Source organism: Salvia hispanica, chromosome 3 (genome assembly GCF_029641045.1).
Source record: "Salvia hispanica isolate PSC_SH4W2 chromosome 3, Shi_PSC_v1, whole genome shotgun sequence".
NCBI lineage: Eukaryota > Viridiplantae > Streptophyta > Magnoliopsida > Lamiales > Lamiaceae > Salvia > Salvia hispanica.
The window spans coordinates 30182460-30296515 of record NC_142694.1 but is presented as its reverse complement, the minus strand read 5'-3'; the positions used below and the strand labels follow the sequence as shown (position 1 = coordinate 30296515).

At 35.2% G+C, this 114056-nt stretch overlaps 15 protein-coding genes across 24 annotated transcripts; 8 read left to right on the top strand and 7 right to left on the bottom strand.

Moving 5' to 3' along the window:
* Positions 1–5688: 5688 nt before the first annotated feature.
* PEX6 (peroxin 6) lies at positions 5689–11265 on the top strand. 2 transcript variants are annotated; one of them, XM_089068802.1, is made up of 16 exons: positions 5694–6153; positions 6441–7076; positions 7159–7402; positions 7632–7773; positions 7934–8117; positions 8243–8434; positions 8721–8990; positions 9311–9382; positions 9539–9625; positions 9703–9825; positions 9924–10034; positions 10207–10245; positions 10359–10480; positions 10640–10784; positions 10883–10960; positions 11093–11265. In XM_089068802.1, the coding sequence occupies exons 1-16, from the start codon at positions 5908–5910 to the stop codon at positions 11180–11182; spliced, it is 2781 nt and encodes a 926-aa protein (XP_088924928.1). In that variant the 5' UTR covers positions 5694–5907; the 3' UTR covers positions 11183–11265. The 2 variants fall into 2 exon arrangements, with proteins under 2 accessions (XP_088924929.1, XP_088924928.1); XM_089068803.1 differs by lacking the exons at positions 10640–10784; positions 10883–10960; positions 11093–11265 and having other exon boundaries at positions 5689–6153; positions 9982–10034; positions 10359–10485.
* Positions 11266–11409: 144 nt separating this feature from the next.
* Positions 11410–15589, bottom strand: LOC125214873 (binding partner of ACD11 1-like). Of its 3 annotated transcripts, none has more exons than XM_048116076.2 (8): positions 15393–15589; positions 15212–15318; positions 15026–15101; positions 13298–13369; positions 13155–13217; positions 12598–12938; positions 12139–12262; positions 11410–11704 (listed from the first exon to the last, which is right to left on the bottom strand). In XM_048116076.2, the coding sequence occupies exons 1-8, from the start codon at positions 15396–15398 to the stop codon at positions 11684–11686; spliced, it is 810 nt and encodes a 269-aa protein (XP_047972033.1). In that variant the 5' UTR covers positions 15399–15589; the 3' UTR covers positions 11410–11683. The 3 variants fall into 3 exon arrangements, with proteins under 3 accessions (XP_047972033.1, XP_047972034.1, XP_047972035.1); XM_048116077.2 differs by having other exon boundaries at positions 12598–12935; positions 15393–15588; XM_048116078.2 differs by having other exon boundaries at positions 15212–15315; positions 15393–15588.
* A 1864-nt stretch (positions 15590–17453) lies between these two features.
* Positions 17454–18754, top strand: LOC125214877 (inactive protein RESTRICTED TEV MOVEMENT 2-like). Its single transcript, XM_048116083.2, has 2 exons — positions 17454–17625; positions 18288–18754. Exons 1-2 carry the CDS (start codon positions 17520–17522, stop codon positions 18659–18661), a joined length of 480 nt encoding a protein of 159 aa, XP_047972040.1. The 5' UTR covers positions 17454–17519; the 3' UTR covers positions 18662–18754.
* Positions 18755–19781: 1027 nt separating this feature from the next.
* LOC125214870 (uncharacterized) lies at positions 19782–25360 on the top strand. 3 transcript variants are annotated; one of them, XM_089069131.1, is made up of 11 exons: positions 19782–21034; positions 21493–21582; positions 21659–21895; positions 22417–22528; positions 23165–23323; positions 23736–23797; positions 23925–24004; positions 24125–24195; positions 24282–24319; positions 24899–24947; positions 25173–25360. In XM_089069131.1, exons 1-11 carry the CDS (start codon positions 20048–20050, stop codon positions 25175–25177), a joined length of 1890 nt encoding a protein of 629 aa, XP_088925257.1. In that variant the 5' UTR covers positions 19782–20047; the 3' UTR covers positions 25178–25360. The 3 variants fall into 3 exon arrangements, 1 of the variants encoding a protein (XP_088925257.1); XR_016137306.1 differs by having other exon boundaries at positions 23925–24021; positions 24282–24947; XR_016137307.1 differs by having other exon boundaries at positions 23891–24004; positions 24282–24947.
* Positions 25361–28071: 2711 nt separating this feature from the next.
* Positions 28072–29441, top strand: LOC148930537 (protein ATAF2-like). The gene is made up of 4 exons (XM_089066518.1): positions 28072–28204; positions 28708–28964; positions 29189–29329; positions 29427–29441. The coding sequence occupies exons 1-4, from the start codon at positions 28072–28074 to the stop codon at positions 29439–29441; spliced, it is 546 nt and encodes a 181-aa protein (XP_088922644.1).
* Positions 29442–30284: 843 nt separating this feature from the next.
* On the top strand, positions 30285–31893 carry LOC125214876 (NAC domain-containing protein JA2L-like). The gene is made up of 4 exons (XM_048116082.2): positions 30285–30489; positions 30933–31189; positions 31384–31581; positions 31701–31893. Exons 1-3 carry the CDS (start codon positions 30339–30341, stop codon positions 31516–31518), a joined length of 543 nt encoding a protein of 180 aa, XP_047972039.1. The 5' UTR covers positions 30285–30338; the 3' UTR covers positions 31519–31581; positions 31701–31893.
* A 1559-nt stretch (positions 31894–33452) lies between these two features.
* LOC125209724 (NAC domain-containing protein JA2L-like) lies at positions 33453–35364 on the top strand. Its single transcript, XM_089066429.1, has 4 exons — positions 33453–33667; positions 34288–34544; positions 34781–34962; positions 35163–35364. The coding sequence occupies exons 1-4, from the start codon at positions 33523–33525 to the stop codon at positions 35170–35172; spliced, it is 594 nt and encodes a 197-aa protein (XP_088922555.1). The 5' UTR covers positions 33453–33522; the 3' UTR covers positions 35173–35364.
* Positions 35365–36669: 1305 nt separating this feature from the next.
* Positions 36670–38743, top strand: LOC125214874 (NAC domain-containing protein 55-like). The gene is made up of 4 exons (XM_048116080.2): positions 36670–36964; positions 37583–37839; positions 38076–38275; positions 38476–38743. Exons 1-4 carry the CDS (start codon positions 36814–36816, stop codon positions 38477–38479), a joined length of 612 nt encoding a protein of 203 aa, XP_047972037.1. The 5' UTR covers positions 36670–36813; the 3' UTR covers positions 38480–38743.
* A 341-nt stretch (positions 38744–39084) lies between these two features.
* LOC148930536 (uncharacterized) lies at positions 39085–40061 on the bottom strand. Its single transcript, XM_089067709.1, has one exon. The coding sequence runs from the start codon at positions 39988–39990 to the stop codon at positions 39298–39300; it is 693 nt and encodes a 230-aa protein (XP_088923835.1). The 5' UTR covers positions 39991–40061; the 3' UTR covers positions 39085–39297.
* A 1873-nt stretch (positions 40062–41934) lies between these two features.
* LOC125214868 (5-methyltetrahydropteroyltriglutamate--homocysteine methyltransferase-like) lies at positions 41935–46462 on the bottom strand. 2 transcript variants are annotated; one of them, XM_089068615.1, is made up of 12 exons: positions 46329–46462; positions 45116–45471; positions 44939–45026; positions 44695–44822; positions 44208–44599; positions 43962–44125; positions 43753–43833; positions 43493–43659; positions 43306–43411; positions 42926–43176; positions 42640–42841; positions 41935–42553 (listed from the first exon to the last, which is right to left on the bottom strand). In XM_089068615.1, exons 2-12 carry the CDS (start codon positions 45463–45465, stop codon positions 42188–42190), a joined length of 2295 nt encoding a protein of 764 aa, XP_088924741.1. In that variant the 5' UTR covers positions 45466–45471; positions 46329–46462; the 3' UTR covers positions 41935–42187. The 2 variants fall into 2 exon arrangements, with proteins under 2 accessions (XP_088924741.1, XP_047972029.1); XM_048116072.2 differs by lacking the exon at positions 46329–46462 and adding an exon at positions 46124–46263.
* Positions 46463–49334: 2872 nt separating this feature from the next.
* On the bottom strand, positions 49335–54025 carry LOC125212790 (5-methyltetrahydropteroyltriglutamate--homocysteine methyltransferase-like). The gene is made up of 12 exons (XM_048113051.2): positions 53925–54025; positions 52961–53314; positions 52763–52850; positions 52134–52261; positions 51645–52036; positions 51396–51559; positions 51128–51208; positions 50866–51032; positions 50678–50783; positions 50335–50585; positions 50040–50241; positions 49335–49960 (listed from the first exon to the last, which is right to left on the bottom strand). Exons 2-12 carry the CDS (start codon positions 53308–53310, stop codon positions 49592–49594), a joined length of 2298 nt encoding a protein of 765 aa, XP_047969008.1. The 5' UTR covers positions 53311–53314; positions 53925–54025; the 3' UTR covers positions 49335–49591.
* A 7478-nt stretch (positions 54026–61503) lies between these two features.
* On the top strand, positions 61504–65072 carry LOC125210567 (membrin-11-like). The gene is made up of 4 exons (XM_048110107.2): positions 61504–61864; positions 63438–63558; positions 63657–63803; positions 64628–65072. Exons 1-4 carry the CDS (start codon positions 61590–61592, stop codon positions 64787–64789), a joined length of 705 nt encoding a protein of 234 aa, XP_047966064.1. The 5' UTR covers positions 61504–61589; the 3' UTR covers positions 64790–65072.
* A 1071-nt stretch (positions 65073–66143) lies between these two features.
* LOC125214099 (calcium-transporting ATPase 10, plasma membrane-type-like) lies at positions 66144–78454 on the bottom strand. 3 transcript variants are annotated; one of them, XM_089067517.1, is made up of 35 exons: positions 78308–78454; positions 77963–78228; positions 76537–76653; positions 76421–76460; positions 75936–76057; positions 75704–75835; positions 75508–75597; positions 74904–74973; positions 74128–74198; positions 73957–74040; positions 73717–73794; positions 73560–73634; positions 72655–72738; positions 72489–72571; positions 72291–72399; positions 72154–72209; positions 71860–71902; positions 71694–71777; positions 71414–71551; positions 70849–70914; positions 70667–70765; positions 70431–70541; positions 70076–70246; positions 69624–69683; positions 68906–69070; positions 68687–68803; positions 68278–68376; positions 67713–67850; positions 67526–67626; positions 67315–67360; positions 67095–67229; positions 66876–66983; positions 66698–66789; positions 66509–66609; positions 66144–66425 (listed from the first exon to the last, which is right to left on the bottom strand). In XM_089067517.1, the coding sequence occupies exons 2-35, from the start codon at positions 78113–78115 to the stop codon at positions 66421–66423; spliced, it is 3243 nt and encodes a 1080-aa protein (XP_088923643.1). In that variant the 5' UTR covers positions 78116–78228; positions 78308–78454; the 3' UTR covers positions 66144–66420. The 3 variants fall into 3 exon arrangements, with proteins under 3 accessions (XP_088923643.1, XP_088923644.1, XP_088923645.1); XM_089067518.1 differs by having other exon boundaries at positions 77963–78222; positions 78308–78440; XM_089067519.1 differs by lacking the exons at positions 66144–66425; positions 66509–66609; positions 66698–66789 and having other exon boundaries at positions 66928–67056; positions 67089–67229.
* Positions 78455–89350: 10896 nt separating this feature from the next.
* On the bottom strand, positions 89351–93388 carry LOC125215030 (uncharacterized). Of its 2 annotated transcripts, none has more exons than XM_048116314.2 (7): positions 93067–93388; positions 92877–92941; positions 92670–92710; positions 91950–92569; positions 91139–91228; positions 90043–90104; positions 89351–89591 (listed from the first exon to the last, which is right to left on the bottom strand). In XM_048116314.2, the coding sequence occupies exons 1-7, from the start codon at positions 93292–93294 to the stop codon at positions 89486–89488; spliced, it is 1212 nt and encodes a 403-aa protein (XP_047972271.2). In that variant the 5' UTR covers positions 93295–93388; the 3' UTR covers positions 89351–89485. The 2 variants fall into 2 exon arrangements, with proteins under 2 accessions (XP_047972271.2, XP_047972272.2); XM_048116315.2 differs by having other exon boundaries at positions 91950–92566.
* A 7356-nt stretch (positions 93389–100744) lies between these two features.
* Positions 100745–105205, bottom strand: LOC125213666 (putative boron transporter 2). Its single transcript, XM_048114329.2, has 12 exons — positions 104261–105205; positions 104057–104139; positions 103778–103970; positions 103557–103695; positions 103125–103290; positions 102858–103024; positions 102576–102749; positions 102408–102503; positions 102186–102323; positions 101776–102095; positions 101437–101707; positions 100745–101211 (listed from the first exon to the last, which is right to left on the bottom strand). Exons 1-12 carry the CDS (start codon positions 104362–104364, stop codon positions 100924–100926), a joined length of 2139 nt encoding a protein of 712 aa, XP_047970286.1. The 5' UTR covers positions 104365–105205; the 3' UTR covers positions 100745–100923.
* Between the last annotated feature and the right edge of the window lie 8851 nt (positions 105206–114056).

Below are 114056 nucleotides of genomic sequence, written 5' to 3'. Positions count from 1 at the left end.
GCAATAATCATCCATTTTTTCTATTTATACACAAAAATGCTTAAAGTCGAAATTGATAATATATCCGAAACTAATACTATAAAATAAAAGTGATGAATAAACACAAATTTGGTTTGATCGAGCAATAAATATTGAGGGCAATTATTATCCACTTTTCTTTTTATACACAAAAATGCTCAAAGTCGAAAATGATAGTATATCCGAAATTGATATAGAATTAAATAACGAATGGAAAAAATACTATTATTTGTTAACCCCATTCACTATATATAGGAAAGTAGATATAAATTTGTGAGTTGACCCAGTAATAAATTGGTAATATCTAAAGCTATATGGCTTGATCTTTAAACTAGTGTATATTTGTAGGCGAATGGGTCCAATTAACCGTGAGACGTGCGATAAAAATGATAGTAGTAAATATACGGTTATATCTTTTGTCTAGATTTAATTGAGATTAATATTTGAATAAATTGAAATTCATTTATAAAAATGATAGTAGTAAATATACGGTTATATCTTTTGTTTAGATTTAATTGAGATTGATATTTGAATAAATTGAAAATCAATTAAAATGAATAAAAGTCGTGTGTCAAATATTCACAAAAAAATCCATAAAGTTGATTTAGTAACTCCATATATGAGGAGCCTGTGAAATTCGCACCGCTCCGGTCTCCGACCGCATTTTACCCAAAATATTGGATTTGAATATATTTATTTAATTAAATACAAGAAATTTAGTTATAATAATTTTTTACAATTAAACTCTAATTGTGCATTGACTAATTTTTAAAATCACACACACGAATAAAACGTTTCTACCCGATACAACAAAATTTGAATTTAGAAGCTGATTTCTACGTTGACCACATATATTTGAATTTAAAACTGTTGTATTTTCGAGAATATGTAACCATGAATGGAGTACATAATTATCTCCGTAAATAATTTAAAATTTAATCTTCGTTTGGACAATTACAGTGGTTATACCCAACAAAGTATAATACTATATTTAATGCTATAGAAATTAACCAAAGAAAAATTAAGGAAAAAAAACAAAAGGGATATATACTTGAATTTAATGGTGAAAAATGTTAGATTCCTAGCTACGTATGTTTACATTAGAGAGGGTATATTATTTAGGATATAGCCAGATAGATAAAAATAGCATAATATTTGCGCACTAAACTTTAGGCCTAGCAAATCATGGGGTCTTGGTTATCATGTCCATACGATAACAACATAATTCGATAAGCTTCAATCCAAACACGATCAGTTAAGGAAATTTCCGACACAAACACGACCCACTTCATTCAAACACTAACACGGCCTTCACACGATTTGCGACACGATAATTAAGGACACAAATACTGACCTGATGATAATAACACAATAAATAAAAATTAAATTTCATAGGACACGATATTCATACGAAGTCGAAATTCTCTAGTTTTAAACACTAATATTCAAATGAACTAATAAACTAAGAATAAAATTATGATTAATCAATTAAAAAAATATTAATGATAATGGTTGCACGAACCCAACATGAATCTGATAAAACTTGAATACTAACCTATTTATTTTGTACTATGTGTTTGTCTCTGTCCAAAATTTACAATTGCGTTTAAATTGGTTAGAAATTATGTATCCTATATAAATTCATGGGTAGTTTTACAATCTGAGACAACTTGTTGTCTTGTTTCATTCACATTGTAAAACCTTTTATGATCAAGATAAAATTTAATCATATAATAATTTCTCAATACTAAATGGAGTAGTAATAAAGTTCAGTTTACTATTGTAATTATATTCTACTAACATGCTCTTAACACTCAAAAACCATGCACATCTTAACTTGGAAAGAAAAATCATAGTTGAAGGTTGCTAGACTCCAGAAACGTCTTATAGAAGGAAGCAAGAAACTGAAAATCAAATTATAAACTTTTATTACCACCAATGTAATAACTTAACCCTAATTACATCTAAAAATAAAAAATAAAAACCACTGTTTATATAGTGTTAGCAAATAAACACATGTAATCTACACAATTTCGTAACAAAAGAATCGTATATATATGAATTATATTGAACAAAATTAAATTGGAAAAATATTCCCCAATTGAGAAAACCACTATATGTATAAAACATCATAGATATATATGAGATGGATTCAACAAAATATCATCAACTTTAACACAAGAACAACAAGAATCAATCATATATGATATACCTAATTATCATATTAGAAGGAAATTGAAAACAATGAGATCGATCTTGGCACAGCCAGATTACATATGATTTATGGTAACTACTATTCAAGTGTAGGAGCTAGCTAGCTAGATTATTACCAGATCTAGAGAAGCTGCAGATGCAAATATGATTAATGCATATATGTATATAGTAGCGAGTCAGAAATAAAGGCGTGAGGAATGAAGCCTGGTCCGAGATCGATCATACATGCATGGAATCGAACAAGAGGATCGATCGATCTTGGCACAGCCTCCATTTCTAACGCCAACTTTCTCTCTTCTTCTTCTCTCTATAATGGAGCAATCAAAGGCTACTTAAAGGGAGAGATTGATTTAGGAAAAGTAAAGTGATTAGTAGGAAACAGCAAAAGGACATTGAAAACAAGCTAAAGGCCACATGATAGACAGGTCATATTTGGGACTAAACTAATCTAAAGCAAGTTTTCTAGTCTTCGTCTTGTCTTACTCTTACTCTCTCTCTCTTTTACTTATAATGTTGTGGAAAGTTTGGTGTGTGCACTGAAAATAACGAAACCAAGAAAGGAATCTCCATCTTTCTTGTGATGAAATTTTTGATTAATTAATTTTCTACTACATCAAAAGGACATGCACTCCCATCCTTGTTTGTCGGAATTAAAGTTTTATTTATGTATTAATCATTTTTAAAATTATGTGAAGTGATTACTTAATTATGAGGCATGATGTTTGCAAGATGGGCTACAAAGAATATTGCTTTGTGCTAAAAGACAAGTAGATATGTTGACGCACACGTTGATGCCTACATATATGCAAATTTAATTAATTTGTATGGTTGTTAAGTAGAATCCATTAAACTAAAACATACTAGAATTCGTCAATTTAATACATTTTTATTATTTTATTACTATTACATTCAATTTGTATGCGTTTAGTTAATACTAATCGGTAAGCATCATGCATTAGGGTGTATAATTTTATTAAGCTTAATTCAATTTGTAAAATAGGAACTTCCGAGAAGATATGAGGCAAAGAACTAACAATAAGGGATAAACCAAGAACCCAAGTCAATAACTAATAAAAAGGGCTTAATCGACAAGACGACAAGTAATCAAGGAACTCCCAAGAAGAGATGAGGCAAATATATGCATTCCATGTAATATATCCCATGGATATATGAAGAGTTCAGATAGTAGACCAACCTCTCATTCAAGTACCAAAACGTCAAAACAATCTCTTCATCTCAAACTCAAAGTGTACACCAAATCCCTTAACTTACTATTATCATATATTTGATGAAATGATCACTATATATATACTAACAAATCAAACCACATGGTATACAATACATTAATGTGGTCATTCATTGATCAAATAACATAAACATCAATCGACACATCAAACAACTTTGAAATCCCTACCTCCCACTTTAAACTTAATTTAGTTTTCATCTTCCTCATCACATGGTCCTACAACATCTCTAGTCTCACTTTTTTTTTTTCTTGTTTTGCTTGTTGTGGAAAACACACACACACAAACACGATTTGATTAATTGGAAAGCGGAAAAGAAAAGGTAATGGGATCTTTACTAAATGTTTTGACCAATCATGTCCCTTGTTTTTGGCATAGGACTCCAACATCTCATGTCATCATATATCATATACCCAATAATTTGCGTACACAACTTCCATTTTTCAATCAAGTTTTTATAGTTTATTTTTTAGTTATAGTTTGTAAACAATAAAGAAATTATGGAGTACTTAATAACGATGAACTGCGCACTTGCAATAGAGCCTAATTTTTCCTTAAGGTCAACCTAAAACGCTATGGCCACTTCCATATGAAGATTTTTTCATAAAAGAATAAGACGTTAAACGATGTCGTTCTAGTGTTTTTAAAAATATTAGTATGAATTATAACTTTATTCATCGTTAAAGTAAAAAAATAATAATATCCATTTGCCTTTGTTCGTTTACATTTCACCTACGAGCCATTTTCTAACTAATGACTAGTTCAAGTAACTAATTATGTTATGGATAAGCTATGTGGCAAAAAGAATTAGTTGGAAATCAAATTGATGCGAGCTTACCTTCTTTTAATTATTAAAATAATATAAAGTGAATCTGTATTCCCAAATAAGACGGGTTCTATCATTTTTAATGGTTTTAAAATATTTCAAAAATAATACTACCAATAAATTGCAAAGTTAATGCAGTACTTATTGGGCCTCCATTACCGACCATCCTCTTTCATTATGAACTTTTTAAAGTATTTTATATACGACACCTGTCCAAATTGTAGATTTTTTAATTACTATTAAATAAACAGAGATTTAAAAGATGTGTATTTGAACCCAAGAATTTTGATTTTGATTGTTAACTATTTTTTTATTAAGCCAACACGTACATTAGAAGTTTTTACTATTTTTTTTCCATCTTCATGTCACCTAAATTGTGACTTGGATTAGTAGATAATTGTATAAGCATACTTGAGGTTATCCGTGATGGTATTTTAAGCATTTTACAGTTATAATTTAATTTATTATTATTTTTAGTTCTATAATTCTTTCATTTACATCTAATTCACGATTAAATTTTATAAATAAATTAATATATAATTAATTAAAAAGATAAGTTTTATTAAAATAAAGATTACATGGCTAAAATGGAAAATTGGATACCTAGAATCCTAAGTTTACTTAAAAAAAACAATAAGTGCAAAATTCAAATATTAAATATACATAGTTAAAATGGCCACACAAATAAAATTAAACTAAATTGTACTAGTATAATAAAAATAATAAAAAAGTATAATTGAAAAACTCCTCAAGAGCTCGCCGACTAGGACTCTTGGATGAGTGAACTATGTTGAGAACTCTAACAAAGAAAAAATTTAGAGATGATCAATAATTCATAATAGGGATGCTCATTATAATTCATTATTTTAGAGATGATCAACAATTCATAATAGGGATGCTCATTATAATTCATTATTCCATGAATCTTAAAGAATCCAATATAATTAAACTATATACCCAATTCATTTCTCAAATCCTACAGTCATTGGCCACTATAGTTCCAATTTTTATGATGTATGTTACTCCCGTCAGTATTTATAGCTTTATGTAAATAGCCAAATAAAACATTTCTACCCACTTCATCTAAGTCACATTGGTCTAACTATTTTCTCTTGATACTTTTATAATAAATTATCCGAAAATCGAATCCCAAATAATCCCACGAGTACGTCGCGTTTCTATTCGCCGGTGGAAAGCAAGCGCATGATCGAAGATCACCCCTTCCTCGTGTAACTCACCTTGCATTTTTCCACCTACAATACGTTCCGTTCCACCGAAACGTGATGCTAGGCTTAGGGTAACTGTTGCGGATGCCCTGAGCATATCCTATCATATACGTATTTTTTTAAAAATTCCAATCAATTTTTCCCAAAATAGAGCATTGTGAATGTGGAAGTTATAAACGGTTAGCCCCCAAAATCAACAACTTGAAGACTATCTCGAGTTGCTCAATCTACACTTCCCTTTCACCACATCCAATCTATACATACACACAGCTGTATCTATCACCTCCAACACTAATCTATCCCTCCCAATTTATATCGAATAATTAATGCTTAGCTGGTCGATTGAAGAGGGTTTAGGGTTTTTGTGAATTGTGCGGCAATGGTGGAGAGAAGGAAGAGGAAGCCCCTTGTGCTCGCTTCAACTAAAGCCCTCGTCGATTCCCTGCTCAATTCTCACAGAACCGCAGAAGATGGCGACGGAATTGACCCCGCCCGCTCGCTGCAGCTCACGGCTGGGATTCTCAGAGTTTCCGACGATTCACCTCTTAATTCAGTTGATGCCTCTGTTTCGATTGGGTTGTCCACTGCTGTTCTCAAACAATTGTCAATTACATCAGGATCGCTGGTATTTTTGCTTCCAATCAATGTTTATTGATTATGGTTTTGCACTTTCTGCGATTTAAGTTCGAAATTGCATTGAAATGTTCTTTCTTCAAGTGTGCGTGGATAGTGCACAGCCTAGAACACAGTTAAATATGTAATTATTTTTCTCTCTGCACTACTGGTTCAATCGGGCTGCACTCGTTTGTAGAATGCAGAGAATGTTAAGCTAGGATTACGGCCAAAAATCGGGACTTCTCTGCTGTAGGAGTTTTTGATTGATAAGTGCCAATTGCCTTGTTTTCCTTGTAGGTACTCATCAACAACGTCGATGCTAATGTAAGTAGAATCGGACAAGCAGTGGTCCTGGACCCACCAAATCAAGATGATGGTTCCTTAGAAAACAGATCAGTTATCACGCATGCTCCTAGGACGATGCTGATATTTCCTTCGTACGCTTATCCTCAAACTCAGCCTGGGAGTTTGGATCATCAAGTGGCTTATTTGTCACCCATTCTTGCATTTAACCTCAATTTGCATCAGTCTTGCTTGAAAAATATTGTGCAGCAAGGAGGAGAGAAGCTGTCATCCTTGTTTTTAGTGAAAACAAATGATGAAATAAACGAGAAAGAAAACGAGACCCTTTCTGTCCGAATAGGGCTAGAATCTTGGGCTAAGATGCCAATATATGCCTCACATTTGAGGGCCTCCTTTGTGAAGATACCAGAATGCGGAACCCTTGAACGTCTTAAAACTTGGTCATCTGAAGAAGCTAAAGATCGCCAATGCTTGATAGATTTGGCATTGAATGATTACTTTTCTGTTGATAGATATCTTGCCCGGGGTGATCTTTTCAGTGTATGCATTGACTGGAACTGCAAATCTGAGTTGTGTATCCCTTGCAACCAAGAGATGCAAAATCCCGGTGAACATACAATATACTTCAAGGTCAAAACTTTAATTCTGTGTATGCTCTATTTGTCACTTGAATGCTTGAGGAATTGTAGCACAGCCACCTGCTTGTTTTCAGGTTGCAGCTATGGAACCATCAGAGGAACCTCTTTTAAGGGTCAATCGCCATCAAACTGCGCTTGTTCTTGGAGGAGGGGTTCCGTCTGCCATCCCTCCAGATCCATTGATTCCACAGCCGAAACGTGTCTATCACTTGCAAGATGATGCAGTGCTGGCTCTAGCCTCCATAGTTGCACCAACCTTATTCCCATCAGCTTTGTCATCAAAATTCAGGGTCTCCATCCTTTTACATGGTGCTGCAGGTCTGTTATAAACTCCTAGATTGGGTTCCTTGAAAAATGTCAAGTTACTTATTAACTGTCCAAGAACTTATGATAGCTGTGCAGCTTTCTAATTATGTAGTGTATTTGTGATGTTAAATTTTATCCTTTTACAATACATCTTTTAATTCGTGGAAATTAATAATAGGCAATTGTATTCTTTATTTGGGAGAAATTTTCTGAATTTACTGATTCCAAATTAAATTTTTAGGTTCTGGAAGGAGGACTGTGGTAAGATATGTTGCTCATCGATTTGGTTTACATGTAGTGGAATATAGTTGTCATGATTTCATGGCATCTTCAGAAAAGAAAGTATCTATTGCTCTGGCTGAAGCTTTCAGTGCCGCTCGAAGGTACCTGATACAACTATGATAACGTTGAGCAGTGAGAATCAATGAATCAGCTCTAAAAGATTGCAAAACATAAAATTCCACTTAGTTGTTTTTTTCATTGTCATTTTATTGTTGATTCGTAAACAGGTCTCTTATATTTAAAATGCTTGCACTGCTCTAGATATAGTCCAGCAATCCTTCTGCTCCGTCATTTTGAGATTTTCCGCAATTTAGCTGCTCAAGAGGGGTCGTCCCATGAGCAAGTTGGAGTTAACTCAGAAGTTGCATCTACCATTAAGCAATTCACTGAGCCAATTACTGAAGATAAAAATGGTTATTTTGACAACCTCACAGATGGTGATTCTGTAAGTTTACGAGATGTTGATATAGATACTTGATTATTATCTCTGCCGCAACAATATTCTCAGTCAATATTCCAGGATAGTTTCTATAAGTTTCTTTCATTTCCTTTCTTCCTTTCACTTTGTAGCCGTTAAAAGTTACTCCAACGATAAACCAGCACCCTGTACTACTAGTTGCAACTGTCGACAGCTCTGAAGGTCTTCCTCCAATTATCCGACGCTGTTTTAGTCATGAAATAAAAATGGGAACCCTCAGTGAAGAACAAAGGTCGCAATTGCTGTCCCAGTCATTTCAGCACATCTCTGACCTGCTTCCCGATGTATGTTATCACTTTCATCCCTTCTTTATTTTGCATGTACATCCTGTAAAAGTTGGGCGTTGTGCAAATTAATGTTTGGTGATGCTGCACTAAATCATTTCAAAATAAGGATATCTCTGAAAAGCAGGTTCAGAAGTAAAAATAGTGTATTCTCTAGCATTTATCTAGATAAGATTTTGGCATTCACAGAAAGTAAAACATTAACAAAAAAGCAGCATTGATGATTTATTTGATTAATTGTGACAATCTTTTCCATGAGTATTGAACTGATAATCTCTCATTTCAGACTTCTGTACAAGATCTTGTAAAGGATCTAGTTGGACAAACATCAGGTTTCATGCCCCGAGATTTGCGTGCTTTAATTGCTGATGCTGGAGCAAATATAATATCCAAGAAGCTGGAGCCTGAAAACTCAGTGCCTGGTTCATCGGAGTCGCCATCGGTTGAAGATAGTAAAAATATAAACAATGCACCCCAGGATCTTAGCAAAGAAAATATATTCAAAGCATTGGAACGATCAAAGAAAAGAAATGCATCAGCTCTTGGTACTCCTAAGGTAAAATATGTGACTTTGTGCTGTTTCCTATGCGAAATTAAAGATTAGACATCTCAATGAATTTGTTCTTGTTCCATGCTGTAGTGCTGTACATTTTGTACATTAGAGCTAAACAGATCTGTTACTGTGTTAGAAACTTAACGTAATTAAAAGATAAACATTAATGATCCAATGGAATCATTGTTTTCTTCTGCTATATTTGGAAATCCTACATATGCATAATGCCGATCGTACTCTAGGTACCTAGATAAGTATTAGTACTCTTACTCTATTAGAGACATTGGTTCCTTTATATGCGGCAATCATACTTTCTACTGTAGGTACCTAACGTCAAATGGGAAGATGTCGGTGGCCTTGAGGATGTCAAAAAGTCAATCCTGGACACTGTCCAGGTAAACCTTCTTATAAGTTGATGAAAAGGTCTACATAATAATACACAATTCCCAATCCTGCTGGCTTCTTATAATTTTCATTGATAACTTCACTATACTTGATCTTCTACTCTGTAATTTATAAATTGATATTATTCTTCTGTATGTGATCTGCAGCTTCCTCTATTGCATAAGGATTTATTTTCATCTGGGTTGCGTAAACGATCAGGAGTTCTTCTTTATGGTCCACCAGGGACTGGAAAAGTAAGTTCGTCGTGCTGAATATAATTCCGAACTTTTATCCAGTGCAACTGACTTCAGCCAACCATTTAAAACCTCAGACGTTATTGGCAAAAGCTGTCGCTACAGAATGCTCCTTGAACTTTCTGAGTGTAAAAGGGCCTGAACTTATCAACATGTACATCGGAGAGTCAGAGAAAAACGTGAGGGACATTTTTCAGAAGGTAAAAGGCTTTATTGCTTTCTTTGGTGACAATTTAATAGAAACAACTATACAAAATATTGGGAAACATTTTATCTATTCTGACTGGCATCATTTTAGGCCAGAGCGGCACGCCCATGTGTTATATTTTTTGATGAGCTTGATTCGCTTGCCCCAGCTCGAGGTGCTTCCGGAGATTCTGGTGGTGTTATGGACAGAGTGGTTTCTCAGGTAAACTGTTGGTGTCTGTTTCTACTATATTCGGAGTTTTTTGCAACTCAGTTGAGTTTCTTCACCCTCATAACTGCCCGCCCCATACGACTGAAGTTTTCATATATGCATCCAAGGATGTGCATGATAATGGTAAATGCCTGTGTCTAATGTGATTTTTTTTATTTTCTAGATGCTTGCAGAAATTGATGGACTGAATGATTCTACTCAGGTAGAATTCTTGGCGATATAATTCTAAGCTTTCTTAACTGTTTCGCCCTCGTCTTTTGTATCTTACTCTACTTGCTATTTCTTTTCTCACTTAACTCACATGCTGTATAATAGGACTTGTTTATAATTGGGGCCAGTAATAGACCTGATCTTATCGACGCAGCGCTTCTGAGGCCAGGCAGATTCGACAAGCTCCTCTACGTTGGTGTTAATTCTGAAGCATCTTATAGGGAGAGGTTTTGTTTTCTAACTCTTCATTTCACATTCCAAAAATATATGTAAACTATACTCCTTCGCCCACAAGAGTCTGCTCAATTTGCTATTCTCGTCCATCCCACAAGAATGTGTCCATTCCTTTTCCTGGAAACTATCCCTTATTTCTTCTCTATTCACAGGGTACTAAAAGCACTTACCCGAAAGGTTAAATTGCACGAAGACGTCTCCCTATATGAGATAGCGCTGAAATGCCCTCCGAATTTCACTGGGGCTGATATGTATGCCCTCTGCGCAGATGCTTGGTTTCATGCTGCAAAACGGAAAGTAAGTCGGACTGTTTGTACTGTGCGCTCTCGGTTGCTTTTATTTCATTGGATGAGTGCTTTAATGTGCTGTTTTATCTTTTCATTATTGTGTTAAAGGTATCAGTCGATGATTCAGCTTCATCCCCACCTGATCAACCCGAGGCTGTTGTCGTTGAATACGAAGATTTTATTGAGGTATATGATTCTTATACATGTGAATAGGAATAAGCATAGCTTCAAAGTAATACCAAATGATTCAAATTAATAACTAAATATCAATTTGATTTGTTGTAAATCTTGATGTGTTGTCACCCCTTTTCTGTGAAGGTGTTGAGAGAGTTATCGCCTTCACTATCAATGGCTGAGCTGAAGAAATACGAGATGCTGCGTGATCAGTTTCAAGGCCCATCCAAATAAATCATAGTGAAACCGTTGTCACATTGTATAATAAACACAATTTTCTAATCAATTTATACAAGTTTTAGATTTAATTTGCATCATCCCTGTCTAAGTTGTGTATTTAATTTGAAGAATATGATCTTAAATCAATTCGCAAATCTTCCATTCCAACAGTCATATAACACATTTTCAATGTGAAACAGCTCAAGTGTGAATATCTCAACCTCAAATTTGCAAGTAACGCAATCATGAAATACGAGTTTCAATTAATCCAATATAGATTCACATACTGCGAAGTTACAGACGCAAACCACACAAAATTGAGCAAATATGAACAATGGAATCAACTCCACAGCTAAATGTAAAAGTTCAAATAGTTTCTTGAATATGCAGACAAAGAATGAAGCTACATTTCAACTACCACACGCACGAAACTCCAAATCGGACATATCAATAATCATTCCAAACCAAGCCATCAGAAGAATGGCAAGCATTCAGCGACACTCCATCTACGTTAACTTAGGCTGCAATAGGGGAATCCTGCATTTTAAATGCAACAGCGTCGTCAAAGAGTGTCAGAGCAAGAAAAACATGGTGCTTTTTATAACAATCTGGTGAAGTTCAATTTGGTAAAAGAAACTAGTGCTGAGCATACGACGCAACTCCCAAAGAGACATGTTTCTAAACCATAAACCTCAGGAAGCAAGAATAGGCAGAAATTGTAAGGAATGAAGTCAATATTGAGGCTCTTACAGAACGAAGAAATAAATGGACATTGTAAGCAAAGTGTCAAAATTGAGTAATATAAAAGGACAAAATAAGCAGATATTGTAAGAAACAAAGACAAAATTAAGCACTCCCCCCCCCCCCCCCTCTCTTAAAAATACTAGTCAAAGAAATCCCAAAACTAGAAGTTTCATTCAGCTTCTTTCAAGGATGGCATATATGAAATGAAACAGAGGCTAGATGCACACCTTGGCCCTTAAATTTGTCAATGCCATATTCCATTTTTCTCTAGTTTTTGAACCAGCTACCTGGCCAACTTTTGCCACTTTCGTGAAAGCACCATTCAACCAACTTGTTCCAGCTGTCACGTACCTGTACAGATGATTAGATGTATATTTAGCCTTGAACATTCGAAGGGGAAAAAATGAAAAAAGTTTTAAATGATCACCACAAAACTAACCAAGAGTTGGTAAAGAAATAAACATATAAATCATGCAGTCTATAAACAGCTACTCATTACATGCTTCAACATTTCCGCTACATCAAACTAGACTGTAAATACAGGACATTTTGCTTTTTTCCCATGGGAAAATGTAAGGGGTCTCTAGGTTAATATACAAGAATTTTCAATCTTTTTTTATCACTTATTTGAGTAAAAAGAAACGTAAACAGGGGAACTCCATATAGTGTTTGTTAGAATTACAAACCTGCTAGATTTAACAGCTGATCCAGTATCATTTAATTTCCTTTCTGCAGCCATGAGAGCTGACATGGTTTTATCTGACACCTGAAACTTTTGATCCACAGATTTCACTTTCTCATTTACAACGGTAATGCCAACAGTAAATTTTTCTGTTATCCCAACTCTCTGGTCAAATGAAATGACTCTGGCTGATGCATTGGCAGTCAACTTATGCTTTTCATCAAAGGCTTTAGCCTTGTTTACAGCATCCTGACCAATAGCTGAACCTTTTGCAATCATACTTGACACAACATCTTGGGCCTTATTAACATACACTCTCCCACTGTTTGGGCTCACATTTCCCTGCTAAGAAATGAGAGGAAACCATTATTAAAATTACAGATTCCAGATCAAATAGACTGAACTAAATTGGCTTTAGCAAATTTAAAAAACACTTCAAGAAAAATATTCATATGTATTGTCCTGTTATTTCAAGACGCCGGTGAGAGACTCTGTTGGCCATTCTAATTGATAAATAAGTTCTGGCGTAGCCTAAAATAGGACATCAGTACATTTTATTACCTCAGCAACTGGAGAATTATTCCCCTGAGATATGCTTGCAGTGTTTTCACTGACTTGCAGTTCCTGAATACACAAGACACCAATTAACTTCATGACATTGTGGAAAAGAACAAGAAATCATCAAAATTGTATATGAATGTTACCCGAGTCTCTGGTTGAGGTACATAATTTTCTGTAGGTGTGATGCTAACAACCTGGTCCACTATTGTTGCACCCTGCAAGACACATGTGAGAGAATTTGAAATCAGGAATAACTATGAATTGTAGTAAGTTTTAAGAAAGCAACTGTAAAAAATACTCAAAACAAGGCCAAAAATCAAGCCAATAAAGGAAAATCAACTGACTGGACAAAAAACAAGAGCATATCAAATAAGTGCAGCATGAGATAACAAGTTTCAAACATCATGAATTACAACTTCATATACAATAATACTACAATATTACAATTCTGACATTTATTTACATTCTTCATTAAATATATTGTACACTATAATTGGAAACAAATGATGGCCGCATTAGCATGAATTACAACTTAATATACAATTCTGATATTTATTCAGATTCTCCATTCACGTATTCAGACCATACTAGGTATAGCTGTTAACATATCAAATCATTCAGGTATAGCTGTTAACATATAAAAGAAATGAAGTCAAGTACACCTACAGCATGTTAGATATGGTACTTAAATTAAGCGGTTGAAATGATTGAATAGCATGGATCATAGAGCTTTAAGGACACCTTTAATAACAGTTTGTACTTTAAAATAATTGAATTTAAGAATTTTGCTACAATAAGATCTTAAAATCATTTAGGATGTCTGTAACTTTTTATAAAAGAAGCTTATACTAACTCTTAAATCTTATTTTGAGGGCATGTAAGATCTTTTAGAAAGGAAAGAATTACTAAATTTTCACAAAAACACGATATGTGTCAATGTCAAACCAAGAGAATAATGTGTAACACTCATTTTGTCATGCAATCCCAAGCCAAGTGGGAAGAAAGAAGTGAGTAAACCAAGCTTATTCAATAAGGATATTATTCATCCGCTCTATAAACACACACAAAGGAGTCTAAGATTCTAACATGACCTCTTAGAAACAACCAAGATAATTCAACATTTTCACCTAGATGGCGTAGAACAGATATGCTGTATTCCGGAAAATATTTTTCAGTTTTTATGAAAAACTAACAGCTTTTGTGACTATTAGATTAAAGTAAGATATGTTAATTAACTTAATTAGGATAATAAAATTTCAATTGAATTCATAGTCTAAAGGAACAAAGGTTTCCATTTCGTGAATTATGTTTAAGCAGTAAAGTACATATCAGACCTTACCCGGGCAACGAAAATGTCCCGGGCAAAGGTTGGAGCACCAGGACTTGCAGTGGTAAGTCATACCGCAGAGAAGAGCTTGAACAAATTTGAGAGAGAGGGTATATGACTTCTAAAAGTCTAACCTACCACACCTATAGTCTACCCACCATAATTTTCGAGCTTGAGAGATTAATCTAGGCTAGTTGGAGTTGTAGTTGTTCCGAGACGAGACACATCTATTTACGCACAACTTTTGGAATTAGACACATCATTTAGGGACTCTTACTTATGTACTGCTATACTTAGTACCATTAGGTTCTAATAACTTTGACTCCAGTCAACCAAGTTCCAACAAAATTTGGCACAAATTATTGGTAGTTACAGTTATTGGTAACAAAGGTTATTCTTATTTTTTGTAGATAGCTAGCTAACTGACAGCTGAACCAAGTTTCCATTCTAACTTATGTCGAATTTCAAGATTTATGTACAATCGCAAAAAATAAACAGGAGGAAGAAACTTATCAAATTCAAAGGCGTAGATAGAGGAGATTACCGATAACAAACACGCTATTTCAAGCGCCTTTGGATCTTTAAAAGTCACAAACGCAGTTTTGGACTGCCCAGGCTCTCTGCAACCACCTCAAATTAAACAGGAAGAATAAACTTATCAAATTTGAAGGCGCAAAGAAAAGAAGCCGCCAGAAAACATTAAAAGAAGAGATAAGAAAAGAAATCGTACCTGCAGATCTCAATGTGCTCAATTTCACCGGAAAAGGAAAAGAACTCGTGAATTTCTCTCTCCGTAGCTAGATCCGATACCTGCTTTACTTGAACTGTCCTTGTCTGCTAAAAAAGTTTCTGTTAAAAATCAAAATCAAAAATCACCATTGGAATCAAATATTCTGTGTTCATAATCTTACTGGCATTGTCGATTAAATTTCGTCAGATCTCCTTCAAATCTTTTCGAGAATCGCTCAGCAATAAGGCGTGAGCTCACAATCCGTACTTGCACGCCCACTGTGTGTATTAGTGCGTGTAAATTTGCACGTATATAGGGAGACGAACTCTTGGAGAGAGAGAAAATTTGCAAAAGAATGTTGAGCTTCAAATTCATTTCGGTTTAATTTCACCTGAATTAATAATTGCTAATTTCGGTTAATTGCATCAGCCTCCTTACATTTCTCCATATATACAAAACAGCCCTAACCAAACTAATGGCGTTAATTAATTTCCACGTATCACCATTTTGTTTTTCATTTTTCTTTATATTTTTTAACTCAATCTTCATTTATTCATTATTGTGAACAAATTTCTTTAATATTATCTTATTATTTCAGCGACGAGAATATCAACCAGGAGTCCGATTTATGAAATTTATGTAATTTCATACGTCTATTAGATAATGTCTCATTTTATCATTTCAAAACATCTATAGAATTTTGAATTTTTATTTATTTGTTTTTATCATTTTAGGTAACCCGACTCAAATTTTATTACTATCATTTTCCATTGTTTTGATATATTTTCTAAAATCCATCTAAGTGAAATTGGAATTTTAAATTGTAGATAGGGAGAATAGTATAGATGGAGTGAACACCAATATTGACTATTTGTTTATCATTTTTTAAGATCATCTTTTGCACATTGCACTATTCTCAACAAGTTTTTCGAGAATATCAATAGTGTTGTTGATTAGACTTTGATGATAACAACATTTATACACGAGGAATAACTCTCTAAAGTGACATTTATGAATATTTGCGGCAAGTACATTTAGTATAAGAAACTACTTATAATATTGTATAATTGGATAGAATGCAATAATGCAAATACTTTTCTTGTGATCATATAATAATAAAAAGAGCTAGTTGATAGATAAGATTCAACGATAATAATAAAAATAATAATCAATGGCATGAATTTTCAACGGTCAATTGCATAAGCCTAATTAGGCCATATATATACCAATGATACAATGACACAGCTTTATTTAGTGGTCTGACTAATCGCAATATTATATTTTGGTTCGATTATAATGTTGATTGATTTTGGGGGATATTTGCAATATTTTAAAAATTGTGAGGTTTTCAAGATATTACGTTTAAGAAAATATTTCAATTTCAAATGTAATTTGGGATTACGTTTGGGGAATATTTTCCAATTTTTTTTGGCTGAGAATTCCAACACCTATTAAATGCTAGAACTTGGATTGATTTTAATTGGGTGGGTATGTAGCGGTCTAGGTTTCGCTCACGAGTCATGTCATCATTCTCTCAAATTGGCTGATGTTTATCCCACGTCATTGATGATGTAATGCGTTCATGATATCGGCTGGCGTGTCAATGTATTGCATAAAATTGAGCCTTTCACGATTGCGAATTGTGCTTGAAAAACGAATGCTTATTCGGCATTCAGTTTCTTGGCGAAGTCTCTTGTAGACATACAAAACTAACTCTCTTCAGTGCATCATAACAAGCTGGAAGTCGATGATATCATATTTTATTTCATATTAATTTATCGCTGGCTATAAATTGTATTTGTGCATGTAATTTTGAATCATCCCTTGTGCATATTCCATAGTTGCGGCCATCTCATTAGGCAAAAGGTGTGTGTCTTTTGCACGAGCACGTGGCCACGTTTGATATAAACTCTCGTCACGGTACAAGTGTTCACAAAAAAATTCTTCTCACCCTTTAAGGGATCATACACATGCATGGCAAGTAGTACTTCAAATGCATTTTATTAACATTGATTTGTAATTACATAAAGTGTTTGCAAATGCTTAGAAAGAGGGAACCTTAATTTTCCAAGGAATATTCAAGCACAAAGCAACAAGAGTGCTAACCCTATCAAACCAAAGAAGAATGCGATTCTCTTTCTTTTGAAGACCAAATCCAAAAGAAAACTATTAACTTGTGCCTCTAACCACGTTTCACATAGTACATACATAATTATGAGAGTATATATATGTGTAGAAATTGATTGAAGGGAGACAACTAAATCATTCTTCACCAAATCAAAAATACAAGGAGCTCTTTTCAATATATATGGCGGCACAATCAATTGATCAAAATATTGCTTACGAGGAATTTGAGCCTTTTTGCAAATGGCAGCGTAAGGAGGATCGTGACGTTCTTGAAATCCACCTCCCAGGTAAAATATACGGTTAATAATTAAACTACACTAAAATCTAAAATTAATCCAGTACATTTGCTCAAAAATAAAATGTGTTAACTTTTAGTCCTAAACAATATGTTTTGGTTTATATTTAAGAGCTCCGTAAAAAATTAATGGTAAACAGTGTTTTAAAATCCAAATTTGGTTTTGTAGATTTGCACATAAACCTATTTAGTCCTAGACAATATGCTCTAATTCATATTTATCTTATCAATCATGTTAAAACGTGGTTGGCTATTAACCATCTTTAATAAAATTGATATTTTATATAAAGGTCATAATGAAATTGAAAATATAGTAAAAAGCTTGAATCAGACTATAACTAACGGTTCATATAGCGAATAAATTAATAAATTAACTAAAGGTCATAATGAAATTGAAAATATAGTGCTAATTCAGTTATAGTGCTAATTTGAATAAATTCGCTAGATTAAGAAATAAAATACTTTATGGCTAAATATATTGCAAAATGTAAAAAAATATTACATAATTTAAAAAATTCCAATTTTTGAAATAAAAATGTAAAAATGTCACGGTCGTCCTTTGGTAGTGCTTAAGCACAGTTAGAAGTGCACACAACCTTGCAGCGCCGTGCACTAAAATTTGTTTGTTTTTTCTCTTCATAAAAACATTTGAAGATTTCAAAAAGGAGCAGCTGATAGTGCTAATCAGCAAGCACGGGGTGCTGAAGATTTTGGGAGAAAGACCAACCGATGCATCGAAATCGAAAGGCATCAGATTCGACAAAGAGGTGGCTGCACCCAACACCAAATACGACACTCACTCCATCCATGCTAAATTCGTCGATAACAATCTCATCATCACATTGCCGAAGGCCAAACCCGAGCCCACGCTGAAACCGGCTGCAGCTGGAGCCCAGGAGAAGGCCAAGGCCGCAACTCCGTCTATCGGGGGAAACGCAGCAGCGAGCCTCGCCGTGACTGTTGTGGTTGCGACGGTGCTAGCTGCTTATGTGCATTTTATGTACAAGTCCACGGTTGAACGTATATGAATGTATAGTGAGTTGTTAAATGAGAAATCCACTTACTAAAAATAATTGTTGAGATATGTAATGATAAATAATTAAAATATTAATTTTCTACCATGAGTATGTATTTTAGTCTATATAAATTAATTCATGATGCAACACTAACTATTTTAAATTTAGTATTCTAGTATAGCTTATATATCTTTCAATATAAACTTAGATACAACCAAATTGCAATTATATATTGTTGATCAGATTGACAATACGCATAAATTCTTAGATTGCGTTGTGTAGCAAACTTAGATTACTTGAATTTAGTCGGAAGGGATCACCTACAACAAATCCTAAAACCTACTCACAACAAAATAAAATGGATCCTACCATCACTTATTAAAATTGCTTATGTTTATATGATTATTTTATTTTGTTTTGAGTGTGTTTTAGAATTTGTTTTAGGTTTGTTTTACGTGAATGTTACTGTATTGTCATATAATTGTAATTATAATTTTGGTGGTTTGAGTTTCTTTATTTTGGCCTATTTGTATTTGATATTGATTTAGATTGATTGAGGTTTATTTATTTTGGTTTTGTCCGATTTATATGTTTTTTGGCCAATTAATGCTTGAGAATTAGGTAATGTTTACTCGGATTTTGGTTTTGTTTTAGCCGATTTATTTTGTTAGCGAGTGGATGCATGGGTTGAGAAGGCGAATGTGCGATAAATGATCAGAGATAACGTGACGTCAAAAGAGAATTAGGGAAATCGAAGTCATGATGAGAATTTGGTTTTGTTTGGATCAATTTATTTTGACAGCGATGCATAGGTTGAGAAGACGGATGTGCAATAAACGATTACAGGTGACGTGACGTCAAAAGAGAATTAGGAATAGGTTGAAAAGACGGATGTGCGACAAATGATCACTAGGTAGCGTGACGTCAAAAGAGAATCATGGAAATCGAAGCTATAAATGATAATTTGGGAACTTGATTCAATTGGATTGGATTCAATTTAGAGATGGCATTGGGAGTGGACAAAGTGCTGATATATTCAATATATCTAAAGTTTTAATAAAAAAAATATATATAATAAAAACCATTAAAACGCCAATATAAATATGGATAGACTAAAAGCGCTCACTTTATATATGCACTTTACCTCTCTATCAAACGAATCCCGATTAATAAAACAACGAAGGATTAGTAGGCGGCGCCACCGCTAAACGCCACCCTCCGCCACCGAGTAACCGCCGCTTCACGCCCCAATTTAATCTGATTATCGCAATCAATCCAACTCCACGGCCATTCGCACTTGCTCACAATCCTCCGCGAACGCGTCTAACACCATCCACACCCCTCAGATTCAATCCCTAATTTAATCTACACTTCCCTCCCCAAAAAAAATTGGTGTTTATGGAGCCTGATACTGGTAGAGCTGACGGAATCAGCTATGAGGAATCCGGAAATCGTGTTGATCTCGACAACTCCAGTATTCAGCATTGTGAGACCGGGAAAATCGGCGCAGAAGATGTTAATGTTGCTGGGGGTGGAGACGGAAGCAGGAAAGGCGTCGATTCATCTTGTGCCGGAGGAGAAAAGCCGCAATCGGGGAACGAGAGCGCGGTAGGTGGAGTGGCGGGAAATAGGAGTGTTAAGAAGAGGATAGTAAAAAAGACTGTGATAGTTAAAAGGGTGATAATGAAGAGGGTGCCGAAGAGGGTTTTGATCAATCGCTCGGAAGAGGGGATCAATTTGAGTGAGGTAAGAAGCAATGATGGCGTGATTGAAAATTCTAACGTTGTTGATGGGTCTAAAAGCTTGAACCCTGTGAATTATGTCGATACAGATGATATTAAAGGGAATGATGCTGTAGGTGAAGTAGAGAGAAACAATTTAACAGTGTCTTCTTGTGATTTAGAAGTTGATAAGGCCATATTAAGCATTGGGACTATTAGTGAGAGAAAGAATACTGTGACAGAGAATGAATTAACATCATGTACTGTGGAGAATCAGAGTACTGGTATTGTCAAAGCAGCGGATATGGAGATTACCACAGGTCAAAGTGAGCGTCCAGTAGGAGAAGAATGTGGAATTTTGGATGCAAAGGAAAATGGAAGACGGAATATTGAAGCTGAAAGTTGCAGTGGTGAAGTGGAGAGTGATGAGGAATTGGAAGCTGAGGAGCGGAGGAAGAAGCGGAAAACAGAGATTTTCCTTGGTGGTCTAAGCAAGGCTACGAAGGAGGAACACATTAGGGAAGTGTTTGAAGGTGTTGGATCAGTTGTGGAAATAAGGATTGTGGTGAACCCTACATCAGGGAAGAATAGAGGCTTTGCCTTTGTGCAGTTTGCCACAGCTGCTGATGCTAAAAAGGCATTAGCAAAATACTCTGAAGTTGAGGTAACTTGTATTCTGGTTCTGGTTACATATTGCATTGTATGTAGCATAGAATGTTGGCGTATACTATATACATTACAGTTGTCCATTTTATAATGATGACATGCTAGTTGCTGGTTTAAATTTGCTTTACGTGTATAGAAGCTAATGATGCAAGGCTTATGATGTCATCGAAAGAGCCTTGAACTACAAAGCATGGCTCATTCTTTTGGTATGACCGTGGTATTTTTATAATCAAATATCTCTGTCTGTATATTGTACTTATACCCTTATCTGCCTATAAATGGTCGTCTATTCCTTGATTTAATGTAATTATCTGATCATCTGCACATGCTGTTACTTTGTCCTTGCAGCTATTCCTTGTCATGCTTTATTTTCTGCCTCCTACGAAATTATTCCTTTTTGCCCTGATATGAGCTATTGCTGTTCTAATGTCTTTTATTTTTGTTACTTAACTTTAGATATGTGGGAAGCTCTGCAATACAGCTCCAGTCCAGGGAAGTGATACAATATTTATTGGTAATATAGACAGAAATTGGAAGAGTGGAGATGTGAGCTTTTTTTATGCTTTGTTTTGTTCAACATCATTAATATCGATGATGTAACTAAAGGGTACTCTTTCTGCAGTTGGTTGAGTTGCTAGAGAAAGCTGGCGTTGAGAAAATAGATACAGTCACTATTAAGGCTCATCCAACTAACAAAGAGAGAAATCGTGGTTTTGCCTATGTTGAGCTTCAAACAAGTAAATATGCTCGAATTGCTTTTAAGAAACTGCAAGAGAAAGATGCTTTAGGGACAAACCAGAATGTAAATGTTTCATGGGCACAACCCATAAATGATCCACCCCAAGAAAAAAATTCACAGGTCAGTGTTGCCCTTGCAAAAGATCTTCCTTCATTTTTGAAGAAAAGATATTTCTTTCATTAAATATACAACCTCTGATGATGCTCTGACATGCATTGAGGCTGTCATTAGAGAGAAGATTAGGAGATGACTGCTCCAAGGTTCCCTATTCTCTGGATGGTCCTGTCTTAGTCTAGACTCGAAGGGTGCATTTGCTTTCAGGTATAAGGAAAATTAGGGATAAGAAAATTCTCTCCTTTTAAAACTCTCATTTATTTTTCATCCTTATCTATAAGAAAGAATTTCACCCTTTCTTATTCATCATTATCAGAACAATACCTTATGATGATATTATCCCTCCGGGGTGAAAAGGAGGAATAAGAAATGGCTAAATCCTTTTTTATGGATAAAGATGGAAAAGAAAGGAGGGATTTAAACTGAGAAAATTTTCTTATCCCTAATTTTCCTTATTCCTTAAAGCAAAAACACCCTAAAAGTAGACTACTTATTTTGGGAATTGATTCAAATATTTATTATGGTAGGTTAAGATGACTGCATCCCTTGCAAAAACAATTCCAAAGAGGAAGCAAATGACACAAACCTCCAATCTGACTAGTGCACAACACCTTGAAGCAAAAGAGAATGCATCACGAAGTAAGTACTAGAATTCTTTTCATCCTTGATGGATTGTATTAATTGCTGAAAACTAATCTGACTCTAAAAGTTTTAGAATTTAGATGCTGCCTGGTTAAGATTGATGTGTATAAAAAAATTGTAGGGAGGAAATTCGGTTGCTTTCAAGAGTGCCTTTGATGGCAGCATCTTAGAATTTTGGATTTCACTTTCACGCTGTATATTCTTGACTGCAGTACGAGCTTATAATTTGAGCATTTATATTTGTAAAGTCTCCACTTACAAAGAAATTAGAGTTTGGCTACGCTAAGTAATGGTTGAATATTCTACCAAGACAATTTAGACTTTATCAGAAGATGTGTTTGGATCTTTTATGTTATTTGGATTGAAAATTTGATGATGGATTTAATCCATTTTAGGAAATACAGTAGTAGTTGTTTGGATTGGAAAATTCATTTATTGATGGATTTTATCCATATAAGCAAATACATTAGTGATTGTTTGGATTAGAATGCACTTGAAATCATCACTCTCACGTAAAGGTTCAAAGTTGTGACTGTTTGTTGCTTTGTAAGATAAACAGAAAATATTACTTTGTTTAATAGATACTTCTGATGTGTATTTCTTATATCTGCTTTTGTGAATTTCGGTTTCCAGCATCCAAAAAGCCGCATACACTTAGAAACAAGGGCAAAGCTGCCAGCAGTAGTTATGATCATGTAAAGGTTGTTAACAGAACTTCTACTACTGAAGAACTTGTACAATTATTGAGGCAGCAAGCGTCAACTCAGAATAATCCTCCCCATTCAGGTTCAGGTACAAGGAAGTTTTTACTTGTTTTTTCCCCATTGATCATTTGTAGGGAATTAGGATTCTTGTGTTGTGAGATCAATTGTCTTGACAGATCTATTTATTTGTTTCTCTTTGAAGTCAATATTTTACCTCCTTTTTGTTCTTTTCCACCAAAGGCACAAGCTAGTTTAATTGGTCAATAGCATCATCACAGAAGTTACTTTGATTGATACTCTCCGTGAATCTACATTTATTTTTTACCTAATCACTAGGGTCTGACATGAAAAGGATGGTCCTCAAGTAGGTTCAGGACATATATCATCTGAATCATGTTGACTATACTTCGCTAGCAGAATTTACTTGTTAAAATTTTGTAAACTAAGGCCTGGAGAAACAATTCTGCTGCATTCAATTCGTCTATGATGTTTCTGGACAGGTGCAGTTATGTCAGACCATTGTTTCCTCTTACCTGGGAGCAAGCGGCCATTTTCACAAGTGGTAAGTTATTATAAGTCTTCAGTATACACTTTCCTATTTGTCCATGTATTCTTTTCTCTTTTCCATTTGATAGACTTATTTCTGTTCATCCAGACAGCCAAGCTTACTGCTCAGTTATTGTATTCAGGGCCATGATCCTCTCTCTGTGCAGCACCAAGGATTGTCACAAGTGCATGCAGAAAGCTTGTATCGAATTTCTGGCCCAAGGTCTTCTAGATGCTGAGGCAGAAGTCCTCCTTCATGCTACATATCAAATATTGGATGTTTTTCTTTTTGAGATAATTGTTTGTTAGTTCATTGATACCTTCTCTTGTTCTCTAATTCCAGCTCATTATCTCATGGCGTTGGTCTGTTACGGTCCCCTTATCATCATCAACCTGGGCTTGAGTTCCCATCTGGTCAGTGAATCTTTGATATGTATTCTTATGTTTTAACTTGTACATACTCCCCTTAAATTAACAGTATTTATTATTTTGTCTCTCAGAATCAATCAATGGGAGAAGTTATCCTAGACATTTTGAGGTACTCTAGCCATGCTCTTTTCCCACTTTGTTACAGTTTTCCCAGGTCGAGTCTCTCGTGCTTGGTGGTACTGAGGGACGCAAACTGATACCAAGAGAGGCATTCCAAGCCTGATTTCTTTTATTTTTCTTCTGTTTTGTAATATAGTAACGTTATTAAAGAATATACTCCCTCCGTCCCACGTTACTTGAGTCACTTCTTTTTCGCACTCCTTTTGAAAAAATAATAATAAATAGTTAAAGTGGAGAAAAAATAAAGTAAAAAAGAGAATACTATAGTTAAGACTCTTCTCTACATTATTCTCTCTCTTACTTTTCTTTCTCTCCACTTTAACTATTTATTATTATTTTTTTAAAACGAGTGCAAAAAAGAAATGACTCAAGTAATGTGGGACAGAGGGAGTAGAGTAATATCTTTAAAAAAAATAAAGGAGGAATTTTGCGTTGTATGTTTCTCCTCTGCTTCTTATGGATATTTGCAGATTGCTGGCCTGGCTATAGCATTATCTGAACCTCATTATTGGCAGTAAACTGATGCATTGAGATGCTCGATACATCCTGATTTCTTCTCTTTTTGCAGGCCAGAGATCGAGCTTCTTACTACGAAGATACTAATCCTTATCGCAGACGTGAGTCAATTTTTTTTTTGGCTCCACCTCTTACATATTTTCTGTGTTCCTTTTGATCAATGGAAATTAGCTCATGACATTTCTTCCCATTATCATGTAGCCTATTATATTCACTCATATATACTTGAATTTAATACAGTAATCTTGATTTTTTGGTATCTATTTGGTGATTTGAGATTAGCTTCTGCTCATTTTTGCTCATGAAGTGTATTTTTCTTTGTTCAGGTTGAGAATTCATCACTGGGGATGGGCTTGATTGGGGAACTGATGTATATTTTTAAATGTAAAATTTTCTTAGTATGACTGATGATAGCTGCTCCAGTTTTGCTGTTAAGAAGATTTGTTTTTGCTATTTTGAAATTAAATCGAGTATGATATTTATTTTGAAATTCATAATATAAAGTTCCCTCCAATTTTCTTACGCCGTTAAGTTTTATTAGTATGGACATTTAATAGAAAAAAGACAGATTGATACAAAAAATTAGGATTAGATTATTTGAGTCAAAAGATGATTAAACAAGTTAGCACTATCAAAATAAATGGTTATTTTCACAAAATTAAGGTAAATCTAATTAAACTATGTTTTTAGCTAACAAATAGAAAATTTGATTAGTTTCACATAAAACTTTTAAGAAGGGTTGACAATTTTCAATATGATACGAATGTTAAACACGTATAAAATTAATGAGTTTTGATTCAGCTTTATTGGATTATGTCGTTATTGGATTAACTTATTAGAAACTTGATTATTTGAGATTGGGCTTGAGTTGGATAAGAATTAAGTAACCCATCAAAATATTATTATTATTTCAATTATTTTTATTTTTAAAAAAATTATACTTTAGTTTTTATTCTCTAGATTCATATGAATTGAGTTTTTATCATGTAAATTGGGCTTTTTCGTGCTAATTCATCTAAGGATCCGGCAGACCGATTTAGGGCATCCGCAATGGGGCGGACGATGCGACGACGATGCATCGTCCGTCACATCGTCCGCCACTGCAGCATCGCGGACGATGGTTAACCATCGTCCGCGGACGATGCGCGGAGGATATCCATCGTCCGTCGCATCGTCCGCCACTATGGACGACGCGGACGATGGGTCACGGACAATAGGCACGCGTTTCCTTTTTTTTTTTGAATTTTTTCAAATTTTTTTTCTTATTTAAACACTACTATTCACTACCATTTCACACACTCATCTCTTCAATTTCTCTTCAATTATTCTCTCTCTAATCGTCTAAAAAATGAATCCCGACGACTACGATTTGAGTACATCGGATGGCTGCAGACGGGCCTTGACTCGAGCCTTGTTCGATGTCGTTAATGATGCCAAGGCGGAATGCTTGGCACAAATGCAGTGGGAGCAGGCGGCGGAGGCGCCGGTCCCTCGCCCGATACGACGTCGGACGTTTGTTCCCCGCGAGCACGACGTAGCGCATGAACGTCTGTTCGCAGATTATTTTGCCGAGAATCCAAGGTGGGGCCTGAATGTTTTTCACCGACGTTTTAGAATGAGGCGAGATCTTTTTCTCCGCATTGTGCACACGTTGGAGGGACGTGATGAGTACTTCCAGTATCGGGAAGACGGGATCGACAGACCCGGACTTACGCTGTTGCAGAAGTGCACGGTTGCGATTCGCCAATTGGCCTACGGCACAACAGCGGATATGTTCGACGAGTACCTTCACGTCGGGGATACAACTGGCCGTGAATGTCTGAAGATATTTTGTAAGTTAGTTGTGGAGGCTTTTGGTGACACATATTTGCGACGCCCGACTGCTAATGATTGCCAGAGCCTGATGCGGATGCACGAGACGGTGCACGGCTTCCCTGGGATGCTAGGGAGCATCGACCGTATGCACTGGCAGTGGAAGAACTGCCCGACGGCCTGGAGAGGCCAATTTACTAGCGGCTACAAGGGCAGCCACCCGACGATGATCCTAGAAGCCGTCGCTAACCACCGCCTCTGGATCTGGCATGCCTACTTTGGTGTAGCCGGGTCGAACAACTACATCAACGTCCTCAACTCGTCCACCCTATTCGCCGATCAGTGCAGGGGTCGCGGTCCGGCCATTTAGTTCACTGCCAACGGCCGCACACATCATATGGGGTACTACTTAGCCGATGACATATACCCTAGGTGGCCTGTTTTTTTGAAGACGATCAACTGCCCAATTGGTGAGAGGAGAGTCTTGTTTGCGGCAAAGCAGGAGTCCGCGCGAAAGGATGTGGAGCGGGCTTTTGGGGTGCTCCAATCGTGGTGGGCAATCGTGAAAGGTCCGACGCGTTTCTGGTACAAGGAAGTCATCGCCGACGTCATGTATGCGTGCATCATCATGCATAACATGATAGTCGAACAAGAACGTGGCCATGTCACCAATTGGGTGGATGATGAAGCCGGATCTAGCTCCAGCACGGCGACCTCGCCGGTCACTCGAGGATTACCGACTGGCTTCGGTGCGGTTCTAGAGCGACAGTCCTCAATGCGCAACCAACAAGACCATACTCAACTCATGACCGACATGATTGAAGAAGTTTGGAACCGCAACCACCGCCGTTGAGAAATTGTAGTTTTTTTTTCGTATTGTAATGTTTGAATTTTAATGAAATGAAGTTAGTTTTCCAAATTTTGAAGTATTTAAATATTCAAATAATAGAAAAATGCTTAGGGCGTCGCTTAGGGAGCTATAGTCTGCCCCACTGCAGGTGGAATAGAAGGAGGATAAAATACTGACGTGGCGGTGCATAGGGCGTCGCTTAGGGCGTCCCATTGTGGATGCCCTTGTGGATGCCCTTGTCATTCCCACGCAAAATTATGCCAAACAGATTGAATCATATTTTTTGTAAAAGTTGAATGTGAGATAAAGCTATAAATTGATGACAAAATCTAAAACCGCTTAAAATTGACTAATACTCAAATGGATCGAATTTTTAAATAGAGAAGGCGGGAAAGCCTAACTAACTCTCCAACTGCTCAAATAAGAGACGATTTTCATCTCTCTCTCTCTCTCTGAGCAGCTGAATTCACTGTCAATTTCTCTCTCTCACAAACCGCATATGCAGTCACAATTCACATGTCAATTGCGCCGCCGCCGGAGATAAAGCAAGTGGTGTCGGAATTATGGACGAATTTAACCCGACGGATGAGGAGATAATCCGTGAGTATCTGATGAAGAAGATCAACAATGAGGCGTTTCACACCGACATGATCAGTCCGGTTCACTTCTATGCTTTCACTCCAGATTATCTTTCTGGTAAATTTCTATTTTCTTTTTTTTTAATCAGTACTATTTCTCGCTCATTTCGCCTCTTTCTTCAGATTGAGTGATTATTGCTTTTCGTGATTCGATTTTCGACAAATTATAGACGTTTTTGTTCGAATCGAAATCTTGTATTTGAGTAATTTCAATCTTAATCGTAAGTATATATGATTATGCGATATTTTTTAAACAAATTACATGAATACTTCATTAAATCTTGTTTTATTTAACTTTTAATTGTAATCAACGAAGTTTATGTGCTTCTTGTGAATCAGTGTAGTTTTTCTTCCGTTTATCCTCTCTGTTTCTAGGGATCTCTGTTCTGAAACTGCACTAATTTGTTAGTACTAATAGTACTTTTTATTTGCTCTATTTCTGCTATAAATCGATTATTTTTCTAGTGTTGATTATTTTAGTATTAGTATTTAAATCGCGGATTTTCAGCTACAATGAAATATAGCTGAGTTATAGTTCTGTGTTGCTGTGTTATGGTGCAGAAATGTATAGAGCAAGTGGAGAAAGAGTGTGGTATTACTTCACACAGAGAAGGAGAAAGCATAGACACGGTAATGTGGTCGACAGGACAGCAGCGGGTGGATATTGGGAAAGAGTTACTGCTCCCGAAGATATCATGCATAATCGAAGAGTTATTGGTTCGTGCAGGCTGTTCGCCTACTTCACAGGGAAACGTCAAGATTCTGTCAGGACTAATTGGATGATGCAAGAATTCACAGCACCAGAGAATCGTGTGAGGGTAAGTATTTTCTTTTGTGGTTGTAGATTTTTGGTCCTAACTTGTGTCGTTGTTGTTTGTCGTGTTCATATCAAATGGAGATTGTCGTCGTTGTTGTTGGGAAGACACGACGAAGATCCATTGTTTGGGGTGGATTTAGTAGTGAATTTAGAATTGTTAAGATGTTAAAATCTGGTGTACTAACATGTATTGATCCACATTGTTGTGTTGTGTTGTGCAAGCAGATGAAAGATTGGGTTGTGTGTAAGATGTACAAGAACGAAAGCCGGAGATCAAGAAAAAGAAAAAGAAAAAGAAACCCGGAGAACACTAACCCGGCCTATACTGAGGCGATACGACCAGTCGACGATAGCTCAACAGCAATGGCAAGCCCAAATTTCGAATGTTTTAAGCTATGGAAAAATTTCAAAGTTGATTGTGTTTCTTTATCAAAATAACTCAATGTGATGGGAACTTATTCAGCTAAGTTTTAGGTAAAACAGTCATATTGTTTTCATTTCTTATCATTTTCAGCAAGCTGTAAGTTGTTTGATAAGGGATTTCAGGTTGAATAAGTTTATTTTTAATACTCCATATGATTCAATTTTGGTGGATTGTATATTGCAACTTTTATGCAAAATTTTGAGTCTTAAAAGATTAGTTTTGTTGTTTTAGTGAGACTCGGGTGTAGCTCTTTTGGTGGGGATTAGTTACACTCCTTTCGCTTACAACAAATAGGTTTAGCAGTGGACGATACGAGTTTTATTTGATATTGGTAATAAAAAATATGATTGAAATATTGTACTATATGAAAAAAGACATAGTTATTCATTAGAGAGAAACTTTAACATGAATATTGTAAATAAACAAAACTTGAGATCTAGTACAAGTACTATTAGCAAAGCCACAGTCGAGTGAAATTTCAGTGGATAACATTCATAGACATTTATTTCTGATTATTAATAAGAAAAAATATAATTTTATAGTTATTACATTTACCGTTAATGAAAAAGGAGATTGATAAAAAAAAAAGTAGTATGATCGATTATTTGAAGGATAAAATCATTTAAGAGGTAATATAACTTCGATCATTAATATCTATTTATATGTTCTCTTTAAAGCTTCCCAAATTTAAGAATAGTTTGATTTTCCAATTTCTTACGTAGATTATAATTTAATTAATTTTGATTTTTTTTTTCGTGGTGGTTAGATTGAATAAATTTTACTAATAGAAAAGGCGGGAAAATCCCAACTAACTCAAACTGTCGAAAGTGTGTTTATTTGAGCAGAGCTCTCTCTCTCTAAAAAAAATCACCCCCAAAACCCAGCCTCACTGCGCCACCACTTTCACATGTCGGCGGCGGCGGCGGCGATAAAGCAAGTGGTGTTGGAGCCATGGGCGAATTAGCTCAGGTTCGCGAATTTAAACCGGCGGATGAAGAGATAATCCGTGAGTATCTGATGAGGAAAATCAACGATGAGGCGTTTCACACCGACATTATCAATACAGTTCAATTCTATGCTTCCGATCCAGATAATCTTTCTCGTAAATTTCTATTTTATTTCTTTTATTTCTTGCTCATTTCGCCTCTTTCTTCAGATCGAGTGATTATTGCTTTTCGTGATTCAATTCTCTGTTTTTGTTCTAATCGAAATCGAGTAATTTCATGAAATTTAATCTTATTTAACGTGACTTTCATGCCTCTTATGCGACAGTTTTGAACGTATATTTAATTATTTTATGCAGCAATGACTGTTGATTTTATTTATTTAACTTTTACTAGTTGTCTTGATTGTAATCAACCAAGATTATGCGTTTCTTGTGAATCAGTGGAGTCTGCACTAATTATGTTTTGGTTGTTCTTTTTCTACTATTAGGTTTCTTATTGAATTTGGTAAAAGATTTCAACTACAATGAATTTATAGCTGAGTTATAATTGTTTTTCTAGCTTAGATAAGTATAGGTTTGTGTTGCTGTGTTTGGTGCAGAAAGGCATAGCGCAGGTGGAGACAGAGTGTGGTTTTACTTCACAAAGAGAAATAGAAGGTATAGCCATGCTGATGTGGCGGACAGGAGAGCAGGGGATGGATATTCGAAGGTTATTGGTGCTCTCAAACGTATCACGCCTAACGGAGAAAGAATTGGGTCGCGCAGGCTGTTCGTCTACTTCACAGGGAAAAGTCCAGATTCTGTTCAGACTGATTGGCTGATGCAAGAATTCGCAGCGACAGAAAACCACGCAAGGGTAAGAATATATCTTTTGTGGTTATCGTCTTGGTTGATTGGTTGTTTGCCGTGTTCATTCAAATGGAGATTGTCTGAGTTGTTGTGAAGACACGATGATCCACTGTTTGGGTTGGATTTAGTAGTGAATCTAGAATTGTTAAAGATGTTAAAATCTGATGTACTAACATCTATTGTGTTGTGTTGTGCAAGCAGATGGGTGATTGGGTTGTGTGTAAGATGTATAAGACAACCAGGAAAGGCGGCGGCTCTAGTTTGATTCGTGATGCAGTGAACCATGTTGGAGAGGCGAACAACAACCCGGCCTATGCTGAAATTGATGAAACATGAAGGGTTGGTGTTTCTTTATAAGAACAGTCATTGAGATGAAAACTTATTCAGATCACTTTTTAGGTAAAACAACTCCATTTGTTACAGTTTATGTGAATATCATCATAATATCTTATTATTAGTCTCTAGTTGGATTTAGATTTTACTAATCTTGAATGTGTATGCTTTGGTTGTGATTGCAGGTGAAGGACACGCAGTGAATCAGTTGTGTAATGAAAGGCTTATTAATTTTTGTAGTGCTAATTCTTGCTCATAATGACATACTAGTATTTGTTTTTCATTTTTTGTTCGTAAAGATTGATTGAGGTGTTTCACAGAACCATTAAAATTATGATCATAATTCTAATAATCAGAGACTAGTTCAGTGTGGACAAAAACTCCAGTCACAATAGTATACAATGTATTGAATTGTATACTACTACTTTCTACCAATAGTTTTTTTTGTTTTCTAAAATTTTATTACAGTGGTAGTATAATGTACTCCCTTTGTTCCATGTTAATTGAGTCATTTTTTTATTTTGAAAAATTTTAAAATAATTGAGTCATTTTTATTTTTGGAAAAAATTAACCTATCTCTTACTTTATTTCTTTATTCTCTCTTAATATATTCACTATTATTAAATTCTATGCCGAAAAAAAGAACCTCTATTAACAAGGCAAAAAGAAGCACTTCTGTTAATAAGGAACAGAGGGAGTATTGAATTGTACTCCATGCAACTTCTTGCAAATAGTTTTTATATTCATTTTTGTTTATCCACCAAAATTAGTTCGGTTTTATTTTTAATTGTAATTGACATGGGCATAAATCGAAGTTCATGTACCTCAAAAGATATTTTCAAATTTTATAGATTAAAATTGATACCTTAACAAATTTCGCAAAAAAAAAAAATGTTCTCTCTTATTAACATTTGTCTCATACTAATATCAATTTAATCGTGGACAAAAAAGTGGAGTACAATTTTTAGGTAGATTATAATTTAAGTGAAGTTGGTATTTCGTAGTATTAATTCTCCTAAGAGCAATCAAGTACTTAACACTCATGAATTCGCCCTATAAATTCAACCATTTCCCCCCTTGCCACATCAACACTTTATCTTCAAGCATAAGCACGTGCAATAGCATCCCTAAATTCTACCCTATAAATCCGTCTATCTTTATTTCACCACCATTTTCATTTTTTATTTATTTTTGTGTTCTCAAATAAAATAAAGTAGCGAAATAACATAAATTTAAGAACATCCATCCAATCTTATTTCACCACCATTTTCATTTTTTTTTCATGATATTGAAATATAGAAAAAATTACAACGAGAAACAAACTAAAAAAGATACATATAAGTTTGAACGTTTCAACGCATGACAAATTTATGTGAAGCGGGTGCATAAAAATAAGGGAAATTGGTCTCTAAAACCATGAACTTTGCCTAAAATTTGGTATTTCCCATGAACTTTGAAATTGGTATATAATATCACAAACTTTGCATTTTGTTTGGTATTTCCCACGGCATGTTTATTACTATATTTGACTAACTTACGAGGCTTTTATCATACTTGACACAATTAAATCAACGTGGTTTTCAACGTGACTTTTTATGCTACATGTTATGAACTTAAAAAGTGGTTTCAAATATTATAAAACATATCACGGTTGCCTATGTTAAATAAGATTTTGATGAAAATATCTTATTTGAGTGAGTTCGGAAAATACCAAACAAAATGCAAAGTTCGTGATATTATATACCAATTTTAAAGTTCATGGAAAATACCAAATTTTAGGCAAAGTTCATGGTTTTAGAGACCAATTTCCCTAAAAATAAAGAAGAATTTTAATAGAAAAGGCGGGAAAAGCCTAACTAACTTCAAACTGTGGAAACTGTATATATAAATATCTCTCTCTAAGCGGAGCTGAGTTGCAAATCACCCCCAAAATCGAGCCTCACTGCGCCGACACTTTCGCGTGTCAATTGCGCCGGCGACGGCGATCAAGCGAGTGGTGTTGTATCCATGGGTGAGTTACCTCCGCGTAGCGGATTTCCGTCGGATGAGGAGATAATCCAGTATCTGACGAGGAAAAACAACGAGGAGGGGTTTCACACCAACAGGATCCATACGGTTAATTTTTATGATTTCGATCCAGATTATCTTTCTGGTAAATTTCTAGTTTCTTTTTTATCAGTTCTATTTCGTGATTATTGCTTTTCATTATTCAATTTTCTGTTCTATTCGAAATCTTTTACTCCATTTGAGTAGTTTCAGATCTGAATCATCTTCAAAGTAAATATCATGCCTCTGTTACTATGACCGTTTTATTTAATGCGACTGTTTTATACAAATTGCGTGTAATATTTCACTAATTTTATCCAGCAATGACCATTTTATTTAAATTTTAATTTTAATCAACGAAGATTATGTGTTTCTCGTGAATCAGTGTAGTCTTTGTTTCTGAAGCTGCACTGATTAGTTAGCACTTGTATATTTCTATTCATTGAGTAAATCATCTTGAGCCATATATGTGTTGCTTTGCACTAAGCGAAAAAGACGATTTCAATGATGTTTCTCCGTAGATTCACCTATATAAGTCGTTGCTAAAGTTGCAAAGATAAGAGCTTGAATACCACTCGTAAATAATCCAAGGAACATGACATTGCAAAGTGGTATTGAGACCAATCCTTTAATAATTTGTACTCAGAGTTGATAGTTTTTTTTTTTTTTACTTTTATAGCTTAGACAAGTAGTAGTATCAGTATTGTGTTGCTGTGTCTGGTGCAGGAGTACATGGAGCAAGTGGAGACGGAGTGTGGTATTTCTTCACTAAGAGAAAGAGAAGTAATAGACCCACTCAGGTGGTGGACAGAAGAGCAGGGAATGGAGATTGGAAGGTTGTTGATGTTGATAAACATATCGTGCATGATGGACGATCAATTGGGGTGAAAAGTGGGTTCGCCTACTACGCAGGGCCATATCGAAAAACTGCTAGGACTGATTGGACGATGAAAGAATTCAGAGCACCAGAGAACCAAGTGAGGGTAAATAATTTCTTTTGTGGTAATAGAATTTTGTCGTCTTGGTTATTGTATGCTTGAGGCGGTTGTTGTTTGCTGCGTTCATATCAAATGGAGATTGTCGGAGTTGTTGTGGGGACACGATGATGATCCGTTGTTTGGGTTGGATTTAGTAGTGAATCTAGAATTTGAATCCATTGTTAATATGCTTAATAATCTGATGTACTAACATTTGTTGATCACATGTGGTGTGCAAGTAGTTTGATCTTTGGGTTGTGTGTAAGATGTACAAGTACAAGTCAACCAGTAAAAAAGGCAACTCTAAGTCGATCCGTGATGTGGTGAATGAAGCCGGGAGTTCAAGAAAAAGAAACCATGACGGAGAAGAGAAAGATGGAAAGGTGAACAAACGTCGTGCGAAGAGCTCAACTGCAAGCGCAAGGTTTGAATGTTTTAAGCTAATAAACAAGTTCAAAATTGATGGAAGCATGAAATGTTGTGTTTCTTAGTATGATTTGTTACTTCTAATGTTTCTTTATTAGATTCAGTCAATAAAACAGTCATATCATATAGCCTACCTATTTGTATTAATAAAATTTTTCACTAATCTAAATGTGCACTTTTTTATTGTTGTAATTGCAGCTGCAGGTGAAGGACAAGATATGAATCAGTTGTTTGTACAGATTGAGGAGCATAGTTCTAAATGTGCACCACCTTTTTGTTGTTGTAATTACAATCAGCATTAAAATTAGGAGCATTGCATAGTTCTAAAACTCCAGTGAGTCATGATTCTATATTTCTAATACTTTTGGGACTTGTTTGTTGCAAAGTTTGTGCCAGCCGCTTGACCAACTCACACATGGAGTATATTTTTATCGATTGTGCGTAATAACCAAATGTCGTTTCATAAGTTGTTATTTTTCAAAGTCGGAGGGAATACAAGATAATACTATAGTCATATTTCTTAAATTGCACTATACAATAAGATGTATAGAAAATTAGAAATTATATATTCTCTGTCTCAACTAATGTCATACTTTCTGTTTTATTTATCCCAAAAAAATGTCATGTTTCTTTTTTAATTAAATTCTCTCACATTAATATATAAAAAATACGTACTATATTTTGGTAGTATAAAGTTTAAAAAAATGTCATGTTTCTTTTTTAATTAAATTCTCTCACATTAATATATAAAAAATACGTACTATATTTTGGTAGTATAAAGTTTAATCTTGGTAGAATGTATTGAACTATATACAACAAAAATTTAATTTACTCCGATTCAATGATTAACTTCGAAATGCAGTAATGGGAGTATATTTTATCATTATATGGTGTCAATCAGACTACGAACCATTCCATTATAATTTAGAGAATCTTAACAAAATTGCTGGGAAAGAAATACAATAAGAACCTAAACAAGAGACAAAGATCTAAATTTTGGATCGAAATACCATTTATTTTATTTTCATCTCTCCTATCAATTAATTGTGAACAAAAGAGTACAATTTTTAGGTAGATTATAGTATAAGTAAATTTGGTATTTTGTATTGATTCTCCTAAGAGTATTCACAATAACCCCATGAATTCGCCCACTTTTTTCCTTGCCACATCAGCACTTTATCTTCCCGTCCAAGCTCAGCTCCTGCAATAGTGGCCATAAATTTTGTCCTATAAATCCATCTAATCCTTATTTCACCACCATTTTCATTTTTAAAAAAAAATTTCTGTTCTCAAATAAAATAAAGTAGCGAAATAACATAAATTTAAGAACATCCGTCCATCCTTATTTCACCACCATTATCATTTTTTTTCATGATATTGAAATATAAAAGTACAATGAGAAACTAACTAAAAAAAGATAGATATAAGTTTCAACATATGGCAAATTTATAGAGTGAAAATAGAGGGTAAAAAGTGAGAAAATAATTTTTTTTTTAAAAATACAAATCGTGGAGATCGGCGATAAGACTGCAATAGGGTCGATCAATCCGCGGATCACGTAGGGCAACTTGATAGACCCAATTGTGAATGCTCTAAGCATGTGACAAGCTGATTCATCATTCCAATATCGAATTATGTGCATAAAAATAAGGAATTGAGTGAATTTTAATAGAAAAGGCGGGAAAAGCCTAACTAACTTCAAACTGTATCTCTCTCTCTAAGCGGAGCTGAGTTGCAAAGTACTGTATTCAAGTTCGAAAAATCACCCCAAAAATAAAGCCTCACTGCGCCGCCACTTTCGCGTGTCAATTGCGCCGGCGACGGCGATTAAGCGAGTGGTGTTGGATCCATGGGTGAGGTACCTCCGCGTCGCGGATTTAACCCGAGGGACGAGGACATAATCCGTGAGTATCTGACGAGGAAAAGCAACGAGGAGGGGTTTCACACCAACTTGATCCATACGGTTAATTTTTATGATTTCGATCCAGATTATCTTTCTGGTAAATTTCTAGTTTCTTTTTTATCTGTATTATTTCGTGATTATTGCTTTTCATTATTCAATTTTCTGTTCTAATCGAAATCTTGTACTCCATTTGAGTAGTTTCAGATCTGAATCATCTTCAAATTATGTATTTCACTAATCCAGCAATGACTGTTTTATTTAAATTTTAATTTATTCAACGAAGATTATGTGTTTCTTGTGAATCAGTGTAGTCGTTGTTTCTGAAACTGCACTGATTTGTTAGCGCTATGTTTTATTTCTTCTTTTTCTGCTATAAATCGATTATTTTTTCTACTGTTAATACACTTGTTTATATTTCTATTTTTTACACTTGTATATTTCTATTTTTTACACTTGCCATATATGTGTTGCTATGCACTAAGCGAAAAAGACTATTTCAATGATGTTTCTCCATAGATTCACCTATATAAGCTGCGGCTAAAGTTGCAAAAATAAGAGCTTGAATACCACTCGTAAGTAATCCAAGGAACATGACATTGCAAAGTGGTAGTGGAACCAATCCTTAATAATTTGTACTCACAGTTGATATTTTTTTTTTACTTTTATAGCTTAGACAAGTAGTAGTATCAGTTTGGTGTTGCTGTGTCTGGTGCAGGAGTACATGGAGCAAGTGGAGACGGAGTGTGGTATTTCTTCACTAAGAGAAAGAGAAGTAATAGACCCACTCAGGTGGTGGACAGGAGAGCAGGGAATGGAGATTGGAAGGTTGTTGATGCTGTTCAAGATATCATGCATGATGGACGAGCAATTGGGGTGAAAAGTGGGTTTGCCTACTACACAGGGCCATATCGAAAAACTGTTAGGGCTGATTGGACGATGAAAGAATTCAGAGCACCAGAAACCCAAGTGAGGGTAAGTAATTTCTTTTGTGGTTATAGAATTTTGTCATCTTGGTTATAGTATGCTTGAGGCGGTTGTTGTTTGCTGCGTTCATATCAAATGGAGATTGTCAGAGTTGTTGTGGGGACACGATGATGATCCGTTGTTTGGGTTGGATTTAGTAGTGAATCTAGAATTTGAATCTATAGTTAATACGCTTAATAATCTGATGTACTAACATCTGTTGATCACATGTGGTGTGCAAGCAGTTTGATGTTTGGGTTGTGTGTAAGATGTACAAGTACAAGTCAATCAGTAAAAGAGGCAACACTACTTCGATCTGTGATGTGGGGAATGAAGCCGGGAGTTCAAGAAAAAGAAACCATGACAGAGACGAGAAAGATGGAAAGGCGAACAGCACACAGTACAAACGTCATGCAAAGAGCTCAACTGCAGCTGCAAGCGCAAGGTTTGAATGTTTTAAGCTAATAAACAAGTTCAAAACTGATGACAGCATGAATTGATGTGTTTCTTAGTATGCTCTGTTACTTCTAATGTTTCTTTATCAGATTCAGTCAATAAAACAGTCATATCATATTGCCTTCTTATTTGTCCTAATAATTTTTTCACTAATCTAAATGTGCACTTTTTCTGGTTGTAATTTTGCAGGTGAATGGACAAAAGCTATGAATCAGTTGTTTGTACAGATTGAGGAGCATAGTTCTAAATGTGCACTCTTTTTTGTTGTAATTACAACCAGCATTAAAAATAGGAGCATAGTTCTAAAATAGAGATCATTTCGGTATAGAACAAAAACTCCAGTGAGTCATGATTCTATGTCTAATACTTTTGGCCTTTGGGACTTGTTTGTCGCAATGTCCTTGCTACGACCGCCTGACCAACTCACACATGGAGTATATTTTTACCGATTGTGCATAATAACCAAATGTCGTTTCAAACGTTCTTACTATTTTTCACAAGGTAATAATCATATTTCTTAAATGAGAACATCAGCACTATACAAAATAAATGTCATACTTTTCATTTTCTAAAAAAATATCACATTTCCTTTTTATTTTGGAAAAGTTCTCTCACATTCATATATAAAAAATACTAGTAGTACTACATTTTGGTAGTATAAAGTTTAATCTTGGAAGAATGTACTGAAAAATATACAACAAAAATTAATCCAATTAACATGGACAATATTTAATTTTAGTAATTAATGCAATTACAAAAAAGACACACTCCTACAATTAATCTGCTCCCATTTACTGATTTAACTCTGAAATGCAGTAATATGTTATCATTATAATTAAGGAAAAACTAACAAAATTGCTAGAAAAGCAAATTACAGAAATACAATAAGAACCTAAACAAGAGACAAAGATGAAACTTTTGGATGGGAAAATGCCGAAAATTGGGCGTTTTACCACTTTTCATAACTCGTATCATCAAAAATTCAATCAAACAAACAAAAAGAGTAATCAATCAAAACCTTTCAGCAAGGCGAGCGGTGACTGCTCTCAGCTTCGAATAAACCTTGGCAGCAGGGGATCCCAAAATCAAGCTACAAAGCGAATCCCTCGCGACCTTGATGTTCGCAAACGATCCAAGCATATGAATCTTCGAATCCGCAATCACAATCCTTGTCCTCGTCGAATTCTCAATCGCGAATTTCGTTTTTCCCCCTTTTCCGCTCAATCGCCCGATCGCGCGCGACAAGTGCTCGCCTTTCAGCGTCTTCACATCCTTGATCTCGAACGATTCGACATACAATTCGTCCATCCGGAGCAGCGCAACGGCATCGATCACGTCGAAGCCGAGCATGAAGGCGTGCACGAAGTCGGCGCACTTCTGGAGGTTGCTGACGTCGGGGGTGTCGGTGCGGGTTTTGAGCTCGACTCTGCGCGCCTTGAGATTCATCCGGATGTCGATCTTCATCTCGTCGTAGATCGGCGTGTAGATCTCGAGCCAGGATTTTTTGAGAGGAGTGTAGCGGTGCGGCGGGACGGAGATTTTGCGGAACTGGATTTGGCCGTCGGAGATTTCGTGCGCCTTGAGCGGCCGGAAGTTCGGTTTCTGTGCGAATAGAACCTGCGGCTTCCGTGGAGGAGCGGCTGCGGCTTCGACGTCCATGGCGGAGGGAGAAGCGGTGGCGATTTCGGCCGACGGATTTTCCATTTTGTGAGAGAGGGAATGTGAAGAACGGAGACGGCTAGGGTTTTTGTTTCAAGGGGTTTTTGCTTTGGTTATGATTGGCATATAAATATTAAATATAGGAGCAATGGTTTCTGGCATATGTCTTTTTCTATTTTTAATATTCAAATTAAATATGTTTTTTCTATTTTCCTTTTTTCTTTTGTTTCATTTTGTACATACCATGTTATGAATGTGAATTAGCATGTTATGAATGTGAATTAGTTTTATCCTTAATTGAAGTAAGTCAATGATTCCCATCATTCGTTTTAAATAACATCAAGTAAATTTGGTGTAAAATATGTTATTAAGTCATATTAGTCTCCTAAAATTTGTCCACACCCATTTTTTTTTTCATAATTCCAAATATTCTACTTCTTTCGTTCCCTCGTAGTCATTTTTCCATTTCAAAAAATTCCCTCATAGCTAAATCATTTCTATATATAGTGACTTTTTTTATATCTTTCTTACTTTATTCATTTTTTACTTTATTCTCTTTTGTCTTTTTCTCTTTCTTATTTTTTATCTATTTATTTAACATATTCAACATTTTTTTCTTAAACTCCGTGTCAAAAAGTATTGCCTCAAGCCCTCAACTAGACCTGCCCACGGTTCATAAACCGGCGGTTTCGGTTCGGAACCGCCGGTTCCGGTTTTGGGAAATATGGAACCGGAACCGAACTGTGAGGCTGTTTCACGGTTTCGGTTTCGGTTCGAAAACCGGCGGTTTCGGTTTCGGTTCGGAACCGCCGGTTTTTGGACGGTTCGTAGCGGTTTAGGTTCGGTTTCGCGGTTTTACAGTTTTTTCCGTTAATTTTTTTTTGCCATATAGTTTGATATTATAAAATAAATTGGAACAAGGAAATGGATAGTTTAAATTGAGTTGTAAACACTAAAATGAGGTAAGTGTAAGTAAGGATAGAGAAGAGTATTTAATATAGATAAAAATAGAGAGAAATGAGATCCAGTTTGAATTTAAAATCAACATTTAAGAATAAATAAATAAATAAATAAATAAAAATAAAAGAAATGGTGTTTTATGCAATCAATTTTGAATAGTGCAGCCATCGCCCACCGTCAATCAATCAATTTTGAAGACTCAACTAATCAATTTTGAAGACTACAACATTAACCAATGTTAATTTATTATACTTTATTTAAAGTAATCAATTCTTCTAAGTTTATTTTAAAATGTTGGATAAATATTCATTAATAATTATGCATACTCCATAGATTCCATACGTAAAAAAATGTGTTAATTAATAAAATCGGAATTAGTATTATAAAGTTATTACCATAAACCATACAACATAGACTCCATCTTGTAATTTAGTTATTTTTATTTTATTATCTTTTATCTTATATTTTTACCATCCAATTGTACCAAATAGTATTATAAAGTTATTTTTGCTACAAAATTTTGTCCCACATTATTGTTTCTACGGATATTACCAAATCTAAAAATGAAAGTTATTTATATAAGAGTATAAAACTCATAAACCGGATCATTCAGCAATGTTTTATTTAATGGAGTATAGTTTTAATATAAGGATTAACTATGTTTAAATTTATCATTGCGTTGGCGGTTCGGAACCGTGAAACCGCCGGTTCGGAACCGTCCGGAACCGACGGTTCGGTCGCGGTTTCGGTTCGAAAAATTTGGAACCTGAACCGAACCACGGTTCTAAAATTCACGGTTTCGGTTCGGCATATTTTTCACAGTTTCGATTCGGAATCGTAACCGCCGGTTATGGTTTCGGTTTTAACCGGCGGTTCGATAAACCTTGGGCAGCTCTACCCTCAACTATGAGGGAAGTAGGGAACGGAGGGAGTGCATATTTTTATGACCCGTACACTTTACCATGTTTTCAATAACTTTTAGAAACACAAATAAATTTGAAATGCAAATTAAATTTCATACAATAAATGTGATACTATCAAAAATCAAATATTTTGATTGATGATTTTGCATAATCACACATAACAAAAAAACAAAACAAAAAAGTTATGCCGAGATCGAAAAAAAAAACACAAATTTCGTTCAATTTCCCACACTCAAAACTAAAATCTACTTGAAAAATAAAAAGAATCAAAAGCAAAGAATGATCTCTCATGACATTGAGGGACCAATGTTATTTCATGCCAACACTTAGATTTCACAACAAACCTCTCAACCCCTTCTTTATGCACTGCCAAGCTTGGTTCGGAGAATCTTGCAAGCAGACACCATGTTCTCGAGGGCCGGCTTCACCTCTCCGTATTTTCGAGTCTTGAGACCGCAGTCTGGGTTCACCCACAAGATGTTTGTCTCAAGGACCGCAAGCATCTTGTTGATCCGGTCCGCAATCTCATCCGTGGATGGGATTCTCGGGGAGTGGATGTCGTACACACCCGGCCCGATCCCAGCTCCGTACTTGACTCCCTCGCGGAACACTGACAGCAGCTTCTCGTCCGAACGTGAGTTCTCAATAGTGATCACGTCGGCGTCCATGTTGATGATGGACTGGATGATGTCGTTGAAGTTGGAGTAGCACATGTGGGTGTGGATCTGTCAATCAAACAACATCAGTGAAACGTTGAAGGAAGCATTGTGCGTAGTACAATAGAGATGAAACGAGACGAGACCACACACACCTGGGTGGTATCTTGGACACCAACGTTGGTGATTCTGAAGGAGTGTACAGCCCAGTCCAAGTAAAAAGCATGCTCGGATTTGCGGAGAGGCAACCCTTCTCTCAATGCAGCCTCGTCAATTTGGATCACGGTGATACCGGCCTTCTCAAGATCCTCGACTTCATCCTTAATGGCCAAAGCAATCTGATAACATGTCTCGGATCTGTGAACAAAACCAAAATGTTAGCGGGAAAAGTAAAAACACCATCTCTCCTAAGAAACAATATGTGGTAGTTAGAAACATTACCTCGGTTGGTCGTTTCTCACGAAAGACCAATTGAGGATGGTAACAGGGCCGGTAAGCATTCCCTTCATCGGGCGCTTGGTCATGCTCTGGGCAGCAGATGACCAGTAGACAGTCATTGGGTTGGGGCGACTGACATCACCATAAATGATTGGTGGCTTCACACATCGAGATCCATATGATTGCACCCAGCCATTTGCTGTGAAGGCAAAACCAGATAGCTGCTCTCCGAAGTACTCAACCATATCGTTTCTCTGGAATTTAGACAACCAAAGGACACAAGGTAATGTTAAAACAAACACTTCATATCTATCTAATACTCCTCATTAACCAAAATGATAAGAATGATTCATTTTCAGAGAATGGCCTTAGAATTAGCTCACCTCTGGTTCTCCGTGGACAAGAACATCAATGTCAAGCTCTTCTTGAAGCTTCACAACCTTGTTGATCTCCTCTTTGATGGCCTTATCATAGTCCTCCTCAGAGATCCTACAACCAAAATTTAAGCCTTTTATAGGATTTGAATGCATTTTGAGGTTTCAAATGAAAATTTAAGCAAACAAGACCTACTTCTTGGCCTTGTATTCACGACGCACTCTTCTGAGCTCCACTGTCTGTGGGAAGGAACCAATAGTGGTGGTTGGGAGGATTGGAAGGTTAAGCTTCTTCTGTTGAGCATCAAGTCTGGAGGTAACATCTGTAGCACGGCGATGATCAGAACCCTTCAGTGCAGCAGCCTAGTTGAACAACAGAAGAAGGAAGGTAAGTGCACAACATTTTAGCAGCAGGATGCCTAAAAATCAATGTGAAAATTATGAATATTCACTTACAGCCTTTTGGACAGCTTCATTGTTCACCCTAGGTGAAGATTTCCTAGATGCCTGAGCCGTAGCATTGGCTGAGAAGTATGCCTAAATGAACCAAATGAGCATAAGTACTAGTATAAACTAATGTCAAGATAAATGTGTATAATCTAAAAAGATTTATGGTCCACTTATTATGCATCTCCATTAAAATTCAGAGGTTAGGAATCACATACCTCATCCTTCTGACCAGTCAACGCCTTTGCCAAAGCATTCACTTCAACAACCTTTTGAGCTGCAAATGCGAGCCATGATTTAATTTCTTGGTCCAACTTAGTCTCATTTACTAGATCTACCGCAGTATGGAGAAGTGAGGATGAGGTAGACACAACAAGTTTATCTGCATGGGTAGTAAAACAATCAAATTAGATAACCACCTTAAAGAAACTTAAAACGGTGTATGTAGGTGTTCCTTAACGTACCCTTTCCCACTATGCTTTCAAGAGACTGCAGAGTGGAGAGGGATGCATCCAGATCATTAGCCCAAATGTTCCTTCCGTCAACAACTCCAGCAAAGAGATATTTTCCAGATGGAAAACCACCCTTGATTAAATCAAGGGTCTGGGTTCCACGAACCAAATCAAAGCCAAAACCAGAAACTCCACTCAATGAGGTAAGGGTTTTAAATGCAGCCCCGGGAATGTCAGCAAAATAAGTCTCAACTAGAACATCGACGCCAGACAAAGCTGGTTGCAGGTCAGCATATGCCTTTGTGAATGCTTCCAACTGGTGAGACTCGAGATCCATAACTAAGGTGGGCTCATCAAACTGAATCCAAGATGCACCGGCTGCCTTTAGCTCAGCAATAACTTCCCTGCCAGGATTTTGCACATCAACTCCAAAATTCTATAAAGATCTAAAAGGTGAGAGGATCTTGATATGAGAATCATTGGGTTGTAATTTTCTTACTTGTAGATTGGAAGAATTTTGTCAAGAAGAGAAAGAAGAGGGAATGTTTTCTCGACACCCTTGGCAGGTTTGGAAAGCAACAAGTATGAAACAGGACCAACAAGAACTGGAACAGTATCAACACCTTGCTGCATGATAGGACAGAAAACGCATCATCAGATGGCAACAAACACCATCATGAACATTTAAACATAATATCAATATTCATTATTGACGGTTTTGTGGGAAATGATAGAGATTATACCGCCTTAGCTTCTTTGTATTCATTAACGGCTTTGTGGGAAGCATAAGAAAAATTCACATCAGGGCCCAATTCTGGGACAATGAAGTGGCTGTACACAAATAAAGCAACAAAATTAGCAAATAAACATCATAATGCAACTTTTGTTTCTCTAAGAAGACTATCCATCACTTCACTTACTAGTTGGTATCAAACCACTTGGTCATCTCCATAGCAGGAACAGAGGCGTTTCCTCTGGCCATGGAGAAGAAAGTGGAGAAACCAATCTCACCACCAGTCCAGTTGTATCTTGGGGGAACAGCACCGAGCATCGCAGTTGTGTCAAGCACCTGATCATAGTATGAGAATGTGTTGCTGGGGATGTACTTAATCCCAACATCAGACATCTGCTTCCAAATGGATGCTCTGAGACCAGCTGCCACCTTTTCCAAATCCTCAGCGCTGCTCTTGCCATCCCAGAACGATTCCAGTGCAAATTTGAGCTCTCTCTTGGGACCCATACGAGGGTATCCAACAATATGGGATGCCATTTTTTTCTGGAATACCAAATTCAATCAGTCAAATCACATAAAAGCATATGATAAAACACAACCCCTTTAAATAACATGCAGTAAATTTGAAATCGTTTGGTATCTTCATTCATATAAGGTAAATGAGATCGCAATAATCCATGAAGTATTGAACCTTCATTTGCCAAATTACTCACATGCAACTGACTTGTATTTTAATGATCGCGATCAAAGCATATGAATTCATGATCATGCATGATCATTTCCATGGTTAACATATTAAAACTCGCAGATCAGAAGAGGAATATGCATGTTTCACAACAATAACATCACAGGATATGATTAGATTGAAAGCATCACAAATAGAAGAGCTTCAAAATAAATAATTCCAGATCCAAAACCAAATTGTAAACGATAAAACAGGATTCAAAAACATTGCATAGCGCTTCATCTAAGATCTATGCAGAGAAATTTCACATCCAGATCCAAATGGCAAATACTTCACTTCTAAATTAAGATCACAACTGATTCACCCCCCTTCCACCCAACATCAGCTCGTTTTCAAAATGATACGCCATCACATTCGCAACAAATCGAACAAAGAGCATGCAGAGATGATGCTCATCACTAAAAAAACAGAGCAAAATAAAAATCACAATCAAACACGAAAAAACCTCACCGGATCAAGCAACCACGTCGGAAATCAGAGGATCACGAATAGATCGAATCGAAACAAACGGAAAATCCAAATTAAATTGCAATAGCTAAAAATGAATGGATGAACGTAACATGTAAAAGAGATATTTTGAAGAAAAAACGAGAATTTATGTAATGATGAGCGTAAAATGAACGGCAGACACAGAATTGAAGCGTGGAAAGGTTACCGAAGAGAGAGGCGGAACGTAGATATCTGTTTCTGGTAGAGAGAGAGAAGCGAGGTACAAGCTAAGGAGAAGGATGAAGGAGCTTATTTATGGCTTAGGCTGAAGAGAGTTGGTGTGATTACCCACTCCCGATAATGATGCGGAGGCCCACTTTTTTTATATTTCTACTTTGAAATTTTCAGTTTATTTTTTAGTATCTTTTGTTTATTACGGCCTTCTTCCTAAGAAGGATGACACTTTTCTCTGCAGCACCAGATTTTATTTAATTTTATTCTGCGTGTTAAATAGAGTGTAAAGTAAGAAATCGTCTTAATTGCCCATAAACTAAAAACAAAAGTGGTAAATTTTGAATGAGAAAGAGGGAATGCTTTTTTTTCTCTGAATTGTTTGATCAAATTTCATTGTTGACTTACATTTCGTCGTCAATTATGTATTCATTATAACTTTTATGTCTTTATTCATTTGCTTTGAAAGTTTAATTATTTTTAAGTTTCTTTGAATAGATGAATCATTTAGAAAAAAAAAAACCATATATTTTATTAGAGTGATTAAAATTTAGGCAAAACACATCCTTAGGTCCTTATACTTTAGTCAAAATGTTTATTAGGTCCTTGTACAATTTTTTCATTTTAACATGTCCTTATACTTTTTATAATATTTTTATCAGATCCTCGTACAATTTTTCGTTTTAGTAGGTCCTTATACTTTTCTCATAACTTTCATTAGGTCCTTGTACAATCTTTATGGACTTTTTTTTACATTTATCTTGGATAATAATCTAAATTTAATTAAACTTAATGAACTTTTTAATATTCCATTATTTAACTTAGCATAGTCTATAAAGATAATATCATCTTGTTATCCAATAATCTCAATAAGTTGTAGAGAATAATAAAAAGATTAACCATGATGATTGAAGATTAAAATCGAAGTTTTTTTTAGAATAACTATCAGATTTTTAATTGATTATTTATATTTATATTGAAAGATATGTTTCCCTGAATATTTATAATCATAAGATAAGTTAAATAATAAAATTAAAAGGTTCATTAAATTTAATTAAATATAAATTATTATCTAAAATAAAAGTAAAGGTATATCTTAAAATAAAAAATTGTATAAGGACCTAATAAAAGTTATAATCAAAGTTTAAGGACCTACTAAAACGAAAAAATTGTACGAGGATGTGATGAAATTTATGAGAAAGGTATAAGGATCTATTAAAACGAAAAAATTGTACGAGGACCTAATGAATATTTTAATTAAAGTATAAGGACCTAAGAACGTGTTTTGCATTAAAATTTACCACTATTAAAAAGAATAAAACCAAAATTTTCCTGAAAGTAAATACTAGTAGTACAACATATACTAGAGCCGAGCGGTCCTGATTAAAAAAAATTTAAGGGGTGACCAAAGGAAAAATGTATTTATAAAGAAAGAGACAAAAATAAAAGCACAAGCTAATAAACAGGAATTTCAGCCATGTTTGGTGGCTGAAAGGTGAAAGCCAAGCGAGGGAAAATGATATTCTAGGTATACCAAATTTTAAAATAGAAGTATACTTTTACATGGAGTACTACGTATTTTAGTTGATCATCAGTCATATCACCTTGTACTACTAACTTAGAGTTAGTATTTATTTTGTTTTATCATCTATTTTGATTCTTATAAATTTAAAAATTATTAACACTAACATTTTTTCAAAAAGTTTAAAAATAAAATAAATGATGCTAAACATGCATTCATAAGAGTAGTGGTCATATAAAATACTATAGCATATCATTTCCCACTTTTATATTATATTACTCCCTCCGTCTCATAAAAGTTGAGTCGTATTCATTTTTAGTCCGTCCCAATAAAGTTGAGTCATTTCCTTTTTTAACTAAAGACAAAACATCTAATCACTCTTATTTTATTCCATCATTTACTTTACTCTCTCTTATCTTTCTTACTTTTTTCATCTCTCCTATTTATTTAATATAAATTCTTAATCTCCGTGCCCAAAAGTTTTGTCTCAACTTTTATGGGACGGAAGGAGTATAATCTATATATTCTCACTTTGACTACGATAAAGTACTCCTTATTAGATTAGTTCAATAGAATACTAATGTATTTATATAGTATGGATAATGATAAAATGCAAGCTCATATATTGTACAAACTTCAAAGTATGATATGAACCATTAAAAATATCAACAGATGATAAAATAGTAGCAATACAAAATGTCAATACAGTTTCAACAAAATGTCAACACAGCATCAACCGTTGACACTGTGTTGACATTTTCTATTGCTATTATCTTATCCTCTATTGAAATTTTTCAATGATTCAGATCATAATTTTGAGTTTGTACAATATTTAGTCTTACGTTGCATTCGATCACATCCCTGTATTATTAATTATTATCATACATTAACAAAATTCTTATCACCTCGTCCATTTAGTCTTACGTGGCATTATAAAAATTTGATACTCCGTACTACATTTTTTGCCTGTTTAGTCCAAATTTATAATTCATGGCAACAATTCATTTGTGATACAAATTCATTATGTATTTTCAATTGAAAGGTTCCACATACACAAACCTGGGTCTACATTCACTAATTCTACTTTAGTATTATTATTCCCTCCGTCCAATAAAAATAGAGCATAATTATCATTTTTGATTATTCACAAAAAATAGAGCACAATAATCTATGGAAAAATTTTCTCTTACTTTTTCTCCTTCTCCAGGGAGTATGTACAAATAATTTATTTATAGTTATTATGTTGATATACTAAACTTCATGGAATATACATAGTCGAGTACTGGGCTTCATTTAAACAGAAGGAAATCGATTGAATGAAAAGTTTACACTTTACTACTTCATTTAAAATCCATTATTCCATGAAAAAAATTGAAATGCCATCTATTCATACCATAATATGCAATGAAAATATTCAACAGAATGTGAATGAAAGAGTAAAAACTAAAAGCCAAAATAAAAGTGAAACGACACAAAATCTGGAAACAATGATTCCTTAGAATTTCCAAAAAACAACCTGATAGAAATACATTTATTTGGAAGCTGCTGTCACAAGTCGATCGCAATCTTCCAAATAAAAGACAGTAATATTTCAAACATCCATTAAAGAAAAATAGTAAAAGCAAACCCAAAACAAAACGACCCGCGGGCACCCTACATCTTTTCTTGAACCACAGTTATAAAATTGAATAGAAAATATTTTTCATAAACTCATGAAGGTGGGAATCGGAGAGAGCTTATTTGGCACTGGCAAGTTCCTTTCGGAGGGACTTGGCAGCCTTAACCATGTTCTCGAGTGCGGGCTTGACCTCTCCGTACTTGCGGGTCTTGAGACCGCAGTCGGGGTTCACCCACAGGATGTTGGTCTCGAGGACGGCAAGCATCTTGTTGATTCTGTCATAAATCTCCTCAGACGACGGGATACGTGGAGAGTGGATGTCGTACACACCCGGCCCAATTCCAGCTCCGTACTTCACTCCCTCGCGGAATACAGAGAGCAGCTTCTCGTCGGAGCGCGAGTTCTCGATTGTGATGACATCGGCGTCCATGTCGATGATGGAGTGGATGATGTCGTTGAAGTTCGAGTAGCACATGTGGGTGTGGATCTGTCAAATGATATATAGCAAACAGATTAGTGGATCGTTGAAGGAAATGTTGTGTAGAGGGTCGAGTGACGAGACAGACCTGGGTGGTATCTTGAACACCGACGTTGGTGATTCTGAAGGAGTGGACAGCCCAGTCCAAGTAGAAAGCATGCTCGGATTTGCGGAGAGGCAGCCCCTCCCTCAATGCAGCCTCATCGATCTGGATCACAGTAATACCGGCCTTCTCGAGGTCCTCCACTTCATCCTTGATTGCCAAGGCAATTTGGTAACAGGTTTCGAATCTGAGAATCAAGACAAAAGGTGTGTTTAGCAATCATATAACAGAGAGAACCAAAAGAGAAAACAGAAACCCTTTATCGCATTAGAAACATTACCTAGGCTGGTCGTTTCTCACGAAAGACCAATTGAGGATGGTGACGGGCCCAGTGAGCATACCCTTCATCGGGCGCTTGGTCATGCTCTGGGCAGCAGTGGACCAAAAGACGGTCATGGGGTTGGGGCGGCTGACATCACCGTAGATAATTGGCGGCTTGACACATCTAGATCCGTATGATTGGACCCAGCCATTTGCCGTGAAGGCAAAGCCAGAAAGTTGCTCGCCAAAGTACTCAACCATGTCGTTTCTCTGGTAATCGGACATACAAAAAGTACAAGATTGTGTTAGAACCAAACACATCAGTGGCAATTCCTTTGGCAGAATGGCTTTTAAATTCTCACCTCTGGCTCTCCGTGGACAAGAACGTCGATGTCAAGCTCCTCCTGAAGCTTGACAACCTTGCTGATCTCCTCCTTGATGGCCTTAACATATTCCTCCTCGGAGATCCTAGAACAAAAAATTTGAACTTTTAGAAATCGAGTTCAACAAATTAATAGATTGTAAAGCAATTTAACCAAACGACACTCACTTCTTGGCCTTGTATTCACGGCGCACTCTTCTAAGCTCCACAGTCTGTGGGAAGGAACCAATAGTGGTGGTTGGGAGGATCGGAAGGTTGAGCTTCTTCTGCTGGGCGTCAAGTCTGGCGCTAACGTTTGTAGCGCGGCGATGGTCAGAACCTCTTAGTGCAGCAGCCTAGATTAATAAATCAGAGAGAAGACAGTCAGCACACAGTAGTTAAGCAGCAAGACACAAAAAAATCAAATTCACAAATACAAAAATTCTCTTACAGCCTTTTGCACTGCTTCATTGTTCACCCTCGGGGAGGATTTCCTAGAGGCATGAGCAGCAGCGTTGGCAGAAAAGAAAGCCTGGAAACATCAAAATAAACAAATGAGCAACAATACTAGTACAAACAGTTATAGTAAAAGTCCAATATATATACTATACAAGTCATAACAATAAGCCCAAGATTTAGAATAACAAGCACAGTTTGATATAAACTGTAAGTCTGTATTCTCAATGCAAATTCAAATGATGTTTAGGAAAGAAATATACCTCATCCTTCTCGCCGGACAATGCCTTTGCAAGTGCATTCACTTCTACGATCTTCTGAGCAGCAAATGCAAGCCAAGACTTGATTTCCTGGTCCAACTTAGTCTCATTGGCCAAATCCACAGCAGTGTGGAGAAGCGAGCTGGATGTGGACACAACAAGCTTGTCTGCAGGTAGGAAAAAGAAAATACAATGAGACATCATAAAAGTAATACGTGAATCTAGCAACAATGAGGTTTAGATATAAAATACCCTTTCCGACGATTCCTTCAAGAGAACTCAGCTCGGCGAGAGATGCGGCCAGATCATTAGCCCAGATGTTCCTTCCATCTACAACACCGGCGAAGAGGTATTTTCCAGCCGGGAAACTTCCCTTGATCAATTCGAGTGTTTGGGCTCCACGAACCAAATCAAATCCGAAGCCAGATACACCGCTCAAGGAGGTGAGGGTCTTGTATGCAGCGGCAGGTACATCAGCGAAATAGGTTTCGACGATGGTGTTGACACCAGACAAGGTTGATTCAAGCTCAGCATAAGCCTTGGTGAAGGCTTCCAGCTGGTGTGACTCGAGATCCTTAACCAATGTAGGCTCATCGAATTGGATCCATGAAGCACCTGCTGCCTTCAGTTCAGCAATAACTTCCCTGCCAGGATTTGGTATATTAAATAACAGAAGGGAATAATAATACAAATGGCAAATGGTAATGGAACTGGTTGTTATTTTATTCTCATTTTTCTTACTTGTAGATTGGAAGAATCTTGTCAAGAAGAGAAAGAAGTGGGAAAGTTTTCTCAACTCCCTTAGCAGGTTTGGAGAGCAAAAGGTATGATACTGGTCCAACAAGAACAGGGACGGTATCAACACCGAGCTGCATGAGAGAGCCGAAAACTCATCAGGTATAAAATACTATTACAAACTTAAAGGCACCAACAGAGACATTTAAGATTGGATCTTTAAATAAAATACGACAGAGCAGGAAAAAAAACTGCTTGCAAACTTATAGGCAGCAAAAGAGACATTTAAGATTGGATCTTTAAATAAGTACAGCATAGAGTGGCATGAGACAGCAGGAAACTCATCAGGTAAGTAACTTATAGGCAGCAAAAGAGGTATTTAAGATTGGATCTTTAAATAAAACATTGTACAAAATATAGACTACAGTAGAGGAGGCATTTGAGTTACACATCAGATTGTATAATAGTACTAATTCTTCTATTCACACATCCAATTTAAAACAGAGCATACCAGATAACTACATGCAGTAAAAGGTTTGAATGTATTTTACTATGGAACAATACTTAGGACTAATAAATTAGTAGATTAACACAATACCATCAAATAGATGTAATCAATACTATTCTGTACTTACAGCTTTGGCCTCTTTGTACTCATTCACAGCTTTGTGAGAACCATAGCTAAATTTCACATCAGGGCCCAACTCAGGGACAATGAAGTGGCTGCACAGAGAGAAACAAACATCTAATTAGATAAACAAACATCTAATTAGATAAACAAACATCGCAAATGCAAGAAAGTTATGTTAAAAAAAATTAATCTCGTCACTTACTAGTTGGTGTCGAACCACTTGGTCATCTCCATAGCAGGAAGAGAGGCATTGCCTCTGGCCATTGAGAAGTAGGTGGAGAAACCTATCTCACCACCGGTCCAGTTGTATCTCGGGGGAACCGCGCCGAGCATGGCAGTGGTGTCGAGCACCTGATCGTAGTAGGAGAACGTGTTGCTGGGAATGTACTTGATGCCGGCATCAGACATCTGCTTCCAGATGGAAGCTCTGAGATCAGCCGCCACCTTCTCCAAATCCTCGGCGCTGCTCTTGCCATCCCAGAACGATTCGAGAGCGAACTTCAGCTCTCTCTTGGGGCCCATGCGGGGATATCCAACGATGTGGGAAGCCATTTTTCTGTCGATTTAAAAAATTCAATAAATCAAACCTCATAAAGCAATGAAACAACAAATCACCATGCACAAATAGGAATCGGGCAATTTAATTCGAAAATCAAGCATCGACTTCATACACATGAGATCAATACATCAAGCATCATCAGATCAAGTTGACACAGACGCAGATCCATAGCTTCGAAACACAAATAATCACAGATCTAACGATAGTAACGCAATACATGTGCGTAAAACGGAAGTGAGACACGATGTGGACAGAATTAACTGCAGTGAAGATACTAAACAGCGCCTTCATCGCAGATCTGATCAGAGAAGATTTCCGAAATTCAGATCTAGCATTTTCACCGTATTATTAATCTAACTTGATAACAACCACACATTAATTCACGATTTCGGGAGCGTAACATCTCCAGATTCAGAGTTTTACTCACAGATCTCGTTGAACTAGTCTCGAAGTTGATTAAGTTCATTTCCAAAACCTTAATTCTTAATTTGATTAATTAATAAGTAGATTTGATTAAGTAGCAACACAGAGATCTTATTAAACCGAGATTTATGCAAATTGAGAGCAGAAATCAACGGCGGACAGCAGGACTGGCTGAAGAACGTACCCTTGAAAGGGAAGGGAGACCGGTTTCCGGTAGAGAGAGAAGTAGGTATAGATAGAGAGAGAAGGGCAAGACGCGAGTTGAGGTGAATGATGAGTGGGCTTATTTATAGGGGCGGGGGGGTTGGTGGTGGTGGGTAGATCTCGGAAAGTGAAAACCTGTCGACTGATTAATTTACCATTACGTTGATTTTGAGTGAAAATTACGCGCGGTTTGGAGAGCGTGTGTACACGCGGCGGTTGGTGCGCTCACCCACTCCCGTAGACTAATTTGCAGATATTTGTATTTAGTATCCACCGCCGACTACACTAGACTCAAATTCATTTTAGTATAACAATTATATTAAATATAATTTTATTTCTCATCATTTATGCTTAATTTAAATTGAAATAAATTATTCTCTTTATTATATTTTTTTACTCATAAAATTTTAAAAAAAAATAGTTTTGAATATAGTGTAAATCTAAGAATAGGTATTTTTTTTCAAAAATGAAAAATGAGTTTAGTTTAGATTTTAGTGTACGTTTGAGATGGTTTGTATTTTCAACTCCCGTAGACTAAGATATTTGTTACTTACGCTGTAATATTTAAATCCTTATAATTCGACTAAAACTAAATACATAAATTAATGATTAGGAATAAAATTCTATTGCATATTTTTTATAATTAAATGAAACACATAAATTAATTATTGGAAATCAAATTAATTTCTCGGTACACAATCTACGCCATAGTATTTGTTTATAATTAAATTTGATTGGAAATCAAATTAATTTTTCAGTGCCACACAGAGATACACTACCACCAGTCTTCTTTACCCACAATACACATCGCGTATAATAGTTATAGACAAAACCTCAAAATGTAAAAGAATTGTAGAAAATATAAATTAAATATTACATTATTTTGAAATTTCAAAATGCAAGGTGTAATATTTTGTATAACTATGACTTACTATATAGTAATAATACCATACACCATTGAAACATAATTGGCAAAAAAAAAATGAGGTGACAAATGACATGCTATTTGAATCAAATGCATTGAAACATGAGGTATTTGGTAAAAAAAAAAGTGAGGTGATAAATGACATGCTATTTGAATCAAATGCCAGAAGGGTAGAAGCGTTTTGGAAGTCCTACATATGAAGTGATATCAATTGTATATTTGGATGGTCTTTTCACTTATGTAGGAGTACATCTATTTGGATGGATGAGATTACTTCTTTTATTTTTAAATTGTTTTAAATAAAATCAAATAAGTTGATTCATTTTGATTTTAAATAATTAATATTTCCTAAATAAAAATCAAATAAAAAATGTTAATAGGTTTTAATCACAGTTCTTCAATACTAACTGTAATTAATTGATGTTTAATCATACAAATTAAGTTCTTGTTCTAATTTGTGGGTTGTTTATTTTAAGGTAGTTATTTTGTTCTGTTATGTCTCTTTTCATAAAATTAGGAAAATTGGCTGGATATTCAATGTGTTCGGTTTTGTTTTTTTTTTTTATCTCAGTAATCTGCGAAAAATAATAATCAAATCATACCGTCTAATACTAAAAAAAGAAATAGAAAAAGCAACACACAAATTGCAATAAAATAAAATAAAATAAAATAAGAACACAGATCTTGTCGGTAGTCGGTGGCACTGTAGTTACGGTGGACCCTCGTTTAAATGAAGCCACATGATCAGAGTAGAGAGAACGTGATCGCCGCTATGCCAATCACTATCATGCAAATCTCACCAATGTATATAGCTATACACATTACTGGTATAATTTAAATGAAATGTATGTACACCAATGAAATATATGTACGCCATGTATCCCTCTAATTCTTGTAGTACTGCTATATTCTGTTATTATAGTCAAAATCTCCATAAATTTTGAATGACATTCATAACCCAACTCTCAATTACTAGTTTCTTTATTAGTTTGTTAATTAGTCAACCCATTTTACCATGCATTTTAGTCAAGGTAGGTTGGTTTCAAGTATTTTAGGGGTAAAATTGAGGGTTCCTCTTTTATTAACGAGAACTTTCGAGTTTTGATCAATCCACCGACTTATAAATCAAACACACTACTCGTACCATAAAAATCAATCATGAAATTCATTTGCGTATATTTATTTCTATTTGCATATTACACTAACTATTGTTTATAATTAAAGAAACGTCATCTTAAAAAAGGGATAAAAATAGTGATATTGCAGATTACACATTAGATGCCTACTTTACCCACATATATAAGTATTGTACAATTTTGACTATTACACTTATACAAATATTTTGATCTTTGAAAAAAATTATACGTGACATTTTAACTATTCTCAACATTTTTCTTTCTTTTACTTTATCATTCCCCCACTTTAACTATTATTTATCATCTTTATAAAATGAGTGCGCAAAAGTAACTGAGAGTCCTAATGGGGCGCGGAGGGATTATCCTATAGTTAATAAAGTTGCACGAACACTAAAAGAGGTGCTCTTGTTGCTTAATGGGGTAAAAAAAAAAAGTTCACTAGAGACTTTATTAGGATCTAGTGCACGTGACCCTCACATGGCACAACTTGAGGATCCATGGTAATGTGTTGGAAAATTGCTTAAATATCACTACTACAAGTATCTTTCCAGATTTTTTTTAATGAAGATTAAATTGGTGTTTTGGTATGTTAGTGGGACACTTCATTGATTTAAATCGTATTCAGGAATCTGTATTTTACAAATTTGAAACAAAGGTATTGGGCAGATCACGACTTCATGAATCAATACAAAAATTTAACTAATATCATAGACATGTTGTCATTTTTATACTTTGAAGAATATACACTAAACAACAGATTGCTATATAAGATCACCTAAAATTGTCTAGATTTATAAGATGGGTGTATCATGTATGCATGCTCTTTTAACCAAAATTTATTTAATCTTAAATTAAATCTATTGCTTTAATTTATTTCATTTCCTCCATTTACATACAGCTGCATTTTTGTTTATACATATGTGATGTTTGCATCTATTTAATTAGTCTTACAATGTTTTATCATTTTGCTTTTATTTTCAATCTTGTCTTCCAATATTTGGGTGTTATGTTTCTTTGTGTGTTCTCTTTTGAAATTAGAAAATAAAGCATAAAATGCAACCTAAAATCCTAAATATATTGTTCAATGTAAATACTCGATAAACATCATACATTTACGAAAGGATGGAATATATTTATAATGTTATATAGAGAAACAATGTGATTGGTGTATTATTATTTGTAAGCGAAGAAATCATTTTATTTGAAGTGGTATTAGTGATAAATAAAAATGTCTATGAAGTAATAGATGGAAAAAGTAATTAAAATCGTTTACCATAATTATCCCTTTGCACTTGGACGGAATCCTAGTCAAGAGGAGTGGGGAGCGTCGCGGACACGCGCCGGACAGATCCACTTTGGGTATAGCAGTAAATTTGTTGTGGCTTGTAGGGGTAATTTCGACAAGAGAAAGTTATCTGGTGAAAGTTGGTGATTATTTGCCATTGTCTACGTGGACCACTACTATATTTAACCCCATTATTACTTCAACTACCGATGTTGCCCCTATAACGGGGACCACTTCCTTAAGCAGGAAATTTTATTGGTAGTATTCCTATTTTGTCACACGAATTTCCACACATTATTTTTGCTCTAATAACTATTACTCCGTACTTTCCCCATAGTTGAGACAGAATTTTTTAACACGGAGTTTTAAAAATGAATATTGAATGTGTTAAATAAATAAATAAAAAGTAAGAGAGAGGAAAAAGTAGAGAGAATAAAATATAAAGTGAATAAAGTAGAGAGAATAATGTAAGAGAGAGTAAAGTAAGAAAGAATTTTTTTTTTACCAAATATGGAAATGACTCAACTATGAAGAAACATTCCGAAATGGTAAAATGACTTAACTATGGCGAAACGGAGGGAGTAGTTTGTTTCATTTTCTAATTTTGTTAAAAAAATCTATTAAATTCAAAATATAACATGTAAATTTGCAACAATAAGAAATTGACATCCCAACAATTTTCTTAATGAAATGTTGAAGTGTTGCTTTACGTGGGACTTGGTGAACAACTTTATTCAAATTTTTCTTCATTTTGCGTAAGAGAATGTGCTTTTAAATATTACTCTAAAATATTGTCGTGTGACAACGTGATGTAACAATCGGACTGCCAGTTGACAATGTGCTATATATGGAATATACATACAACATAAATTTTATATATAGGTCGAAGCCTCAAAATATGTAAATTAGATTTTTCTTATTTACATTACATACTATTCTTAGGTTTTAATCGATCTAATTGGACAGGGGATCCCATGTGTTGAAAATGAGTGTAATTTAACTGAACATTAATTGCGATGATGGTTTGGGAGTGGAGAAAGTCGTCCACCACTAATATTTGTATGCTCCAATATTTAATATGGATTCAAACAAATTCTTGAACTTCCAATTAGACCATATATCTAGCTAATAGGATGTGTCAATATTGATCGTTAAAGTTCGTAGACCATGTATCTAGCTAAGTTACTATCATCTAGCTAATAATGAGGTAAGTATGGTAACCTAATTTGGTTTTATTGGAGTATATAGCTATAACTAAATTCTAAGTTATTTAGACAATGAAACACAACTTAATCGGTAAGTCACTTCTATTTACAAGAGAATTACAACTCAACACAATACGAATTAAGGAGATCAAAAGTGACATAAATTAAGTAAAGACGAAACATATCATTTCTTGACTAGTCGTAAATGGTGGATGTAAAAATCCTTCAAGTCCCATGTTGCTCTCTTAGTCTCTAATGTATCTTTTTTAACTAAGCTATACCATAATATTGGTATTTTGATTTCAAGCCAACTACTTTTTTTCCACTTTTACTTTTATTTTTATTGGTGCAATATCAACAGCCACAAAACCAAGTATATATACTTGTTGAGTTGTTGTCATTAGAAGCTTACCAACCCATCATCTTACCACTAACTCAATAGTCAATAGTGTTATTAAATATACTATTAATTATTGTTAGGCACATATCAACTTCAACTATCTATACTCAAAAATGGGACTAATTATATGAAGCTTAGCACGTCATTTTATTACAGATTGAGACATTGAGTGTAGGGACGACAAAGGGTCGGATATCTATTCATCACGCATTTTCCAAATTGGAATCCATTAAAATTTTGTTTACTCTACCTCTGTTACTCATGATCCTCGATTCAAATTAATTAATTTAGTAAATGGTAATACCCACGATTATCCATCCAAGTCCATTCAAATTTGTAAAATTTTAAATACGCAAATATGAGGTATTATAATAATTAAATACAAAAGTTACAATAAAAAACCGAAAGCTACATAGTAAATAACAAAAATAATTAAAAATAAGTATATCAAGTAAAAAGTTGCACTCAAATAATCAAATTAATGCATGTACAGCAAAAACTAGACCTGTTGACATTTGACATATCTAATTTTTCATCTTTTTTCTGTCATACACAAATATTTAATTAATACTAATACTTGCTACATTGTGTGTCAATAGTCTGGGAACTTTAAAAGAATTCTATCTATACATATGATTATAAATAAATGTAAAAATAAATAATAAATAATAGTATATAGTATTATTGTGTCCAAAATTGGTACCTAGTACCTAGCTATTGTATCTTTTTAAGTTTTAATCAAATCATTTTTCACATACCCACTATAGTTTTAACATTTATACTAATTTCAATAGAAACATCACCTTTTTCAGAATCGTACGTGAGAAAAGAATCAATGCATCAAAAATAAAAAGAGAGACTCTAAACACGCACATTATTTACCTACAAATGAAGGGCCAATATTCATAACATGAAAAGAAATCCTAATAATACGTAGCATTTCACCTATATTTAGGACATTTTCACTACCATTCCCTATAAAAAATGCATGTATCCATTTTGGGTGAATATTAGTAATTAAAAGAGAGAAAGTTAGAAAAATGTCACATGAAAAAGAAGAGAAGCACAAGGGTGAGTTCCATGGAGGTGAGGATATGAAGGACAAGAACATGATTGCGGAAATGGAGAAGAAAAAGAAAAAGAAGAAAAAGAAGAAAAGGAAGAAGAAACTTTGCGCCGCGGCCGGCGTCTTTGGCGTGTTTCTTGAAATGGCTCTTGCTTTAGTACTCGGAGGAGGCGAGGGCGGAGGAGAGGAGGAGGAAGAAGGAAGTAGTAGCAGCGATAGTGATTAAATTTAATTAAGTGTTTTTTTCATTGAATTCTTGATTGTATAGCACAGAATTTTAATAGGGTTTCTTTTGTTTTTGGTTATATTTTTGGTAGATATGTTGTCCATAATTTGTACTCCTATTATTTACATTCAACATGAGGCAAGTTACATACCTTTTGTATTTATTCATCAAAGATCTATGAAATTAGATCCTTGTATTAATTAGTTATGCATTTGTGGTATGTTCAAAACAAGAGAAACAAGAATTACAGAAGCCAGGCCCATAAAATTCACACATCTCTTAAAATTTAAGTTATAGTAATTATTTGAGTTTGTTTTTTTTTTTTTTTTAATTTTAAATGCTCAAATCAAATACATATATCAAATATTCGTAGCAAAACAACACACGACAATAACAAAATGACGTAAAGACATCAACAATTAGAGGAAAAAAACGGAGAGATTAATAAATAATCAAAGTATCAAACTTAATCAAATATTTATTTTACATGATTAATCCTGTGATAGATAAATCGATTCAAACCATGATCATCCCATTTGAGTGATCTTTTTATCATTGATATGATAATTTAACCACCCCACAATTCTTAGTAGTACTAGTTTTGCGTGAAGAATCACACTTTTTTAAAAACGTTTTGCATTAATTACAACTTACAATCCTTCCAATTCTCAAACACAACAACCATCTATCCTAAATCAAACTTAACAGTTACTCACTCTGTCTACAAATAATAGTCTCATTTTTCCATTTTAATCCGTCCGCAATTAGGAGTCTCGATTCACTTACCATAAATAGTAATAGGATTCCACCTTCCACTAACTCATCACTTACATTTCATTTAAAACTATTATATACAAATGAGACCTTTATTCCACTAACTTTTTTCCATCCATTTTTCTTAATGCTACTAAAAAATGAAACTTCTAATGGCGGACGAAGAGAATAGCATAGTATAAAAGTTTAGGGAAAATAGTAAAAAACAACAATAATAAAATTTGGTCAAATTCTGCTCTATCTCGTAACTTTAAAACATAGTAGTTAATTAAATCATATCTTTACCCATTTTTAGAATAGTCCTGTGTAGTTGAATTTGAGGAGAAAATTGAGCATGCCGTGGACGTCGCTGTTAACTATTTGCAAAATTTTACACTAAAATAACAATTTACAAGCATATTTTTTCATGTGACGTCAGCAAAATATATTGAATATTGAGTCTAATTTCAATTAATTCCATTTTATAAATATTTCGGCAATCGGCGTTAGTAAAAAAAAACAAAATATATAAAAATCAATATCTAAATTCATTTCCAACTATTTTTAGAGGCAAAATACACGCTTACTTGAAGGAATTGAATTCCGATTCGAAGAAGGCAGAAACGGATCCGAGAAGGCGGCGACGGCAATGGAAGGCGGCGGCGGAAATCTCTCGGAGCTCTACTCTAGCTCCAAGCGGCTCTCATTGACGATCAGAGATGCTTTGGAGAGGCTCGAGCGTCTCGAGTTTACCTCAACATCCTCCTCTTCGCTTTCATCGTCGAGCGCCGTCGTCGCGGGGTCTTCCGATGATCAATCTACTTTGATTCGAAGAGATATTCACCAGATCCAGTCGCTCTGCGCTGAAATGGATCGCCTCTGGCGCTCCATACCCTCCAAGCCTCAGCGAGATCTCTGGAAAAGGTCTTTCCCTATCTCTGCAAATCTAATTCATCTTATTGAATCTGCAAATATGTATTCGTGTACGCCAATTCAGGCCTGGATTTGCTTAATTCTCGTAATATGTTGTTTGAATGGTTTTGTCATTGAAATATGCACTCGCGTACGTGAATTCAGCCCTGAATGTGATTAATTATCTTAATTGTGTTGTTTGAAATGGTTTTGTAATCCCGCTGATGATCAGAGTGCTTAAGGAGATTAGAAGTCGTTGATCTGCAATAGTGCTGGTTGAATTGATTTTTTTCATCCTCCTTATAATTTTATGAAATTTAGAGATTGAGATATACTATTGATCTGATCCGAGTTTGTGTTAATCATTTGTGGTAACCAAAACGCGCGTATCTCTGAGTGTTCATTATAGGAATGTTGCTCATGCGGTTAAATTTATGTGTGGTTATGCTGTAAATCTAATTGAATTACTTTAACAAAGTAGCCACTTAGAAGATGTTAATCTTTGGCAAATGCAATGCTAAAGAAGCGGGCATTTCTATCCCATTCTCTGTGCTGACTGCTGAGGCATCTGCCTGTGTTTTCTCATTTCAGACCATGCAGTTCTTATTTTATGACAAAAAGTTTATTAAACATAAGTGGGAAGGGGGTTTTAAGCCAGAACATTAGGTAAATGTAATATGTAAAGAAGATGATAGCTGAATGAATTGATAGAAAGAATATGTAGCACAATTTGGTTAGGTGATCATTTGAGTTGTGTGTCATTAATTACTGCACATGTTGGTCAGAAACATAGAAAAAGGAAAGAATAGAAGACGCTTTAACAATTATAAACCCTACCTTAGTGACAATATTCATTGATGAATATAATATTGGCCAAATGATGCTGGTTCTGCCTAATAAGATCATCCAAGCACTTTGTACAGGCAAAATGAAACTAGGAAAGGATCTAACCCAGCACATTGTGAATTGTATAGGGCTGGAGAAACTTTTGTAGTTATGAATCGGTTATAGAACCAGTCTGTAATAATTTCGTATTGGAACTTTTCTTGCTAATGATGGTGCGTACCTCTCAAATGGGAGCAAGAATATAGAGAAGAAGCTGATAGTAGCACTTAAATCTGTCCGATTCAATGACCATCGTCTTTGTTTTTCGGTTTCCTGTAATCAGGAATTACGCTAAGAGTGTGGTGCGGAGGAGACGACTCGTTATAAGAAAGATATTGGGAGATGTAATTTATGTGGAGATAGGTCCTACTAGGGGTATTAAGTGTTGGATAAGTATTGGTTTAGAGTTTTTGTGTTCCTCTAAAGACTAAGAGTGAAAGTAAGTGGTGAGTCTTTTGTAAATATTGCATGTGAATGATGGAAAAGATATAAAGGGTTATGTCCTATACTGTAAACACTAGTGTATTGGTGGACGGGCGAAAATGCCAATAAGACCACACTCCTTGTGGACAGAGGGAGTGGGAGTGGGAGTATTTTATGAACTTGGTTTTTATTATGGCTACCAGATGTATGATTTATATTTTTTGTGAGACCTTGTTCTTGGTATGAAGAAATTAGTTTACCTTGATTTGTAATGCAGAAAGGTAGAACAAGTCAGCGAGGAGGCTGAGTCATTCAGAGCTAGTCTGGATAAGTACACATCGAGGCATCAGAAACGAGTACAAGAAGCCCAAGAGAGAGCTGAATTATTTAGAAGACCTGTATTGCCTCTGTCTCAGTTGATTACTTATCTTTTTTTTTTTTTAATGTTTGTTTGAATTATGAAAAGTTATATGTTTGAATGCTCCATTTGTTTCAGAGTGGAGATGCACATGTTCTGAGAATCTTTGATGAGGAGTCGCAAGCAGCAGAGTCAGTCCGTAGATCTTCTAGATTACTAGAGGACAGCTTTGCAACAGGTGTTGCTATACTTTCCAAGTATAGCGAACAAAGGGACCACTTAAAGGTAACCCCCTCCCCTCCACCCACACTTGATGCAAAAGTACGAATCTGTCTTGTAAGTTTTGTGGTTCTATGATTTAGTAGATAAAACACTCTGTATGGCTAAAGAACTTGCATAAAGATACCCAATTTTGGAAAATCTAAAGAAGTACTAATGGTACATTATGTGAAGATGCCGACTACCCGTACATATTCTTACATGAATTTTAATCCTTATGCAACCTACAGGAGATAGAATGAAAAAAGTTAAAAGGATTGGTGTAGAAGTTACATAATCCTATTGTGATCTACCTCAATAGTAGTTAGTTGCTGAAAATTCGACTTTATGTGATAAAGCTGTTGCATTTATAGCAGCTCATTAGTGACAGATCGGACTTTAACCTTATCGGAATACTGCATTCTTGTATAATGACTTGGAACTGAGTATCATTTGTAAGGGTGTAACTGAATTGAGTCGAGTTGAGCACTAAAAACTAATGATTGCTTGTTTACTATTAGCCTGAGCTTGAGCAAAAAAGCTCAAGATTGGTTTGGGATCCTGAACAAGCTTAATCCCACCAAAAAAACTTAATCAATATTGTATATTAGATTTGAATATGGCTGAAAACATTATAACTTTGATTGCAAAAAATAGGATGATTTTGATCTTTCTTTCGCATTATTTAGTAAGGAGTAGTATAATCGTTTAGATATGGCTCTCGACATTATAACAGTTTCCTCACAACCTCTCAAGCCAAGTCGCACAAGGCGAAGTCATTAGAACAGTTATTTATTTATCTTCTTCTACTGAATCCAAGCTAACATTTTATGGCTTTTCCATCGATGCAGAGAGCTCAAAGGAAAGCACTGGATGTTCTCAACACTTTGGGGCTATCAAACTCCCTTCTGAGGCTCATTGAGAGGCGGAGCCGTTTTGACAAATGGATCAAGTATGCTGGCATGACTGTAACTATCATCATCGTTGTCATGTTCTGGAGGTGGACGAGATGACTGAAATACTCTCATACTGGCTCAACAAGTTAGTACCGGCATGTATACAGCCTTCTCGTACATATTTTTTGGATGCTCTTCTTACTATGAATTGAAAAATATAACTGAAAGCATTATAAGGCACAACGGTTTAATACAGACGAGGATTAAGATTTGTAATAGTGTAAGAATTCTATCACCTCCTACTGTTAAGTCTTTTTAACTCTCTCATTCGCATGTATAAGAAGATAGTTTGACATTTCCGTGGAGAAATCTCATGAAATTTGTTCTGTTTTCTGGGAAATTAATATAGTCAAAGCACTTTTGCTATTAAGTTCAGATTCAGCAAAACTTTTTTTTTCAAGAAACCAAGATATGAAATAGCAGTCTGATTATTTTGGAACTTGTTCATAGTATTAATTTAGATACTATAAATTAACTTCATACGGATGTGTCTATTCTTGCAACATTGTTGTCTGATAACTTCATACGGATGCGTCTATTCTTGCGACATTGTTGTGTGATGTGTTCTCTCTATTCCGCGTTAATAGAGTGCATTCTTTGGAATATTCCAACATAGTAGAAACATTTCTATTCTTGACAAAAAGGAGTACGATTTTTCTCTTGTACTTTAATCTCTCAATGTCCCTTGCTTTATTTTATCTTCTACTTTATTTTATCCACTAACATATTTCACCTCTAGTACTGTCCTATTTATTAGTTTTCATTTCTCTTTTTACCTAGTCACTTATCAATAAAAAGTAGTACTCTCTGAGTGATCATGGTTCCTCAATAAATTAATACTATTATTCATGTAAAAATTACTAACAAGGCGTAGGTCTTATTTTTAGGCATACCATATGGAGTAATATTTTTCTATTCTAAGTATTTCTCTTTTCTAATTAGTTAATTAAAGACTAGTCTCAAATCGATCTCGTACATTTACAAGAATTTTTTTTTTATCTTATATATTAAGTATGTTAGCTTTTAGTCTTGAACAATGTTGTGATCATATTTAACAATTTTGTTATTGATGATTAACCTAAGTCCAAAATTAATCTTGTACATTTGTATGAAAAAAATCATTTGGTCCTACATATTAATTGAGTTGGCTTCTGGTCTAAAACAATATATTTTGACCCACGTTTAACTCATAGTAAGATGAAAACATTGTTGACTATCATTTTTTGACAAAAACTCCTAAAACACATTATCTATGATGAGCAGCCAACACACTTTAACATTTACAATCAAAAGTTTTTTTGCATAAATATTTGGAACCAAATTTGGACGTTAGAAAACACCACTCTTTCAAATCCATAAACCTACTTAGTAATGCTCAACAAAATTTCATTTTCCAAATCAACAAGTGATCTAAAAGATAATAAACATATGTTTTTCTAGATAATAAAACCCAATATACAAATCGTTTGCCAAAAACACAATGTGATCTAGGAATCAAATAGCTAATTTACAATAATATCCGGAAATAAGACTTTATAAAGTGTCGAGGCATTAAAAGAATAATTCCAGTTAGTGTGTGGAAACCGAAGCCACCATAACATGAAAACCAACTTCCTCTATATTTTTGTTAGTGTTTCTCTTTTCTATGCAAATGTTAGCCTATACTGCCATAACCCCAAAACCAAATCTTAACCTGTAAAAACAACAAACGACGAAGATTAACCAACAACAATCATCAATACCTGGGACGAAAGCAGGTTCTGTAAGTAAAATTACCGTCATCAGCGTTTCTCTGTCTATGGATTTTCTTCGTAAAGAATTCAGCAATGGGCTTCTCAGGGACGGGAATTAGTTTTCCGATAGCAGCAAGAGGCCAGCTGGTGATTTCCCGCAAACAAACCATATAAATATGACCGATTCTACACTATCGACTGACAGAAAAGAGAGAATCTGATAACTACGAACCTGATAATACCGAGAGCAATTGACACAAGCCACAGTTTCCAGCTCAGCCGAACAGTGGTGGCAAACTTCCCCAGGAAAAAGATTATGATAACCTAGAAACGAAATGAGGAAATATAAGGAGTTGTAAATGAATAAACTAGACAATACACTTTAGTCATGGTGTAGTTCAAATGAGTACCTGAAGCACTACTTCAAGGCCGATTATTCCCATGAACAAACGGTTTTTGGTGACACCTTTAAACACATTCACCTCATCTGGCTTTCGAGCGTTAAATTCATTGAATACCTATTGAGAAATATGTAAAGAGATCACAGGCAAACACCAAAAAAGCTATGCATCCTCACATCACTCATGCAGCATGATCAAGAGATATATAATCATTAATGTAACTCTTACCTGACAGAAGACAAATGCATTGAATATAAGTGTATTATTCACTCGGAAAGCGTGATCTTTGTCATCGTTCTGCAGATTCAGGATATCCCTTCCCCGGAAATTGAGGATTAAGAGCACAGTGACTTGATATAAAGCCTACAATTAGTGGGAATTAAAATGAGACTATTCAGTCTCAGCTGTTAAAAGCAATTTCACAAGGTTATCATAATACAAGACATACCTGTATTAACAAATTCCTCCACATGATATTCGTTATAAGGGGTTCCCTAGAATACCAACAATTTCATTGTCAAAATATAATCAACCAGTAATAGGAGCAGAAATTGATATCAAAGAAATAATGAGCCAAATCATTTAACATAAGGAGAAGCATAGTAACAATTATGGAAAACGAGAGCATCAAATCTGTGAATGACTTGCAGAAATCTGACCTTCTACCAACAGGTGCTCTACGCATGAGATGATCAGTAGGAGGCTCAGTGGCTAGCGCAAGTGCTCCTAATGTGTCCATGATAAGGTTCACCCAGAGAAGCTGAATACCCGAAAAAAGGAACCAATGTTTATACAAGAATTATAGCAACTGGAGCATATCCCACACAGGAAAGAGAGAATACACACCTGCACAGCATTCAGTGGAACATTGCCAGCAGAAACTGCAGCAACAACATTGATAATCAAAGCAGCAACATTAACCGTAAGTTGAAACTGTATGAATTTCTGAATGTTGGCGTAAACAGATCTTCCCCATCGGACAACCTACAGTGAGAAAAGAGTAAGCTCTGCAGTATAAGTACAAAGTTTCATGAACCGTGGCTATTTAGACTGTCAGAGGAAACTTTCTACAGGCTCATTCGATTTTTCATGATTTATATTCATATTATGTTAAGAAAAATTCTAGAAAATGCTGATTTGAAATGAATCATAAACGATTTCAACTAAATTTGAAGACAATCAAAACTTCAAAACATAAGACACTGGCACCACTAAAAAACATCTGAGATTCAGAATTACAGCCAAAATTTCATGGAAAACTGAAAATCACATGGGCAAAGACCATAACCACATTAATTAGAAGGTGAGCTCTCCAATAGAAGTACAAAAATTCATACACGTCTCCACAGAGTTACCAGTTCATGAGACCAGCAAGGGGAAACTATTAAATAACAAAAATTAGATGACTAACCTTCACAACAGAAGAAAAATTGTCATCAAGTATAATGATATCTGAACTCTCTTTTGCAACTTCTGTGCCTTGGATACCCATTGCAAGACCAATATCAGCCTACACCATTATCAAATTGCAAATTTAATCATATTAGCTGTAGAAGCTCAATGACTGTAACACCACATCCCCAACTGTTTACTTTTAGGAAAGTGGAAAAAAGCAAGTTCAGTTCAGATAACATTACTCTATTCCACAATCTTTATTACTTATTGCGCCGCCAACTAATTCACAATTGATACAATTCTAGAGATAGAAAAACCTACTTATTGAATCATAAGAGATTTTGGTATCTCGGAGAATATGGATTAAAACATGCAGGCGCAATACATGATAAAGCCACATATACTAAACAAGTGAAGTACCAGACCTCATGTAGTGCAGGAGCATCGTTCGTACCATCTCCAGTAACAGCAACTACATGTCCCCTCATTCTTAATGCTTGAACAAGCAGGAGTTTGTCATTTGGTGACGACCTTCCCATCACCTATGTGCAAAATGGTATCGCAAAATCATTATCACCCATCAACAACTAGCTGAGTTACACACTAACTAAGAGATCAAGAGTCTGTCTATCATCATTCCATACCGAAATCTTATCAGCAATATCTAATCTCTGTGATTCCGTAAGGGTGCGGAATGTCTTTCCTTCAATAATGTTAGGTTCAGTTGCATCTGTACCAGAGCTTAATATACCACACTCTAAGGCAATTGCTTTAGCTGTTTGAAGATTGTCACCAGTGACCATGCGCACCTAGAAAATCAATAGACCAAGAAACAAAAATTACTTCATGATTAAGAAAAACAAAAATGTCTGATCCCGAATAAAGAAAAAAAGAGTATATACACCCATTGCCTTGGAACCTACTTTTCAAAGTCTAAAATACATATTCAAATTTCATAATGTTTTTCATTAATCAGTCAAGAACATCATCAGAGGTGTTAACAGAAACAAATTGAGATTTTCAGACTTGGGAGGATGATTGGGTGGGTATAATTTTTTAAGAATGATATACTATTTGAAATTTTGAACAATACAAAGTGTTGAGAATCAAGATTTGATTCTTTCACATAATTGTAAAATCACAGTATCTTAAATTAATACTTGTGAAATAATTGCTTAGGTTGGAAGTGAAGGAATTTTATTTGTGGATTCAGGAATATCATTTAGTACTTCACATAATTTTTTTACTAGAATTTTCCTACATCTTTCACAAACATTACCAATTTAGATTAACATAGCATAGACCAGAAAACCCATATCTCCTAGTGGGCCACAGAGGAAGTGAGGTAATAAATGCACATACCTTAACACCTGCATTAGTGCACAACTGGACAGCATCTTTTACACCTGGTCGGCAAGGATCCTATATCAAAAGTATTTTTACGCTCATTACCAATCATCACTCATTTGGGATCCACAATACATGAAACTGAGAAATCTGGCATATGTGATCCTAATAATTGTCAGGACACTCAACATTGATGTCAACCAGAATAAATTGTTGTAAAGAAGCATATGATTTAAATATAGAAAGATAGCACATTTTTTCTAGACTGCTAATTGCAAAAAATTGAGACAATGTTTATGACTGATAGAAAGCTTTTCATTAGCGATGCAAATTGTCATATAATTTCCAAAAATACAAAAAAAAGTGGAAGACAGATTAATTTCATAAAAAAAAATACAAATATAACTTACAGAGAAACTTGTGAAAAATTAACATGCAGCAATTAAGAAAGAAGTAGAAACAAGCACCTTGATACCGACAATGGCCAGCAAAATAAGGTCCGACTCAGGTAATTGCCAATTTTCAAGTTCTGCGGCAGCGGATGGAACACTCTTTACATCATATGGCCTGTAGGCAATGGCCACACAACGCAAGCTCTCTACAGCCATATCTTCAATCGCTTTCTTATAAGATGATAACTACAGTTAAACAAAAATGTCATTTCACAGGCAAAACCAAACTTAGAACTATCCTAATATTTAAAAATATGCCTAGTATTGAATTCTACTCTTAAAAAAATCACAAATTCATCATAAACAGCATAAAATTAATAATTTAGCAGTACCAGAAAGAGAAGCTAGAAAAATTATTTCCCATACACACCTTATCTTCGTCAAGCGGCACCACATGGTCATCCGTATCTATGTAACTTGTGCAGCACGCAAGTACTATTTCTGCAGCCCCTTTCCAGTGCACATGAACTTCAGAATCAGACTGCCAAGGCACCGATATTAATTCACAAAAAAGAAACCTGAAGAAAGTCCATCCAGAATTCTTTGCAAGAAGGCAAGAGGGTAATACAACCTAAAATACATCACCAAAGAAAAATTTTGAATTACCACTTTAAGTGCGACACCACCTCGCTTCTTCTCTGAGTTAAATGGAAAGGCATGAATAATAACTGACTCTGAACGAACAGAAAGAAAATCCATTCCAAGCTGCAGTAAAACAAGAGATATTAAATTGGCATACAGAACAAAACACTGCTATAAAGCCAAAAAAAAAGTTTTAGTTGCACTACATTTACTCCCCACTGCAGAATTGCCTTTTCAGTTGGTGATCCTGAAAGTTCCGGAGCTCCACCACCCTAACAAAAACCAGCTAAATCAGATTCCCCTAATATATCAATGAGAAGATAAAGGATAAAAAAGTAGAACTATCACAACATATACTTATAAGAGCCTATAAAGATGTAAGCAACTTTATCAAATGCTTATTTACTTTGTACTCCAGCTTCAAGTTTTCTAGAATAGTTCATCAATCAGAAGACTGATCTTAGATTGTCCACCCAAAATTCAATTAAAAAGTAATAAAAATGAAATATACCATGAAACGCAGTAATTTCATATGTTGAGGCTTTATATGCATGACAAACACATATTTTGATAACAACAGTTTACACTTTAATAACACTGGAATTCATGAATTCTGAACCAAAAATTGATACGTAGAAAACCTACGAAATAAATGGTCAGAAAGTGAAAAAACAGATTTCTTTTGTGTCATCAGAATCAAACATGCAATTCTATGATGAGTTTCAACGTAAATAAATAGAAGCAATCAGAAGAACACCCCCTAAAACATACTTCAGGCACAAATACGCTTCCAGTTGTGTTTTGTGCAATGCCCTCAATCAGTAGAGAGAGAACTCTAGAAGGGAGAAGTGATTTATTGTCAGGTGGATCAATTTTCTTTCCACATGCAGATACCTCCCCCACAGTCATCTGTAAAAGGATGATAAAGGATTATTGGTTGCAAATTGAAATCAAATACCCAAAATTTCTACATTATCTGAATGCCAAAGCAACCAACAAATGCAGAACCAAAAGAAAACTAGAAGCACAAAAAAAGAAAAATGATAAGCACCTCATTCAGAGTGAGGGTTCCAGTTTTATCACTGCAAATAGTAGTTGCAGAGCCCATTGTTTCACAGGCTGAAAGCCTCCTCACCTGCAGTTTAAATTTTAATAAACTAACAGAAGATATTGCAAAATATCTTAGAGAAGTGAACGCTTCTAGCACAAATGCATACCAATGCTTTATCAGCCATCATTTTCCTCATTGAATACGCAAGCCTGAAATGCACTTTCATATTAAAGAAGGCTATTCAAAGAAAACAAATATGTGGTCTTACACCAATTGCAGTGTAAATAGTATCAATAAATTCAAAAGAAGTTTACGTCCAGAAATAGAAGAGATAGAAAGGATATGTCACATTCAGCAAAGTTTACGTTCAAACAAACAAGCACATAATGGGCAGAGATCAATGCAATAATTTTCATAATGACAAGCGCAGGTGCTAATGAAGCGTAACAAATAAGCTTACGTGAGAGTGACAGCTAATGGAAGACCTTCTGGTACTGCAACAACTACAATAGTCACCTGGAGTTTAACTCGATTAATCAGCAATACAAATGAGCAGACAATAAATTTTTATCAAACATTATTGAAATGAATACATACTGCAACAGTGAATATCTTTACAAATCCATCTATTGCATCACCAACTTTTGTCTTCCCAGCTGTAAATTGGACTGTGCCATCAGGATCTTTCGTATGCCCAGTAAAAAATCTGCTCAATAACAAAGTAATATATAATAATGATTTAACTTCCCAAACTAAAAATAAAAAAATCAGATACTGTATTAATAAGCAAATTACCTGGCCACAAGGACAATAAGAACAACAAGTGCTACTCCCAGACCAACCATGCCAATAAAAGTAGCAACCCCATTTAATCGTACCTAAACTCGACATCACGTTAAAATGTCAGAATCAGGCACTTAAGAATCAGAAAAATGTTACCGAGGCTCCATTAAGAAGTAACCTGTAAAGGTGTTTCCTCGCCATTATCTTCTGATATGCTTGCCATAAGTAATCCCCATTCAGTATTTATTCCCACACTAGTTACCTGTGACAGCCCAATCAAAATTCAATTGGCAGTTCATAGTATATCCTCAGGATGGATATGATAGAAGAACAAGTGTCACTTTCATCACAAGCAAACATGTTTCATGTAATAAACACTTGCATGTCAACTAGTCATAGACTAAAGTACAGTCTAAACCTGATGTAAATCACCAACTACACCTAGGGTTGTAAATGAACAGAGCTACTCGTGAGCTATTGGAGGGCTTGGGTCAATCAAAGCTCGCTTGGGATAACTTTATCGAGCCGAGCTCAAGGCTGATTATGCTCAGTTCATTGGGCTTGTAAACATGTTTGAATCCGTTTGTTCAAGAACGTGTTTGCAAGCTAATTAATCGAGCCAGCTCACGAACCTTTAGTCAAACCTTCAATCAAGCTCAGGTAACATGCTGATCAAGAGCACAGTAGGGATATTTTTCAAGCCTTTCACGATCTTGAACTCAAACACCATTTATACGAATATCTAACGAGCTAAGATCAAGCTGAGTTCGGTAATTAGGTGCCGACCCGAGCTCAAACACCTGAATGCTTTAATGAGCTGTGCTCAAGCCAACTAGTATTCAACTCCGCTTGGCTCATTTACAGCCCTAACTACGCCATCACTGTTACCTACTACAAGTTAAGCAACAAAGCATTTCAGTTTATTCATATACATGAAAAATATTATCCTCCTGTGCCTTATACAAAATTCCTAGAAAAACCACATAGCACATTCACTAACTAGATTAATTATACGTTCTTGAGAAATCATAGCCATGGAAATTCTAAAAATTGCTTAAGAGCTAAGAGGATAGGAGAAATTACCAGCATTGTCCCATACCCATCAGCAATCTTGCATCCAGACATAAGAAAGGGTGATCGTACAGGATCTTTGTGGACCTAAGACAGACCATATTGAAGATTAAACGAGAGTATCACACTGACATACACAACATAGAGCAACAGGTTTCTTTAGGCATACAATTTTACTTTCTCCTGTCATACTGGATTCATCAACTGAGAGGGAGTGGCCGGATATTACAAGCCCATCTGCTGGCACCTATATGCATATGGAGGGGATGATTGAATTAAATGCAAACATCAACTCCCATACCACCACCCAAAATATATTAAGAGAGTAAGTCTTCCTCAACACTTGCAACACAAGAAGAATATACTAAACATTAATTTCCACAGCAGAGAGTAAGGTACTCTCGATTACCTGATCACCAATTTTAAGAGGCAAGACATCACCAACAACTATTTCAAATATTGAAATCTTAGTCCTCCGCCCACCCCTTATCACCTGTAGAATATTTCAAAGTGAACATAAGAAAAAGAAATAAAATACGAGGGGCAGTACATGCAGAATATTTTATTCACATTATCCTACCTCCATTTGTATATTTTCCTTCTCTTCATTCAAGTTCTGGAATTGAAGGGATTGTTTGTAATCACTTACAGCTGCAATTTTTAAAAAAAAAAATGCATTTCTTATTACCAGTTGACATGAACACAAGAAAATTTTTATGGAAGACATATGCTGCTGCTACTGCCACTCGAGAGTCATATGAACGTTTACATGTTGTGTCAGGTTATTTGTGCAAAAAATATGCGTGTTTGGATCCAGTACTTGACCTGAGTAATAAACAGGCTGTGCTCAGGTCCATATAAGAACATTTAAATTGTATTGCCTAGTCTCAACCCAAAGCATAAACTGATTGCCACACCTGGTTTGGTTTTTCTGAAAATACCTAAACATTAACTTCTACTCTTGCTGAACTTATGTATGAATTTTGGGCTACTTGATTATCCGTACTTGCATGAAAATTTTTATTTCAGCACCCTTCCAACTAGCCTAAACTTTCCAACGACCCACAGAAAAACCCATGGATGAAAAATTATCTTTTGTTTCTCACTGAAGGCTGGTTTCTCTTCGAAATCATATAATTGGTATTCCATTTTTGAAGATATATCACCAGTTAAGACATTTTTACAGAACCCAACCAGGATCATCTCATAACTAAGTATAAACTATGTGATGTTATAGAGATCAAGTAGGCTGCAAAGAGGTCGCAACTGCAACTAAAACCAGCAGTTAAACCAAATAAATCACATATTAATATTACCTGTAAAAACAATGACTATAATAACTGCCAAGGCAATTACCTGTAAAAACAATGACTATAATAACTGCCAAGGCAATGCTTCCTCCATCATACCAGCCTTCTTTGATACCCTAAAAAAATAAACCAAGCACTGATACATTATTCTATATTCCTATTTCCTCACCAGAGTGACAAAATTCTTCAATAAAGAACCATAGGCATGAGAACACGGCTGTAAACATTTTTTTGAGTTCCAAACCCGGTTGCTTAAACAACTTAATCGATTCAAAGAGCAAACCAAAGAAATGACTGAGATATATCTTACTTGAGAAAATTTATGAATTTACAAATTTCCCAATAAAGAAATACAACAAATTTTGACAAAGCAATCACTAATAAGATCTGGTGAAAATAGATGTTATTCCTTAATTTACTTGCAAGAAAATCCAATACCAACATATACATGATGTCAAGGAACACCTCGATCAACATGAAAGAAAAATTAATATACATAGCTCTAACAAATAGAGAAAGACAGCAAACCGGCTCAACACATGGACAGAAAGTCACAATCAAGAAATGGGCAGCCAAGACAGGGTGCACTATCTTTAGTTATCTCATGATCATTCCCAGGAACTGACATATAAGAGTGCACTGAATCTTACCTCGGTCTTTATACCCAATACCAAGGAAGCAGTTGCAGCAACCATCAAAATTATAAGAGTAGTATCTCGACAGGCATCCCACACAAAGCTCTACAGGAAAAAATAATTATCACAAATAAAACAATTTTCTAACACTTCTTCAACAGAAAAGGTATGATGATTGTCAAAAACAGAACTAGTCAGTGTAGTCACTCACCCAAAAACTCCTTCCCTTCTTTCGAGGATATGTATTCGACCCAAAAGCTTTCTTCCTGTTTATGATGTCAGTCTCATCCCCTGATATACCATTCTCCTGATTGGATTTTACCTTTTCAGCTAATCCTTTAACCTGACCACACAAAGTAATGAATAAGGATGACATGGGAATACAAATAAAAACAATATGTTGACTAAAAAATATGAGAGTAGAAAGATTGCAATGAACTTGCCCCCCCATTTTGCTGCAAAACAGAAAGATCATGCTCCTTGGATATTGCAACTAGCTCTTCTGAGCTGATGCCAAAATCAGAATTTTGAGTAGGACTCAATGGTAAAGTTGAAGTTACTGCACCTAAAATGTCAGACAAAACAACAAATGAGCATAAAACAACACATGGCCAAATAAAAGATATCCACTGTGATAATGGTCAGCAAGATAAATAAATTAAAACAGACCATCAACTTTAAACAGTTTAAATGTCCCTGATAAGCCAATGTCAACAAATTGATGACAGTAGTATGATCATAAAAACTTATAGTTTCCTAGATTAACACGACAACTAGAACAAAGTTAATAAGTAAAAGATGACATTGCAATTTCAACAAGATAATACAATAAGAACTTGTACCAGCTCTAAAATGATATACTACAGTTCCAACAGAAGTTTAAGCAATAAAAGATTTATTCTGTACAACAGAGCAGAAATATAATTACCAGGTAGTCCTCTGCCCGCCTCTTGGAACAAGACAGCAGCCTGGTCAAGTGATCACAGTTTAGCAATCAAATGAATGATCATTAGGTACCTACTTCAAATAAGAAAAATAATTTACCCTAATGACTTGAGCATGTGTTCTAATCTTAGCAATTAACTGCCTTCTCTCTTCTGCTTTCTTCAAGTCCAATGTATAACGAAATCGCCTTGAAGCATTTAGGACAAGTGCGGCTTGCTGAAGCAACCACAGATTAAGAAAAATATTAAAATTGACTGGTAAGAACACACTTTAGTGTTGGACAAACCAATGGTAAAAAAGAAAATCAAGGTTCAACTAAATCCATATAAGTAAGAAAATTATAGAGAGCAACTAAAGAAGTTATAATGCTGTTGTCTACTGATCATTCTCTCCGAATATAACGTCTTCTACAATCAACAAGATATCCCAATGGTATTTGACCACTGTTGTTGTTGTTGTGTTCTTCTTCTTCTTCTTTTCATACGAGGGACATACGTGAATAACAGTATCTACTATCTACAATGGAGGTTACATACCAAGTGATAATGTACCTCCTCTTCTTTGGTGCTTTATATACTGGAATTTTGATTAAATAGTTTACATACATAAATTGTATCTAGTCAAATATGGACTTGTAAAATTGCAATAAATCACCTTAACTAGGCCACGACCATAATTAGGCAAGAAAAAATTTCTAAAACCAAACACAGGTAAATAAGAACAGGAGAGAGAGAGAGAGAGAGAGAGAGAGAGGTACAAAAATATGGATTGTTACACCAGATCATCCAGAGTCGACCACAGTGGCCATAAGAGAAGGAAATGCATGTGAGATTACTATCATTGCTCGCTTAAGGCAGCGGAAATATTGAAAACAATTAACTACCACATGAGTAATAACTGCTTGAGTTTAATGTCAACCTATATACAATACTGATGCAGTACAAAAGGCATTACTTAAATTGGAGGAAAAGAAGACTACACTTGAGAATCTGTCTTATTGAATAAATCACATATTGCTCCATTCTTCCACAGATTCAGGAAAAATGGTGTTTACAATGGTATTATAGATACGCACAATGCTCATTGCAAACCAAAGCATTACACAGTAAACACGATCTCAATTTTAGCAGGTGAACAAGCGCGATAAAAGGTATAAGAAGAATCAAGAATGCTGTGTTCACTTATTAAAAACTTCTTATATCATGAGAGCAAACACGAACTAACTACATTGCTATTCAGTTCTCAACACACATTTCAAAAACCTTCATAGATAGGCATGAAATATACCACCCGCATCGTACCAAATCACTCAATCAAAGAAACTAGGATGACTAGTGAAGATACAAAACCGCCTCCTCCGTTATGACTCATGGACTTCGGAATACAAAACAAATCAACTGAAGCAATGATTACAAGCAAGGAAATGGCAAAGAAACTTAATAACAGAGCGATCGCCAACAAATGAAATAGTACTAACAAAAAAACATAAAATAAGATCAGAAATGAACCAATGCAGCCGACTCACCCTCCATCTCCGCAGCCGGTGCACCGGAGCACTCTTCGTCCGAAAAATGTCGAACGGTCCATCGCCGTCGTCTTCATCCTCGGGATAATCGCGCCGGCTACTCCCCGCTTCGAGGTCGAACCCGTCCTTCTTGTACCTGATTTCTTCAGTCATGCTCAATTCTCTCGATTCCGTTCCTTAGTCGCAGGAGAGATGACGCCTCTGCCGGAGAACTGAGATTCAGCCAATGTCGCCAAAAACAAACTGCAAGAGACAAATTCCTGCAACTGATCACAAAAAGTAAGTGTTTAGTCACGCGGATAGTAGCGATTCGTGCGCGAAGTGAGTAGGAAACGGAGGAACTACCGCCGTGGATGCCGGAAAATTCGAAAGCGACCGTAGCCGGAAAATGAGAGTGGTGAAGTCACACGGATAGCGTGTGGAAAGGAGAATTAAGAAATTGCCTCGAAATTTCTCAAAATTGCCAACTTCCCACGCTCCCACGTCGCTCTGTCGAATTTCTTTCTTTTATACTAGTAATATATTTTTAAATTCTTTCTTATTTAAGATTGATTAAAGTTATTATATATATAAAATATTCATGATTACATTTAAATATATATAATAATAAAAAACTCGATTATTTATATTTCATCTTTTATTTTATTCTTTATTTACCTAGTTATTGTAAATTATTTACATAATTAAAATAATGAAAAATCAAAGAGTAATAAATGCTGGTGTGATAGCTCGTTACACTATCATTCCGAGACTTTTATGTAGATGTGTTGCGGGAGCTTTTGTATTTTAGATCTTGTGATCGTACGAAAATTCGGTGGATAGGTAGATTTTCATTGCGAATCAAATATTCGAGTAGGAAAATATTGAAAATTTAAAGCTCATGTGATAAGGATTTATTCCTATTAAATCTGGAATAACTTTAATTTGCTTTCTTGGTGGAAAAGGAAATATTCTTTTTATTGATAATTACAAGTGATATGGTGTAAATGTTGTTTTGATCCTAAAAGCGTCGGCGTTAAATCATGGAATATATTTTGCAACGTTTAAATGACCAAATAAATAAATCAATCAAAATAAATCCTTGAAAATTCACTACAAGTTTCATGAATAATAGCCAATAAGATTGAAGAGTGTTATAAAATTTGGATTTAGAACAAATATAATTCATCTATTCGATGATAAATTATTTATATTTATGAAATTATTTGAGTATTAGGTCATTTAAATATGAAATAAATTCTTTCGAATTAAATCTAAGTAAATTTAAATGATATTCTTTCAGAATTTTCTATATATATGTATAAATTTTAAATTAATGAAATATAACTCATATCGTATTAATTTTATAAATAAATATTATTTAAAATTCATGTGATATAAAAATAATCCATGCTTATAATTAAATAAATAATCATAGAATAATACTATTTCTTTACAATTGAAGACCACATCTTATTATAATCTCAATCTCAAATAATACATCATTGTTGTGTTCAGGGGCAAAATAAATAAGAACGTGATATGTTTCATTTTTCAGATACATATGATGATATTTTTCATTTTTCAAGATCTAAAAAACGCAAACCTCACTTTCTATAGAATAAATTTTAAGTTCACTTTAAATAAAAACTCGTGTGTAAATATATAATCTAGTGAAATTCAATTTTATATTATTGTAGTTCTAAAATATTTGTTTAATGTTTTATGGTCTTAGTCTCTTATATGTCTAAGTTCATCTGATTTTCACCTACTCCACCTCACCAAATCTTCTTTCAAATCATTTCCAAATAAATGAATGCTGCTAATAATTTTGTTCAATTTGAAAATAATTTTGAATTACAAATGTACATTTAATATGAAAATGAGTAGGCGTCCAGTTGTAATTTGGAAAAAAATCCATAAACACTTAAATGTTGTTTGCTTCTTTTTTATTATTAGGAATTTGAATTGAATGTAGATGGTTTATTAGGAGTATACTAATGCTATATTCCTTTGCAAACTGATTTTAACCCCTTTTACCAGGAAAAACGTGAAGTTTGAAAATTGAGTAACCCTAACTTTTAAACAAGGATGATTATAGTCAACATAATTTATCAGACTTTCAAACTAGTCTATGGGGAAATGATATGCTACATAATTTACGTGAGTATTTTTTAATCATATTTCATGCTTGTTTAATGTTATTTGTTTTGTTTATATATTAAATGAAATGTAAGTGGAATGGATTAGTGGAAGGTGTGACCTTATTACCATTTATAGTAAAAGTAAATCGGGACTCCTATTCGCGTACGGATTAAAATGGAAAAACGGGACTCCTATTCGCGGACGGACTAAAATGGAAAAACGGGACTCTTATTCGCGGACTGAGGGAGTAATACATTAAAAATTATTATTGATATTTTTAATTCTACAAAATTTATAAAAATCAAAGCTTGATTTATTCATTCTTTTATAATTTTAAATAAATAAATAAAATAACAAATCAAACTCTTATTTTTATGAATTTTGTAAATTAAAATGTTAATAACATGTTTAAATGTTATAGAATTAAACTAGCTAAGAGCACTCCCAATGGAGGTGGCGAATTCTCGGCGATAAATCGCCGATTATCGCCGAATTATCGCCGGCCATTGTGGCGAAGTCGGCGATAATTCGGCGATAATGTTACCGTTGCTTCGCCGAGTGGCGATTTATCGCCGGATTATCGCCGAGCGATCGCCGGCCACTGTGGGCGACGCTCGGCGATAATCGGCGATTTTTAAAATTTTTTTTTTTTTTTTTGGCCGAACGGCTATTTTATCCCACCCCTATAAATATTTCATCCTCTTCCTCCATTCATCACCCACAAACTTCATTCACACAAATTTTCAATCTTTTTTCTCTCCATCTTTATTAAATGAGTTCTGATTCATCGTCTCGTGCTCAGTCCGACGAGGAAATATCACATTCTTCTTCCGAAGAAGAGGTACCTCCCGCTCCCACCGGATGGGATGTAGCGGGTTTCGCCAACAACCCAATCAACAACTATATCTCCCGCTGCATACAAAGCGAGATCGCTCGAATGCAGCAGCCACCCCCCCAACGGCCAATCCGCCGGCGGCGCCGATACATCCCTCGCAACCACACTGGTGCGCACGATCGGCTGTTCGCCGATTATTTCGCGGAGGAACCACGTTATCCGGCAGATGTATTTCGTCGCCGGTTCAGAATGCGCCGCTCCCTCTTCCTGCGCATTGTTAATGCGTTGTCCGCGCGTTACCCCGAGTTCCGGCTCCAGCGAGACGCAGCAGGGAAGCCCGGACTATCGCCCCTACAGAAATGCACTGTTGCCATCCGGCAGTTGGCATATGGAGGGTCCGCCGACATGTTCGATGAGTATCTGCAATGCGGCGAGACGACTGGCAACGAGTGCCTGAAGAATTTCTGTCAGGGCGTGCGAGAGATATTTGGGGAGCACTACCTTCGCTCGCCGGACGCAGCTGACTGCCAGTTCCTACTGGATTGGCACTGGAGGACCCACGGCTTTCCGGGGATGCTCGGCAGCATCGACTGTATGCACTGGCAGTGGAAGAACTGCCCAACCGCGTGGCGAGGCCAGTTTACTACCGGCTACAAAGGTACGCATCCCACCATCATTCTTGAAGCCGTTGCCGACCAACGGCTTTGGATTTGGCATGCTTATTTTGGTATAGCCGGGTCGAACAACGACCTAAATGTTCTCAATTCCTCGCCCCTTTTCAACGAGCGGATCAACGGATTAGGCCCCTCCATCGAATTCACGGCCAATGGCAATGTGCATAACATGGGGTACTACCTGGCTGACGGCATCTATCCGCAATGGCCCGTGTTTCTGAAGACGATCAGATGCCCACTCGGAGATAGAAGAAGGTATTTTGCCCGAGCGCAAGAGTCTGCGCGCAAGGATGTGGAGAGGGCATTTGGGGTGCTCCAATCGCGATTTGCACTGGTAAAGGGTCCGACGCGCTTTTTCTACCAGGGGGATATTGCCGATATCATGTATGCGTGCATCATCATGCATAACATGATCATCGAAGATGAACACGAAGGCGTCCTCGACGTCACCAACGACCCAAGTGTTGCATCATCGAGTCACGGTGTCTCAACCGAGTCCGCCCGCCAGGGTGTACCGCACAACGAACATGAACGGTTCCAGGCGTTCATGGACATACACCAGAAGGAGGCCCATCAAGCACTACAACACGATATCATCGAAGAATTGTGGGCAAATAGAAACCGCGCCCACCGCCCTTGAATTTTTTTTTCTTTGAATTTTTTTTTTGATTTTTTATTTCCATTCGTGTACTTTTTTTTTTTTTAATTTTCTTCGTTGTAATGTGTACCCGTGTTTAATACAACGAACTTTATTACTATTTATTTGATTTATCTTTATAAATTAAATAAGCTAGCTTTATTATATATAAAAATAAAACAATTAAATTAGTGATGATGTAAAAATGAAATGTTGAGTTAGGGAGAAATAAGGGAGAAATAAGGGAGAAACCATTGTAGGGGTTGGCTAAAAACTGGGGATAAAATGTGATGCTGATGTGGCGCTGATGTGGCAGGAGTTAGGGAGAAATAAGGGAGAAATAAGGGAACTCCATTGGGAGTGCTCTAAATACATATACGCACTCATTTTGAAAAATTAAAAATAAATGGTTAGAACGGAGAAAAAATAAAGTAAGAGAGATAATAAAATAGAAAAGAGTATTTATATTATTATATTTCCAAAATGAGTGAAGAAAATAAAATGCCTCCATTAAGGCGTAACAATGGGAGTACTTTTTATAATCTAAGAGTTCTTTTAAAACATTTTTATATCCCAACGAACATAAAATTGAAAACTCACCGGAGCTAGCTATAGAGTATCCCCTCACTTTTATTCTCAATCTATTCAATGTTTAGAGCATCCACAATGGATGCCCGATCGCGCGCCCGATCGGCCGAGATCGGGCTCGGGCGCGGTCGGGCATCCATTGTAGCCCTCGGTCGCGCCCGATCCCGAGCCCGATCGATCGGGCGCGAGATCGGGCGCCCATTGCAGAGGCGCGCCCGATCACGCCCGAGCCCGAGCACGCGTTTTTTATTTTATTTTATTTTTTTTCTTTTTCAATTCTATAAATATACCTTCATTTCACTCATTTTTCACACAACTCTCACACATCTCTCTCAACTCTCTCTCCATAGCAATATCTCTTTCACTTACTTTTCCAAAATGTTTCCCGGGGAAGATATTGGTCACTCACTTTCAACTCACTCATTCTATAAAAGTCTAATTTTGCTATTTATAATTGGTAAACATAAAAAAAATTAAAATTAAAATTGAAATGAGAAATGGATAATAGATAGGGCATGCACTAGGGCTCCACCATTGCAGAAAGATGGGGCATGCTGACGTGGCAACCACTAGGGCTCTCACTGGGGCATGCACTAGGGCATCCATTGTGGATGCCCTTACCATCGATATTAATAACATAAATAAGGGAACATTGACGGTTATTATGGTTTTCAAATTTTTTATTAGGATTTCGGGTCGGGTACGGGTACCCGCAATGTCAGGTACCGGATACCCGACACGGGTATCGGATAATTCCGGTATGTCGCGGGGCGGATATTGGAACAATAAATTTGGCTAAAATCAGGTACGAATACCCGCGGATAACCCGTTTCGCCACCCCTGTCATATATAAGATACTCCCTCCGTCCCGCTTTAGCAGTCCCATTGACTTTTCTGCACTCGTTTTGTAAAAATGATAATAAATAGTTAAAGTGGAGAAATAATAAAGTAAAAAAGAGAATAATGTAGATAAGACTCTTCTCTATATTATTTTCTTTTTTACTTTATTATTAATCCACTTTAACTATTTATTATCATTTTTACAAAACGAGTGCAGAAAAGTCAATGGGACTGCTAAAGCGGGACGGAGGGAGTATGAGATATGTACCATATTATATCCCCCAGTTTATGATAAATTAGTGCAATTTTGTTTATTCTTTAATTCTTTCATACGTTACATCAATTCACAAGTCCACAATTTGTGATCTATATATACCCTTTACATTTGATGTTTAATAGGTATATATTTGAAAAAGGAGCTATAATTTCAACTTTGTGTTTCATTTAATTGTTAGTTGTTTCATATATTGAATTATCGAAGTGTAACATTAATGTAGCTAGTATGATAATGCACCTGCGCCATTTATTCTTCTTCTCCATGTTTTTATTTTAATTGGTTTCAACCACTAAAGTGTGCATCATAACAATATTAGTAAATACATACAAAATTTAGTAATTATGGAGTACATATTTAAATAAAAATGAAAAGGGCAAAGTATGTCTGAAAAAAAATGCGCATGCTATATCAGTATAATCCCAAAGTTGCTTTATCGAATGTGGATTCAATTTTTAACAAAAAAGAATTTCGTAATTAGTTGAAATTCTTGTCCGTTTTATATTTGAGTTGAAATTCTACTTTGGTTATTTTTATTAATTGAAGAGAGAAAAAAATTTATCACATAATATTACATAATAAATATTACTTAAATTTAATGATGAATTTAGATAGAGTCAACCAACAGTAGCTATCGATACATGAGGATCATATTAATTTTTTTAGATGTCATCGACTCCACCAGTGCGGTAGCATAGTTGTCGATACATGAGGATCATATTAGTCTTTTTAGATGGCCCACCAGTGCGGTAGCACGACAAGGTTGTAATCGGTATATAACTTGTTGAATGCCACGTGGCATTACATAGATTTTGTCTCATCAAAAATTCAAAATGCAAAACGGTTAATATTCTCATGCTTATGGCTAATGCTTTCTTAAAAGCAACCATTTAAAACTATTTATTGGTCAATGGATTTTACCTTTTTGAGTTTTTTCTTTTTGCCATTTTTCACATTTTTCCCATTTTGTCAAATATTTGTATTACAAGTAAGGAACATTGAACAAACAGCGAGGCGACAGGTGAGAGATTCTATAAAATTACATATCTTCACTTAATTTTTATTTACTTTTATAAGAATAAGCAAAGTTCCGATAACATTATTCCCAACGAGTTATATCACCTTTTATTTGACTCCTCTAATAAACGAAAATAAAAAATAAATGACTATTGGTTCACCGCAAAAAACAAAAAAAAAACTTATATTATACTAGCATAAAAATTAAGACGCAATTATTAGTGTTTGAAATTTTTAAAAGATAATCATAGTTTAGAACGCAAAAGAAAGCATCTCTAAGTTGACAAATTATCTTAATAATTTTTTATATCTTTTTGGACGCTTCTATTTGTATCCTCTAATTTTTATCGAAACACCAATAATAAAGATATTTTTTGAAATATTAGTGATATAATTAAATATTAGTATATAAATTAGCGTTGTTAATAGATTTAAAAAATTATTCTTAGCATTTTTTTGTTGTAGTGGTTGTTCATCTACATGTGTTTTCTTGTTTTGTAGTGATTTTAATAGTTAAAAATATACTTGTACGAATACACTGATTTTTTTTATTGCTGTATATTGAATTATTCTTGTATATTAATATATTTTTGTTTGTCAATTTTTTGCTTGAAAAAGACCTACAATTGTGACTTACGTATAAAGTCTTGATTTTTGAAATTCATGCTAAACGTGAATCATGGAGGAGGAAGGTAGCAGGAAGTTTCACTTTTTGTTTGGCCTCAAATATTTCTCTAATGCAAATTATATAATTTAATTAAATACAAACTCTAAATATTTTAAATTATGATCTGGATCGTTAGAAAATATCAATACAATGTTTACATTGTATAAACATTTTTTGTTTCTATTATTTTATTATCTGTTGACATTTTTTAATGATCCAAATTATAATTTAGAGTTTATACAATATTTAGAGTTTGCATTATCACTTATCCTATCACATAATAATACAGTATTATTGGTTGAAAATTATTTCAGTATTAATTATGAACTGACAAAAAATTATAACCAAACCAAATACTTGTCGCTACCTCATCTCCTGGTTTAGCTCATCGTGCGCATGCACGCAAAGAAAACTTACTCTTACTTTAATTTATAGATATAATTTTTGGACAATATTACTCTTGTTTGCCCACAATAATTCGATGTATGTATTGATTTAGTAATAAAGTGTTTAATGCTCGAAGCCAAATAGTTGAAATTTAAGTGTAATAAGACACGAGTGCGTTACATTGCTAACTATTTAAGTCGTTAACTCTGCTAACTAATCAATATAGTGTATAAAAAATGTCAACATGGTGAAATCAAAATGTTAACACATAATATCAACATATTATATTGAAGTTCAACAAAATTATGTGTTGACATTTTAATGTCATCGTGTTGGCATTTTTAATACATTCCATTTATAAGTTAGCAAGTTAGCAACTTAAGAAAGTTAGCAATTAATCACACCCCATAAAACAGGCCTTAATTTCTACTAAGTATTTATTTATCCATAAAAAATATGGGTTAATCCGTCGAATGAAAAAGGATTGACAAATTGAAATATTTCAACATTGACAAATTAAATACTACTACTATCTTTTTTAGGTGAACATATACAAATATCTTACTTGGCATACTTTATTATGACTTTATGAGTTTGGCCTGCAGAGTTAATCGTAATAAAAGCAACATAAATTAAGAAAACATAGGCCTGTTTATTGTATAACGCGTAATCGCCGAATCAGATAAATAAATTAGAAAATAATATTATCCTTATTAATATTAAAACTACATAGTGGCTTGCATTAACATTAATTGATTGACACCCAACTGCATGTTTCATTCATTTTTCTTTCTCTATGTCCTTTTTCCTAATTATGTCGGTATGTTAATATCATAAAGTATTTTTTTAATTTTTGGTTAAGGAAGTTTAATTTGTCGCATGTGCAATGTGTTTTGAACCTAACTAGTGAATAATGAAAATGATCTGACGTGGAGAAAGAAAATAAAATTGAAGACATCATGTGAAAGGGATAACAAAATAGTATATGGTGCATTTCATGATTTGGGCCTTGGGGGAAGTGTGATTAATCCTGTTGATTTGTGGAAAATAATGATAGGAATGCGTACATATTAATCAGACTAAAACAAGATTAGTGTAAAAACTACAAACTTTATTACTTATTTAGTTATTTTCATTTGATTACATCTCCAATCATTTACGCCGAACTAAGATTCATTTTTAAGTACGTGTTACATCGTAGTTTTACTCCAACCATTTACACTATATTTAAAATTTAAACTATTTTTAAATACTTCTCTCATAAAAATTTTATAGTAACACCAAATATAGTGTTATTCTATTGAAAAACTTAAAAGTGAGTTGGGATTTATGGTTAGAGAAACTGTCTGCATAAAAATGAGTTTTTTGATGTATGACTTGAGATTGAAGACACTTCACCAATTAGAGCACTTCACAAATTTTTGTTTTCTACTGTGACATGTGTCATTTTGAAATGGATGACAACTCTTCATACTTTTATTTTATTTCATGCTTTCCCATTTTATCTTTCTTTCTGATTACGTTTATGTTTTGCTTTACCAATTTATCGTTATTTATATTTTGCTACCACAACTACGATTTTTATCAAATGATTTTTCACATTACACAAGTTACATCATAGCTACTTACCTGCGTGACAATGAAGCCAAACTCTATTAGTAAGATGTTTCTCCTTCAACTAATAAATCAGGAGTTTTAATTATTATGAGAATGAGAATAAATATGAAATCAGTATTGTTCCTATTAAAAAAAACAGGTGCACTCTTAGGGACGGATTGGGTCGCCTCGAACCCAACCCGAGGCCGGGCAGTCGCACGCTAGTCCAAACTCAATTCAAATATAACCCAAACTCAAACTTAAACTCGTTACCTGACCAAAATCATTATAAATGAATAAAAATATTATTTATGATAAATACAAGAAAGTGTTTATATGTGACTATTGTTGCGAATAATCAGAATAAAAATATTGCTATTATTAGTAAAAGTTTTTGTTAATAATAAAAGTAAATGGTTGTTATTTTGGTAAAATAATTCGCCTGCATTATTAGTTTTAAAAAATAATAATAAAGTCAATAAGTATTGGTATTTAAGTATTTGGAATTATGAAACCGGGAATATGTTACTTTTAGCTTTCGAATTCGAAAATTGTGAAAAACATAAATCGGAATTATCTGAAATACTGACTTTTCAATAAGAATATCCAATGATATTGTCATAACAAATCAAAACTTGAACTTAAACAAAACCAACAAAATATCCACACTTTCAAAATTAAGCGTTTAGTCAAAGAAAGATTTAGGTTTAAGTAATCCATATTAAAAATGAGTATTACATTATATAATTTGGAACATTTTTATAAGAAGTATAATATATCTTGGCTATCAAACAAAATATTCCGGATTGACAGGCGATATATACTGAACTCATTCAACATCGCATATTTCGGCACATGTTTGGTTTATATTAGCATTATTATTATTTTTAATAAAAAATTATAGTGGTACAATTTTATAAGGTTAATACTTTAGAAATTGTTGCGTGCATTGTTGTCACGGGTGAGAAAAAAAAACCGGAAATCGTATATCCGAACCGAATCAAACCGAAATTTTAAAATTCGGTTATGTTTTTTCGGTTTTTCGGTTCAGTTCGGTTTTAGAAATATAAAAATTTCGTTTTTTCGGTTCAGTCGGGCGAAAAAAAACCGGAAAACCGAATTATATATATATTTTTATTATTTTAATACTATATTTTATATATATTTTTAATATATATTACTTATATAATATGTATTAAATATATTTTTTATTAATTTTATATTTTTTATATATAGTTTTTATTAGTAGTATATATAAAATAGATTATATTACATACATATATTAATATATTTATGTATTTTTTTTCGGCTTTTCGATTTTTTAAATTAATTTCAGTTTTTCGGTTTAGTTCAGTTTTTGAAGTTCGATTTTTCGGTTTCAGTTTTCGGATTCGATTTGGTTTGAACTAAATTCGATTTTTCAGTTTTGGTTCTGTTTTTTTTTCGGTTTTAGTTCGGTTTAGACAAAAAAACAGAACCAAAACCCGAATGCTCACCCCTATCTGTTGATTTAACAAATTACACAAAGGCCAAATAGCTCATTTCGCATTAATATTATTGAATGAAAAGAACTAATAAAGGCTTTGCAAATTAATCTCCTTTAATTGCCTGAGTTTTTTTGGCCCAAAAAGGACGTGGTTGGTGAAAATCAACATCATTTCATGTCCTTGAACACCCAAATATACCCATATTTTTTTTGCTGAAAATAATAGAGAAAAAATGAATTGAAAAACAGTAAGAAAACATGAAGAGAGCAAGTGGAGAATAAATCATAACAAAATATCAGTGTCATTATACATTGATAATATAGGACACCACCAAAACTGACTTCCCAATTGTGGGATCAAAAATGAACTACTGAGTTCGTAACCTCACATGCATGTTTCATTCTTCATCAGAATAATTGAACTTCACCGAGTGCGACTGCAGGTCAATTTGTCCTCCCCTGTAGCTACCGCGCTTCTTCTTGGTTTTCTCATGACGGAAGCCCCTACATACGACAGAGCAAGAGGGTCAGGATAAAGTACACAACAAAAGCAAAGAAATGTGTACTGAAACAAATCAAAAACAAGATTTTCAGAGCTCAACAAAAGCAAAGAAATGTGTACTGAAAAGAAGAATGATATAGCAATACCAGTGTCGTAAGGATAATTTCAGATAACCAAAAAAATGGAAATTGATGGGTGAGGATCACGGTTTTAAAAAATACTTGTACTAAATTAGATTTAGAGAACTCATACGCAGTTCATTCACAGAATGATTTCGGTTTGCTTTGAAATTTAGTTATTTTTCAGAAATTCAATAAATGCTCCATTTTACTCTACCCAGCCCACGCCCATAAAAAAAAGAAGGAAAAGAAAAATAAAATCCCATGAAGATACAAGCATTATTTTTTTTTATCGGGGGGAACTCTAGGTGGTAAGTGTTAAATAGAAACACACCTTCCTTTGACTTGTCCCAAGACTTCTTGTGCTTTAGCACCATAACCAGTTTCGGCACCATCCTGCAATGAATAACATAAGAAATTAATATCACAAGACAAAAGATATCACATTCTTTCCACAAGAGTCAACAAAAAGCAATTTTATGCCACTTTCTTCCACAATCACCCAACCTATTTGAACTTTATAACCAATAGGTGAATGAACCTAGAGGGTCAACTCAAGGCTTGTTAGTATTGAAAAAGGTAACAGAAGTCAATAAGTGCGCCATTAACTCCATCGACAAATGGATCAAGCAAGAAAATTACTATCCAGACAAACCATGCGATTTTAATAAGTGCGCCATTAACTCCATAGACAAATGTATTTTGTTGATATCCATCCATATATAAATTTTTTCTGCCCATAAGGTAGCTCTTAGTGTAATTTCAGCTGGAATGATTCCACATTCAATATTTCACTTGCAGAATACTAAAGGCCTAATTGTTAAGTCTAAAGAACTAACTAATGGAGAATTAAAGAAGGCGCTCGGTTCAAATTCCTCAATGGTAATGATGTGCTGATATTAAGGAGAACAGAAAATGAGTTCAATCTGATTAATGGAGGTGATAATTATTGGAAATGGGGCAGTCATTGAGGATTCCTTAACCCAACATCATAAGTAGGAATAATTCCCTTCTGATGCTAATCAGCAATCCTATGACTTCAATAAATTATACTCCCTCCGTCCCAAGGAAGATGACCCCTTCCTTGGGCGGCACGAGAATTTATGCAAATTTATTTTGTGTGTTAAGTGGAGAGAGTAAAGTAAGAGAGAAGGACTAAAGTAGAGATAAAGTGTTTCTATTTTTAGTAATGGGTCATCTTGGTTGGAACAAACCAAAAAGGAAAGTGGGTCATCTTCAGTGGGACGGGGGAAGTACCTTTTAAGAGATTTTTTATGGGATAACATGAGAATTAATGTTAATTGGATTGCATGATATTATTATACAAGAAGATTTTAATCACTTTAGCAGTTACAAACACAAATAGACATGCACATTCAGTAACAAATATAGTACTATATAATCAGCCAACAAGACAAGGAACCACAAACCTTTGCCCAATAAGAATTATCTTGAAGTCTGTCATCAACAAATTCCACCTCATCAATCTTCACTCTTTGGAATGCTTTCACTGATGTTGGCTGCAACAAAAATCAAACTTATTTCCAACATGGACTAAAGGCAAAACTTGAAATATGTAAGAATAAACACATTTTGAGATGCTCAATACACTACAAGATTCCAAGAACATACAAATGAGAGCAACAAGATAGTTTTTTACTCACATTCTGAATATGCACAAGCCACCATACTTTGCATGCATGAAATGGACATATATACTCCCTCCGTCCCAAGGAAGACGACCCCTTCCTTGGACGGAACGGGATTTTATGTAGCTTTATTTTGTGTGTTAAGTAAAGAGAATAAAGTAAGAGAGAGGGAATAAAGTAGAGATAAAGGTGTTTCTATTTTTAGTAATGAGTCATCTTGGTTGGGACAAACCAAAAAAGAACGTGGGTCACCTTCAGCGGGACGGAGGGAGTACCTTGCATGCATGAAATTCTAGAACAAGTAACAGCCCCATCCGCCTAATTACTTTCATTTGAATTATGATTATGAATGGAATTAAAGTGTGCATCTATAACATTATACAGGAGATAGTAGATACTAGATCTTTATAGTGATACTACTATCAATACAAGAGATGCACCTTCAGGATTCAAAATATAATCTTTGCTTACATACATACTAGCTAAAATGATTATGGGGCATCCATATAACAATATGGAGTACTACACAAGTATCTAGTTAAAATTAGTATTATTATTATACTATTACTTAAGAACAGAGACATGCACATACCTCAGAACTTTTGGGTTGTTTGCTTGCAGATTTTTTCTGACTTGCTTTGTCCGTTTCATTGTTGTTAGCAGAGAATTTTGGCAAATCCTCTTCAGTAGTTTCACTCTTTGCTTGTTCATCTTTGCCTTCTTCAAGACCTTTGGACTTTTTAGACTTTGACTCTTCAATTGTTACTTCCTCATCAGATTTATTTTCAGTTTCGCCAAGACCCATTCTTTTTCTTTTCTTGGATGCCTTCTTAGATTCATCAATCACATCTTCTGCAGCCACAGCCTTTTCAGATGATAGAACTTCTTGCTTCTGTTCTGGTACATCAGCATCCGGCTTTGATGCCAACTTGCTTTTCTTCTTCTTCTTTTCTTTAGGTTTTTTAGTCAATTGATCCTCCTCTAATTCAGGCACTTTGCCACCCAATGCCTTTGATGTCTTGCCACTTTCTTCCTCATTGCCATTCTCATGTGATTCATTTATCTTTTCTGTCATGACTGTATCTCCAAGTGTTTTTTCACTACCATTGACTGAAGTGCCATCCTTGCTCTTTTTCTTCTTCTTCTTGCCTTTAATTTCCTCAGCAGCTGTGCCATTTGCAGTCTTTTCTTCCGCGTCAACTACCTGTTCTTCTGGACAGAAGGAGAGAACATGTCATTCAAAATCCAATCATCCAATAATCAGGATGAAAATAAGTGGAACTCGAACATGAAGTCATCCAATAAACAATACCTTGCTTCGCCTCAAACTTAAATACTTTGCAGGCATTATTGCTGCAGAGAAAGACAATGATAGCAGCATGAATACAAATTGTGAAGACATACAAAGGAATAAACATAACAAGCATAGGAGAGCGGTAAATAACAAATCAAGATGAAGTTTTGGTTTTCATTAAGTACATATAAGACCCTGAACGTTAAGACTACTGAATTCGCTTACCTAATCTCCAGATATTTGGAGAAAACATCATTCAAATTAAGCGCCTTCCCCTTCCAATCCTCGCCCTTCCACCAAAATATCACAAGGTCAGCAACAGAGTCATATGCAGAAACAAATTTGTAGATCAAACATTCGATTCCAACCAAATTAATCTATCTATCATCAATCGAAAACACAACACACGCAATACCTCAATCTCAGCTTCGGCGCAGAATCGTTTGAAGACTTTGGAAAAGCCCTTGTTCTGGAGCCAGAGCGCGACGGAGAAGACCAAAACAGACTCGTCTTCGGGCTTCAACTGGGCCATTGGTGTCGAAGCCGAACGGTTCAGCTGCTGCTGCTGCTGGAGAAGAATTTGGCGCGGCTTGAATGCAATGAGGGAAGACGAGCTAGGGCCGGCGTCAGAGCTTCCAAGCATACGATTCGCGTGTGTCTAGAAGCTTCTTAGCGGCGCGGCAGTGCTCTTCCCAGTCGATGGAAAAGGGTTTTTCTGCAAATTGGGGTTTTTTTTCTCTTTCTATTTATATACTGTAAATTATTTTTAGGGTTTGGCGCGGTACATTTAAAAAATAAAGAAAATTAAGATACCAAATTCAATTTCCCAACTATATTTAAACAATAAAATAAACTGGGCAAGCTGACTTAGCCCGATCTAGGGTTCATGGGCTTGAGCTTGGCTCATTCGATGAAGTTGACTTTATTTTCCAAGCTAATAAATAGAGTAAACGAGACTCCTATTCGTGGACAGTACCTTGTAAAACGAGAATGTGTGTTTCACTTCATTGCATTCTTATCATAAATTATTCATTAATTTCCAAATATATTATTTCCCATCTAAAGTAATTCATACTCCACATATCAATTGTCACCTTATTAGCAAGATTAAATCTCATTTTAATAGTAATAGCCAAATTCCGATTTTGAAGATTGAGTCAATTAAGTAGTAGCAACAATTACTATGGTAAGAAGTCATCCATATGCAGGTACTTTGTTATTTTCCATTTATCATTAAATATTACCAAAATTTATGCATTTCATTTTCTCATAAATTCTGAAAATGTTAAGCCTGGAGAATCATAAGCTGGAGGATCATAATTCTACATTTGGTTGAAGAAAACATAAATTGAAGGATCATATTTCTACACTCAATCGGTTGCAATGAAGAATATTTTGTTTTCATAACCCTCATGCTTTTTGTCATTCTTTTTTATTAGTTTTCGATATTATGTTTATTATCAAACCTTATGATTTATTTCGTATAAGTATCTCGATTGTAATTATTTTTCATAAACCATATAGCATCATCTTAAAAGTAATTTTATGATAATTATGAAAAAAATTCTTATTGCATATATTAATACGATGAAATCTGAATGATATAGTAACTCTTATTAACAATGTTCATTTTGTAATGTTATAATGACTTAATTTATGTACATAGCGACATGAATTCAGTGTAATTATAATTAAGTTTTTTTTTTTTAATTTTTAGTAATGCAAATGAGTACAGATGACATTAGACAACTGATTCCTAAATTTTTTAGCCTCCATGCAATAATTGGAAATAAGCTACTACTAAGGAGTATATCCATATAACAGTGGATATTGGATAATTAATTAATCATAATTCACACCTAAGCCACATTAAATTTAAGTTGTTTTTTAATTGATTTCTCTATATTTTGTTTTGTATTTTTTATCAAAATTGTTATATATTATGTGAATATAATGAATTATGAATATATTATATTTTGTGTAATTTCAGGTAGTGGAAGTGTAGATGGAGCTGGGAAATGCTGTAAGAATTTCCCAAGTGTTGGGAAATGCATACCAAATGTTGATGATAATCCAGAAAATGATGGAAAATGCTGGCTTTTCTGCATCAATGATTGTGAACAATTAGGAGGTTTCTGGAAACTTGTTGGAAAATCTCATGTCATTGCAAGTGTTGATCTTACCAATATTTAAAGTATAACAATTTTTATTGTAAAATTGGAGCAGAATGGTACACTATAATGTTTTACCTATTACTAATGTCAATGCATTATTTATAAATTCTTATCCAAAGTGGGTGTTTTCACTATAACCCAACTTTAAATAATAAGGAATATCAACCACGGCGACGAAGCATTGTTCACTTGATAATACATTTTTGTTCCACCAATTACAGATTAAGTGATCCAAGTAATATTTTTTAGGTTACAACTGAAACAAACTTCGATTCATATGTCTTGAACTTCCAACCTATTGAAGATGTTGCCCTTCGTGATCGTGGATATGAGAAATCTTTGTATGTGAATATTTTAACTAATTTGCGTAAATTTGAAAATTTCTTATGTATTTTACTTTTCCTAACACAGTAACACGTGACATGAAGAGCACATTCTTTTCACCATTTACCATGTCATTAATGGCCGTAGAGTTTATCTATCTAATATTTTATATATAAGCATTATTTTGAATTTTGATCAACCATACTACACAGGTTTACTACACTAATTTAACTACAGGTCCGAGAGAGATGTCTTTTTTCAGGATTCCCCATTAAAATAAAATAAAAATATCAAAATGTAGAAAGAAATATAAGTAGTTGATCAAATAATGTAGTTAGTTATATAGGCTTTTGGTTCAAACAGAACAAGTAAAATTATTAAAAATATATACTCCATATAAAAAAGATAGAGTAAGAGAAGTACCGGCCTCCGATCTCAAGAAAATTTAATTAAAAATAACCATAAAAATTAATATTACACCTTCAGCCTCAACTCAATTGGGTTATAGGAGTATTGTTTTTGTATAGGATGTTTATTTTTTCTTTAAAAAAAAATCAACATGTTTAATCCATCTTATTTATTTTATTCTATTAATATATTTATTTTGTATTCTTACTTAATTCATTAATTTAAGATGGAGTAATAATTTTTTGTTTAACATCTTACTATGTAACTTACATTTGCAACGTTTATAAACATATATAGGCGCTAGCTAGTATTACTACTAGTACTATAAGCTAAGAAAAATAAACAAGTATATATTGAAATATTATAGTTTTACACAAGCAAACTCTTGCTATTATATAAACAATGACACAACAATACAACAAAACTTACAAGAAAGTAAACTATTGCTTATGAATTGGCGTAACATCCCCAGAGATGAAACGATTTTCCTTTTATTGAGCAGAAACACCTCAACTCGTAGGCACCGGCAAACTTAACATTTAGTCGAGAACCGAGCAATGCAATGCTCCTAAAACACAAACTAATTAAAATGCTAGAGAGCTAAAGAGAGATGCTTTGAGTTGTGCTGTATTTCCTATCTCTTAAACCCATGGCCACTTATTTATATGCTATGAAAAATCTCATAAAAGATCATGACATTAAAACACTGCAAACCAAAATATTAAGACAATAGATATTAGAAGAGGTGGAGAGTATAAATATATATACTAGTATATATAATACTACTAGTATATGTCTAGGACTTCATGACCAATTCCAAGGGCTTTTTGCACTTGGTGCACACATATCTTATCTTGATTTGAGAACCAACGGGAATACAGCAGCACGTGCACGATTCATTCGTGCACACCTTGTCCACCTTTCCGCCACAACTGGGGCACGTCCCCGGTGCTTCTTCACGCCCCAGCTCTGTTTTGTTTTTCGGAGGCATTATTTATCTCTCTTTTTTTTTCTTATATTTTAATGCTTCTTTAATTGCAGTAGACCTTGTATTTATAATGATAATTCTTATGTTAGTATTCAAATTGCATGAATTAAGTGAATAGGATTTACTTTCCAATCCCACTTTACGAAAATATAGTTAGAGATATGAAGAAATGGAGGTGATGATATTATAAAGGTTAGAGTCGCTTTAGTATATAGTATAATGGAAAATTTTATGTTAGTAGTATTTAAATTGTGAATATGAGTCACTTTTCTACCCCACGTTACTAAGATATAGCTATGGGTTTGAAGAAATGGTGGTGATGATATTATAAATATTGGAGTCGATTTAGTATATATATTGGAAATTTTTATGTTAACATTTAAATTGCAGGAAGTAAGTGAAAAGGGATCACTTTTCCACCCCACGTTACTAAAATATAGTTACGGATTTAAAATATAAATTTATCATGTGCAAAACAAATTTAAAGAAAATATAAAATTTGTAACATCATAGTCTAATTGATTAATTTTTTTCAAAAAGAGACATAAAATGCGAAAAAGCTAATAGTATTGAGGTAGGTACTAGGCCCAATTAAGATTTACCAAATAATGTAGCTGGGCCGAAATCATCTACTCTCCCTATATTTTAACTATCAGCCCAATTAATACAAGTAATATCCACCTCGTCCGTGATTAGGAGTCTCATTTTGTCATATCGATCGATCTATATTTTGAACTTTGGTTTCACTTTTACTATGTAGAGAGCTTCAAATAATACTAATTCATTATGCTCACATTTTATTATAACTAATAATTCATCCATTCAAAAAATTATTAAAAATGAAAACTTAGTCAGAATTTATTTTTTATCTTTATCTTTATCTTTTCTTATTTTGTCCACATTTTCTAGTTTGCTCTCCTACTTTTATCTCTCATATATTAAAAATTACACATTAAAATTCGTGTCGTCCACCATAAGACTATTTTGATGGATGGAAGAAGTATATAAAAATTATATTCACATTCTATTACTATTTTTTTGCACCTACTCATACCGAACTCAACGAGGACTCTTAATGACGGACGTAGTGAATATACTACGATTAACATCTTACTTAACATCACAATGGTGGAAATACTACTATACCTCCGTCCCCTAAAAATATGAATTTTTAAAAGGAAATATTAATGTATAATTGATCAACTAAGAGAGAGATAAAAAGAAAATGTGATTGAAGTATTGTTAGTGGAGAATAGTCTCACTTTATTTGAGAGAGAAAAAATTTTCAAATAAAAAATTTATAATTTTCAGAAACAAATTAAAATAAAAATAGTTCATATTTTTCAGAAATGAGTATTTACTCGTTTGATGATTCAAGTTAGATAGTAGTAGTGTATCCTTTTAAAAAACAGCTTTGTTGCAGACAGGATCTATATTTCTTGATATTTGATCTCCATAAAGTAATGTACTCCAGTCTTTCTAAGTTCTAACAATTAACAATAGGAGAAGAAATATTGCATATTGATGCATTAGAAAATCTGATCCAAGTTTAATATTGTAAACCTAACTATTGTACTATACAAGAGAGATTAAATTATATACTACCAAATATTAAATGATATCTTACATTATCCCCATTTGTCGATTCTTGTTTCTAAGTGTGGGACCTGATTAAATTATTTAGAGTAGTTCGCCAAACTCATCATTATAGTATTAATTTTTTATTTTTGTTTGGAAGATGGTTTTTTTTTTTTGCAATTATATAACTATCAAATCTAGTGGCACGGAAATTAGTCAAATGTTTGAAGATGGAATTTTTTTTATGTCTAATGAGTACTGATTCATGTTTAATTTGTTAGTATGCGATTTGGTGTATTTATAATTTATAAGTTATTCATTTGGAGAAATTTACGTACTTATACTTTTTTTTATCGAATGATGAGTTTTGCATTTTAACCCTTTTCACCTTTTCATATCTTAGAATATACTAGTACTAATATAATTTTGTCGAAATATCATAACATATTCAAATAGGTAATCTAAGTATTTCTTAAACTTAAAAAACAAAAAAAATATGTAGGTCGCATATTTACGGTATTTCATGTTTGTCCAAAAATAATAATTATATTTTTCTTAAAAAATAATTTAGCAACTCCGCCTTACCAATTTTCTCATATTTCAAATATTTCATAATTAAAGGATAAAAAATGTTATATAAATTTAGCTACTTGCATGATTCAATATTTCAATATAATACTACGAGATAGGGTCTTATTCTAATGCTTATAGCACCCTAATCCAAAATCAAGACTAAATCTCCACCCTTAGATTTTAAAATGAGTGGATGAGATTAAAGCTCACAAATCTCAATAAATAGTAGACAAAATATCAACAAAAGGGTAATATCGTCATTATGTTATCATATGATAATTTTCGTGGGTGTTTTTTTATATCAACATTGTGTATTACAAATATCAACAATATGATATAAGAATATCAACATTAGTACAAGAAAATATCAACACATATTTATTGAGATTTTTACATGGTTTTATTGAGATTTTTTGATGTATTTGTTGATAAAAATCTGGGTATCAACATTTACGAAAACTAAAATAAAAAATATCAAATTTCATCATCCGAACGTCGTCGGAACATATGCAATTGAGATCTCGTTGGAATCCTTATTAAATTATCTTTAATTTGATATATTTTTTGCGAAAAAATAATTTAAATTGAGAGAGTTACGTAAATTTAAAGATTTGAGATGATTTTGAGGAGAGAGAAAGTAGTTAGTTATAACTACTACATATAGGATTTGACATTAATACTCTTTTAATTTAATTAATAATTATTTAAATTTAAAATATATTACACTTGGCATTATATTAACCACAAGATCTTCTAATTATGGTTGAATCTCAATTTGGGATTAGTAATTAGTTAGCAATTGATTACATCCACAAACATGTACATAAAAGTTAAAACGACAAAAATCTAAGATATCCTTTGAGCCTGACATAACTATAAAATATGGAATCATGTTTACCTGATCACTTTATAAATCAACTACGAATTATTTTCTTAATCGGATTAGTTACCTAACTTTATGATGTCACTTACCCAAAGAAACATTTTTTTCAACTAAGTAAATAATATTAGTATTAAATTGTTTTATTTCACATTGTTGTCATCTGATTGTATCAAACACCATGATAAAAAAAATTAGATATATGGGATTAATAGAATATTTGTTTATAAATGAATAAAGTGTATATTCTTTTATTAAACCATGGGAATATTATTACGAATGTGTGAGTTTTTTTATTGAATGAAAACATGGTGAGAAGTTGTTTAGTGAGACAATAATGTTAGGTGTTAGGACATCACTCCTTGTTTTCGGACAACTATTGCTCTTGCATTCATATTCCACCAAATTGTGTTCCCCTACTCTATGATTCACCCACTATAATTCTCTCCTTTTTTCCCACATGTATACTTTGGTTTAATATTTTATTTCATAATATTATAAATATCGTTTAGGTATGAAACGTATGATGATGCACCCAGTCATCGCTCTGGTATATGGACTTTATTGTGTTCAATTAAGTTCTCTAGCAATTGTCGACTATCGCAACATATGACACGTTTTAAATTCTCAAAAACTATCAACTGACATATTCCTTGTGACTTTAGTTGTTGTTTACCTTGTATGTTTTATGATTTTGTTTTTAATCTTCTCCTTCGGCTTGGAGATATGGCAAAATCACTATTCTCTGGAGGTTGACAGATAACATCAAGACGTGTGTTATCCCTTTTGCTTATGTATTCTTGTGTTCACTTGTTGCTTCTCTTATAGAGTGGTATAGTGTTATTTTATTCTATACATTGATTTTATTGTTTTTTCTATTCCGAACGATTTCTATACTAAAACTCTGTTACTAGTCTTAGCCATGGCTCAGGTGGTGTTGTAGTTATAAGCAATGATTGGAATTGATAAATATTATTGTTGCAAAACTTTGATTTAACAATCAAAGTAGAGAGACAAGCAAAAAGTTGAGGAATACATGTTGTGCAATATGTGAAAAAAAAGGATTACCCAATCTTTGGTGATTACAAGAGAAAAGGCAATCAACATGTGCACATATCAGTTTCTTTTAACAAACATGATCTTGACAAATTTATTTAGAAGTATCAAATTAAATAAATATCACCCACTTTTATCATTAACTCTCTTCTGCCCATGAGAGAGTGAAAGTTGTGTACAATGTAGAAGACATTAAACACAATAACCAAATATCTAATTTTTTACATAAGTCTCTTTAGCATATAAGGACCTCTCAAGCACCAAAACGATAACTTAACGGAGATGGCTCGATTACAAAGACGTTGATCCACGACTGGTTTGTCCGAGAGGGCTCGGGGTTCGATTTACTTCTTGTCTACCACTCAACCCCGGGCTCAGCTCCGATCTTATTTCACTAAGACGTGGACTCTGCGCCCTCTCAGGCAGCCTTGGACTGTATGCAGCCTTCATTTCCTCCAGAGGCGATTGTGTCGAACTTGTGACCTTTGGGCTACGACCAGAGCGTATCTCGCCTCGACTTCTCGTAATCATCTCGTCCAACAACTCGCCACTGTCAAGAGTGATGGCATTGCCTTGCTCCTGAATGCATAAAACCAGTAAAAAAGGTAGGCAAGTTAATCGATTCGTATTTCTTTTTGGTTACATCCTAAGTTAAATGTGTCATTTTCTTTTTTGACAAAAATCAACCCTTTTATTCTCTCTCGTACTTTATTCCCTCTCAGTTCTTTTTCTCTCTCTTCACTTAACTCAAAAACATCACTTTAAAGCCGACATAGTAGATAGGTTTATGAAGCGAAGACTTACGTCGTAGGATAAGTTGTAGCTAATTGCGGGGGCTTCTTCATACTCTGCAGCATCCAAGTCTTGCAGATGAGCACCTTTGAAGAACTTGGGTAGCAGATACTGGCGAACGGGAACGAGAAGCATGATCAGCAAGGGGAAGAGGACGCCGGCAATGGGGATCCACGTTATTCCAAAGCATAGAAGCAAGTAAACCGTCTGAAACAAAGTGAAGAACGCGATTGTTCTGAAAGGCACCGTCTCCACAAAGGTTGCGTGATGCTCCTCTAGCACCCTACATCAGTTTCCGAGAGTCAGAGAAGGTGAAACAACGATAAAAAATGACATTCTTGAGATCCTCACATGTATCTTCGACTTGGAGCTGTGAAAAGCAGCAGGATTCTTTCCCAGAACTGATTTCCTGGCAAGCTCTCGATTGCCATGAACGCGAAATAGCCCCAGAGGACTGAAGTGGGGATCTTTTTCAAGAGAGGCATGGCAGCGAGACAAGCTCCGACCATTAAGGCCTGAAGCAGATTGCTGAGGCGTTGCTCCTTAACTTCCACGGGGAGAAGATCATCGACATCCTTGTCCACATCAAATATGGCATTATCGACTGGTGCATCCATGTAGCCACTAGTGGATGCGCGCTGAACGGTAGAATCTTTCAGCTCCTTCAATCCCTATTCGGAACAGTGGATAAGAATATGCATTTGGCGTTTAAACATCTCAAAACGATGCTAGTCGTTTCAAAGGAATCGAAGGCGTCATACCAGAACAGCGGGAGTTTGGTACACGAGGGGAGTCTGCATCTCTGTGTATGCTTCTTGCATGCTTCTATACAGCTGAGAGAGATTGGCATTTTTACTGATGCTATCTCGAGCAGTAGACACGAGCTTGTTCCTCAAAAGCTGTTTCACGAGAAACGGGGAAAATCCATAGCGTGAGATGAAACATATCTGGTCATACTATGCTTCGAATTCTGTGAAATTTACCTGATGTTTCAGAGTGGCCAAACTTTTCGTGTGCATTGGGGACTGCGGAATAACTCCATTGGCGGGAGGAATCCCGATTAGACCACATATTATCACCTAGTCCCGCGAAATAGTATGTTACTTTCATGAAGGGATAAGAACACTAGAAAATCTTGATCTGCAACTTACCAAAAGTCCCAAGAGAAGGAGATCATAGTGATACGAAGATGGCTTCTTCAGATTGAACTCTTTCTGCTGCGCGAGTTGAGATGCAACGCTATGATCAAAGTAATAAAGCACAGCTATCATCGTGGCAGGAATAAATGCTCCAATAATATACATTAGTGGCACATCCCCCATGTCCTGAGACATAAAAGAGAAACGGGAAGGAAACAGAGAGAGATCAGTGACTTGGATACGGGGTTTCGTTTCACTTTTGTAGCTACTTCGAAAGGATAAAGGGAGAAGCACCTTGATAACTGTCCAGTTCGCGTATGCACCATCTGACCATGGATTCGGGCTAATAAGTCTTCTCGGTATCCCTTTTGGAACATCGTTAGCTGGTATGTAAGACAAGCCAGTCCACACGAGCACCATCAGTGGGACACCATAGTCCGCGATAAATCCTCTAAGCCATCCTTTAAATTGAGCTACAAGTTAGCAAACTCGGGCTATACAAGAACAGCGTGAAGTTTAATGTATTCTCTTTATTAATTGCATTCGTGATAGTTAGCGCACCTGTACCATAGCGCCAGGATCTAGCCTTACGACTACTCAATGCAGTGAGAAGAAGGCCAAATGAAAGCACCAAAGCAAACATTCCGTTTCCAAAGCGCCAGGAAGGTATAAGTGCAGTTGCACTTCCATTTCCCCGCTTAGGAATGCCAAACTCCTCCACGACTCCCTAATATAAGTCAGATTTAACAATCATGATCAGAACAACAGATAAATAAAAATCCTCAGAGTAGTAAGTGAAAATCGCAATGATAAGCGAAAGATAATTGAACATAAACCAACATTATCAGACTAGATGATTGACTAAATTGGTGCTACGATTCATGAGCACAAAATTAAGGGAAATGCTTCGTGTTAGAAGGCAAGGAATGTTGCTAAGTATATATGCTAGATCATCTAGAAAAAAAAGTCGAGGAAGGGTACAGCGATGCTCACACGAATTGCTTGCTGCATAAAGAGCATTGCGATTAAAAGACCAAACAATTCACCAGCAACACGCGTAAACCGATTGATAATAGAGCAAGCACCTAAGATAGCCAGCAAGAAAAGCAAAATGGATGTCCACACACATACCCTACACAAGACAGTTCAGCATTCAATACAATATTTCTAGACTTTGTGGTCTTTATGTTTAAAACAGTTCAAAACTTATATACCATGCTGTCCAGGCTAAGAACAACTTCTCCCCCAAATCTTTTCGATCTTTGGCAAAATCAAACATGAAAGTGTACATTAACACCGTGGGCTCAGCTACCCCAAGTATAAGCAGTGGCTGTCCACCTATGACAGAGTGGATCACACCACAAAGTGCAGTTGATGCAAGTGTTTGCACTGCTGTCAAAGTTCCATCTGCAGCAACACCAAGTTTTTTTTTATTACACCTTTGCAACATAACAAGAAAATATACCAAAATTCAGACAAAAAATCGCCCTTACTGGTGTTCCTCTCCAGCTGCACACCGAAAGATATAACAGGAATTGCCGATGCAAAAAAGATGTATGTTGTTGGAGCCAAGATCCTACAAAAAGAGTGTTGACTTAACATCAAAAAACTCTTTGAAACAACACTCACAAACACAAATCAACATTTCTTCTTTTTCACAGTGCATTACATTTGAAGCATGACCGAAAACAACACACCTGATACCGGCGCCTATCCCTCCACTCCAATCTTGTTTGTAGCACAAAAGCCTCCCTTTGAGGTCATTTTTAATCCCACGAAACGGAACAAATGTTTCCTCCATGAAAAAACACCCAAATTTCCCACACAAAGTATAATTCAACACCAAAAAAAGGTACTCGAGAGGCCAATATCACTAAAACTATATTTGCATAAGAAAGGCTATGGGCAGAAGAGCATAAACTACTTGATTATTGTAAAAGGTTGGCATATCTTTGAATCTGTGTATAATTTGAGACCTTTCAAGAGGCCCATACTTTCAAGAATTAGAAAAAAAAGGTTACATCCTACTAAAAATTTGGAAAGAATAGTTTGTAAGTGTTCAGCAAAAAATGAACAAAAGAATCACAGAAACTGGTGAAGAATAATCCTAGGCCTACTTGTATTCCATGTCTGTAGCAGAAAGAGAAACAATTCTAACGAAATGGATGCATTGCTGATCAAGAACAGAGAAATCGGACTAACGGTTGACTGAAATAATGCTCAGATCCATCATATCAACACTCAACTTACATCAAATTAGATACTTTTCTAACCATCAACTACTTCAAACCAAAATGCACAAACCCAAAACAAGAAGCTGAGATCAATTTACATGGTATGAAATCCTAGATTCCTAATATTCAAAAAGATTCAAACTTTGCAACCAGAAAGGGGAAAGGAGCAAGAATCAAGCAATTTAGCGAGACCCCATTTGTGGAAAAGAGCAAGAATCAATTTTTTTGTGGGAAAGTGAGAATTTTTCCCCCTTGAGAGATGTTAAAGCACAATTTGCATGAACAAGATTGAAGGAAAGAGAGGTGATCTGATGAAATTAGGAAAGAGAGATGTCAAGAATGAAGATTATAAATGAGCGACACACACACACACACGCACAAGTGTCCTTTTATAAGTTTTTTTTTTTAACTTTGGTAGCGACGCAAGCTGTGTGTGAGCAGTGACAGTGTGAGGTGAGAAAGCATTTAAATAGGTAGTTTTCAGACGGAAGCATGCAAGTACATTAAACAGAAGATTACAAAAATTACTATTCTTGATAAAATTGCCTCCAAAAAAAGCATAAATCATCGCAATTTGCTGGGTATGTATTCGTCTAAGACAGAATATGACATGTTTGATTTAGAAGATTACACTAAATTGAAGCACATATTTACCTTTTTGCGCTGAGGAGGCTGATTCTCTGAAACAAGCTTGATATTATGCGTTATGCACAGAATAAAATCGTTTTAAGCTAATTTTCTCCTTGTTTTCTTCTAGAATTTAGCACATTTGATTCTTGGAGAATAAACTTTGGTTTTACAACCCTGAAAAAAATAGGGAAATTGAAGTCCTGGTTGAATCTTCCTATCAATTTATACGACAAAGACAACGTTGTTTTGAGGTTTAAGGTTTAACGGTACCAACTTACACTTTCATAGTGAGTTCTATTTTGTTAAGTTTAAAATGAGGTTGTTTTCCTAAAAAAGTTCCGATATTGTATCTATTAAAATAATGTCGTTTGAGTAAATCGGATGATTTTGAATAAATTGGAAATAAATGTCCTTTCATTACAAATTTCAAAGGTTTAAAGCAAATTGTGCCAAAATTGAAGGTGAATTAATCCTAAATTATGTTAGAGAATTGCAAGTTGATTGGATTGTATTTTAGATTTAGATGGTGCACGCTAAACCCTTAAAAAACAATTTTTCCTAATTTGGGCAAAATGTGTAGATTAATTAGGAAATACTCCTAATTAGCTAGGCTAAAAATGTATATATATAGTTTGGTAAGCCCGAAATGAATTTATGATTCTACAATTTTTAATTCAATCTAGGAACTCAATTTTAGGTTTATGATGAATTGATGACCATTGACTTGCATCGAAGTTGGTTATCATTTCGATATGTACACAATTCATTGTAACAAATTACAAAAATAAAATAAAAATAAAAAATTACAAACATACTGAAGAAGTATGTCTTCGTGACAATTTGACATGATACACTTTCAGAGAAAATTGCGTTTGAACAACGCCTAAAACAACTAATTATTTGATTATATAGGCTTTCAATAAATACCTATAAATTATATATGTAGTGTGTATTTTAACTAATTAATCGACAGTTCTAGTTTTGAATCCTAAGGTACTTTTAATATTATAGATAGTACTACATCATTAGCATATAGTAATTACTAAAGGAAATGCAAACTCAAGTTTGACACGCAAATTTTCTTATTTCATAACTTGTGAATTAGAAATTGGATAAACGGTTGGAAATTCGACATATGTATACATAGACACATCACTTATTTTCATTTTGCATATCAACCTTAACTGCAAAATTTGGTTGGAAATTCGACGTATGTATACATAGAGATAGACACATCATGCAGTTTTATTTTGCATATCAGCCTTATTTAACTGCAAATTTTTTCCAGCTTGCGAACTTGACATAAATCTTTTTTTAGGTAAAGGGTCAATTTTGTCCTATCGTTTGAGACGTTTACTTGAAAATGTTTCATCGTTTAGGTAGTTGCTACTTATCGTGTTATTTTTGGAATAAATTGTCCAGCAAAAAATTTCTATCGATTTGAATATCAACAGGCCAATTGAAATCACACGTCGATTGACTAATCAATGTGTAATTTTGGATAATCGACGTGCAATTTCCGTTGTCACGTTGATATTTCAATTGTCAGAAATTTGCAGGACAATTTATCCCCAAAAATTAAACAATGTGTTTTAAATGGTAAATTGATAATTACCTAATTATTTTCGTGGAAACATCTCAAACAACGAGACAAAATCGTTCCTGTCATTTTCTACCTTACATTTCACAATAGGAAAGTGATACTATGAACAAAAAAATCGTACGAAAAATCATGATTATGGTATTTAATTATTTATTATCAAGTGGCACACAGAAAATTACCAACGCTGCAACGCATGCTTACTCAACTCCTAAAGTCCTATGTTTATGAACCTCTATTTTAATAAAACTGAAACATCTTTGGAGACATGAAATTATATTTTGAATTTCCTGTCGAATCAAACATTTTGATATTGAGTCATTCAACTAGTATATGTCAAGAATATTCGAATTTTGCATGATTGGACAAGACGGTTTAGGTTTTAGACTTGAACTCATAATTTGCATTGAAATCTTACATTAAATCGAAATATCGAACTAGAAAACTTGTATGCGTGAGTAGTTAATTAGGTGAGTTATGTTGGAATAATTGATTGAACAATTATATAAAGATCTCTATGATGATTAACCGAGAACGATAGAGAAGGAGCATAAACTGTAGAGCGGAAGCGTACCTTGATCCATAACGAATTGAAAGGCGGAATTGTTTTGCAGCGGCTATGGATCTTCCAAACGATCAGAGACATTCTTCGCAATAGTCTGCCGAGAGAATACAGAGATATCGAATGTTCTTCTGACGTCTGGGGACCATAACCTTATCTTATATTTATATAAAAATAACACCCTTTATTTTCTATTCGGTCCCTCGTCAAATAGAAAATCACTTTATGGTATCTACACTTATTTTTCCATAACAATTAAATACACTTTAGCCCAAACCTTAATCTTTATTGGATCACTTTAATTGGGCAACTGAAAGATAGACATACACATTAAATTAGTCATGTGGAAGCCCAAATTTCTAACAATCTCCCACTTGGGCAACACATGACACCAAATAAATGTGTAAAAACCGAATGAGCGCTCAAAAGTGCTATCACATAGTGTATTTCCGAACAATCTTATTACCAACCATATCGACATAGGACTAAAGGGGCATTCACCATATTTTTTCATGATTAAACCCATCAGTAATCACATATGCAAATATAATCAACAACAGATTAATTATGGAGTGTAGCACGGAAATTTCATGCAAGGTGATCATACATGCCTATTTCCAACTGGTCCTCCCAAAGTGAGATCAAACCAAAAATAATGGACAAAACATAATACTTTATTTCTGCAGAGGATAACATGAGTTTATAACTTCATGTTCAAAACACAATATATAGCATCAACTCTAACTACTCCCACTGAACGGAAGTACCCTTAAACAACATAACACCCATTTGGGCTACATGCCCATGAAAGACCTTGGGTGATAGTCCATTAATGAGCGGATTTGTCATCATCAAATCCGTTCCCTTATGCTCTATATGCATTTGTCCATTCCGAACTCTTTATTTAACAACCAGGAAGCTCCTGTTGTTTTAGAATATAATACTGCAGAGTTATTGTCACAACATAACTTAAGTGGTCTTTCAATACCTTACAATATGCAGCCTAGTGACAAAATTTCACAGTTATATTCATTAACTAGATGCCCCAAAACAAGTTACGAATTCTGTTGTCATGGCAGAAGTAGCTACAAGTGTTTGCTCAGCACTTCTCCACGAAATGGCTCTACAGCCAACAGACACACGTAACCTAAAATGGATCCTTTACTGTATTGGCATCTAACAAAATCAGAATCAAAATGCCTAAAGATCTCTCCAAATGATCTGATTTTCTGTATGCGAGCATGTAATGCTTAGTTCTCTATAAATATCTCATAACCCGTTTTGCTGCTTCCTAATGATCCATATCGGGTTATTGAAATATCTGTCCAACATATAAGCAATTAAAAATAAATTGGGTCTAATACACACTTGAGCACACATTAGGCTCCCAATCACCGAAGTATATGGAACCTTCTGCATTTTCTAAATCTCAAGATTTATCTTAGGGCACTGAATGAGACTAGATTTGTCTCCTTTAGTCATAGGGGTATTTCTTTACTTGCAATTATGCAATTATGCATCTCAAATACTTTAGGCACCTTTTCGCTATATCCCTTCTGTGACAATCGAAAATTATTTCTTTCGATTCCAAATACAAAAGAGGCTTGCTCCCACTGAACTTGTGATACACACAACCATCAATAGCATTCTTTCTGAATCCAAATGAAAGAGCTACTTCATAAAATTTGTGGTATCATTAACGAGAGTCTTAAATGAGGTTGTTGAGATTGACTTTAAATGATATCATCCGCATGAGATTGAATGTTTACAACAATATTATCTTGAGGTTCTTAATATGCTTCTTCCTCAATGATAGTAATTGATATCTGATCATTGTCAGAAGCAGTAGTAGGTGTCTATACAGACTCCTCCTCAAAAGTAATGTTCCTTAACACATTCTTCCCTCAAACTCAACATCCTCAAGGAATACTATATTTCTCGTCCCAAAAATTAGTTCCTTTTGTGGGATCATAAAATTTAAAAACCCCTAAATTTTTCTGGATGACCAAAGTGAGAATATATGCTACAGTCTTTAATGCCTCTCCCTAAAGCGAATGCGACAAGGAAGAATGATAAATCATACTCCTTCACATATCTTTAAGAGTTTTATTTCGTCTTTTAGCTACACCACTCATGCTAGGCGATCCTGACATGGTGTACAAAAGGACGATCCCACACTCTTCAATGTAGAAGGCAAAAGGTCTTTGACATTGTTCACCTGAGCAGTCATTTCTGTCGTAGTGATAAGGCTAATTTCATGCATTGGTTATGTAGTGAAAAACATCACATTTCTGCTGGATCTAACAAGTTTTGTTAAGCCAGGTGTGTGTGTAGCGCTAGATCCAGGAGATGCTGGAGGAGGATATCTAGCGAGGAGCAGGAACGGAATCACGAGGAAAAGCTAGAGGAAGGAAGCCAAAAGCTGAGGGCAATCAAGTCAATCAATACCTCGCTGGGCCCCACCTCGAAGCTTATAAATAAAGGAGTGCGCAACAAGAATGGCAGATCCGTCACACTCCACACACAGTCACGCTCTTAGCTCACACACACTAGGGATATGGGAAATTTGGGGTGGTTTTCGTTTTCAGGAGTCTCGTATCAGTGCATCACCGTCCCTTGAGGGCGAAGAAACAATTGTTCTTTTAAAATTTCTGTTTGGTACTCAGTTCAGTCTCGAACTTCACGTTTGGAAGTCGAGCTTGTTGTTTTGTTGCTGAATCAGTTTATCCGTTCTGTTTACATTTGATTTGCTTTGATGAAGTTAGATTTCGTGTTGATTATTATGATGCTTGCTATTTCGGAGTGTTTATTTGAGATGCTATCTTGAATTTGTTGCTGAATATTTTAGGAGATTCGAGAATCGTGGTATTGAAGTTGTGTTCGGTTGGATTTTTGTTCTGATGCTTGGATCCGGAGTGGATTTAGCATCCGAAGTGTGGATCTGAACAGGGGAGGTGAAATTTGTGCATGAGATTATGGGGATTTTGTTCTGCTTGGTTTGCTTCGTCTAGTAGTGTGATTTCCGGCGTTGTTTAGTTTTCTGTTAAGATTATGCCTCCGATCTACATCTGAGTTTGTTTTTCTTGATCTCTGCATTTATTTGTGTTCGTTGAAGAAGATGAAGTCATTTTCAGTTGATGCTTTAGTTAGTTAGGCTGCAGATTCGATTCTGTCCGTACTTACCTTTTTCAGAGTTTGGTCCCCACTTGTTTTAATCTCCTTGGTCTAGAGATGTTCGTAGAAGTCCCAGATCTAGTAGTTGATTTGATTTAGTTCTTATACATAATTCATTTTTTTGCCTAGATCTAGCAGTTAGCATAGCATACTTTATTTCCAAATTCACTTAGTTAAATTCCTCAACCCAAAATATGCGTGGCAGCAGCCAACCCAAAAATAGTTTCCAAATCTCTATGCATGTACTATACGAGTCCATCTCTGTGGGATCGATCCCTACTTCCCTGTGCTAGTTTAGTATCTGTGGTTGAGGGTTTTGAAGGTTTGCTTGCGTACCAACGACCAGACTTCCAGTCTTGTGAGTCTCTAGACCTTGTGATCTAGTTGATTTACTGGATCTAGGAAGTGTGTAATTAGAAATTGATAGGATACAGCAAGCAAGAAAATCAACTCTTCAAATGGCGCCGTTGCCGGGGATGGATGGCGTAGTTTGTTTATGTGTTTAGAGATTTGGTGTAAATAGTTTTAATCTTTTGAATTTCGCTTTTGGCAGTTTATGAGCAAGGGCTCAAGGTCAGGAATCTGGAGCAACCCATCTTGGTCAAGGAACGTGCAGTTGAAGTGGCAAGTTAAGGAATCAACATCCGCCATAACTACCAGATCGGGGTTGTCAACTGTAGATCCATTTCCGTTTGAATCAGGGAGTGAAGAAGAGTGGAATTCATCGGGGAAAGAGGATTCACGGTCGTCGTCAGAAACTGAGCATTCGGAAAGGGAGGAAGAGGAGTCTGTAATGGCAAACTTAGTGGACCTAGACCCAGAGATTGGTTCGCTAACTGCACATCTCGACGGAGAGCCAGCTCATGCCATAGTGTCAAATCAACGTCAGCGGTCTATTGAGATCAAGACGAATGTGCTGGGCGTTTTACCTACATTCTCTGGACGGAGGAATGAGTGTCCTTATGAGTTTTTGAACGAGTTTAGTAAGCTATGTAGCATCCAGAAAAGGCCTAACGAAACTACCGAGGAGGACTATCGCCTGCGAGCGATTCCATTTGCATTGAAAGGAGAGGCAAACACTTGGTTGCTGAGGCTTCCACCTGACTCGATCACCACATGGAGGGATTTCAAATTGGAGTTCCTGGACTATTTCTTTCCGTCCAATAAGACAAACGCTTTGAAAAAAGAAATTCAAGAGTGTAAGCAGGACTACGATGAATCTTTAAGCCAATATTGGTCTCGGTTTAAAGGCCTGCTTGACGCTTGCCCAAATCACAGGATGACGGAGGCTGAAACATTTTATCTATTCTACGAAGGGGCAAATCCTGAGTCCAAGGACTTAATGAATTCCTCGAGCGGGGGGAATTTCACCAAGAATAAGGCAAGCGAGGCACGCGAGATTCTGGGAAGATTAATCGACGCGAAGAAGGCGTATGACTGCCCGCGTGCTATCATGAGGAGAAGCTCCGCGAACACAGTTAAGGAACGAGAAGGAGAAGAGGTTAGAGACAGAATAGATCGACTGGAGAAGGCACTGCTAAATGCCATTGAAAAGAAAAATACCCCTGGGTCGACTGATAAGGAAAAAAACCCAGGTCAAGAGGAACATCAGCTTCAATTTTACAATAATCCCTCACTCGATGGAGATTTCCAAGCTCAAGTGAATGCAATGGGGAATTGGAATCAAAGTAATCAAAATACCAACTGGAACCAGTGGAAGATTAAGGAGGCACCATGGAGGGACAATCCTTGTTTCAGATGGGCTGAAGGGAACCAACAACCACAGTCACAACACCCAGGTCCAGCGGAGAACCAGCAGACATGGCCCAGCCGGAATCAGGAAGGACCACAGCATAATTCTAACTGGGCAGGGAAGCAGCAAGAGGGGCTGAACAACTGGAATTTCCGTAACCAAGGGGATCAGCATAACTGGAACAACAGGAACCAGAGCAACCAAGGGAATTCTTATGTGCCACCGCATCAGAGGAACAATTCAGGAAACAATCAAAATTTCCAACAGAGTCACCCAGGTCCAGCAACCCAGTACAACAATAATCAGGGAGGTCAGGGAAATTTTCGCCAGAACCAGGTGGTTGGAACCAATCAAAATCAAGGATTTAATCCCAGTTCAATTCAAGGTTTCCGACCACAGCGGAATCTTGATGACATGGTGCATGACCTGGTAAATTTCCAACAACACATGCAGAATAACATGCAGGCTAATAATGACGTGGTGCACAAAATTCAAGATGCCCAGCAGGAGCAGAAGTCTGCCATGGACATGTTGGCAAAGCAGATGTCCCAGTTGGCCACGTCGCTGAACGAAATGCGGGGAAATGAAGGGAAATTGCCTGCCACTGTCAAACCACCAGACCGAGCAAATATTAGTCAAATTACCTTGAGATCGGGGAAAGGCTATGAAGGACCGAAGCAAGTGATAAACGAGGAGACACCCTCACAGATGAACGGAGAAAAGGGGAATCAGAAGTCTCGAGGAGATGATCCTGGACTCAGAGAAATTCCTATACAGGATGACCTCCAGGAGGGAGATTTAAGGGGATCTATGCCTCGACTAAGTGACCCATTTTTCCTTGATCCAGAACCTGAGTTGGAACTTAAAGAGGGAAGCAGGGAGACAGGTGCAGCCCCAGCAGGGAGTTCCACGAATGCAGTAAAGCGACCCAAACCATTCCCATATCGAGGAGAAGCCAAGAAAAAGAAAGATGATACTGAGGACCTTGTGGAAATATTTAGTAAGCTGGAGATTAACCTACCCTTTTTGCAGGCTCTGAAAATACCCACCTTCAGCAAGTTCATCAAGGAATTCATAGCAGGAAAAACCAAACCTGATGGGAAGATTGTTATAGGAGAAAATGTATCCGCCGTGATACAAAAGAGGAGGATGCCGTCAAAGTGTACAGATCCAGGTATGTTCACTCTTCCTATTTCTATAGGTGATATTAAAATTGAGCATGCCATGTGTGATCTAGGTGCTTCGATAAATGTCCTACCGCTGTCAATATATAAAAAATTGGTGGGAGTCAGTTTGGTTGATACTAAAGTAGTGATTCAGTTGGCCGATAGAACATGCATATCGCCTGAGGGAGTATTGGAAAATGTCATAGTCAGAGTGCATGATTTCCTATACCCAGCTGATTTTCATGTGATAAAAATGAGGGGTAATGAATCTGCTGAGTCTAGTGGGGTGTTACTGGGGAGACCCTTCCTTCGCACCGCGAAGACTGTTATTGATGTGTTTGATGGAACCATATGCCTGGACTATCATGGGGAGA

Coding starts and splice junctions, on each gene's coding strand:
- PEX6 (XM_089068802.1), top strand. CDS start 5,908: ATGGTGGAGAGAAGGAAGAGGAAGCCCCTTGTGCTCGCTTCAACTAAA. Junction 6,154..6,440: donor CAATTACATCAGGATCGCTG/GTATTTTTGCTT, acceptor TTTTCCTTGTAG/GTACTCATCAACAACGTCGA. Junction 9,383..9,538: donor CAATCCTGGACACTGTCCAG/GTAAACCTTCTT, acceptor TGTGATCTGCAG/CTTCCTCTATTGCATAAGGA.
- LOC125214873 (XM_048116076.2), bottom strand. Junction 13,218..13,297: donor TACCTCAACCAGAGACTCGG/GTAACATTCATA, acceptor TTGTGTATTCAG/GAACTGCAAGTCAGTGAAAA. Junction 12,263..12,597: donor TCAGCTGTTAAATCTAGCAG/GTTTGTAATTCT, acceptor TCATCTGTACAG/GTACGTGACAGCTGGAACAA.
- LOC125214877 (XM_048116083.2), top strand. CDS start 17,520: ATGGCGGCACAATCAATTGATCAAAATATTGCTTACGAGGAATTTGAG. Junction 17,626..18,287: donor TCTTGAAATCCACCTCCCAG/GTAAAATATACG, acceptor AAACATTTGAAG/ATTTCAAAAAGGAGCAGCTG.
- LOC125214870 (XM_089069131.1), top strand. CDS start 20,048: ATGGAGCCTGATACTGGTAGAGCTGACGGAATCAGCTATGAGGAATCC. Junction 21,035..21,492: donor CAAAATACTCTGAAGTTGAG/GTAACTTGTATT, acceptor ACTTAACTTTAG/ATATGTGGGAAGCTCTGCAA. Junction 24,196..24,281: donor TGGGCTTGAGTTCCCATCTG/GTCAGTGAATCT, acceptor TTTGTCTCTCAG/AATCAATCAATGGGAGAAGT.
- LOC148930537 (XM_089066518.1), top strand. CDS start 28,072: ATGGACGAATTTAACCCGACGGATGAGGAGATAATCCGTGAGTATCTG. Junction 28,205..28,707: donor CACTCCAGATTATCTTTCTG/GTAAATTTCTAT, acceptor GTTATGGTGCAG/AAATGTATAGAGCAAGTGGA. Junction 28,965..29,188: donor CACCAGAGAATCGTGTGAGG/GTAAGTATTTTC, acceptor TTGTGCAAGCAG/ATGAAAGATTGGGTTGTGTG.
- LOC125214876 (XM_048116082.2), top strand. CDS start 30,339: ATGGGCGAATTAGCTCAGGTTCGCGAATTTAAACCGGCGGATGAAGAG. Junction 30,490..30,932: donor CGATCCAGATAATCTTTCTC/GTAAATTTCTAT, acceptor TGTTTGGTGCAG/AAAGGCATAGCGCAGGTGGA. Junction 31,190..31,383: donor CGACAGAAAACCACGCAAGG/GTAAGAATATAT, acceptor TTGTGCAAGCAG/ATGGGTGATTGGGTTGTGTG.
- LOC125209724 (XM_089066429.1), top strand. CDS start 33,523: ATGGGTGAGTTACCTCCGCGTAGCGGATTTCCGTCGGATGAGGAGATA. Junction 33,668..34,287: donor CGATCCAGATTATCTTTCTG/GTAAATTTCTAG, acceptor TGTCTGGTGCAG/GAGTACATGGAGCAAGTGGA. Junction 34,545..34,780: donor CACCAGAGAACCAAGTGAGG/GTAAATAATTTC, acceptor GTGTGCAAGTAG/TTTGATCTTTGGGTTGTGTG.
- LOC125214874 (XM_048116080.2), top strand. CDS start 36,814: ATGGGTGAGGTACCTCCGCGTCGCGGATTTAACCCGAGGGACGAGGAC. Junction 36,965..37,582: donor CGATCCAGATTATCTTTCTG/GTAAATTTCTAG, acceptor TGTCTGGTGCAG/GAGTACATGGAGCAAGTGGA. Junction 37,840..38,075: donor CACCAGAAACCCAAGTGAGG/GTAAGTAATTTC, acceptor GTGTGCAAGCAG/TTTGATGTTTGGGTTGTGTG.
- LOC148930536 (XM_089067709.1), bottom strand. CDS start 39,990: ATGGAAAATCCGTCGGCCGAAATCGCCACCGCTTCTCCCTCCGCCATG.
- LOC125214868 (XM_089068615.1), bottom strand. CDS start 45,465: ATGGCATCCCATATTGTTGGATACCCTCGTATGGGTCCCAAGAGAGAG. Junction 43,660..43,752: donor ATGAAGCTGTCCAAAAGGCT/GTAAGTGAATAT, acceptor TTGTTCAACTAG/GCTGCTGCACTGAAGGGTTC. Junction 42,842..42,925: donor GTGAGAAACGACCAACCGAG/GTAATGTTTCTA, acceptor TTTTGTTCACAG/ATCCGAGACATGTTATCAGA.
- LOC125212790 (XM_048113051.2), bottom strand. CDS start 53,310: ATGGCTTCCCACATCGTTGGATATCCCCGCATGGGCCCCAAGAGAGAG. Junction 52,851..52,960: donor AAGTGGTTCGACACCAACTA/GTAAGTGACGAG, acceptor CTCTCTGTGCAG/CCACTTCATTGTCCCTGAGT. Junction 52,262..52,762: donor AGTACAAAGAGGCCAAAGCT/GTAAGTACAGAA, acceptor TCTCTCATGCAG/CTCGGTGTTGATACCGTCCC.
- LOC125210567 (XM_048110107.2), top strand. CDS start 61,590: ATGGAAGGCGGCGGCGGAAATCTCTCGGAGCTCTACTCTAGCTCCAAG. Junction 61,865..63,437: donor CAGCGAGATCTCTGGAAAAG/GTCTTTCCCTAT, acceptor TTTGTAATGCAG/AAAGGTAGAACAAGTCAGCG. Junction 63,804..64,627: donor AACAAAGGGACCACTTAAAG/GTAACCCCCTCC, acceptor CCATCGATGCAG/AGAGCTCAAAGGAAAGCACT.
- LOC125214099 (XM_089067517.1), bottom strand. CDS start 78,115: ATGACTGAAGAAATCAGGTACAAGAAGGACGGGTTCGACCTCGAAGCG. Junction 72,210..72,290: donor TAAAGATATTCACTGTTGCA/GTATGTATTCAT, acceptor GTTAAACTCCAG/GTGACTATTGTAGTTGTTGC. Junction 66,610..66,697: donor ATTGCTCTCGGTATTATCAG/GTTCGTAGTTAT, acceptor GGAAATCACCAG/CTGGCCTCTTGCTGCTATCG.
- LOC125215030 (XM_048116314.2), bottom strand. CDS start 93,294: ATGCTTGGAAGCTCTGACGCCGGCCCTAGCTCGTCTTCCCTCATTGCA. Junction 92,711..92,876: donor TCCAAATATCTGGAGATTAG/GTAAGCGAATTC, acceptor CTTTCTCTGCAG/CAATAATGCCTGCAAAGTAT. Junction 90,105..91,138: donor ATAATTCTTATTGGGCAAAG/GTTTGTGGTTCC, acceptor TATTCATTGCAG/GATGGTGCCGAAACTGGTTA.
- LOC125213666 (XM_048114329.2), bottom strand. CDS start 104,364: ATGGAGGAAACATTTGTTCCGTTTCGTGGGATTAAAAATGACCTCAAA. Junction 104,140..104,260: donor GGGATAGGCGCCGGTATCAG/GTGTGTTGTTTT, acceptor CTCTTTTTGTAG/GATCTTGGCTCCAACAACAT. Junction 103,025..103,124: donor ATCCTGGCGCTATGGTACAG/GTGCGCTAACTA, acceptor CTCAATTTAAAG/GATGGCTTAGAGGATTTATC.